Here is a 144,179-nt window from a genome sequence, read left to right on the forward strand (position 1 = left end):
CATTCTAGCATTCAAAGTTTTTTGTTTCAGCTTAGCTAAAAGCTTCTTAAGACCCCTCCTATCATTGCAAGCAAGAAATTCTCTAGCAGTTTCTTCATCCATAACATAACCTTCAGGAACAACAAGCAATTCATATCTAGGGGGAGAATCTTCATCATCACTTTCATCAATATTATCAGTTTCAATAATTTCATTCTCTTTAGCCCTAGCAAGTTGTTCATCAAGAAATTCACCAACGTGGCACAGTAGGATCAAGCATACAAGTAGTTTCATCATAAGTATCATCCAAAGCAGAAGTGGCATCATCAATAACATGCGACATGTCAGAATTAATAGCAGAAGCAGGTTTAGGTGTCGCAAGCTTACTCAAAACAGAAGGTGAATCAAGTGCAGAGCTAGATGGCAGTTCCTTACCTCCCCTCGTAGTTGAGGGATAGATCTTGGTTCTTGGATCTTTTAGGTTCTTCATAATGATAACCAGATATAAATCCCAAGTGACTCAAAGAATAGAGCTATGCTCCCCGGCAACGGCGCAAGAAAATAGTCTTGATAGCCCACAAGTATAGGGGATCGCAACAGTTTTTGAGGGTAGAGTATTCAACCCAAATTTATTGATTCGACACAAGGGGAGCTAAAGAATATTCTCAAGTATTAGCAGTTGAGTTGTCAATTCAACCACACCTGGAAACTTAATACCTGCAGCAAAGTGTTTAGTAGCAAAGTAATATGATAGTAGTGGTAACGGTGGTAAAATGTAACGGTAGCAAAAGTAACATTTTTGGTCTTTTGTGGTGATGATAACAATAGCAATGGAAAAGTAAATAATCAAACAACAATACATGGAAAGCTCGTAGGCAATGGATCGAAGATAGAGAATTATGCCGGATGCGGTTCATCATGTAACAGTCATAACATAGGGTGACACAGAACTAGCTCCAATTCATCAATGTAATGTAGGCATGTATTCTGAATATAGTCATACGTGCTTATGGAAAAGAACTTGCATGACATCTTTTTCCCTACCCTCCCGTGGCAGCGGGGTCCTATTGGAAACTAAGGGATATTAAGGTCTCCTTTTAATAGAGTACCGGACCAAAGCATTAACACATAGTGAATATATGAACTCCTCAAACTACGGCCATCACCGGGAGTGGTCCCGATTATTGTCACTTCAGGGTTCCGGATCATAACACATAGTAGGTGACTATAGACTTGCAAGATAGGATCAAGAACTCTCATATATTGATGAAAACATAATAGGTTCAGATCTGAAATCATGGCACTCGGGCCCTAGTGACAAGCATTAAGCATAGCAAAGTCATAGCAACATCAATCTCAGAACATAGTGGATACTAGGGATCAAACCCTCACAAAACTGACTCGATTACATGATAAATCTCATCCAACCGATCACCGTCCAGCAAGCCTATGATGGAATTACTCACGCACGGTGGTGAGCATCATGAAATTGGTGATGGAGGATGGTAGATGATGACGATGGCGACGGATTCCCCTCTTCGGAGCCCCGAACGGACTCCAGATCAGCCCTCCCGAGAGAGTTTAGGGCTTGGCGGCAGCTCCGCATTGTAAAACGCGATGAATCCTTCTACCTGGTTTTTTCTCCCTGAAAGTGAATATATGGAGTCAGGGTTGTGGTCAGTGGAGCGTCAGGGGGCCCACGAGTCAGGGGGCGCGCCAAGGGGGGTAGGGCGCGCCCCCACCCTCGTGGAAAGGTGGAGGCCCCCCTAACGTGGATCTTCCTTCCAGTATTTTTATATATTCCAAAATAATTCTCTGTTGATTTTCAGGTCATTCCGAGAACTTTTATTTCTGCACAAAAATAACACCATGGCAATTCTGCTGAAAACAGCGTCAGTCCGGGTCAGTTCCATTCAAATCATGCAAGTTAGAGTCCAAAACAAGGGCAAAAGTGTTTGGAAAGTAGATACGACGGAGACGTATCACCTGCATCGCACACGCAAATAAAATCTGAACCGTATTTGATGCATCCTCCATCGCAAATGTTTTGCACCCTTTTTGACAGTTTTTTAACACCACTCTTTGCGATTATTGCATCGCACACAGTGTTGGCCAAGTGTCTCTGATCGTAGTGTCGCGTTAGTAGTATCCTGCAGTAGTGATAAGTGTGTGATTGAACTCTGTAATAAATTCTCGAGTACTGTGTGTGTCAGCAATACGGATCCAGGGATGACACTTAAGCACAGAGACTATGGTCCATTGGGATCGGGTCGCTACAAGATGGTATCAGAGCACACGCTGACTATAGGACGCGACCACTAGGAAAAGCCATAGGATACTCTTCTCTACTCATTTCTGACTCTTCTGCATTTCTACTCTATAGATGGCAGACCTAAGGAACAAGTTCACTCAACCGGATGATGACACACCTTTCGGACGACACTTGAAGGAAGTCACTAGGTACCTGAACATCGGCATACCAAGCTTCACCGGAACCTACACCACCACTTTACCATAGGAGGATCGCTAGACAATCCAAGTTCGTGTTCCAGGAAGGACATTCAAGCTAGTTACCGAGCCTATTGAGTTTTCCTTTGATGCACCAACCTAGAGTCTAGTAAATAGCATGGCCGCCCACATCGCCATTGGATGCATCGGCGAGGTGTACAACAAGGATCTTAACGACACCATATATCAGATATGTGGATGCCGAGATGGGCAATGGGAGATGATCCGCACCAGGAAGGACAGTTCCATTGCAGCCTACATACAGGAGTTGAACCAGCACATTCGACACTATGAAAACCAGATGTGCGCCAACATGATAGATATGAAGAAGGTGATGACCCAGAACATGGAGCTGGAGGAAGAACTCAAGTCTACACGCGATGGATATGAAGAAGAAATTGATGTACTACTTGAGAAGAATGAAGACCTAAAGAAGAAGAAGCTAGGATTCATGGGGGGTCTTGAACCTGGAGTGGACATCCGCTCAGAGGATTACATCATACTAGATGACACAGACTCCAACCCCGACAACGATGATTATTATGAAGATGAAGCTGGAGCAGATATCATGGAGTCTTCCACCGATCAAAATTTCTAGTCGACCACCATATTACCATTAGTATTCTCCCATATACATAATAATAGTCCGCGAGATTTTGTAATGGTAGCTTAGATCGATCGTATGCTTCTTGTTTGAATTGGATGGCGTGAAATGGATGTGTTTGTCTCATGTGCATATGGGTAGTGATTTCTCTTTAGACCTCTCTCTATTCTGTTCTCACCCCTCTAAACCTATCAGATGCCTCTAAGACGTGACCTCGCATTCGCCTTCGCACAGGAGCTCACCCAGTTGATCCAACAGCAAAATGCCTTGATGCAGTTGCTAGTCCAGAACCAAGGCAATAACAAAAACAACCCACCGCCACCACCTCCAGTTGACAACTTAGCCCGTTTTCTAAGGTTGAATCCGCCGGTGTTCTCTAGTAGCGCCGAGCCGATTGTTGTTGATGACTGGCTCCGCAAGATTGGAAGGGAGCTGACCACCACAGGTTGCACAGATGCTGAGAAGGTGCGCTTTGCCGCACATCAACTGGATGGACCCACAGCCTCATGGTGGGAGAACTACACAATCACTTTCCCCGTGGCCAATGTCACTTGGGACTAGTTTCAGCAAGCTTTCTGCAGTGCACATGTCTCAACGGGAGCTATGAGCATGAAGAAGCGTGAGTTTCGCAACTTAAGCCAGGGAAATCGTACTGTGGCACATTACGTGGATGAGTTCAGCAAGTTAGCTCGCTACGCCCTAGATGATGTGGCCACAGATGCCGCGAAGCAGGAGAAGTTTCTTGAGGGGCTGAATGATGAGCTGAGTATGCAGTTGATGGTTGCAACATTCGCCAACTACCAGGAGTTGGTAGGCAGGGTTTTCATGATTGAAGGCAAGCAGCAGCAGATTGAGAACCGCAAACGGAAGTATGGACAGGGGAAGTACAACTCTGGAGCTCAGCAGAAGCCTCGTTTTACCCCGAACTCGAGAGGACATACCCATCATAACCATGAGGCCACACTCACAATGGAGGAAGTTCACACAACCACAGTGGCCCTAAGAATGGAAATGGGAATGGGGGAAACAACAGTCAGAACTGTTTCAACCCTGCTACACCCGCCAAGAAGGATCTAAGTCACATTACTTATTTCAAGTGCGGGAAGACAGGACACTACGCCACCGAGTGTCCTAAAGTAAAGAATGGAAATGGCAATGGAAGCTCAGGGAAGAAGCCAAATCCCTTCACCAGAGGTCAGGTGAACCACATCAACATGGAGGAAGTTGAAGAGCAGCCTAACGCAGTGATTGGTAAGTTTTTGATTAAGTCATTTACCGCTCTTCTTCTTTTTGACATTGGTGCCTCGCATTCATACATATCAAGGGGATTTATGGACAAGTTTAAATTGCCAACCTTAGCCCTTAGGTCACCCATGTTAGTAAGCTCACCAAGAGCAGAGTATATGGCTAGTCGATGGTGTGATCGGTTGCCATTAACCATTGGTAGCCATGTTTTCCCATCAGACCTCATAATTTTGGAGTCACAAGGATTGGATGTAATACTAGGCATGGATTGGCTATCAAAGTATGGAGGAAAACATTGATTATGCTAGTAAGTCGATACTTCTCACCACCCCAAAGGGAATAAGGATCAAGTATGTATATAGGCATGCGCCAAGGAGGACTCAAGTAAATTCACTTTCGGGAGTTGTTCAGGAGGAAGTGCTAGTTGTGAAGGATTATCCCGACGTATTCCCGGAGGAACTACCAGGCATGCCACCAGATCGAGATATAGAATTTTTGACAGGGTTGTTACCAGGCACCGGACCAATATCAAAGAGACCGTATCCGATGCCCGCAAATGATCTGGAGGGGATTAAGAAGCATATTAAGGAGTTATTGGAGAAAGGTTATATTCGATCAAGCTCATTGTCGGTGTCAAAACCGGTGGATCTCGGGTAGGGGGTCCCAAACTGTGCGTCTAGGCCGGATGGTAACAGGAGGCAAGGAACATGATGTTTTTACCCAGGTTCGGGCCCTCTTGATGGAGGTAAAACCCTACGTCCTGCTTGATTAATATTGATGATATGGGTATTACAAGAGTAGATTTACCACGAGATCAAGGAGGCTAAACCCTAGAAGCTAGCCTATGGTATGATTGTTGATGTGTATTGTTTTTCTATCGACTAGCCTGGCCTCGGTTTATATAATGCACCGGAGGCCTAGGATAACAAGAGTCCTAGCTGAATACGCCGGTGGGGAGAAGTCCTTGTCTTGATCGCCAAGTCTTGTGGAATCTTCCTTGTACGCGGTAGCCGTCCTAACTGGCCCATGAGTATACGGCCACGGGGGTTCTCGGCGCAATCTAATAGATTGGGAGACGACGTGGTGAGTACCCCCTAGTACAGGACACCGTCAGTAGCCCCCTGAACTGGTCTTCAAGTTAGGAACGCTCCTTGATTCTTCCAAACTGTTCTTCATCTTCGGTTGCCGGTCTTGAAAACTGGTTCAACAAATCTTCTCATCTTCGATCTTGAGGATCGCCGAAATGCATTCGGCGAGCTTACACGTCGGGTATCCGAGGAGCCCCTTTAAGTTTCCGGCCTTTATCAATGCCTCATTATTTTTATGCCACACCTCGGGTTTGAAGTTGTTCCCGGGAGGCAGTGTCCTCTTGCGTCCGAGCTCTAACGCCGGACTATATTCGAGGTATCTTTTGCAGCCGAGCACCAATGCCGGACCGCTTCCCAGCTCTAGCGCCGGAATGTATCCGAGCTCCAACGCCGGACTGTATATCCGAGCTCCAACATCGAAATATATCCAAGCTCCAATGCCGGACTGTGTCCAGGATCCAATGCCGGACTATATCCGAGGTGTCATATCACCTTGGTTCAAAAAAGTTGAAGGAGTTTAGCCGAGCTTAATGCCGGAAATGCCCTCTATGGAGCCAGCCACTAGCGCCCGAGCTTTATGCCGGACTGCTTCCGAGGTGGTGCACCACCCCGACTATGGGCCAATTTTTGTGAATATTTTTTGTTGGTGCAATTTATTCTCTGCCGAGATATATAGCCAGTAGCCCTCAAGGTGTGTATCGGTCTAAAACCCGAGATGCACCTGAAGGATAACGTAAGACCGCTGATCCTAGTAGCCGCTGAGACTAAGGTTGATTTGCAAAATCGGCCTGAGGATCAAGTCCAAGCTCGGCAGAATACTTTGGGTCACTAAAAGCGGCGTGCTCAGTCCTCGAGACACAGGTTGGGTGTGGCCGACCAACCTGAGGATCAAAATCTCCTCGGAAACTATATTGCACTTAAAATTTTCTGCATTGGACAAGCAATGCAGTAGCCCCCGAGACACTGGTCGGGTGGCAACACCAGATCAGGGGATCGATGTGCCCCTTTAATATTTGTAAATAATAAGACCAAAGCCCAGTAGCCCCCGAGCCTTAATGCGGGCACGGGTGGCTGAATTAAGGATCAATATCCATAGTAAAATCACAAATTATGTGTAATGACTCTATGTATCCAAGTACTTTACGTCATTAATGCTCAGATCTGCATTGTACAAAACTTTGTTGACCGACCATCGGCTTCCACCTCCTCGGCCAGTAGCCGAGGAGTGTTTGTCCTACTTTATAAAACCTTTATGAGGGCAAAGATTTACAACAAACAAGGCAATCTGGCCATACGGTTTTATAAACAAAGGTACGCAGAGAGTTATATTACTGTTTAACAGAAGAAATGGCTTCCAAAGAAAATAGTCCCGCTATCAGTTCCTTTCTTTGGGTTGTCATGCTAAGCATGATCATTAAACCTCAGCTCTAATGTAAGAGCAAAATATCGAGGATTTAGTTTGGGAGGCCAGTTAATAGCCCCCGGTAGTGTTCGACGACAATCGAGGTCAAGCCGTAAACACTTCGGCCAATGTTATGAACGGCCCATCATTTAACATAGTCATCGGATCGCTGACCAGTTTACGCTTATTGTGACAGTCAGTTTTCGGATTTCTCCACTGAGGTGCTTGACCATGCGAGCTGGAAGCACAATGGCAGTGGTTCTCCCTTTGCACACCTAGCCGAACAAAGCGGAACGTAGGAGGAAAGCACAGGAGCCGGGCAACCCAACTATTGACCGAAGACACAATTCGAAACTGATGCATATATAGCAATATCCGAGAATGTTTTTGCCGAATCCCTAAAGGTGTCCAGCGTTGCACTGCGAGACTAATGCTGGAAAAGCACAAATAGTTTAAAAGTGCTAAAAAGCTTGGAAAACCAAGAAACGTCAGTAAAAACATGACGTCCGAACAATATAAAGTGTTCGGTGCCAATCCAAAAATTGGTCTTATAAAAAAGAAGTGCTACTGTCGTGCTTTAACATGATACATCCTATCTCAAGACTTCGAGCGGGTCAGCCTACGGCTTTAACCTCCTATCCCGAGGGCGGAGTATGTAACGCCCTCGATGCGGCTATATCTCCCACGTGTCGAAGCACGACTTAGAGGCATAACCGCATTGAAAGCAATGTCACAAGTGAGGTAATCTTCGCAAACAACCCATGTAATACAATAAAGGAAAAGATACATAGTTGGCTTACAATCGCCACTTCACACAATTACATGAATAAGGCATTACATCAACCAAATACAATCAAGGCCCGACTACGGAACCAAAATAAAAGAAGAACCCCAAATGCGACAAGGTCCCCGATCGACCCCAACTGGGCTCCACTACTGATCAATTAGAACGAAACAACACAAAGGGCAAGATCTTCATCGAGCTCCTCCTGAGCTTGGTTGCGTCATCTGCACGGTCTCATTGGCACCTGCAAGCTGGTTTTTGAAGTATCTGTGAGTCACGGGGGCTCAGCAATCTCGCACCCTCGCGATCAAGACTATTTTAGCTTATAGGAAGGGTAAAAGGTATGAGGTGGAGCTGCAGCAAGCGACTAGCATATATGGTGGCTAACATACGCAAATGAGAGCGAGAAGAGAAGGCAAAGCACGGTCGAGAAACTATGATCAAGAAGTGATCCTAGAACCACCTACGTCAATCATAACTCCAACACCGTGTTCACTTCCCGGACTCCGCCGGAAAGAGACCATCACGGTTACACACGCGGTTGATGCATTTTAATTAAGGTCAACTTCAGGTTTTCTACAACCGGACGTTAACAAATTCCCATCTGCCCATAACCGTGGGCACGGCTTTCGAAAGTTCAAATCCCTGCAGGGGTGTCCTAACTTAGCCCATCACAAGCTCTCACGGTCAACGAAGGAATAGACCTTCTAGCGGGAAGACCCGATCAGACTCGGAATCCCGGTTACAAGACATTTCGACAATGGTAAAACAAGACCAGCAAAGCCACCCAGATGTGCCAACAAATCCCGATAGGAGCTGCACATATCTCGTTCTCAGGGCACACCAGATGAGCAAGACGTCGGGTAAGCCAGCCCAGAGTTGCCCCTGGTATCCTCGGACATTGCTCAGTTGGACCAACACTTACAGAAGCACTGGCCCGGGGGGGTTAAAATAAGATGACCCTTGAGCCGGCCGACTCAAGGGAAAGAAAAGGCTAGGTGGCAAATGGTAAAACCAATGTTGGGCCTTGCTGGAGGAGTTTTATTCAAGGCGAACTGCCAAGGGTTCCCATTATTACCCAACCGCATAAGGAACGCAAAATCCGGGAACATAACACCGATATGACGGAAACTAGGGCGGCAAGAGTGGAACAAAACACCAGGCATAAGGCCGAGCCTTCCACCCTTTACCAAGTATATAGATGCATTAATTAAATAAGAGATTGTGATATCCCAACAAGTAACATGTTCCAACAAGGAACAACATCTCCATGTTCCAACAAGGAACAAACTTCAATCTTCACCTGCAACTAACAACGCTATAAGAGGGGCTGAGCAAAGCGGTAACATAGCCAAACAACGGTTTGCTAGGACAAGGTGGGTTAGAGGCTTGGTTCAACAATATGGGAGGCATGATAAGCAAGTGGTAGGTATCACAGCATAGGCATAGCAAATGAGCGAGCAACTAAGCAAGCAAAGATAGAAGTGATTTCGAGGGTATGATCATCTTGCCTGAAATCCCGCAAGGAAGAAGAACGAGTCCATGAAGAAGATAAACGGACGTAGTCGAACGGATCCTCACAAACGCAACGTTATCGGAACTAACCCGAAGAAGCAACACCAGAAAGAAAGCAAACCACATGGTAAACAACCATCACATAAGCATGGCACGATGCGCAAACAAGTATGATGCATGACCGGTTTAATGAGGCATGGCATGGCAAAGTGCACAAACAATCCTACAAATTAAGTGGAGCTCAATATGCACATATTGACGGAACACCACATCAATTATTTAGTTCTCTCTCGGTTAGGTACTCAACAATATTAAATGTTGGTTAACATGGCAAGAGGTGAGGCATAACAAAACTACACCATATAAACAAATTAAATGGGGCCGGGTATAACAAATAACGAATCCATAAATCCCCATATGCATTAGTAATATATAGCAACAACAATTAACATTTTAATTGTTGTTATCATGATGCGGGTGACATGTTCAAGTTATGCAAGTTTTAAGAAAATGTTAACAAGAGCATATTATGAGGCATTTGTCATCGTGGCGAAAAGGAAAGGGGTGCCACAACAACGATAACGAAAATGGTGCCACGACAGTGTTCCGGTTCCGGTACTTGATTGAGATACCGATGCAAAGGGAAAGTGTGCGGATGCGTGCAAAAGATGGTGGGGTGCTCCCGGGTTCCGGGTGTCCCACGAGGTGGCGACAAGGAAACGAGTGACAATTTGGACATGGTGCAAACATGAGCATCCCAAACATCGCAAACATTCGTTCACGGACGGTCGTGTCGGGGTTATACCTTCGAAGCATGCGTTATCGGAGGGGTTCGAGTTTGATGCAGTGTAGGGGAAGTAGACGTTCTCCAGGCATAGAGGGAAGTAGTGGTTCACGCGACGGTAGTCGAAGTAGTCGTCCTATCGTTCATCGGCGATCATCGGAGCGGTAGTGGAAGTAGAGGCTCGCGACGTCTTGTCGAAAACCACGGCGGCGGTAGTCGTACACAATCGTAGATGTTCAGGGTTGTCGGGGTACTTGTCGGTCGGGTCTTGATGGTCTCGTTTCTTGCGATGGTAGTTGTACAAGGTCGTCGTGGGAGGTAGTGGTACTCACGAACTTGTCGGATCCACGGCGACGGTTGTGGAACCTCATGGATTCGTGGTCTCCGGGCAGTCCCAGTCTTGACGGTGGGGTACTTGACGCATCCCGGATATGTAGTCGTACACAGTGTTACATGTAGCCGAACTTGAGGTGGTCTTGGCGTCGGACTTGTGGCGTTGGACAGAACCATGGCGAGGTTCAACAGCTACCCCACGTCCATGACCAAAAACGGAGCTCGGGCAGAGAGTCGAAGCAGCTAGCAGGGGCGTGTGTGGAGCAACAACATAACACCAGCAAAGGCCATGGCGACATGAAGCCTTGGGCGTCATCGGGGTGGAAGGATGCGGTTCCTGCCAAGCTCTCGGAGAGGCCGGCCATGGAGGCAGGAAGGTGACGACGCTGGGGATCGATGTTGGGGCTCCGGCGAACTCCGGCAATGCAGACGATGAAGGGAGCGAGCGGCGCGAGGCTCCTGCTGGGCGCTCGAGGTGGCGCAGGCATGCCAGAGCCACCGGACAAGATGTAGGTCACCGGGAGGTTCGGCAGGGGCGCGATGGCTATGGAGGTGGGGCGCAGCACGGCGGCAGAGCGGCGGCGGCTGCAGGGCGCCATGGCCGCCTGAAGAGGAAGGAGGGTGGCGCAGGATGGTAGAGGAGGGCGGCTCGCGTCCTCAGGGTTCCCTGCTCGCAAGCACAAGGGCGCAGGAGGATGGCCGGGGTGCGCGAGGGCACCGGGTGCAGGCGCGAGATCGAGAGGAGAGGGAGGGGATCGTGGGAGAAGGGTGGCTGCGGAAGGGAAGCGAGGAGGAGATGGGATCGGGAGAGGAGTCGGGCAGCGGTCTCCCTGGCGGCACTGAGAGGGATCGAGAGGGAGAGGGATGGGCATCGAGGGAACGGGTTCAGGAAGGCTAGGGTTAGGAAAGGAGACTGGGCCTTAGGAAAATGGGCCGAAGCGGTGGAGGGCGCTGGTTGTCCGGCCTGGTAGAGCTGGCAGGGACGCTGGGCTCTCCACTCCCTCTCTCATCTCTTAAACTTTCCTTTTCCATTTAAAAACAAAACAGAATAGAGAAAAAAAGAAAGAGGAGGAAGGGGTGGAATCTGGGCATGGGGATAATATTCCTGGACTCGCAAAAATGTATATGATCCAAGAAAAATGGAGTGGCCACTTTTCAAAGTTTAAATTCACACTCATTTAATTTGAATTCAAATGGTTCGAATAGGAAGTGAGGGTTAGGAAGGTCCAAAAATGTTCGGATTTTTGGTGGAGCTCCGGAAAATGATGAGAGAATATATGGCAAGGTTAGAGAGTCAACACTCCAAGAAGAAAAGGCCAAGGAATTAATATGCAAGTGTGTTATAGGTGATTCCAAAGAATGGAAATATTTATAATAGCTCCCTAATATCGGGAGGATATGTTATAAAGAGAATCACCATGTGAATTCCCTCGATTTAAATGGACCGAAAATCCATGCAATTTATTTAGTTGAGATGCAAAAGATTTATGACATGATGCAATGCACATGATGCAAAGATGAATGCAACAAACCAACAACTCACACGACGAAAACCCGGAAACCCCGGAAGGCATCTGAAGCTCCGGCCTTGGGGCGTCACAACACTCCACCACTACGAAAGGATCTCATCCCGAGATCTAGAATGGCACCGGAAGGAAAACGGAAGAGGAAGAGCAGCGGTAAAACTAAGTTACTTCATTGACAAACGAGTGAAACCACAAACCTTGAAGAGGTTGAACAAATTGAAAGACAACATATAGCGAAGATGAACAAAGTTGAAAACACTCCATTAGAAAAGAGAGACAAGGAAGAACAACTTCTAACAGCACTCCGGTTGGAAAGGTAAGCAAGACTTGATAAAAAGAAAGAACTTGAGAAGCGGCACACACTCCGGTTAAATGGATAAGCACAGGAAAGAACATGATCTTAGATGAAACGAGATGATTGTTGAAGAAAGCAACATCACAAAGCCTCCGGAACAAAAGTAAGAATGGAATGTGATGAACGAAGGGAAACAAGATCTCGAGGGAGGACGTTTACAACAAATGCTAGAACGGAGTTGTTGGAAAACCAAAAACAAAAAGAATAAGCTTGATATGGTCTTCTGGAATACATCTCGTATTATGAGGTGACAACCTGCCGCTAACAAAATCAAAGATTGGATTGATATCAACAAGGAGGCGAGAAACTTATTTTACCGGGAGGATAAAGAAGAACTTGGGTCCTTTATAAGCACCATAATAGCAACAATCCTTAGGGAAAACTTTAGGTGAAATATAACCCAGGATAACTCCAACGAAGAGGTTGATGGATTTAAAATACCCCATTCTCGATAACTTGTGAAACATGAAACAACTCAAATTATCAAGAATGACATAATACCACCTCCAAAGATACGGTAGACAGAAATGCACTCCGGATTACACTATGAAGAAAGCTTGAGCTCCTCTGAAAAGAAAGTTGATGAACGTTTCGAGAAGGAATATAAATCGTTGATGAACCATCATGTAGAACCTTCATGAAGAACTCCGGTAAACAAAAGATAACGAAAAAAAGAGAAGTTGAAAACACAAGGTGAATCCTTGTAACAAATTAGATGGATCTTCGTGATAAATAGAGCTTGGAACTCCGGGAAAGAAAAGATAAAGCATCTCGAACTGAGGGTATGATATGATGAACCACTCCGGAAAAAGAATTAATCACTTGGATGGGACAAGAATAAGAATTATGTTAAGCATATCCTTCACCAATTAAATTGATGACAATTAACGGATTGGCATATTGCTTATTCTCATAGAAAGATTAAGAGAGATATAGCACAAACTTGAGAAGGTATTCAAAGAACCACCGGTAGAATGAAACAACAAAAGAATTAATATGATAAACGAAGGAAGACAAAAATCTTGGAAGAACCACCTTAAGAATTAAAATGATCGAGGAAAAGATAAAGAACACCGGGAACAATTATGAAATGAATGAAGATGCTTGAGAGAGTTTAGATGCAAGTGAACAAAGAAATCGTGAATTGATTAGAGAAAAACTTGAATGAAGCATCGGTAAGATTTTTGAAGAACGAGAGCTGAAAGCTGAAATGGATAATCCCGAAATGATGGCCTTCGGAGTAAAGAAATGGAAACAACTCATGAAAAGCTCCGGATAGGTGAAAAGAATACCCACAATCAAAACAATTATGAGAGCATGGCATTACGCTAGAACCCTGAATCTCTGAGAGAACGGATAAGATATGGAGTTAAAACTCTTCTTCGGTCTTCAAATCTCCGAGAATGACGACGAAAAACACCACCATGAATTATTTAGAAACTTCGTAAGAATCAAAACGAAGATGTTGAGCCAACGATGAAAAGAATTCGACAGATCTTGGAGAAAACATGAGACTGATGACAATTCATACTTACGTCAAACTCTGACAAGAATTTAGGATAGCTCCGGGAAAATAAGAAGAGTCAGGTAAGATCCTGGGAAAAGACCTGTGGGTTAGGGCCCACTCAAAAGAAACACCGTAGAACGATTGCTTCAAAAGAGAGATTGCACCGGTTGAATTTAATGGCTTGAAAGATATTACAATCTCGATAGAGCTTGAATGGATCGAGAATGTAACCGTGAGTCTTCTGAGATATCTTGAGCACTCCGGAACAAATGAATAGCGAGAGGTGAATGATAAAGAGGTGCACCGGTAAGAAAAGGTATTTGAAACGAGGAAAAAGGATATGATCCACAAAGCTTGACTTGGTTCCACCAGAGAAGATAAAAGAACAAAGAATGATAAACTTGAAGCTCCGTTAGAATCTTTCTGAGAATCACCAGATAAGAGCATTGACGGAAAAGAATAGAGAGGCTTGCCATCAATAAAAGGATACTTGAATAAGAAATCTGAATCATTGAAGAAAAAGGGTGGGTGGGCGGGAAAAACAAAGGCAATTTGGAGACGGATGAAACAAACACCGTTCAGAAGAAACTGATACTTGATCTTGCGGATGTTGAAATGATCAGATCCACTTGAAGAGAAGCACACCAGTTAAAAGGGATTGACAAAAAACAATCTTGATGGTCAAGAAGGATTGGTATTCACATCGGAGTATGAGAACACCACTTAGGAAAGGTATGGAATCAACATTTGACTTCGAAGCAACTCGAATACCACAACTCAAAACAAAACAAAGGATTGGCTTGCAGAATAAGCCGGAACAAACATATGATAGAGATTTCGTCCGAAGTTTTCGTGGTGGGGCCTACACGGGCTTGATCGTACAACACCATCATGTACAAGGCAGTGCACATGACATATGAAGCATCCCCGAGTCGGCATAGCCAAGGACTCTTTAAGACACAACGAGACCACTGTAAAACCAACCGTGAATAGGCGGACCACTAGACGTCGAACCCCAATTTCATATCATACATCTGTCGGAAAGATATCCTAAGAGCTACTTGAATTCCCACTTATAAACTCCCAAAATTTTCCGGTTATGCAATCAGGTGTTGTGGATACAGGGGAAGCATAATATCTCACCCAAAACTAGCAAATCCTACATCCAGCTGTATCCATCCTTCAACACATAACCAAGAAACCTTCGGAAATCATCTACCTCAACCTTCGAAAAGCATCTGTTATACAAGTTATGGCAATACTCCCGAACTCCCGCCCCAGTACTGGGTGGCGTCGAGGTTATCTCACCAACAACTGCATAAAAGAGATTTTCGATGTCGGTGAAACTAAACTCAGGTATTCCAGAACTGCAACGATAAAATTATGACGACAACACCTCGGAGCTCAACTCCCCGGGACACTTCCACAAAACCCCTGACAGGAGGCACCAAGACAATGTTCTCGTCATAAAACCATCGGAATGATTCCAAGATACCCGCGTGATCCTAAATTTTTTTTAGTGAAATTTGAGAAGAGAACAGTCAAAACTCTATGTCAGGAAGCCTTACCAGAGCGATGAGGAGACTGGGAAGTAAAAAGAATTCCTAACTCTCCGATATATATAATCCTAGATGACTCAAAACATTTTTCTAGACACAACTCGGCCGCTAAAAATGATCAAGCAATGGGGCTCCTAAGGTCGGGGAAGGCTCTGATACCAACTTGTAACGCCCTCGATGCGGCTATATCTCCCACGTGTCGAAGCACGACTTAGAGGCACAACCGCATTGAAAGCAATGTCGCAAGTGAGGTAATCTTCACAAACAACCCATGTAATACAATAAGGGAAAAGATACATAGTTGGCTTACAATCGCCACTTCACACAATTACATGAATAAGGCATTACATCAACCAAATACAATCAAGGCCCGACTACGGAACCATAATAAAAGAAGAACCCCAAATGCGACAAGGTCCCCGATCGACCCCAACTGGGCTCCACTACTGATCAATTAGAACGAAACAGCACAAAGGGCAAGATCTTCATCGAGCTCCTCCTGAGCTTGGTTGCGTCATCTGCATGGTCTCATCGGCACCTGCAAGCTGGTTTTTGAAGTATCTGTGAGTCACGGGGGCTCAGCAATCTCGCACCCTCGCGATCAAGACTATTTAAGCTTATAGGAAGGGTAAAAGGTATGAGGTGGAGCTGCAGCAAGCGACTAGCATATATGGTGGCTAACATACGCAAATGAGAGCGAGAAGAGAAGGCAAAGCACGGTCGAGAAACTATGATCAAGAAGTGATCCTAGAACAACCTACGTCAATCATAACTCCAACACCGTGTTCACTTCCCGGACTCCGCCGGAAAGAGACCATCACGGTTACACACGCGGTTGATGCATTTTAATTAAGGTCAACTTCAGGTTTTCTACAACCGGACGTTAACAAATTCCCATCTGCCCATAACCGCGGGCATGGCTTTCGAAAGTTCAAATCCCCGCAGGGGTGTCCCAACTTAGCCCATCACAAGCTCTCACGGTCAACGAAGGAATAGACCTTCTAGCGGGAAGACCCGATCAGACTCGGAATCCCGGTTACAAGACATTTCGACAATGGTAAAACAAGACCAGCAAAGCCACCCAGATGTGCCGACAAATCCCGATAAGAGCTGCACATATCTCGTTCTCAGGGCACACCGGATGAGCAAGACGTCGGGTAAGCCAGCCCAGAGCTGCCCCTGGTAGCCTCGGACATCGCTCAGTTGGACCAACACTTAGAGAAGCACTGGCCCGGGGGGGTTAAAATAAGATGACCCTTGAGCCGGCCGACTCAAGGGAAAGAAAAGGCTAGGTGGCAAATGGTAAAACCAATGTTGGGCCTTGCTGGAGGAGTTTTATTCAAGGCGAACTGTCAAGGGGTTCCCATTATTACCCGACCGCGCAAGGAACGCAAAATCCGGGAACATAACACCGATATGACGGAAACTAGGGCGGCAAGAGTGGAACAAAACACCAGGCATAAGGCCGAGCCTTCCACCCTTTACCAAGTATATAGAAGCATTAATTAAATAAGAGATATTGTGATATCCCAACAAGTAAACATGTTCCAACAAGGAACAACATCTCCATGTTCCAACAAGGAACAAACTTCAATCTTCACCTGCAACTAACAACGCTATAAGAGGGGCTGAGCAAAGCGGTAACATAGCCAAACAACGGTTTGCTAGGACAAGGTGGGTTAGAGGCTTGGTTCAACAATATGGGAGGCATGATAAGCAAGTGGTAGGTATCGCAGCATAGGCATAGCAAAAGAGCGAGCAACTAAGCAAGCAAAGATAGAAGTGATTTCGAGGGTATGATCATCTTGCCTGAAATCCCGCAAGGAAGAAGAACGAGTCCACGAAGAAGATAAACGGACGTAGTCGAACGGATCCTCACAAACGCAACGTTATCGGAACTAACCCGAAGAAGCAACACCGGAAAGAAAGCAAACCACATGGTAAACAACCATCACATAAGCATGGCACGATGCACAAACAAGTATGATGCATGACCGGTTTAATGAGGCATGGCATGGCAAAGTGCACAAACAATCCTACAAATTAAGTGGAGCTCAATATGCAACGAGTTGCATATTGACGGACCACCACATCAATTATTTAGTTCTCTCTCGGTTAGGTACTCAACAATATTAAATGTTGGTTAACATGGAAAGAGGTGAGGCATAACAAAACTACACCATCTAAACAAATTAAATGGGGCCGGGTATAACAAATAACGAATCCGGTAAATCCCCATATGCATTAGTAATATATAGGAAAAACAATTTAAACATTTTAATTGTTGTTATCATGATGTGGGTGACATGTTCAAGTTATGCAAGTTTTATGAAAATGTTAACAAGAGCATATTATGAGGCATTTGTCATCGTGGCGGAAAGGAAATGGGTGCCATGGCAACGATAACGAAAATGGTGCCACGACAGTGTTCCGGTTCCGGTACTTGATTGAGATACCGATGCAAAGGGGAAGTGTCGGATGCGTGCAAAAGATGGTGGGGCGCTCCCGGGTGCCGGGTGTCCCACGAGGTGGCGACAAGGAAACGAGTGACAATTTGGACACGATGCAAACATGAGCATCCCAAACATCGCAAACATTCGTTCATGGACGGTCATCTCGGGGTTATACCTTCAAAGCATGCGTTATCGGAGGGGTTCAAGTTTGATGCGGTGTAGGGGAAGTAGACGTTCTCCGGGCATAGAGGGAAGTAGTGGTTCACGCGACGGTAGTCGAAGTAGTCGTCCTATCGTTCATCGGCGATCATCGGAGCGGTAGTGGAAGTAGAGGCTCACGACGTCTTGTCGAAAACCACGGCAGCGGTAGTCGTACACAATCGTAGATGTTCAGGGTTGTCGGGGTACTTGTCGGTCGGGTCTTGATGGTCTCGTTTCTTGCGACGGTAGTTGTACAAGGTCGTCGTGGGAGGTAGTGGTACTCGCGAACTTGTCAGATCCACGACGACGGTTGTGGAACCTCATGGATTCGTGGTCTCCGGGCGGTCCCAGTCTTGACGGTGGGGTACTTGACGCATCCCGGATATGTAGTCGTACACAGTGTTACATGTAGCCGAACTTGAGGTGGTCTTGGCGTCGGACTTGTGGCGTTGGACAGAACCATGGCGAGGTTCAACAGCTACCCCACGTCCATGACGAAAAATGGAGCTTGGGCAGAGAGTGGAAGCAGCTAGCAGGGGCGTGTGTGGAGCAACGACATAACACCAGCAAAGGCCATGGCGACATGGAGCCTTGGGCGCCATCGGGGTGGAAGGATGCAGTTCCTGCCAAGCTCTCGGAGAGGCCAGCCATGGAGGCAGGAAGGTGATGACGCTGGGGATCGATGTTGGGGCTCCGGCGAACTCCGGCAATGCAGACGACGAAGGGAGCGAGCGGCACGAGGCTCCTGCTGGGCGCTCGAGGTGGCGCAGGCACGCCGGAGCCACCGGACAAGATGCAGGTCACCGGGAGGTTCGGCAGGGGCGAGATGGCCATGGAGGTGGGGCGCAGCACGGCGGCAGAGCGGCGGCGGCTGCAGGGCGCCATGGCCGCCTGAAGAGGAAGGAGGGCGGCGCAGGTTGGTAGAGGAGGGCAGCTCGCGTCCTCGGGGTTCCCTACTCACGAGCACAAGGGCGCAGGAGGATGGCCGGGGTGCGCGAGGGCATCGGGTGCAGGCGCAAGATTGAGAGGAGAGGGAGGGGATCGTGGGAGAAGGATGGCTGCGGAAGGGAAGCGAGGAGGAGATGGGATCGGGAGAGGAGTCGGGCAGTGGTCTCCCTGGCGGCGCTGAGAGGGATCGAGAGGGAGAGGGATGGGCATCGAGGGAACGGGTTCAGGAAGGCTAGGGTTAGGAAAGGAGACTGGGCCTTAGGAAAATGGGCCGAAACAGTGGAGGGCGCTGGTTGTCCGGCCTGGTAGAGCTGGCAGGGACGCTGGGCTCTCCACTCCCTCTCTCATCTCTTAAACTCTCATTTTCCATTTAAAAACAAAACAGAATAGAGAAAAAAAGAAAGAGGAGGAAGGGGTGGAATCTGGGCATGGGGATAATATTCCCGGACTCGCAAAAATGTATATGATCCAAGAAAAATGGAGTGGCCATTTTTCAAAGTTTAAATTCACACTCATTTGATTTGAATTCAAATGGTTCGAATAGGAAGTGAGGGTTAGGAAGGTCCAAAAATGTTCGGATTTTTGGTGGAGCTCCGGAAAATGATGAGAGAATATATGGCAAGGTTAGAGAGTCAACACTCCAAGAAGAAAAGGCCAAGGGATTAATATGCAAGTGTGTTATAGGTGATTCCAAAGAATGGAAATATTTATAATAGCTCCCTAATATCGGGAGGATATGTTATAAAGAGAATCACCATGTGAATTCCCTCGATTTAAATGGACCGAAAATCCATGCAATTTATTTAGTTGAGATGCAAAAGATTTATGACATGATGCAATGCACATGATGCAAAGATGAATGCAACAAACCAACAACTCACACGACAAAAACCCGGAAACCCTGGAAGGCATCTGAAGCTCCGGCCTTGGGGCGTCACAACACTCCACCACTACGAAAGGATCTCGTCCTGAGATCTAGAATGGCATCGGAGGAAAAAAACGGAAGAGGAAGAGCAGTGGTAAAACTAAGTTACTTCATTGACAAACGAGTGAAACCACAAACCTTGAAGAGGTTGAACAAATTGAAAGACAGCATATAGCGAAGATGAACATAGTTGAAAACACTCCGTTAGAAAAGAGAGACAAGGAAGAACAACTTCTAACAGCACTCCGGTTGGAAAGGTAAGCAAGACTTGATAAAAAGAAAGAACTTGAGAAGCGGCACACACTCCGGTTAAATGGGTAAGCACAGGAAAGAACATGATCTTAGATGAAACGAGATGATTGTTGAAGAAAGCAACATCACAAAGCCTCCGGAACAAAAGTAAGAATGGAATGTGATGAAGGAAGGGAAACAAGATCTCGAGGGAGGACGTTTACAACAAATGCTAGAACGGAGTTGTTGGAAAACCAAAAACGAAAAGAATAAGCTTGATATGGTCTTATGGAATACATCTCGTATTATGAGGTGACAACACTCCAAGAAGAAAAGGCCAAGGGATTAATATGCAAGTGTGTTATAGGTGATTCCAAAGAATGGAAATATTTATAATAGCTCCCTAATATCGGGAGGATATGTTATAAAGAGAATCACCATGTGAATTCCCTCGATTTAAATGGACCGAAAATCCATGAAATTTATTTAGTTGAGATGCAAAAGATTTATGACATGATGCAATGCACATGATGCAAAGATGAATGCAACAAACCAACAACTCACACGACGAAAACCCGGAAACCCTGGAAGGCATCTGAAGCTCCTGCCTTGGGGCGTCACAGAGTACTTCTCATTAGGCCAGTTTAGCAAACTAAACTCTAGCAGCTTTGAGAGAGAAATTAGGCTCCCCGGCTAGTGACCGCACACTCGCGTCAAAAAAAGGAGTGATAAATAATAATTAAACTTTGCAACGACTAAGAAGAAGAACACTTATTATAAAACAGCTCAAATAAACTTAAGAGCCCCCAAGTGACTTGGGTAGAAGAATGATTGCATGTACCGAAGTACTTATATCATATCTATGTTCAACCGAACTTTAAACGCGTCTTAACCGACCGTCAGCCTCTCCCTCTTTGGTCAAGGACCGAAAAGTGTTATGTACTCCTTCGGTCGAGAATATTGACGGTGTTTCCAATAACCAGGCAATCAGGCCATAAGGCTGTAACAGACAAAGCGCGCTCAGGGAACTTATGCTATATTACCGCGAAGAGTAAGAAGCATCTTCGAAGAAAATAGTACCCCCACCGATACCTTTCTTCGGTGCTCATTGTTATTATGAGACTTGTGCAATAGATTTTTGTACTCATGAGTTCCGTTGTGTGCCGACCATCATTGAATAACTATAAGAGCGCTAGCTTTTGGCTTCATCCAGTCTGAGGTCCGGCTCGGGTGACCAGATCGTGACAATCGCAGAGGTGCTCCCTTTACTCCCTAGCCGAACAATCGGGAACATAGGGGTAAACACAGGAGCGAGGCAACCCAGCCGAGATGTCGAAGCCTCGATGTCAGCCGATGAGTCGAAATAGGTCGGCGTGATGGACACCAGCTTGAAGAAGCAATAGTGCGGCCCTGTCGATGCAGGTCGTGACGTGGTCGATGCCGGCTTGATGAAGCGACCATGCAGCGATGCCGGTATGCCCGCTCCGTGTAATCCATGGGGCGGCGATGTTGGTGATGATTTATCCTTCACGATGCCGGGCTCTTGTTCGGCTTGCCGAGATGATGACCCGAAGAAGTTGAGCTCGGCTCAACAAAGTGACGCCGTGTCTAGCGCAGGTCGGCAGCCGTGGAGTAATATTGCCGGACTGGTTTGACACCAGCATGATGTTGAAGATCATGTTCAAAAGATCTTACAGTTAGTGGGATGTGTTCGGGAACAAAACACAATACCCCATACAAAACTTCATTCAAAAGGGATGTCCGAAATCCTGTTCATAAAAAAGATGAACTCGGGTCGGATTCGTTTTCGCACAGAAAACAGATCCAAAAAGTGATGCACTAATCGGAAGGTTCCCGGAGTTTGGACGGTTGGATCGAGCTGAAATTTTGAGAGGTGGTAGATATAGGAATTCCGCAGCCGATCAACGGTTGGATCTTCCAAAGGACGTCCGAGCTAGAAGCTGGACACCACGCCCTAAACTCATCCAAATTCCCGTCCAGATTTGACAGGGCTCCGGTATATCGTGGATTGCCAGAGATTCCTCCATCGGAACTCGACGAAATTTTCCAGGGTTGTTGTAGACTCAATTCCGCACAATTCCACCAAAGAGATCGTCAAAATGATACTCGAGGAGGTGGTGGCAGCAGATACGAGTTCGTTGTCCAGAAAAACAGCGCGATCGCTTGAGGGCAATGTTGACGTTGAGCCCCCGAGCTCCATGGATGACTCCTCCGTGATCTTGATAGAGATTGGAGTTGATGTTTGATGAAAGCCCTCGTCCGAACATGGTGATCCGAACACGGGGCGCAATTCTTGGTCGAACCAAGGTGACCAGTCGAACTGGTGACGAAGACGCCGAAGTCGCAGTTGATCTGCAGGTGAGCCATCGATCCTTTTGTCGATCACACAGCGGAACTCTCAATGAAAGCACCAATGTCGGTGTCAAAACCGGCGGATCTCAGGTAGGGGGTCCTGAACTGTGCGTCTAGGCCGGATGGTAATAGGAGGCAGGGAACACGATGTTTTTACCCAGGTTCGGGCCCTCTTGATGGAGGTAAAACCCTATGTCCTGATTGATTAATATTGATGATATAGGTATTACAAGAGTAGATCTACCACGAGATTAAGGAGGCTAAACCCTAGAAGCTAGCCTATGGTATGATTGTTGATGTGTATTGTTTTTCTATCGACTAGCCTGGCCTCGGTTTATACAATGCACCGGAGGCCTAGGATAACAAGAGTCCTAGCCGAATACGCTGGTGGGGAGAAGTCCTTGTCTTGATCGCCAAGTCTTGTGGAATCTTCCTTGTATGCGGTAGCCGTCCAAACTGGCCCATGAGTACATGGCCACGGGGGTTCTCGGCCCAATCTAATAGATCGGGAGACGACGTGGTGAGTACCCCCTAGTCCAGGACACCGTCACTCATCACCGTGGGGAGCCCCAGTGCTCTTAGTTGAGAAGAAGGATGGATCTTTGAGAATGGTTGTGGATTATTGTGCACTAAATGCAATGACGATCAAGAACAAATACTCACTACCGATGGTCAATAATTTGTTTAACCAGCTGCAGGGAGCTAAAGTATTTTCCAAGATCGACCTTTGATCAGGATACCACCAGCTGAAGATCCGAGAACATGATATACCTAAGACAGCTTTTACCACAAGGTACGGGCTATATGAGTACACTAACATGTCTTTTGGTTTGACTAACGCTCCTTCCTACTTTATGAGTATGATGAATAAGGTGTTCATGGAGTTCTTGGATAAGTTTGTTGTGGTGTTCATTGATGATATATTGGTGTACTCGAAGAATGAAGAAGAATGATACGTCTCCGTCGTATCTACTTTTCCAAACACTTTTGCCCTTGTTTTGGACTCTAACTTGCATGATTTGAATGGAACTAACCCGGACTGACACTGTTTTTAGCAGAATTACCATGGTGTTATTTGTGTGCAGAAACAAAAGTTCTCAGAATGACCTCAAACTTCACGGAGCAACTTTTTGGAAAATATAAAAAATACCTGCAAAAGATGAAGGCCAGGGGGCCCACCACCTGTCCACAAGGGTGGAGGCACGCCTGCCCCCTAGGGCGCGCCCCCTACCTCATGGCCCCCTGGAGCTCCTCTGACTCCAACTCCAACTCTATATATTGTGTTTCGAGGAGGAAAAATCAGAGAGAAGAATTCATCGCGTTTTATGATACGGAGCCGCCGCCAAGCCCTAAAACCTCTTGGGAGGGCTGATCTGGAGTCCGTTCGGGGCTCCGGAGAGGGGAATCCGTCACCATCGTCATCATCAACCATCCTCCATCACCAATTTCATGATGCTCACTGCAGTGCGTGAGTAATTCCATCGTAGGCTTGCTGGACGGTGATGGGTCGGATGGGATCTATCATGTAATCGAGTTAGTTTTGTTAGGGTTTGATCCCTAGTATCCACTATGTTCTGAGATTGATGTTGCTATGACTTTGCTATGTTTAATGCTTGTCACTAGGGCCCGAGTGCCATGATTTCAGATCTGAACCTATTATGTTTTCATCAATATATGAGTGTTCTTGATCCTATCTTGCAAGTCTATAGTCACCTATTATGTGTTATGATCCGTTAACCCCGAAGTGACAATAATCGGGATACTTACAAGTGATGTCCGTAGTTTGACGAGTTCATGTATTAATGCTTTGTTCCGGTACTCTATTAAAAGGATGCCTTAATATCCCTTAGTTTCCGCTAGGACCCCCACTACAAAAAAAAATACACTTCCGTGATGATACGTGTTTGTCATAGTAGGTCGCGTTTTTTGTCATGCATGTACATCCATGACAAATTTATGACAGAATCAAGATAGTCATACCTGTGCTGTCGTAGAAGTGTTCCATGACATTACCAAAATTATCATCACGGAAGTGTCCACTTCCATGACGATAAATCGCGCGTCACAGAAGTGCTTTCGTCAAGGGTGATCGACACGTGGCATCCACCGTAACGGAACGCCGTTAAGCTATCAGGTCGGGTTTTGGATCCGATAACCCGTTAACAACCCCGACCAATGGGGATTTTCCACGTGTAAAATCATCATTGGCTGGAGGAGACACGTGTCAGGTCCGCGTTGGCACAGGTGTCACTCATCCAATGGGTGAGACGCGCCTATGATATGTTGACACGTGGACCGGCCCATCAAGTTTAAATGGGCCGGCCCAGCTAAAGGCCCATGAGATTTTGTGGACCATAATGGGCTGGCCCAGATAAAGGCCCACAAGATTTTGCGGGCCATAATGGGCCGGCCTAGGTAAAGGCCCACGAGATTTTGCGGACCATAATGGGCTGGCCCAGCTAAAGGCCCACAAGATTTTGCGGGCCATAATGGGCCGGCCCAGGTAAAGGCCCACAAGATTTTTGTGTGCCATAATGGGCCGCCCCAGGTAAAGGCCCACAAGATTCTTAAGGATCATAATGGGCCGGCCCAGCTAAAGGCCCACAAGATTTCGCCGACATTAATGGGTCGGCCCAGCTGTGGGCCCACAAGATTTTAAGGACCCTAGTAGGCCGGCCCATTAACTGGTTGCCATGTTTTGGGACAAATGCCGGCCCATATTTGATCCGGTCCATTAATGACCTGCCACGCTCCGGGCCTAATAGTGGCCCATATGAGATCCGGCCCTTTAAAATCCTACCATGTTCTGGGCCAAATTACAGCCCAGATCAGGTCTGGCCCGTCAACTAGACACTATGCTTTTGGGCCCACTTGCTAAAGGCCCACTTAGTAATTCGTACCAATATTAGTTTTGGCCTATTAAGGGCCCGTTTAACATTTCGGCCCTATATTAATTTCGGCCTGTTAAAAGCCCGTCATATAGTTGGGCCTAACTACGGCCCGGTTTGCATCCGGCCTGCTCGCAGCCGATATCTGATTGGGCCAAACAAGGAACGAGACAATTTTGGCCTGTTAAAAGCCCGTGATTTTATTCGCACAATCATGGGTCGGGGTTCATTTCGGGCTGCTGCCGGCCCGTGAGCTGTTCGGCACGTTTCAGGCCCAACCTACATCGTGATTGCCTGACGGCCCAATTATGTACCATAATTTTACGGTTTGGCCGGTTTACTGCGAAGACAGGATATATATATACAGTAAAATAACTGCAGCATCGTGAATAAGAAAAAACCTAGACTATACAATAAAGAAATTACGACATATTACATCCATTGGGCATCAAAGTTCGCCACTATGATAATAAAGCACAAGTAGGTAGCAGATTACATGCACTGGGCATCAAAGATCGCCACCAGTGCAAATAAACATGCCGACAAAATAATATACAAAACCGACAGCACTTCAATAGAGTTCAAGAAAGGTTAGCCCTGCTGGGGAGCTGCAGCGCAAGCAGCTGAGCAAGATGATGAGACTGTGCTTGTTCAACACTTATATCTTCCTCACTCTGAAAGATAAACAAGTAGACAGATGACAGGTTTTGCACATAAAAGTATCAGTGCTGACAATTCATCACATTTCTTACTGACGAATAAAGTGACACAGTTTAAAATTGCATTAACACAATATGGTATTGTTCAGGTCAAGACATGGCAGGAAATGACATTGTGAAGGAGTTGGCAGCTTCACGACACCACTGGATTACAGATCAAGAACTCATAAGTATCAATGGTTAGTGTGCTGTCAATTTATACCATTTTAGATTGGCAAATAAAGAGATGGTTTAAATAATAGTAGAATGATATTACACTGTTCATAGTTAAGACATTGCAGAATATGACATTGTGCTGTAGTGGGTAGGTTCACCACACCACTGGATTACGGATGAAGAACAGAAGCATACATGCAGTGCAAAAGAAGATCACTTGCTCTGTATAATTTAATTTACATGGTATGAAGAAGGAACTTGGTTGTACAACTGAAAACTTAAATTGAGAAAGGACAAACTTTTGTTTATGAACTACATAATAAAATTTAAACAAGCAATTTGATGCAAACACCAAAAATAAACAGCTGTTGCAGTCATGCCTAACCAAATATATACAACAAAGTTTGAAGGCTTGAGATGGAAAAACTTACATTATTGCTGAAGACAGCCTCTATAAAGGCCTTATCCATGCTGATGGGGGGGGGCAATTCAAGAAGTTTACCATAGAATCTTCTTCAAAAGCATTGCCTTTATTCTACATTTTTTAAGAGTAAATATAGATGTGATAATATACGAAAAAATGGAGAATATTTAAGATAAGATGAAGAGTGATGCTACATAACCAAGTAGCTATAAATGTAAGTGCATCGATACAGGCAAAAGGTACGGCCAAGAGCAATGCACAACTAAACTTCTTCAGTACCAACCTTATGGTAAGAGTAAATATAGATCTGATGTGTAGAAAATGGAGGGCAAAGGAAAATAAGCTGCAGAGTGATGGTACATGAACAACTACCTGTCATTATAAGTACACTGATAAAGGACAACATGTACTTACAAGAACAATGCAGATCTATAAAAACATTGGCATTGGATATATTCTACACTAATGTAACCATTCATACAGATCAGATAATTTGGAGCGAACAATTGATAAGCAAGCTATCATGCATACTGCCGTCACATAATGAACCAGGTATGTATGCAAGTACAGTGATACAGGACAACAGGTACTAACAAGAGCAAAGCAGCGGGTAGCATATTTGCGATATCCTGTCGTTCTTGTCAAACCGGAATTCCTCTTCGAGCAGATTTCCTGCAAAAAGATCCGTAAGGCACATGCGGAAAAGTAGAAGTTCAAATTTTCATGTGATTTCATAGACAGTACCTCATCCTGGGAACGAGATCAGTGCATAACAAGGTTTTTCCATTCAATGTCTTCTAAATTTAGCACAGTAGACTTCACTGGAAATTTGTTTATAGACTTGCCATCAAAGTGTGATTTCCTCAGGTAACACCGATACTGCTACAATGCTTCCTTGAAAAGCACAAGCAAGCTTTGCTCGTCATGACTATCCAGATTGACCCTCGCCTAGTTACAACAATGTAATGTAAATCATTGATGTGTTCAATCAGCAAAAAACAGGAAAATAATAACCAAGAATAATAGCACTTACACGTAAGTTGGACAGGAAGATGTGAAAATGGTGTTTGTCTTCACAATAATCTTCCCATGATGGGAATATATGCACGTAGTCCCTAACAACATTGAAAGCATTGTCTTTTAAACTGGGAATAAATGGAATGGGGTTCCAATCTACAGGAATTGGCCGTCTCTGCAGTTGGGATAGGTCTTCGGCCGGTGGACTTGCTGTACTTTTTGCTGGAGTGGGATTTTTCTGTGGTACAGCTGGTGCTATGGCAAATGAAATCGGTATACCTTTTGCTAGAGTGGAGGTCCTGTGTGGTGGGGCTAGTGGTGTGGCCAGTGAAGTATGGGTACAGTCTGCTGGAGTCGGTCCTACGTTTTGTGTCACTGGTTGTACTGCCAATATAAGTGGGGTGATGTCTGATTTCTCCTGCACCACCATGTTTTTCAAGGACTTTGCTGGTGCTCCTTCAGGTTCGGCAATCACCCTCCCTTTTCGATGTCTGATGCACAAGAACATCATTTGAGTGAAAAAACATGGTATGATGACAGATGGAATATGTATTGATAATGGATGGGCATGGCATCTCAACATATATGATGAGTAAACTAAGCAAATGGTGGTGCAACAAAATAGAAGAAATGCAAGACAACATATACAAGATACCCGCAATCAATCAAACATTGCCAAATTAGAACAGGCACCTTGATGGGTGAACAGAACAGACCATCTGCCTTTGACTCCTCGAGGTTAGAATAGTCATTAGGATCATATTCTGAACAAGAATCAACAGGTGGGTAGCGTATGAGTTTCATTGCATCTAGAATGGCACTCAATGCCCTGGTGCCAATTTTGTAAGTCATTGCAGTGTTTAGCTTCAAGAATGGACTACTGCTAGTGCGACACAAAGCAGCTACACAGATCATAGTGTAGATATAACGGGAAAACCTTAAGCATCAGAGTAAAATCAGCAAAGTGGAACTTGCTGGAATATATGTGCTACTATTGCCAATACGGCTAGAAAGGCTTCGGATACCAACTCTCTTCAAGTGAAGGTGTGGTACTGTTAATATCAGTGTAACTCTCAAAGGCGACACAGCTCCCCGCATTTCCTTGCTATTCTTATAGGATTCAAGTGGGCAGGCCACTACAAATCCTATTCCTATGTTTACAAGATCCTATGAATCAAAGAGGCTCAAAGTGTCCATCACAACCGACCATATAGACCTCTACACTGTAAATGTCCCTGCTCATCTTCAGTACAAGGAACATATTGTACTACTATCATACTCCCTCCGTTCCACAATATAAGTCTTGGTAGAGATTTCCACTATGGATCACATACAAATGTATCCAGATACATTTTAGAGTGTAGATTCACTCATTTTGCTCCATATGTAGTCCATGGTGGAATCTATACAAAGACTTGTATTTAGGAACGGAGAGAGTACATATTAAAGAAGAACGAAAGAGGAACATGGTAAAGAAGAGCAAGCAGATTTTGGAATAAAATGTTGGTTGCGCAGTGCCCACACATGATGAACCAGAGCGCATTAAGAATGCAACTCCCAGCTGTCTCTCAACCATTTCAGGCGGTTGGATGAAGATCCCACGTCTGCTAACCCTTCTTCTTCCTCGTCTCTGATTCTTCCCATACAGAACACCACACAGGCCGCCGGCCAGACCACCGGCCCCTATCGCATGTGTTCCTCCGCCACCCCCACCCCCACCCCGACCCAACCCCCACCCGCATCGAGTTTTCTTTGTTCGGCGAGGCCCCACAACCACCCGAGCCCCTTCGAACGCACCGGTGAACTCCAGCGAGCTCTGGAAAATCGACTGACCCAATTTTGAAATTTAGTCTACTGTGATTTAACTAGTGTGGAATATAAAAGGGGAAAACCATAAGCATTGGGAGTATAGTGTTGAGCGTGCCATGGCGGATCTGAAGGTGCGGACAAAGGCAACTTCGCAACCAAGACAAGAAATCAGAGTAAAGCAGTGGCGATCTATTTTCTTGCTGTGATAAATAAGTTGAGCAGATACGAAAGAGTACCGTCTCTGGTGCGGCGCCGTCTACGCATCTGCTGAGAATTTGACGGTGCTGCAATAGCGATGGATGTCAGCGGCGTGGAAGCAGATCTAGGAGGGTAGACGGTGGCGGCAGGGCACGTTGGACTACGGCGGGAATGAAGCGAGAGGACGGGATGCAAGGATCCCGGTCCGAAGCCGTGGATGAGAGAGGTCGATCTCTTGTAATGGATGGCAGCGTCGGGGTATCAGCTCCGACATGGTGGAGGAGGACGGCGGTGGATGGGGTGGCGGACGGCGGCGAACGGAGGAGGGTGGGGTGGAGAGGGTGTTTTGGCGCCCATGGAGTACGAATGGGGAAAAGGGAGGTAGAGAGGAAGGGAGGAACCATGTATTCAGGGCGCGTTTGTCTCAAATGCGAGGAAATTTACAAACTTAGCCCCTATTTCAAATTTCTACTACATCACATCAACATTAGTTGGTTGGGGATAGGACGGTAATCTCGCATACACCGAATATTTGCCGACGAGAGTTTGTTTTTGGCGCCCACCGTCAATGAATATGAATCGGGGAGGGAGTCGATTTCGGTCGAGGACACACTGTGTTTTGGCGCCCACCATGTATGAATCCGGGTGAGAGGCGGTTACATCACGTTTGGGTGAAATTACAAACCTACCCCTATCAAAACCTATAGAAATCCAGCAGATAGGCTTTGCGTTGCAGGGATAGGCAGTAGTGATTTCCATCTCAAAGATTTTGGTTTCGGGCGGTTACTGCGACTTTCCCCGCTTCATTCAAATTTTGCAGAGTGCATGTTTACCGTGCCAACTCAATTCGAATCCCATTTGTATTCTATTTCTTTGGGCAGGATCCATTTTCAGTTGGAATTACATTCTATATACATCATTTTTTATATATACTTTCAAAAGCACAACACCATTTATACATAAATATGGTTTACAAATGGCATGATCTCAGATTCATAGGGTTGTATCCATCAATTTGGATTTTCAAATATTTGAAAGCACTTTATGTTGAAATCCGATGTATGCATTCCTCGCTAACTGTCTCCACTTAATGTGTGTTTCATGCAGGGTTTTTTACTTCTCAAACATGTATAATGTGTTTCACACACGCAACATATAGTGTAATCCCGTTTAGACATTAATTGCATATAAACCATGCATTGTTTGTAATTGAAGAATCTATGAATCACCAATATTGATAAACTATATAACATTACACGTGTGCCCAAATTCAAATGAATATGCATGTTTGATACACCAATTTGCGTTATGATATTTTCGATGTCATGATCTCCAGTTTAGATATTTGAATCCCCTTTAATCCAGATATTCGTCTCATATAGCTATCACTCATGCTTATATAGGACTATCTCTCTGGACCTATACACGTTCATCGTCTCTCGGGTATCTCTCGTGCTACCTGTATGTCAACAATGATCTTTTATCTTCATAACACACTGCCGGTACTCTCTCCCTCGACCTTCATCACTCTATCTCTCTCTAAGTATATCTCGCTCCCTGCTATGTGTCTCTAACTATGATTCTCCATGTGGAATCTCTTTCTCTCACACAAACACAAAACTTTGTCTCCCGGGGTCTCATTTCTCTCTACTATTCCCATGTGTGCCACTCGCACACCCCTCATACAGAGATGTCTTTCGCTCCTTAGATATGAGAACCTACGACTCTTCCTCTTCAATATCTCTTTCTCACACACAAACACAAACTCTGTCTCCTAGGGTCTCATATTTCTCCATTGTTCTCTTGTATGTTGCTCACACACACCCTCTCTCCCTAGAGATATCTTGCGTTCCCTCGTATGTCTCTCTAGCTATCACTCTCGTTGTGAAATATCTTTCTCTCTCGCAGACACAAAACTCCATCTCTCTGGATCTCATTTCTCTCTAATATTTGTTTGTATGTGACTCACATGCACCCTCTCTCTATCTCTCTCACACCCACACACATAACCCAGCCTTCTGATCCACTCGACTCCTAACTCTAACGCACACTAGCTAGCATCTTTATCTTTCTATTTATCTGTTTCTCCATCAACCTTCTTTCTCGCCCTCACTCTTGATTCCTATCACGCACACTACATATGTTTCTCTCTACATGCAGTAAAGTGCCCTCTCACACACATATAGCTTCACCCTTTGAACCACCCGACGGTCATCTCCAACACCCAAACTAGCGAATGTCCCTCTAGCTAGCATCTCCATCTCTGTATCTATCTATAGTTTCTCCGTCAACATTTCTTTCTCGCACGGAGTCTTGCTTCCTATCACCCACACTATATATGTCTCTCCATACATATGCATTTATAGGTTGGTCTCTTTTGCACAATCGTTGCGCCTCACTCCCTCTGCTCGCCGTAGATGCATGCTCCATCCCACGCCACTATCTCTTAAAGACAAAAACACATGCTCAATTGTCGGGCCTTCTTCCCTGCATTCTCACATGCATGCATATTGTCATACCGACCCGTCTCTCCCATGTCGTTGATCTTATGACTTATGTCTTCTTTCTTTTATCTCGATCATGCGCGCGCACACACATACATCCCACGTATATATGTATACCTCTCACACATGCACGTTCAAGGTCTCTATGTCTCCATACGTAGTTAATTACCCTCAATCCTAATGCCACATCGAATCGTTCTCCTCTTTTATGCACATAACTTCCGCCTGGATGGGTAAAACACACACTCACACTTAACAATCTCCTTCTAGCTACCCCCCCGCCTCTCACTCTTCCCCTATATCCCCAAAACCAATAAGACCATCCCTTTGTTTAATTCCCGCCTACATGCACCATTGATATATAGTAGTCTTCCTCGGTGTCTCTCGAACAAACACGTTCTCTCGATGTCGACTCCTCTCACGCGCACACACATTCTCTTCCCTCTCTACGGGCATCTTCTCTCTCGCACCCCATCGTTGGTGGCCTCTGCCATACACATCACCTCTCTATGATGAAGCCATGCACACTTAAATTACATCCGCCACAGAGGACCCTGCGACACACACACGCGCACGCACGCGCCCCCCCACACACACGAAGACTCCATCTCTCTCACACACACACACAAACACACACACACACGCACCCCCCCACACACACTAAGACTCCATCTTTCTCTCTCTCACACACACAAACTAAGACTCCATCTCTCTCTCCTCTCTCTCTCTCTCTCACACACACACACCCCACACACACACTAAGACTCCATCTCACACACACATGCTCTAGGCGGAGCATTTGTTCCTACCACCCTTCATCCAACCTTACCCGTATGATAAACAATCACCTTTATTTACTTGCATAACATGGACAAATTCCACTTTACTTTAGTAGTCAGCTAACTTATCATTTGTACCCTTATAAAAATGAGTTGGCGGTGATGGTGTGCCTCCATCTTGTAATACAGACCGTATGATCTATATCTAAGGATAGAAAGCAAACGATAATTTTACAAAAGATACCCTCACCTCTCTCCACATCATTATCTCCCGCAACCTCATTGCCCATCAATTAAAAAAGGAATAAGTCTCTGGAACAATCTAGCATTCATGGTGGCCGCTGCCGCCTGCCAGCGCCGTCCATCCCCATGCCTCCGCCCATTCTGACCACCAGTCACCACCACGCTCCAATCCTCCTCACCTTATCTCTCATCTTTCATTTTTTCGATGACATTCTCGAGATACCAGTTTTCCGATAAAATTCTGAAGATATCATTAGTTTTTACACATGGGATTACTCCTGCATGGGTCAATCACAACAGGTGTTTTGTAAAAAAATGCATATTGATGTTCTGTGCAATGCAAGAGAATCTTGCTTGTAATTATATAACGCAAATCACGAGCAGGAAGTGACATTTTTTGACACAACCACGTTAACATGGCCACGTAAATGACTAGCTAAAGTAAATACCATTATACTTATATCCCGATGCAAAAGGTTGAGTACATGTCCGAAGAGTAGAGTGGCACACACGCACTCTGTCTCTCAAAATCTCTCTCTCACACACATGAGTTATGTGACGCCCACTTAAGCAGACACATATGTTACAATTTGTGCACCCGCGGGTACACGTGATGCTACGCATTTATTTAAGCCGGAAGGCGAACCCAAATAGTAGCTGCATTCATTTCCCTCCCGCCGCCTCTTCTCTAGTCGTCGTCGCCCGGTAGCCATGGGCCAGCCGAAGGTAACAACATACTCCATACTCCCGCCAGAGCGGCGCTTTAATATGGAAATTTTAGTGGTCATGCATGTATCTTTTTGTGCTAGCACTCCTATATAAGGGCTGACCGGTCGCTTCCCGCGGACGTGCGCGGGCGGTGGAAGAGGAAGGAGAAGGGAAGCGGGCTATCGAGTAAAGTTTTTTACCACAATTTCTTAGGAAACTGAGTGCAATAATTGACTAGTTTTGCAAACTACCAGTACTACACCTCAAACGGTTCAAAACCTATACTCCCTTGCCAGCGCGCGCTTCCCGCGTGAAACAGTCAGCGTCGCCCTGGAGCGTCAGTGCCGCATTAATGCCCGGCCAGAGCGGAGGCAACCTCTCACTGGCGCCGGCTTTGAAGTGGTGCGACGGCCAAGAGAGCGTCGTTTCCCGGTGCGCGCGACTGCTCCGCATCGAGACTGGCCATAGGCCCTGTTTTGGATCCATGGGTTAGAGTTAGTTTGAGCTAGTTGGGGCACAAATAGCCCTAAAGTATCCAAGCATGAGGGTTACCGAACCCACCAAAAAAAACTATCCCACCCAAGAGGTGCTAACTGGAGATAGTTCTCATTGGGACCACTGAAAAATCACTTTTCTCTCTCCATGAAGTGCATTTATTGTCAATCTAACCCTGTCACCCAAACACCTCTTTGGCTACAGTTAGTTCAGGGTTAGCCATGAGTTAGTCTAACCTCTAGCTAAGTTAGAGTATCAAACAGGAGCAGTATAGGACATGCAAGTTGCTCAAAGCATATAGGCAAATTCCTACGTGAAAGGATTTTTTTGTTTTTGAAAATGGAACATGAAAGGAATTTTTTTAGAATGCTCTTGGCAAGTCGCTAACATGTGATAGTTAACCGACCTCAATAGACGGCAGAAACGCCAGCCCGCCGCACTTTGATAGAGACGAGGAGGGAGAAGTGACACCGGCTGCTGGATTACTAGAGATAGGTGTCGCACGGAAGACAAGAAATATGGTGATACCATGGGTTAGCCATGTACTAGTATGATGTAACTACACTGGGCTGCCGTGTTTCGTACTCTTCCAGTCCACTATGGAGATGATTGGTTAATTTTATATCGCTGAATAATATCAAATATTACGAGTGCAAACACTCCACCATGAGGTTCCTTGCTCCTTCTCGGTCGTCCGGAATCTATGTTCTTCCTCTCTACTAAACACGTGAGACATCTAGCATCAAGGTGCACATGTTGTGCAAGGATCGTTCCATCTATATGATGAACACGTGGGACAGGAACTATGAGACGGACATGTACCCAGGAGTGGACGTACGAACCTGAGTAATCTAGCGCAGTAAGTGAAGTAGAAAGGCACAAATGGTATGAACATGCATGGCATATAGGGTGTGTTTGGTTGCGCTCTCGTCTTAGCATAGTTGTTCCCTATTCATGCATGCTCAACTCAACACCCCTCTTCATGCATGCTCTCTTCATGCATGCTTCTAGTGTATTTTTACTAAACTAGTGTGGACTCATGCACACTCCATACACTCTACCAAACACCCAAAAGTAGGTCGAGAAGGGAACTCTTGGGCGGCATTTGTCTCTTACTACGTACTACCACTAAATGTTGTACGTGCAATGCACGGTGATGTTATGGAGTATGTGCCTAAGTACTCTACTACTACTATATTAGTTGGAGGCACATATTAACTTTATATTTGTTACGTGTATGCCCTGAGACCTTCCAATTAGACGTATCTTTCTCTCCAGGTTGCACTTTGTATCGTTCATACCACTAAGTACTACTACGTGTGGTCTTCGACCCAGAAGTGGAAGAAGTGGAGACGCTCTACCACACTGTTTTTTTACGTTGGGCTCTACCACGCTGTTCATGTCCCACTCCTTTCGCTGACGTGTGGGACATCCAGCACATGCCGTGTTTGGCACCCTTCGTCGTAAGAGTTGAAACGCTAGCATTCATCAGAAATAAAAAATAATTATAAATCGGCAGTGATGCTATTTTTTGCGAACCAATCAACAGTGATACTATACCACGCGGTTTCCTTGCTCCTCGATATCGAAAAGAATACTTCCGTTCGCCAACATGTGGGACGTCGACCATCCTGGTCCACTTGTCATGCACGCAGAACTCCAAGGGAGAGTCACCCAGGTCGTCACGCCGCAGTAACAATGACTAATGAGCCGTCAAATCACAGGCCCACTTCCCACTTTGAAGTTGCTCGGACAAAGGAACCATCATGACTTCGTTGAATTCCGCTTCTTGAAGAAAACTACTATACCAGCAGTACTGCTAGCTACAGTAGTTACTCAAACAGAGGCCTCCTTTCGTTCATAGGATAGGAATATGAAAATCATAGGAAGTGAGATGACATGCATCTCAATTCCTATAGAGAAAGAGATGCCATTTGATGCTTAGGATAGGAATTTTTCCATTTAGTCTAGGCTAATGTACTGGTAATTTGCTCTAAAAACTACAGTAGTAACTAGTAGTATTGGTACATACTCATACTCAGACACAGACACACACACTAACTACTAGTACTACTACTCACATGCTGGCCAGACGCCGTCGTTCTCCTTCCCAGCTTTGTCGGCGACACCCCACCGTGCTTGGATCTCCGCCGACCTCTCTGCAGCAGTGCGTGCGTCCTTTTCTTTCTTGCGGCGGTGGGCCTCTCTTATATTGAGTGCTTTCTGACTTTTCCGCTCCCTCTGTGTGGCTTTGGCCGCCTCTTACTCTACCGCCCATTCGGCCTTGGCATCTTCAAATTCCTCCCACATAGTTGTGAGGTCGCGAGCGGTGATGAACTCGGCACGGCGGGATGCCATCGCTTCCCTACCATTTTGTGTGCGGTCGTGGGCGGCGAGGAACTCGGTGCGACAGGATGCCATCGCTGCCTTACCGGTTAGTGTGTGGTGCGGTGGCATGAATGACGCTTGGTGAGAGCTCTGGGGTGGAGTGGCCGGACAACCGTATAGTGCATTGGTTTGTCAAGAGCTCAAGGACAGAAGACGAAGCAAATTTGGATTCCCCTTCAATCCTGGTCATTTATTACCGAGTAAAATGCATTGGCGGTCATCGAACTTGTCTTGATAGCTCACTTTGATCATTGTATACAATATATGGTGATTATACGGTCACTGGCTCAGCGTATAGTTCCGTATTTGTCTGGTTGACCAGTCAAACAGTCCGCATGCGCCTCATCAGCTCGTGTTCTTTATCTATCTACGTGGGCCTACCTGTCAATGGAGAAAGAAATACTGTAAAAACCAAAATTATGCGTATGTGGGGAATCAAACAACGAACTCGTCGCTGCAACGCACCCTCGTCAGCCAAATGAAAATGAAATACTTTGCATCAGACACTCACGCTCACACTGTCAAAGCATGGTAATGCATGCACATCGCCCTTTAAATCAAAGTCCTGCTCATGGCACAACGCAAACGGGGAGCCCATCACCTGCGCGCCTCGGCGGTGCATGATGTTACTGTTTAGACGTTTGATGGAGGCCTACGCGAACGCCGAGCATGTATTCACCTGGCTCAACACCAATGTCATACTCAGACCGCCTTGCTCATGTATATCGTCCATCACAACGACAATCTATAAAACAACCTAAGCTAGAGAGGGTACTATGGTAGTATGGTATGGAGTATGTATTATCGTGAGTGAACGATCTTAGTGCCACTGCACACCGAAACCCCTTCCATCGCTAGCGCGCGCTTCCCGCCTGAAACGGTCACCGTCTCTCCAGAATGTCAATGCCGCATTCACCGGACTTAACTGCAGGTGCAATTGGTGTGTCACTGACATGCGGGCCAGATGCCCGTTGGGCCCACATGTCAGTAACCCAAACGCATCTGCAGTTAAGTCACTGAAGTAGCGTCCACATTCACGCCCGACGAACCTACTCCGGCGCCAGTTGTCCATTCGTTTGCAGCGGCTCATTGCCATTCGCCCACTATATTAACTTGAGCCCCAGCTCCCAGCCATAGCCAAAGACCCACACTTATTCTCCTTCGGTCCCTTCCTTCTGTAGGCACCACTTCAACCATGGCCTCCTGGCACTCCGAAGCTCTCTTGGACGTACTGTCGCAGGAGCAGACGAGGGACATCGGCGGCTCTGCTCCGGGCGCGCTCCAAAGCTCTGTTCGATGTATTGTCCCAAGAGCAAACGAAGGAGATCGCTGGCACCCCCCGGCCGCCCTCTGCCACCATGACCATGAACCCGGCGCGCGTGCGTGGGTGCAGCCGGCAGCGAGGAAGAGTAGTACACGGTAGGTCGCCGCCGCTCTATTCCCGGGAAGGCCACCGCTAATCCACTCAGTCGACGCCAAGCTTGGTGGGGTAAACATCGGTGGCCGATTAGCCGCTTGACAGCGACGTGGAGGCGGAAATCTTTAGAACCTTGTGCTTCGGAGGAGGAGGTTATCAAGGCAGATGAGGAGGAGGCAAAGGCAATGGCCGGCTTTCTCGGGTTCATGGCCGGACATGGTGGTCGGGCGCCGGCGATCGTTTAGATTAGGTTTACAGTAGGTTTTAGTACGGTTTGTGCGAAATATGTAATGAATTTCATCCAGTTTGTAGGAAAAGTTTTTGAAATGTAATGAATTTCATCCGGTTAATTTGAAATTTGCTTTGTTTGCACAAATTTCGTCCGGTTAGTTCATATAGTTGTCGAAAGGTATGCGGGCAGCATCGGATGGCATCCATCAGTGTCCTCGGACAGATGCCGGTGTAAATTTGTGGGCCAGCGCTGGAGATGCCCTAACTATCATGCTATAATCGCTAACGATCCTCCATTATTTGGCAGGGAACAGTTATCCCTCGATCAAAATCAGATCCGCGGTGTTTCGCACTCCTCCCGTGTAAGAGTGTAAACTCTTGCTTACATAAAAATGGAGCAAGTGGACGACACTGTAGCACGTCACATCACTCGAACTAGCCCGCCTAACGAGCGGGAAAGCACCGCCCTCGTCATTTTGTTCTGGATTTCTATCAATTGATCGCGCGAAAATGTTACGCTTCGCAAGTTCTAAAGGAAAAGGCGGCACACTTACGACTCGTACGCGTCACAACCCCAACAGGCCGGATCGCACGCCGCTCACCAGAGGGGACACGCGTTGTCTAGCAGTTTCACTGACATGTGGGACCGTAATTGAATAAACCGTCGATAGCCGAAATCTAATCGCTCGGCGGGCGTCGGCTGAGAAGAGAGAAACGGGGGAGGGAGAAGAGATCGCCCGCCCGCCGCGCACGGACTCCAAGAAATATATGGTGATAATGTGAGGTGGGCCATGCTGGAGTCCGGACCGCTTCCGGAGCCCGCTCTCACCGCCCTGGCCCCTCAAGACGCCAGCTGCCCGCCGCAGGCATGCGTAGCAAGTAGTACTCCTTATGTGGAGGAGAGAGAGGCATTGACAAAGTCAAGGAGTGGGCTCTGCAAGATCCCGTCTCTACACGTGCTCCTAGGTATAAAAAATAATTCTAAAAAGGCATAAAAAACAATTTTGTCTTAAAAAAGAAAGGTAAAAAACATTTGAGAGGAAATAGATAGAGAGAAAGTGAGAAAAAGCTATAACCTAGGCATTACATGAGGAAGGAGGGAGTGGTGCACATGCCAAGTTCACTGGGCTGCCGTGTTTCACACTCCTCCGTCGTAACAGTGGAGACAATAGCTTTCATCAAAAATAAACAATGAATACTTGTTGCTCATCCTCTATATCGGAAAGAATACTTTCATTTGCCGACATGTGGGACGTTGACCATCCTGGTCCACCTGCCATGCACAAAATTATCCTGCTCTACCCCGGTCGTATCGTAGGCCCAACCTTTCCCACTGTAAGTTGTTCGGGCGAAGGAACCATCATGACTTCATTGAATTCCACTTCTTCAAGAAAACTTACTGTACCCACAATACTGCTACCACACGCGAAGACTGGACGACACTGTACCACGTCATATCACTGAAACCCACTAGGCCAAACTAGCCCGCCTAGGTCATCTATTTTGGAACGGAGGGAGTACGTCTCTGCACTGCTATGATTTTGTGTTGCATGTTCTCTGTACTTTTTCTACGATTTTCCTACCCTATGAACCAAACGAGGCCTGAATGTATGTCAACTATTGTCTGATCGATCGCTAAGCCTACAATTTTAGGAGCTAGGGCTATTGGTCGATCGACGAGGGATAAGTATAAGCATACCACGAGCTCATCAGCCCCAACGTTTCTCTTCGGTGAGTGTTTTGCAAGTACTATAGCTTGCACAGTAGCTAGCCTACTAACACCAAGAATCATCAAACAAGCCTTGCTGATATGATAAACAGTTCAAACTTACATCTAAGCATGCCATATATTACATCAAAAGCTTGTGAGGATACATCTGTTTCCATAACTCGGAGAGGGTTCGCATGATTCACTATCAAACAAAAGTAGCAAGATCCGCCCACACAAGACAGAGCACTAGCCCTAAGATGGTTTGATAACACGCGTCGTTCTGGTAATTAAACACAGGGCAATGCAAACTACCCTGAAGGATTAGCGCGACCAACTATTTCTTGTCATTGATCTCTCGGGCAATGACCATAGCACGGACAGCGGCATGGGAATCGATTTCTGGGGCGATGTCCACAAGACTGACCGCGACATCGGAATCGATATCTAGGGCGATGTCTACAGGATGGATAGCGGCATCGGAATCGATCTCCGGGGCGATGCCAACAGGACGGGCCACGACATCGAAATCATCAAGGACGTCCACCGGCACCTGCACAACCCTAACATATTAGCATGCGCATTGCAAATAATCAAAAACCACAACTATGGTAATAAGCCATTATTTTTTTACCTTGTGCAGCTCACCGGGGGATCTCATCCCTCCGGGGGCCATCTCCTCGTCCTCGATGGGGGCCATCACCTTGCCAGGGGAATACTGCTTCTCAACAGTGACTATCTCCTCAAACTCGGTCTTGAGCCTCACATAGGTGGCAATCAGAGTTCCTGGGGTAGGCATGGTGGGGCCCTTGCTATTCTTCCAACTTCCTTTGAGGAGTTCGTCCGCCAACGTCCTCAACTCTTTGGCCAGTGCTTGTTTCTTGGAGTTCTTCGTCTCCACGGGTTGGCCCGCCAACATGGTCAACTCGTTGGTCGGTGCTCGCTTCCTGGAGATCGCTGTCTCCAGTGGGTTGTCTCCCGACAACTCTTTCCTAGTGCTCCAGGATCCATCAATGAACTGACAAACAAAAAGAAATCGAAAGGAAACCACAATCGCAATGAAAACGGGAAAAGAATAGGATGCGAGAATCGGTCGGTGCTTCGCAAAAAGAAGATTCTTGGAATGAAAATATAGTAGCATAACTGATTCGCCCACCTTTCCTTCATCGGTACAGAAGAAAAATGGTAGAAGTGAGTAGCCTGGAGTGAGGTTTTCTTCAAGAAAGGGAAGAAAGGGCTTGAATGAGCGTTCCAATGAAATGATGGTTGCTTCGTCCAGTCCAACATGGAGGCCACCTTACCACTGCTGGTAAAGGTGTGGGTTTTGTGATATGACGGGTCATGATGGCTACACCGGGGTGACAGGTGAGTCTCGACTGTAGCACCTCGCTGTGATTTGGTGGATGGCACGCGAGCTCGGATGCTTTGAAATGTCCCGCATGTAGATAGAGCGGCTAGTCATATAGGAGTGCTCAATATTGTGCACCGCAACCAAGGCGGAGAGGAAAACGAGAGAACTATTGAATTAATGCATGAGTTTAATTAGGGTAGTTTTGTAAAGTACGAGATACATTCCTCCAATCGCAAAATGCCTTGGTTCATGAGATTTGAGATTTGAGCCCTATAAACCAGAAGGGAGGGAGTACAACACACAGTGTAGTCTAGTCACTTGTTGAAATCTCTAGAAAGGCAAATACCCCTTTCCGGTTTACAGGGCTATACTACTCCATCCGTCTAGGTGTGTAAGTCATCTTACGAAAACCAAATAGTCCCAAAACACTTAGGCGTGGTGCATTAACTTCTACCTTGTTTCTTGTTTCTTGACATATCAACCAATAGGAGATGAGAGGTGTGCATGCTTTTAATGACTTGCAATGGCTAGTTCATTGCATGCAATGCTATTAATTAGCAAATAAACATTGGTAACCCCAGGAGGAAATGGTGCTAAGCGCGTGGACCTATGCAGAATGAGTATCAACCAATGGATAATGGAGTTTAATTGTTAAACAATAGCAATTTTGTCTCATGCAAGAGCCTGACTAGTACTCCAAGGAACCGCACCACGCGAGCGTTCGCAACTGCCACGTTCTAGTTGCGCTTGGCTCTTCGCCTCTTCGAGAAGACGAACAATGATGTTACTCCTACTTGTACAGTATCGAGTCCACTGCTGCAGGTCTGTCCACCTCGTGTGGGAGGGATAGCGTGTAGCGAAAGCTTCTACTTACTGCTCCTGCCTTTGCGTCTATGACAGGTGGGCCCAACAGGTGGTTGGCCCTCCTGTCATGCAGCCAAAGGCAGGTGCAGTTAAGGCACCGGAGCTCAGTCCGCGAGGGAGAGGGCGTTGTAGTAATCAAATTTCTCGGCCTTGTACGAGTTGACGCGACACATGAAAGCACTGCACTTGATATAAGTCTTTCTACACATTTCAAATGGGCTACTTCGTATGTAGGAGTAGACATATTCTTCTTCGTATGTAGTCACTTGTTCCAATCTCTAAAAAGACTTATATTTGGAAACGGAAGGAGTACAACGCATACATGCATGCCGTGACTTTCCTTTTGATACTTGCATGTGTTGATTTGGTGCACCTTGCCAAATTTTGACTATAAATTTAACTAACCAAATTTTCATGCATGTCACAAAAAATTACAGGGCTATTTGGATTGTGACTATGTTTGTCTTATGTTGCACATTATTTTTCCCACACTTGCCTAACCTGAGTTGCTCAAATTGTTAGACACACTTTGGCTTGCCTAAGGGAATCTTGCCACAATTTTTGTGTCTATGACATGTGGGGTTCACTGCTAATAATAAAATTCTTGTCTTAGGTGTGGCTAATAAAAAAGACTTATATTTAGGAATGGAGGGAGTAGAAAATATAAATAATAATGCATGTTGGGGCAACCCATGTTTCCGCTAATTTTAGCCGTGGGCTTGTTCACAATTTTTATGAGGGGGTGGTTGTTCATTTAATGGAGGGACTTGTAGTACCAAACTTGAACGATACAAAGTGCGACCTGGCACACCGTAACACCACTTGGAACAAGCGGGTAGCTATCTCAAAAAACAATCAACAACTAAAAAAACCGCGACCTGGCATGTAGTAGTACACAATTTAAACGATTGTTTTGATGGAGTGAAAAAGGAAAACTACCCCACTACGTATATATAGGCCGGAGCCTCCGCGCTTGCTTACTAGGGTTGCTCTATTCACACACTCTCATCCTCTCCAGATCTAAACAATATAGGGGTAGTAACACTATCTTTCTCCCTTCAAAAAACACTGGCTTTCTATCCTCGCCGTTGGTTAGAGATCCGGATGTATCCCCCTCCGCCGGTGAAGGGGAGGAGGGGCAGCGTTTAGGCCGTCGTCGACAGCGAGGGAGGAGACCCACTGCCGGCCGCACCGTTATCTCTGGCCGAGCGCCGGCGCGGGAGGTCCTCCGATCCCTTCGTCGTTGCCTGTGGGCGGATCCGGCCTCCCGCCGCCCACCTATCCACATCCCGACGACCTTCAGGTATATCTTCGTTCAAAACCGCCTTAGCTCTACTTACCTAGCTCGCTACATCGCTGCATGTGCATCATTTTGTACCTCTCAGCCCATCTCGATCAGATGGTCCAACGTCACATTTTTTCTTCTATTGTTAGAGGTAAAGCTGCTTCATGGAGTCGAATCTTGTACTCCCTCCGTCCGGAAATACTTGTCATTGAAATGGATGTATCTAGATTTATTTTAGTTCTAGACACATCCATTTTGATGACAAGTAATTCCGGATGGAGGGAGTACTTGGTTCAAACAAGAAATAAAGTGGGGGTGGGGGAATTTAGTATGTACATCGGACTTGGTACAAACAAGAAGGAAAGGGGGTGAAAGTAGTACAGATTGGTCATCCAACCGGTGTCTTGGTCGAAAAGGGAAATATAGGGGTAACGATGTACACAGTGGTATGACCAGGACTAGATTTTCTATCCACACATAGGAGTAGGTGGCTAGAGTGAACAAAAATGGGACCAACCCAGATATGTTTCTTGGATGTTTGTTTCTCGGGGCAACAAACTATGAATCACCACTTTATGCCCCTGTTTACGTACATGGTGCTGGACTGCTAGTGCACCCACTGTCCCATGACCTTATACCAAATATTTAGGCTCCGTTCGGAATAAACGGGCAGAAAACATAGGTCTTGATGAAAATAGAGGAATAGGAAAGGAATGTAGGTATAAAACTATGGAACAACGAACTGGAGGAAACTCTCAAGAGAATGTGTTTGGATGGACTATGAAATGTACGGATTTGTTTTTTTAGAGTAGCATGCTTGGCAGTATGAGATGCTATTTGTTTATTCAGCTGCACAATGACTAATCTTGGCCTCACCTCATGTACCACACATAGGTTGATTTTTTTATTCCATCAACACAGCACAACAACCTATCTAACGCATGGCAGCGCGCGCCTACCTCGGGCTTCCACCCAAAAAATGAGCAGCGTGTGGATGTTTCTAATCCTATGGAATCAGTACTACCAGACCAGCTTTTCTATGAAGCACTATTCACCTTTCCCGTGTTCCGAACGGTTGGAAGGGAAAGAATACCGTAGGAATTGTGTTCCTACGAAAATCCTGCACCAAACCTGTGAACCGAACGCAGCCTTAGTTGTTCTTAATCTAATGTCCCTGGTAAAAATGAAGCCATGCCACTGTTATAAGCCATGACAAGTTTAGCCAAATGTTTTTGCCTATAATTGTTTGAGACTCTGACTGTTTCCTCTGTGCCTTTTTGTGCAAACAGGGATATCCAATTCACCTGGTTGCTGTTGTGACCTTTTGGTACACTGCACAAAACTCTTCTTAAAAGAAGTGACTTTTGTGTTGTTTAACTGGAATGTCAGAATGGAACAGTTGGTTCATTTTGGTGGAACTGCACAAAGCGAGATCTGTGTTCCAATCCTCATCATCCATATTTGCGCCATAACCTTCCTTTAGGTAAGGATGATATTTAATGCATGTGTTCATCTCTATTTTCCGACTGCCATGAGAAAATAATGCTATTTTTTACAAGTACACTTGTACTCCCTCACTGACAAAACCAATTCTGAATTAGAAGGCCAATCATGTACTTGGTTTCACCAACTGGTGAGGAGAAAGAGAAACAGAGCATGAAGAGGAAGAAGAAGAAGAATGAACAGTGCCAAGGCGATCTTGCTGAAGCCAGAGGCCTCAGTCGAGGCCATTCAAGGGCTCCGACAACGACTACCTTACATGTGAGACGATCCTCCAGGGATCCCTTCCACTTCTGCTGTCTCACTTAATTAATTAGGAGTACTTAAGTACCACTAATTTATTACTGCCTAATTTTCCTGTTGGAGTTAAACAAATATTTAGTAGGACCCTATGCTAAATCATGTACGTGTGTATGTTTGTCTATGGAGGTGAATCATGTGGTGGAGCAGGGAGGGAATATTATTAGTGTCATGACATAATAGTGCTATTGTTTTGCATGTCAATTTATTGCAATTGGTTCAATGAGGCAATGTTTTGCATATTGTCCATCATGAATTTGATGCTATTGTTTGAGTAATATGCTAATGTCTTCCTATCCTTTCTCACTAAGCTAATGAAGGTTTCACCTTCTTCCTACTTGTGCAAACAGGGATCATGTTGTGCCAATCATACATTTTAGTGGAACTACACAAGACAATACAATGAACTGTATCAAAGCCAGTGCTTTAATTCTGCTGGAAGTTCTTGATAATATTTCGATATAATCTCAACACTGGTAAACAAGAGTGATTTCAACCATACATTTGAAGTGCACAAAAATATATACTATTGTGTGATTCTAGTGAGTGCTTTATCATCTCTTATGGGACTACATGAATAATCTTTTTTTTCTCAGGTTGGTACGGGCCAAAGGCCTTCATCCATATTACTTTGTGTCCATCTCTATTTGTATCGTGCTACTGTCATGGGAAACTCCTTTATCTTTGCACGTTAAAGTTTTGCAACCTATGATAAATGGCAATGCTTTGAGTGTTGAGTTGAGCTAATTGGCACTGATTAAATAAACTAATACCTCTATTTAATCAAGACTACTATGTTGCTAACTTTACCCATTAAGATAATGAGGGTGCTTCTATTTGTTAGTGTATGTTTCATCAACTAGTCCCACTATTACAGTAAGCTCACTCTCTCAATATATGTTCCAACAGGGATGCTCGATCTTGGTGGAACTGCACAAAAACTTTGGGTGCTTCATTGCCTCGACAGCTTCCATCCTTTCCTGTCAGTCGCTAATCTCCGCTTGCTTTCTTCCTTTGCTGTTAGTCGCTTGGCTTATAGTAATTGATATGCTACCTCACACAGGTTGGTACTGGTCTTTATCCTGATTATTGTGCCTATCATATGTATTGGTAATTTGGTATTGTGCTACTGTTTGCCAATTTCATAAAGGAGTAATTTGGAGCCTGAACTCCCAGGCAAATCATTACAACGGGTGATTTCAGTAGAACTGCACAAAATGATCTGATGGACAGGTACTTATGCTGCTGCTATGTACTCCAAAGTTCATTCAGACAAGCATCGATGTTGACAAGAAGTGCCTATATTCATTCGAGTATCAACCGGCGTCAACTAATTGTCAAACTCTAAGTATTAGGAGAGTGAACGCCAAAAATATTGCTTGGTGCATAGCCCAGAAAAACGCAGTCCAGTCTTTGGTCCCAACTTGTGCCTTTTGGTTATCGGCACATATGGTAGCGAACTATATGGCATGGAGTCTAAAGATTCCAGAGAAGTTGGTTGACGCGTATATTCATCTGGCACTTAATCAGTCTGCACGCCAAGGATGCTCCATTTCAGTTGAACTGCACAAAAAATTTGGGTGGTTCATTTTCTCAACCGCCTCCTTTCTCGTCTGCAATGTAGAATTTTGGCGAGATATAGGACCAAGATGAGCCAGTAAACTAGTTGGATGAAAGTAGTGGCCAAGTTGCTCAAACCTCCCTCGGCACGAGGCCACTATTTGAGGATAAACCTACAAGCAAAGTTCAGATTGTCTGTGCTGCCTCTTATGCACTCGAAAGTTTACTCGTACAAGAACTAATTTTAGCAAGAAGTACCTCCGATTGAACACAATTTACCAGTCTGTACCCTAGGTAATTAAAGTACCTCCATGGATCCTATTGGCTGTGATCTCAATCATTTTGTTGCATAAACATACTGAACATGTGTATATCTGAATCTTTTTGTGAATTATGTATGAATATTGTCGTGTGATCTATCAATCATTTGGATGCATAGATATGCTGAGCTTGTGTATATATGAATCTTTTGAGTTGTTGATAGTGAATGTTGGCTATGAATATGAACGTGTCATGTGAACCTGAGTTTGATATGAATGTTTACCTTTTCTGTTGTATTTGTGTGTGAACTTGTTAGTATGCCTACTGTGGGGTATAAAACGCAGGTCTCTTATAAAAGTAATGCCGTGTCCAATTTATGTTTTCCCTTCTAACCACATTATATATATTTATATTATTACTATTATCATATATTTTATAGAGACTTATATATACATTATAAAAACATCCCACATGTTATGAACTTATAAAAGTAAATGTTTAACGGAAGTTGGCAAGGAAAATCCTGGTGATTGCGTACAAAAGCTTGCGAAGATTTTAAGGACCAATTTAATAATAGCGCGCTCATTTTTATTTTGAGCAATAACTCGCTAATTTCTTAATTATATATATAAATAATGTGCCTCTCTGGTTTATTCTTTGATATTAATTGCTCCTTCTAACATAACATTATATATTTAACGAGCCCACCTAATACGTGTGTCGTAGAATTGTCACGTCAGATGTCCTAGTGTAAGGACTTAGTCATGAGGCCAACTCATCTATGTGATAGCTTGAGAGGGGTTGAGCGGAATCGAGAGACGCAACACAAGACAGGGATTTAGACAGCTTCGGGCCCCGGGAAACATCATCCGGTAACAACCCTACATGCTGTTTGAGGCTAGGTCTCATTATCATCACGGTGGAGTTGCCGTAAACCGGCTATCCTCTTTGTGTCTAGCCCTAAGATTGTTGATTGTTGTCTCATCCCCCTTTGGGGAACTCTGCCCCTCCTTATATATGTTGAAGGGGCAGTTTACATGTGGAGTCCTATTAGGATTAGGACTAGTCTATCTCTAATACAAACCGGATACAAGTCCTGGTCTTAACTCCTTGTAAGGTAAATATTCCTCATGCCTTTCTCTTAAACCGGCCCACCATTAAACATGAACCGGCCTTCTGGGCCATGGGACTTGTCATCCATCTGACCAGCCCGCCGGGTTACTAATGAACCGCCAAGATCGGACGGGTAGCCCGTGAATCGCCAAGCTCTGGGCGGGTTACCAGTGAATCATCCAGTCCGGCTAGTTTATACTTCCGTCCGGTTTACGCCACGAGGTATATCCCCGACATTAGCCCCCAGTTTAATTTGGATTTATCCATGTTAAACTGATCTGCAACATAAACTCAAGAGCAAATTTGATAGGTTATGCTCCGGGTTAAGAATTTTTGTAAGCCGGTACCTGATCATTCTTAAGTCCTTGTTATTTCCTCCTTCTGGGAAATCCAGGTCAACAGACCAGCTTCATAATCAATTTTCCGACATTGGCTTGTCACCGAGAAATATTGTGAAGAATAACTCCTTTGATTCAGCTCTGTCGGTTTAAGAAATATGGGTCTGAAAATACTTATCTGATATTCAGCCGGTTTGAAGATGTAAAACTTGCCGGTTTAATATTATCAAAATGGCCGGTTTATAAATATTGATGGCGCCGGGTCATAATTGTTGTCGACACTGGGTCATGTAATTGATCTTCCTGATTTGCTCAAAACTAATAAAATGAAGATGTTCCTCCTTTATATGCATAATACCTGTAGCCCCCAAGTCTTAAGAGGAGAACATAATGATAACTTAAGACTTGCTCCAATAAGTGTTTCAACCTTGAAGAAATCCGGTTTGTTCATCTCAATCATATAAACTGAATACTCCATATATGTAGCCCCCAAGTGCCGGGTTGTCATGCTTGCAGCAACCTGGAACTTGCAATTGCTTATAAAAACTTCAATCAGTGTAGCCCCCAAGGGCCGGGTCATTATGCAATAATGAGCAGGGACTTTGTAAGTATAATCTTGTAAACTTTGAACAGCAACGTGTAGCCCCCAAGGGCCGGCTTAGTAAGATAATACTAAACCGGGACTTGATATATATGAAAATAACATATTATAATGTAGCTTCCATCGTAGGGCTTGAACCCATGTCCACAAGGTTAAGAGCTTTGTGCTTTACCAACTGAGCAATGGATCCTTCAATATTATGGACGAAAACTTGTGTACCTTGAATTGTTGACAGGAGCAATTGGTAGCCCCCAAGGGCCGGCTCATTATAATATGATGAGTCGGGTCTTCAATAAGACTAGTAAAAATGACTTTGCATTAGCCCCCAAGTGTCATGGTGCATGCTTGCAGCGACATGAGACTTGTATGTAATCTCAATTTGAATAATGTAGCTCCCAAGTGCCGGGTCGTAAGCCTGCAACGACTCGGGACTATTCCTTCCATTGTAGAATAAATCATATCCTTTGATAAAATAATAGCCATTGCGCTAAAGCGACTTTGAAAACCTCAATAATACCGGTTATTAATGATCACAATAAAATCTAGCCGTGTTGGCTATTTCAAGATAATATAATCCGGTATGAAAACCTTATTCATTCAACATCATAATGAAATTTCAGCCAAGTTTGGCTATTTGAATAATATAACCCAATGATTTATAAGCGCATGATTCCAATGGCGCAATCCAAATATATACTGGCGACTTGTTGTCCAAAGCCAGGCCGGTTTAACAAACCTGTTTCTGCATACAACAAGTTTAAAGTGTCCTGTGACATTGAATCACATCGTTGATTTTATCAACTTTTTGTAGTAAGGGTGATAACCCAAATCTTGAGTACTAACAACTCCTTCCATATTGTGCCGGTTTATAATAAAACCGTGTCGGGTTGTGATAAACACCGTGTTACTCCATAAGAGGATGTTAACAACAAGGATCAAACCGGGCAAATAGTCTCCAGATTGACTTGAGCTGTGTTCCATCAATTGATTGGTTAAAAAACTTTGTCGGTTTAAAAAACACAATGAAAAGCAAAAACCCCCCTTCAAAGAAAAGTGTGAAGCAAAAGCAACGACAAAAACGTTTGCCAAAAAAGATTTATTTAAGCTGATCAAATGGTGTAACCATGGCCAAACACGACCAAGCTCCCGTTAGGTGTAACTATGGTTCTAGTTAGCCAGGTCCCCAAGTGATTCTTGTGGCATTTATGCCGACCAAATGGCATGGTCATGGTTCGGGTTCGACCAAGCCCCCAAGTGATTCTGTGGCCTTAGGCCGATCAAGAGGCATGACTGGTTCTGACATGACCAAGTCCCCAAGTGATCTGGTGGCTTTCGCCTATCAAGAGGCATGGTATTGGTTCGGACACGACCAATCCTCCAAGTGATATAACATGATGCTTTTAGCAAAGCAAACTCAAGGGGTAAACCGGAGGCCGTTTTAGAGCAACTCCGTGTAACCTCACATGATGTAAAAGACCAGAGACCCCGCTTTATGAAGTAGAAGCCCCCATGTGATCAATAATATGTCAGGCCAGTAAGGCGGAATATCCATGTTTGAACCGCGCATCGTGGCAGCAGGTCCTCTTCGACAATTTTTAACTTTTTGCAAGAGATAAATTCTTCTTTAAACCGGGATCTTGAACCGGATATTGAGATCTTCAAAGCTTTGTGGGAGACATCTTTCCCTTGAACCGGATTTCAAACCGGAATACTTATTTTTAGCCGGAAATTTTCTGACGGCCTTTAAACTCGAACTTGCGAGAAGTTAATTCCCTTTTGAACCGGACATTGTTAAACCGGATTTGAGCGCTTCAGAGCTTTGTAGGAGAATATTTTTCTTGAACCGGATTGCAAACCGGAGTCATTTCTGATGACCTGGAACTTCATCGAGCCGGGATTTTATAACTATCATATACTTTTCTAAGCCGGAAATTTTCTGATGGCCTCTAAACTTTCATCAATATAACAGTAGCCTCCGGGACCGGGTTATCTTTCCCTCCATCGTCCTGGGGTTCTTAAATTTGCTGAAACTGGCAAGATTCGCTGAGTCATGTCATTGTAGCCTCCAAATCTCAAAGGTGACTCGAGGAGCTGGCTTGAGACTCCCCATATTTGACCGTGATATAAACCGGCATAACTTGTATATCATTGGTGTTGATAGCACGATGTGAATCCATAGAAGGTTGAGGTGACTGCGGCGGGTTGTAAATGATCCCATATGAGCCGTGTCAGCAACTCGGCCAATGGTTTCCTCCAACTGACGATTTGAAGTTAAAACTGTAGTGGCAGCGACTTTGCGCCTGCCCATTGAACCATCCAGTGCAAACGGTGGTTTGATGATAATTTGTCTCCAATTTGAAAGAAGACCGGGCTACCCAAGCTGTGACTTGCTCATACCCAATAAACAGCTCATGTAGACAGGTGCGGCCCGGTATGTTGATGTAGACCAGGCCGCGAGAGACGGATGACAAAAGCGACCGCAACATCAGAGGCAGCTCGGATAGATGAATCGGCTGCGGCATTGTAAACCGGTGCGGACGGGGTAAATCTTCACCGGTGTTGTAAACCGGCACAGACGGGCGGGTTAATCGTGGGTGCGGTCCCGGTGAGTCGAAGTAGTCCGGGCCACAAGGGCGTCGTCTTGTACACATATTCTTTGATCATTGTGGCACGGTCATATGCTAGCACATGACAGTAATTACACAATTCATATATCCATGATCCGACCATCAGCTTTGCAATGACCAATTGTCCTGCATATAACATGCAAAGACCAAAGTAATTGCTCTCTGACAAAAACAATATGTGCTAAATTATACTTAAAAGGATATCACCAGATTTGTTTGGATGATACATGATATAGTAATGCTCCATACGGTCGGGCAAGTTAATTGCGGGCACGGTGAACCGTGCGGACGGCGAGTCAATCGCGGGCGCGGTCCTGGCAAGTGTATGTAAATCGGCGCAGACAGGTGAGCCGGCCGCGGTGTGGATAATTGCTAGTAAAAAAAAGTAATGTAAACGCGCGTCCCTTACACACACCTTTGTAATGAATATTGATCCTGTGAAAAAATATCACAAACCGGAGTAATCATTTTCAAACAATTTAACCCATGCTGATAAAATATATGGAACATATAGCACCTGGTTTGAGGGAGTCTCAGTGCATGTTTTTGCTGCGTACTGATTTTTAATGTGACAATTTGTCCCTTGTGAGAGCTTTCTTGGAGGTCTTGCTGGCAGTACACTCTCAACTGGGATCTTCGTCTGCTCCATTGTGCGTAGCACTTTGTTTCTTGGATTTAATTGATCTCCACATCAGGAAAAGGTAGCAGCAGCAGTAACAGCCGTCGGACGCGGCTCAAGGTACTGTTATAGGAGACAATATTGCCAAAAAGCTGTATACACTAATGGACGCGGAGATGCTGAAGACGCCAGCCTCCATCTTTCTCAATTTTTGACCGCCGCCTGCATTCGTGAGTATATACAGAGGAACGCAGAGGAGCAGTATACTAGCATTTTACTCCTTAGAGCTAGCACATGAAGGACTTGATGAAGCCTGCATGTATGTTGACTTGGTGCTCTTATGTTTGATCGATTGTACAAGCTCCATTGTAGCCAGTCATGGAGCCAGACACGCACATACCAAAGGAGCGCTTGGGTTGCATCTTGACACATTGGTATATATGTTCATGAGGAGGACGAGGCCTCGGCAAAATAATAGCATGATTGCGGCAACAATGAAGACTCGCGGTCCATAATTGTCCTCCACAAAGGATCCAAGAGGATCAGATGAGCAAAAGTGACTCAGAACGAAACCATCTCGCCGCGGAGGCTTGACAATGGCGGCTTGGTGAAGCTGCAACTACTGAGGCAAGTTGTCGCGGCTCGTCCGCGGTGGGTTACAGTGCTTGATTTGATCGGCCATGGGCCGCGGTGAAAGGTGTGAAAGCAGCGACCGGCAAAGGCGAATCGGCTGCATAGACGTGCCGGCGGAGGCCGAGGACTCAATGTGAGGCCCGCGTGAGGGCGGCTCGGAACAAGGTTACAGCGGCTGTTCGGCAACTCGGACGGGGCCGGCTCAAGGCTAAAGCGGCAGCGGCTGGATGGCAGCCGCGGCAAATGGCGACACAAATAGTGGCCGGTTTGGAAGCGATGATGGACAGCAGCGGCCTCGGCACGCGGCAGCGGGCACGGCGGTTCAGAGGCGAAGCTGACTCGAAGGCAACATGAGTCTGCGGCTTCCTCCAAACCCCTTCTGGGTCATGGTTGGTTTGTCCGACTCGGTTAATGATTGAAGCTCGAAAAAGTCTGATCTGTACCACGTGAGATAAAACATCTACTCTTGCAAACTAGCCTTGACCACCACGTGAGAAGTACTACTACTTTTTCAATTGATGACAACCTTGGAACGATTTTTCCGTATTGTACGACAGTTTGATTCCTTCGATCTCGGACTTAGCGTTGATGCGGCTTTGACGGATCTCTCACGTCCGGTGGCTCAAATGATGGAACCCTAATCTCCTGATCTCCAAGCTATATGCCGAGAACTCCAAATTTAATCATTGAAACTAATTGACCCGGGAGGCTTCCTGTATGATCATCCCCTGCCGGTTCTTCTTTTATCCTTCTAATGGTAAACTTCTCGATCCCTGAAAAGCTCCCTTCAAGAACTCAACACCACCGTGCATAGGCCCCACGGTGGGCGCCAACTGTCGTAGAATTGTCGAGTCAGATGTCCTAGTGTAAGGACTTAGTCATGAGGCCAACGCATCTATGTGATAGCTTGAGAGGGGTTGAGCGGAATCGAGAGACGCAACACAAGACAGGGATTTAGACAGCTTCGGGACCCGGGAAACATCATCCTAATAACAACCCTACATGCTGTTTGAGGCTAGGTCTCATTATCATCACGGGGGAGTTGCCGTAAACCGGCTCTCCTCTTTGTGTCTAGCCCTAAGATTGTTGATTGTTGTCTCGTCCCCCTTTGGGGAGCTCTGCCCCTCCTTATATATGTTAAAGGGGCGGTTTACATGTGGAGTCCTATTAGGATTAGGACTAGTCTATCTCTAATACAAACCGGATACAAGTCCTTGTCTTAACTCCTTGTAAGGTAAATATTCCTCATGCCTTTCTCTTAAACCGGCCCACCATTAAACGTGAACCGGCCTTCTGGGCCATGGGCCTTGTCATCCATCTGACCCGCCCGCCGGGTTACTAATGAACCACCAACACCGGACGGGTAGCCCGTGAATCGCCAAGCTCCGGGCGGGTTACCAGTGAATCATCCAGTCCGGCCGGTTTATACTTCCGGCCGGTTTATGCCACGGGGTATATCCCCGACAATGTGTATTTCAAGGAAGTGCAAATGGGCTGGGATTTATTAGAAAATATAAATGGGCCTGATTGACGCGAAATTATTTGTTCACCCAGCCCAGCAAATGGACTGTACATTCTAGAAAACATGGGTTAAATATATGCCACATTTTTGCAGGCTGACATGTGGGCCAATAGGTCGAAGCCTACGCAGGGCGTTGTCAACTTGGTCAACAAATGATTATATCCAACGGCCGGCATGCACCTTCAATGTCTCGTCTTCTTCCTCCAGCGTCGCCGGGACCGCCTGGTCGGGCCTCCGGCGGCTAGCGGCTCTGCTTAGCACGCATCGCTGCGAAGCGCTACCCCACCGCCGGCCAGGCTATCCCTCCACCCCTCGACACCTCCTGTTATTCTCCACAGACTACAGCCCCACGCCACAACAGAACCAGTTATAACCCTTCTCCTCCTCTCAATCTGCGACTCCACTATCGCGTTTTCCCATCTCCGAGTCGTTCCCGTCCGGGGCCTTGTTGTCGTCCACCGCCTCGCTGCGTTCGGTGCAGCGTGGTCAACAAACAAGAGTCATCGGAAGAGGACTATACGTGGAGAGCCTGACGGCTAGGACCCATGACGTCCATGGTCGCACGCAAGGAAAGTTCCTCCTTATTAAGCTGAAAAAATGTTTCCTCCACCTGACAGTTGGAACCCACCGGCTGTATCTTCGCACGGAAGGAAGTGCCTCCTTGTTTTGCGAAAAACATTATTCATCCCGTTAACAGCTGGGACCCATCAGATTTGGTGACTGACTTGTGGGCCTACTAAGCAGACATGTACGCACGGCTTTGTCAACTTAATCAACAAATGATTCTAGCAGCTGGACCGCTGGATGTTAGTCCAACAGCCGTGCTCCTTCTTCAACCTTTGTTCTTGCTCCTGTCTCCCGTGGGCGGCACCGCGGCTGTGCTACCGCGCACCCAAACCAGTGAAGTTTCCCACTCCTCTCCATCTGCGACTCCACTACCCCGTCTTCCCCATCTCCGGGTCGTTCCAGTCTGGGTGCGCTCGGCACGGTGTGGTCAATGTGGTCAACAACCGTGAGTCATCGGAAGATGACTGTACGTGAGAGGCTGACAATGGGGACGCACCACGCCCATGGACGCATGCATGCAACGGAACGCAGCAAGGTCAACATGGTCAAGGAACGACTTCCATCAGAAGTATACTGTATGTGGAGAGTCTCAGCCGGGTCCACAGCCACAGCAAGTAAGTGCCTCCTTATTACGCAAAAAATAATGATTCCTCCAACTGACAGCAGGGACCCACTAGACGGGCCACCGTATTTTGCGAAAAAATGTTTGCCCCCTGACTGCTGGGACCCACCTGACAGGCCACCGTATTTCGTGAAAAAAATGTTCCCCCCGCTGTCAGCTCGGACCCACCGGAAGTGCCTATTACGCACAAAAAATGAATACGCCCCGGCTAGCTGGGACCCACCTTGGTGGGAGGCTGATTTGTGGGCCTACTAAGTTGACGGGGACGAAGGGCTTTGTCAACTTAGTCAATATGAACGATTCTAGCTCTAGTGACCGTACGATGTCCATCCAACGGCCGTAGTGCTTCTTCAACCTCTGGTCTTCTTGCTCCAGCCGCCCAAAGCAGCGCCGGTCGTGCCGCATACTCATGCTTCCCATGGCCGGCTGTGCTGCCGCGGAGGCCTCACCGCCCCCTACTATTCCCACCGCTGGCCAGGCCCTGCGGCGACGGCAGCCTCACACCACAGCCGAACCAGTGAACCCTCGTACTCCTCCTCGCGCGGGCTTCCACTGCCGCGTCTTCCCCGGCTCCGCGTCGACCCCTTCCTAGGCCTCACCGTCGTCCACCGCCGTGGTGCTCTCCACGCGGCGTGGTCAACATGGTCAAGGAACGATTTCCATCGAAAGAGTACTGTACATGGAGAGGCTGACAGCTGGGTCCACGGCCACATCCCAGTTTTTTTGTGATTTGCCAAGTAAGTCGCTTTGTCAGGCCTATTGGGCTGCAAATCTTTCAAGACGAGGAGAGCTTTTATTCGGCTTGCCGAGAAAATGGCCCATCAGTAATGAGAAATGGGTTGTACATTTTTAAAACACATCAAACCGGCAATTAGTTTCAAATATCTTTTTTTCAGTTCGAGATTTTAAATTACATTAATTTTTATGCGTGGAGAATTTGGTAGATCTTATATTGATATACATTTATTTTTAAACTCAGTTTGAATGTGAGTCGAAATTTCGAGATTAAAAACAATTCGGACCGCACCGAAATATGCGAAATTTCGTATAATTTTTTAACCATGGCCACAATATGGGCTGTAATGCTAACAAAAAGAATATGGGCTCCAAAAAAACCTTAAGAATTAGCAAATGGGTTGTAAATTATCAAAAATAATGGAAGATGGGTTGTATGCTGTTTTCCACAGATTTGAGGCTTTCCTAAAAAAAGGTTGACGCACAAGAAGTGACTGTTGGATGTCCATCGAACGGCCGTCGTGCTTCATCAATCTCTGCTCTTCCTGCTCCAGCCGCTCAAACAAGCACCGGCGGGACTACCTGCTCCCTCCTCCCCGCGGCCGGCTGTGCTGCCGCGCAGGCCTCACCGCCCCACCGTACTCCCATCGCTGGCCTAGCCATCCCTCTACTCACCCACACCTGCTGTTATTCTCCGGCGATGGCAAATGAACCAGCAAACCCTCGTATAGTCGTACTCCCTTCTGCGTGGGAAACAACTTCCGACTCTTCCCTGCCTCCGTGTCATTCTCTTCCGAGGCCTCGCCGTCGTCCACCGTCCTGGTGCTCTTGGTGCGGCCTGGTCAATGTGGTCAATGACCGACATGCATCTGAAGTGGACTATACGTGGAGAGGTCGACAGCTGGGTCCATGGCCGCACGCAAGGAAATGCCTCCTTATTACGTGCAAAATAATGATTCCTCCACCTGACATCAGGTACCCACTGAAAGGGCCTTTGTATTTCGCAAAAAAAATGTTACCGCCGCTTACAGCTCGAACCCACCAGCTATATCTTCGCACGCAAGGAAGTGCCTCCTTATTACGCACAAAAAAATGAATACTCCCCCTGTTAGCTGGGACCCAATATAGTGGCAGGCTGACTTGTGGGCCTACTAAGTTGACGGGGACGGAGGGCTTTGTCAACTTAGTCAATATGCACGATTCTAGCTCTACTGACTGTACGATGTCCATCCAACGGTGGTAGTGCTTCTTCAACCTCTGGTCTTCTTGCTCCAGCCGCCCAAACCAGCACCGGTCGTGCCTCGTGATCCTGCCTCCCATGGCTGGCTGCGATTCGGCGGAGGCCTCACCGCCCCCTACTACTCCCACCGCTGGCCAGGCCATCCCTCTACTCACCCACACCCCTTGTTATTCTACGGCGACGGCAGCCTCACACCGCAGCGAACCAGTGAACCCTCGTACTCCTCTACGCGTGGGCATCCACTGCCGTGTCTTCCCCGGCTCTGCGTCGTCCCCTTCCTAGGCCTCGCCGTCGTCCACTGCCCTGGTGCTCTCGGCGTAGCGTGGTCAACGTGGTCATGGAACGGCTTCCATCGGCCATGGACTGTACATGGAGAGGCTGACAGCTGGGTCCACGACCGCAGCAAGGAAGTGCCTCCTTATTACGTGCAAAATAATTTTGCCTCCACCTGACTGCGGGGACCCACCGGACGGGCCACCGTATTTCGTGAAAAAAACTTTTGCCCTTGACTGCTGGGACCCACCAGCTACATCTTCGCATGCAAGGAAGTGCGTCCGGGCAAAAAAACCGATTCGCCCCCTGACTGCTGGGACCCACCAGCTACATCTTCGCAGGCAAGGAAGTGCCTGACAGTCGGGACCCACCTGGTCGAAGCGTACGTAGTGTTGTCATTCTGGTTGCAAACGTGTACGTAGATATATACTGGTGGACGTAGAGGCGCGCACGTGTCATAGTAGAGGCGCGTACGTGTCATAGTAGAGGCGCGCATGTAGCATGTACACGTACGTACAACGGCCAGGGTGCAAGAAAGAAAATATGGCCACGTATGTGTACATACGGGCGGGGTCTCGAACGCCTACTCGCGCATACGTACGGCCAGGGCTCGTGTACATGGCTGGGTCAGAATGCAGAAACAGCGTCGTCGTCGTGTTCATGGGGAGGCAACAGAATGCGTCGTGCTCATGGGGAGGCAACGGAATGCGTCGTGTTCATCGGGCGGCAACGGAACGCGTGGGAGCCAACCGGCTGGGTCGGAACGGAATGCATGGTCGTGTTCATCGGGAGGGCTTGGACGGAACAGGCGATGGAAACAAGGCCTGGCGTACCGCACAATGGAGGAAATGGACCTCCTACGTTCGGAACGGGGTCCTGTTGATCGGGAGAGGTCTGGCGTACTGCAAAACGGAGGAAACGGACCTCCTACGGTCGAAATGGGGGTCCTGTTGATCAGGAGGGGTGTGGCGTACCACAAAATGGACGAAACGGACATCCTATGGTCGAAACGGGGGTCCTGTTGATTGGGAGGGGTGTGGCGTACCGCAAAACGGACGAAACGGACTTGTGTTGGAGCGCTACGATTGAAATGGGGGTCATGTTCATCGGGAGGGGTGTGGCGTACCGCAAAACGGGACTCCACGGGATACTGTTCATCTCCACCATCGACCTCCTCTAGCCTCCACGGGCTACCGTCGACCTCCTCCAGCATCCATGGGCTCCTATTCATCCAGTCTCCACTGCGCGCTACTCCACCGGCTACTGTTCAACCATCCCTCCACGGGCACCCCTCCACCGTCTAATGTTCATCCAGCCCTCCACACCACGGGGTCCTGTTCAACCACCCCTCCACGGGCACCCCTCCACTGTCTACTGTTCATCTAGCCCTCCACCACACCACGGGGTCCTGTTCATCCAGAGGCAACACCACCGCTCACTGTTCATCCACCCCCCCCAATGCTCACTGTTCATCCCAGAGGCAGCATCAATCGGCTTCAGTTAGCAGCAGTAGCGAAGGAATCACTCGATCGGGTTCAGTTAACAACCATCGATCGATCGCTCGAGTTCAGTAATGGGTAGCCTGCAGTGCAATCGCTCGGGTTCAGTTAGAGCCCAACGCCTCACTCGGGTTCAGTTAGAGCCAACGCCACGCACACACGCGCATACGTGTACGAGAGAAACGCGCATCGCTCGGCCTCGACCTCCCACCGTAACCAGGAACTCCCCGAAATTTTCCTCGCCCTCGCTTCTACCATGGTTTGTTCCGTCATGGACGACCCAAAGAATGTCATGCAGCTGCGTCTCTGGCTCGCCCAGGACGAGAAGCCCATTTTCTGTCATGATTTTTTGTCATAGAAGTAGGAGCCCACCACATCTATGATGATACCGGGTTTTGTCACAATTATCGTCATAGAAGTGTCATATGTATGACAGAAAAAAATTCATCCGGCCCAGAATGTCACAGATGTGTCTTTTTTTGTAGTGCCCGCTGCCACGGGAGGTTACAACAAAAGATGTCATGCAAGTTCTTTTCCATAAGCACGTATGACTATATTTGGAATACATGACTACATTATGTTGATGAACTGGAGCTAGTTCTGTGTCACCCTAGGTTATGACTATTACATGATGAACCGCATCCGGCATAATTCTCCATCACTGATCCATTGCCTACGAGCTTTCCATATATTATTCTTTGCTTATTTACTTTTCAATTGCTATTGCTATCATCGGTACAAAATACCAAAAACATTACTTTTACTACTGTTATCTTTTGCTACCGTTACCACTACTATCATATTACTACTACTAAATACTTTGTTGTAGATACTAAGTTTCCAGGTGTGGTTGAATTGACAAGTCAGTTGCTAATACTTGAGAATATTCTTTGGCTCCCCTTGTGTCGAATCAATAAATTTTGGTTGAATACTTTACCCTCGAAAACTGTTGCGATCCCCTATACTTGTGGGTTATCAAGACTATTTTCTGGCGATGTTGCCGGGGAGCATAGCTCTATTCTTTGAGTCACTTGGGATATATATCTGCTTATCATTATGAAGAACTTGAAAGATCCAAGAACCAAGATTTATCCCTCAACTACGAGGGGAGGTAAGGAACTGCCATCTAGCTCCGCACTTGATTCACCTTCTGTTTTGAGTAAGCTTGCGACACCTAAACCTACTTCTGCTATTCGTTCTGATATGTCGCATGTTATTGATGATGCCACTTCTGCTATACATGATACTTATGATGAAACTACTTCTATGCTTGATACTACTATGCCACTTGGTGAATTTCTTGATGAACAACTTGCTAGGGCTAGAGAGATTGAAAATATTGAATCTGATAATACTGATGAAATTGATGATGAAGACTTGCCTATTATTCCTGAGGGTTATGTTTCTGATAAAGAAGCTTCTTTAGCTATTTTAGCTTGCAAAGATAGATGCGAACTCAAGAGTTTATTAGCTAAATGGAATAAGCAATCTCTAAATGCTAGAATGAAACCTGACCCTGCTTTTGCTACTTCACCTATTTGTGTTACTGACAAGGTATATGAATTCTCCGTTGATCCTGATATAATTACTTTGGTTGAATCTGATCCTTTTCATGGCTATGAATCTGAAACTGTTGTGGCACAACTTACTAAATTAAATGATATAGCCACCCTGTTCACTACTGATGAGAGAACTCGTTACTTTTATATCCATGAAATATTTCCGTTCTCATTAAAGGGTGATGCTAAGATATGGTTTAATTCTCTTGATCCTGGTTGTGTGCGTAGTCCCCATGATATGATTTATTACTTCTCTGCTAAATATTTCCCTGCTCATAAGAAACAAGCTGCTTTAAGGGATATATATAATTTTGTGCAAATTGAAGAAGAGAGTTTCCCACAAGCTTGGGGGAGGCTTATCCAATTACTTAATGCTTTTCCTGATCATCCTCTTAAGAAAAATTAAATACTTGATATCTTTTATAATGGACTAACCAATGCTTCGAGAGATTACCTGGATAGTTGTGCTTGTTCTGTTTTCAGGGAAAGAACACCGGATGAAGCTGAAATTCTATTGAATAATATGTTGACAAATGAAAATAATTGGACACCTTCGGAGCCAATTCCTGAGCCTATTCCTAAACCAACTTCGAAGAAGAGGGGTATTCTATTTCTCAGTCCTGAAGATATGCAAGAGGCAAAGAAATCTATGAAAGAAAAAGGTATTAAAGCTGAAGATGTTAAGAATTTACCTCCTATTGAAGAAATACATAGTCTTAATTTACCGCGTGTTGAAGAAACATATGATCTTAATCCCTTACCTATTGAAGAAACTCATGGTCTTGATAACCCGACACAGGTAGTAAAGGTAAATTCTCTCTATAGATATGATAAAGCTGAAATCCCATTTACTAAGTTTGCTATCCCATGCTTAGATGAGTTTGATAAATTTATGGCTAAGCAAGAAGATTTTATGCTTATTTTGGTAGATAATTGAAATACAATTCAAATATGCTTGAACACTTGGGTGATTATATGGCTAATGTTAAAGGTGAACTTAAACTTATTAGTAAACATGCTTCTATGGTTACCACTCAAGTAGAACAAGTACTTAAATCTCAAAATGATTTGCTCAATGAATTGAATAGCAAGGATAATGATAATGTTGTTAGAGTTATGACTAGAGGTGGTAAAATGACTCAGGAACCTTTGTATCCTGAAGGCAATCCTAAGAGAATTGAGCAATATTCTCAGAGAAATAACATAGATGCACCTAGTCCTTCTAAAAGGAAGAAAAAGAAAAATGATAGGACTTTGCATGCTTCCAGTGAACCTGTTATTGAACCACCTGAGAATCCAAATGATATTTCTATTACTGATGCTGAAAACTGGTATGACTAATAATGTTACTGATAATGTTCATGATGATGCTCAACCTAGTAATGATAATGATGTAGAAATTGAACCTGCTATTGATCTTGATAACCCACAATCAAATAATCAATGTTATGATAAGAAAGACTTTGTTGCTAGGAAACATGGTAAAGAAAGAGAACCATGGGTTCAGAAACCCATGCCTTTTCCTCCCAAACCATCCAAGAAAAAGGATGATGAGGATTTTGAGCGCTTTGCTGAAATGATTAGACCTATCTTTTTGCGTATGCGATTAACTGATATGCTTAAAATGAATCCTTATGCTAAGTACATTAAAGAAATTGTTACAAATAAAAGAAAGATACCGAAAGCTGAAATTTCCACCAAGCTTGCTAATTATACTTTTAAGGGTGGAATACCTAAGAAACTTGGAGATCCCGGTGTACCCACTATACCATGCTCCATTAAAAGAAACTATGTTAAAACTGCTTTATGTGATCTTGGAGCCGGTGTTAGTGTTATGCCTCTCTCTTTATATCGTAAACTTGATTTGAATAAGCTGACACCTACTGAAATATCTTTGCAAATGACCGATAAATTAACTGCTATACATGTTGGTATTTGTGAGGATGTGCCTATTGTAGTTGCAAACGTTACATTTTAACGGACTTTGTTATTCTTGATATTCCCGAGGACGATAGTATATCTATTATTCTTGGAAGACCCTTTCTGAATACTGCAGGGGATGTCATTGATTGCACTAAAGGCAATGTCACTTTTCATGTTAATGGTAATGAGCATACGGTACACTTTCCAAGGAAACAACCTCAAGTTCATAGTATCAACTCTATTGGAAAAATTCCGTCAATTATATTTGGATGTTTTGAATTTCCTCTTCCTACTGTCAAGAAGAAATATGATATTCTTATTATTAGGGATGTGCATATCCCCATTGAGGTAACATAGTGTTATTCGAAATTTCTCCGGTTCCATGTTAGTCGGAATGAGTTCGTTAACAAGACTTGATCAACCTTGTTAGTGGATTCCTTTTGATGATTATGAGATGGATGAAACTAGAAGGCACAACCTTCTGTACGCTCCTTTTACTTTCTGTTATTTATATTAAATAAAATAAAAATAGTTCTTTTCTGTGTGTTATATGATTACCTGTGCAATATAAAAATACCCCGAAAATAAATGTTCTCCAAATGCCCTGAAATTTAAATATGATTTTTTCTGGAATATTTGAGAATATTTGGCACTGAGAACACAGCAGGGGGGTCAACCACCTGGTCACGAGGGTGGAGGGCGCGCCCTACCCTCCTGGGCGTGCCCCCCTGCCTCGTGGGCGCACGGTGGCCCTCCTCCACTTATCCTTTCACCCACACACTCCTTCTTCCTCCCCCAAACACAAATAACTAACTCAAACCCTAGTCCAAGCTCGTTTTGCTGCCATTTTCGATCTCCTTGCTCAAAGCACCTCTCATGAAACTGCTTGGGGAGATTGTTCCTTGGTATGTGACTCCTCCATTGGTCCAATTAGTTTTTGTTCTAGTGCTTTATTCATTGCAGAGTTTTGCTGCTTAGGTGACCCTGTTCTTGAGCTTCCATGTCAAATTTATATGGTCAAAAGTAGTTTTGATGCATGATATAGGCCCTAGGCACTTGTAGGAGTAGTTGCTATCAATATTATTGAGATTGGTCTACTTTTATTTTGAAGTTACTAAAAATTTCAGAATTTTTCAAAGAATGATGAAGAGACTTTTGAGGGGCTCATCGAGCCGAAGATCGAAGGAAAAGGCACCGAAGCCTAAGTATAATCTGCCTCGCACCGCGAAGGTTCGGTCGTGTGAATGGCCTTCCGATGATTTCTTGAGAGCACCCGGGATTTATGAAGATTTTCACGAATTGGCTAAGAATGCAGGCCTCACCGCTTTCCTCCACGACCAACGCGATCAGTATCTCTTACTCACAAATATTTTTGTGCAAAACTTTCATTTCCATTCTAGGAGCTCACCACCTACGGTGGAGTTTCATTTATATGATGAGCATAAGGAGATGTCACTTTATGATTTTTGTCGGGTTTGTTTAGTCCCTTTTGAGGGCAAGACAGAGGAACCACATCGCGAGGATGTAGATGAGTTTATTTATACTATCACTGTCAGGGAAACAAGGAAGGTTTCTGATGCACGAATCACTAGCATACATTTTCCTGTTTTACGCTATTTTGCATTATTTGCTAGTCGTTGTTTAATTGGTCGAGGAAACTGTGGAAACCTTAGTGTCCCTGATATTATTATTTTGATCCACGGTTTATACGGTGATAACTCTGTCAGTATGGGCGGCATTATTGCTAAACGGTTAAGTCTGAACCGTACCAAGGGCCCCATCTTTGGAGGCATCTATGCTTCACGCCTAGCTGCACATTTTAACATACCTATTAGGCATTATGAGAAGGAAGAAAAAGTGTTGCCTCGTGTTTATTTAGATTATAAAAGTTTGGTGGCACATGATTTTATTGTTAAGAATAGGGAAGGAGAGCTTAAATACAAATTGTTCTTTGATAAACATCATCCTGAAACTAGTACCCTGCCTGCTCCTTCTTTGTTTGATTTATCTGCAGGCCAGTACCTTGTTCCGTTAGAGGCTATTCACACCTACCGGAACCTAGCACCAGCCATGGAGCCAGAGCCGGAACCACAAGTTGATCCTCCATGACAGTCTAATTACCAGTGGGATCCGGAGATGATCGCCAGTGGCAATCGGAGTCTTCTTCATCGCAGTACGACCCCAACTATTATTATGGATATCCGCCAGGCCAGCCGTGGCCATAGACTAACTTAGGCCAAAAGCCTAAGCTTGGGGGAGTACGTATTTCTCACCGACATTACATTTATGTTCACACACTCATTGCTAGATGTCGGTGCTCATACTTTTTCATTGTATCATCCATGCTAGTTTAATTTCCTTTTTATGCTTTCTTCTTGTGTGTTTGATAAACCTTCAGAAAAACCAAAAAAATTAGTTTACTTTCCATGCTTGTAGTATTAATTAAAAAGAAAACCCAAAAAGATTTCCTGTTCTTCTTTTACTTGTTGGGAGCTATCCCGTGTAAATAGTTTCATTTCTTTTCTTTTCTTTTCTTTGGGGGTCGATAGGAGAAGATCATGATTAAATTATTGAAGTGGCTCTTATATGCATTATTGTTGATCTGACAAGAGAGCCCATATTGCCTTATCTTCTCCTGTTTATTGAATGCTTGCAGATTCCAGCTTAGTCCAATGCACGTGCACTATTATTATTATTCACATCGTTCGGTCGTGCAAGTGAAAGGCAATTATGACGATATATGATGGACTGACTAAGATGAGAAAAGCTGGTATGAACTCGACCTCTTTTGTTTTTGTAATATGATTAGTTCATCGTTCCTGATTCAGCCTATTATGAATAAACATGTTTGCAATGACAACTAGAGATCACAGTTTCTTGTGCCTTGCGTGATTAGCTATGAGTTATAATGGTTTACCTTGCGTGCCAACATGCTACTAAAATGGTTGTGATGTGGTATGATAGGGTGGTATCCTCCTCTGAATGATTTAAGTGACTTGACTTGGCGCATGTTCATGCATGTAGTTGAAACAAAATCAACATAGCCTTCACGATATTTATGTTCATGGTGGATTATATCGTACTCATGCTTGCATTCGGTGTTAATTAATTTTAATGCATGTTCAGGACTGTTGTCGCTCTCTAGCTGGTCGCTTCCCCAGTATTTTGCTAGCCTTCACCTGTACTAAGCGGGAATACTGCTTGTGCATACAATCCCTTAAACCCCAAAGTTATTCCATGTGAGTCCACTATACCTACCTATATACGGTCGTTCCAAGTAAATTTGTATGTGCCAAACTCTAAACCTTCAAATAAATATCCTGTTTTGTATGCTCGAGTAGCACATGTATCAACTAGGGCTGTCTGTATCTTCCATGTTAGGCGGGTTATTCTCAAGAGGAGTGGACTCCGCTCCTCTCTCATGAGAAAAGGGCTGGTCACCGGGATGCCTAGTCCCATGCTTTATGCAAATCAAATGAAAATAACTGCAAACAAAACTCCCCCGGGACTGTTGTTAGTTGGAGGCACTCGTTGTTTCGAGCAAGCCATGGATTGATGCTTGTTGGTGGAGGGGGAGTATAAACTTTACCATTCTGTTTGGGAACCGCCTATAATGTGTATAGCATGGAAGATATCGCCATCTCTCGGTTGTTATGTTGACAATGAAAGTATACCGCTCAAAATATTATTCATATCTATTTCAAAACCGAGCTCTGCCCCTCTACAAATCCCTGCTTCCATCTGCGAGGGGCCTATCTATTTACTTTTATGTTGAGTCATCACCCTCTTATTAAAAAGCACCAGTTGGAGAGCACCGCTGTCATTTGCATTCATTACTGATAGTTTACATTGAGTATGACTTGACTAGATCTCTTTTACCATGAATTACAATGTCTAGTCAGTCCTTGATCTTTAAAGGTGCTTTGCATTTATGTTTTGCAGTCTCAGAAAGGGCTAGCGAGATACCATCCTGTTATATCATATCATGATTGTTTTGAGAAAGTGTTGTCATCCGAGATTTATTATTATTGCTCGATAGTTGATTATGTCATTGATATGAGTAAACATGAGACCTAAATGTTATTGTGAATATGGTTAGTTCATAAACTTTGCTGAAAACGTGAATGCTGGCTTTACATATTTACAACAACAAGAGCAAACAGAGTTTGTAAAAGTTTTTCTTTATCACTTTCAGTTTATCAACTGAATTGCTTAAGGACAAGCAAAGGTTTAAGCTTGGGGGAGTTGATACTTCTCCATCGTATCTACTTTTCCAAACACTTTTGCCCTTGTTTTGGACTCTAACTTGCATGATTTGAATGGAACTGACCCGGACTGACGCTGTTTTCAGCAGAATTGCCATGGTGTTATTTTTGTGCAGAAATAGAAGTTCTCGGAATGACCTAAAAATCAACGGAGAATTATTTTGGAATATATAAAAAAATTCTGGAAGGAAGATCCACGTCAGGGGGCCTCCACCTGTCCACGAGGGTGGGGGCGCACCGTACCCCCCTGGGCGCCCCCTGCCTCGTGGGCCCCCTGACACTCCACCAACCTCAACCCTGACTCCATATATTCACTTTCAGGGAGAAAAAAACCAAGGAGAAGGATTCATCATGTTTTACGATACAGAGCCGCCGCCAAGACATAAACTCTCTCGGGAGGGCTGATCTCGAGTCTGTTCGAGGATCTGTGTAGGGGAATCCGTCGCCATCGTCATCATCAACCATACTACATCACCAATTTCATGATGCTCACCACCGTGCGTGAGTAATTCCATCGTAGGCTTGTTGGACGGTGATGGGTTGGATGAGATTTATCATGTAATCGAGTTAGTTTTGTTAGGGTTTGATCCCTAGTATCCACTATGTTCTGAGATTGATGTTGCTATGACTTTGCTATGCTTAATGCTTGTCACTAGGGCCCGAGTGCCATGATTTCAGATCTGAACCTATGATGTTTTCATCAATATATGAGAGTTCTTGATCCTATCTTGCAAGTCTATAGTCACCTACCATGTCTTATGATCCGGTAACCCAGAAGTGACAATAATCGGGACCACTCCCGGTGATGACTGTAGTTTGAGGAGTTCATGTATTCACTATGTGTTAATGCTTTGGTCTGGTACTCTACTAAAAGGAGACCTTAATATCCCTTAGTTTCCAATAGGACCCCGCTGCTACGAGAGGGTAGGACAAAAGATGTCATGCAAGTTCTTTTCCATAAGCACGTATGACTATATTCGGAATACATGCCTACAATACATTAATGAATTGGAGCTAGTTCTGTGTCGCCCTATGTTATGACTGTTACATGATGAACCGCATCCGGCATAATTCTCTATCATCGATCCATTGCCTACGATCTTTCCATATATTGTTCTTCGCTTATTTACTTTTAAGTTGCTATTGTTATCATCACTACAAAACACCAAAAATACTACTTTTGCTACTGTTACCTTTTACCACTGTTACCACTACTATCATATTACTTTGCTACTAAACACTTTGTTGTAGATATTAAGTTTCCAGGTGTGGTTGAATTGACAACTCAGCTGCTAATACTTGAGAATATTCTTTGGCTCCCCTTGTGTCAAACAATAAATTTGGGTTGAATACTCTACCCTCGAAAACTGTTGCGATCCCCTATACTTGTGGGCTATCAGCAGGACACACGGTTGATCCATTCAAACTGTGTGCGATGAGGCAGAATAATAGAAACGGGCAGCCATAACAATGTGTGTGTGCGATGCAGGACACACGGTTAATCCGCTCGAACTATTTGCGATGAGGTAGAACAACAGAAACGAGCAGCCATATCAATGTGTGTGTGATATACGACATATGGTTAACTTGAACGAACTGTTTCCGATTAGGGAACACAACAGAAACGGTTCAACTTAACAAGATGTGTGTGATATGCGGCATACAGTTCACATGGATGAACTATTTGTGATGAACCAAAAGAACACAAACGAGTCATGTAAGCAAGATGTGTGTGATATGTGGCAAACAGCCGACTCGGATGAATACCTAAGAAACTAGGAGATCCCGGAGTACCAACTATACCATGCTCCATTAAAAGAAACTATGTTAAAACTGCTTTATGTGATCTTGGAGCCGGTGTTAGTGTTATGCCTCTCTCTTTATATCGTAGACTTGATTTGAATAAGTTGACACCTGATAAAATATCTTTGCAAATGGCTGATAAATCAACTGCTATACCTGTCGGTATTTATGAGGATGTGCCTGTTGTGGTTGCAAACGTTACTATTTAATGGACTTTGTTATTCTTGATATTCCCGAGGACGATAGTATGTCTATTATTCTTGGAAGACCCTTTCTTAATACTGCAGGGGCTGTTATTGATTGCACCAAAGGCAATGTCACTTTTCATGTTAATGGTAATGAGCATACGGTACACTTTCCGAGGAAACAACCTCAAGTCCACAGTATCAATTCTCTTGGAAAAATTTCAACAATTACTATTGGAAGTTTTGATTTTTTCCTCTTCCTACTTTTAAGAAGAAATATGATATTCTTATTGTTGGGGACATGCATATCCCCGTTGAGGTAACCTAGTGTTATTAGAAAATTCTCCGGTTCCATGTTATTCGGAATGAGTTTGTTAACAAGACCTGATCAACCTTGTTAGTGGATTCCTTTTGATGAGCATTAGATGGATGAATTTGGAAAACACAACTCTTTGTACCCTCTTTTTACTTTATGTTATTTATATTAAATAAAGCAAAAATAGTATTTTTCTCTTCGTTTTCTGAATTATCAATGCCATAAAAAATACCCCGAAAATAAAAGTTCTCCAAATGCCCTGAAATTTATATGTGATTTTTTCTGGAATATTTGAGAATATCTGGCACTGAGAACACAGCACGGGGAGCAAGCACCTGGCCACGAGGGTCCAGGGCGCGCCCCCTGCCTCGTGGGCCCATGGTGGCTCCCCTCCACTTATTCCAACTACCACACACTCCTTCTCCCTCCCACAATCATCACTAACCAGCTCAAACCCGAGTCCAAGCTCATCTTGCTGCCATTTTCGATCTCCTTGCTCAAAGCTCCATTCACAAAACTGCTTTGGGGGATTGTTCTTCGGTATGTGACTTCTCCAATGGTCCAATTAGTTTTTTTCTAGTGATTTATTCATCGCATATTTTTGCTGCTTAGGTGACCCTGTTCTTGAGCTTGCATGTCAAATTTATATGGTCAAACGTAGTTTTAATACATGATAGATCCTCTAGGCACTTGTAGGAGTAGTTGCTATCAATTTTGTTGAGTTTGGTTCACTTTTATTTTGAAGTTACTAAAAATTTCAGAATTTTTTTAGAGGAAGAAATATGTTTAGGAAAATTTACCAAGGTGGTCCTTCAAGGAAGCAAGGACCCAGGCTCGCAATACGCGATGCCGATGATGAACCACCGAGGGAAGCTCATGTGCGGGCTTGTGAATGGCCGTCAGAGGACTTTATAGATCGAGCAGGAATCAAGGAAGAATTTAACGCGTATGTGCGTAATGCCGATCTTGAGAGCTTCAAGGCAGATAAGTGCCGCCAATACCACTATCTCACTGATTCCTTTGTGAGAAGGTTTGAATTTTCATCATCACGCAATTCTCAAACTGTCCTATTTGATCTTTATGAAAATTCGTATACTATGGACTTAGAGGATTTTAATACTTCTTGCAAACTTCCACAATGGGGCAGCACGAGTGAGCCTCGCAAATCTGAGTTTAGAGATTTTCTTGCTAGTATAACTGTGGGGGAATCTAGAGATATAACACAAGCTAACATAGGGAGCATTCATTTTCATGCTATACATTATTTTTCTCCCTTCATAGGTAGGTGCATAAATGGTAAGGATAAAGCATGTCACATGTGTGTCCCTGACCTCAGTGTTCTCAGGAGTGCTATATTAGGAGATAAACATTATAATTTGGGAGCCATTGTTGCACGTAGGTGGCATAATAATAGATTTAATGGAGATTTCTTTGGTGGAATTTATGCAACCCGTCTAGCTAATTTTCTTGATATACCCATACGTGGGTATGATATTGAGTTGCCTCCTGTTTATTTAGATTATGAGGCCATGGTTCGTCATCAGTTTGTTGAGAGGAACGATCAGTTCCTCCAGTACCGACTAATCTTTGACATATGACGCACCTATCACGTCGCCCTCCATGCTCCTGCTTTCTTTGACTCTCAGGCAAAAGGGAGATATGTTATAACGAGGGAGGAGGCGGACGAGTATAAGAGTAGGACGGAGACGGCCCGTCTCCAAGCGGTAGCCCATGAGGCAATAGCTGCTGCATGTTAGTACAACCCCAACTATAACTTTGGATATCCGCCAGGCCAGCCGTGGCCATAGACCAACTTAGGCTAAAAGCCTAAGCTTGTGGAATACATATTTCTCACCGACATTACGTTCATGTTCACACACTCATGCTAGTTGTCGGTGCTCATACTTTTTCATTGTATCATCCATGCTAGTTTATTTTCCTTTTTATGATTTCTTCTTGTGTGTTTAATAAACCTTAAGAAAAACAAAAAAATAGTTGTAGCTTTTAATTAGTTTATTTTCCGTGCTTGTAGTAGTAACTAAAAAGAAAACCCAAAAGGATTTCTCGTTCTTCTTTTGCTTATTGGGAGCTTTCCCGTGTAAATAGTTTTATTTCTTTTCTTGTTCTCTGGGGTCGAGAGGAGAAGACCATAATTAAAATGTTAAAGTGGCTCTTATATGCTTTATAGTTGATCTTACAAAGAGACCATATTACCTTGTCTTCTCTCTTGAATTGAATGCTTACAGATTCCAGCTTAGTCCAATGCACGTGCACTATTATTATTATCCACACTATTCAGTCGTGCAAGTGAAAGGCAATAACGATGATTATATGATGAACTTATTGAGATGAGAAAAGCTGGTATGAACTTGACCTCTCTTATTTTTTGTAAATATGACTAGTTCATCGTTCCTGATTCAGCCTATTATGAAAGAAACAGATTTGCAATGACAATTAGAGATTGTAGTTGCTTATGCCATGCTTAATTAGCTAGGAGCTTATAATGGTTTACCTTGCGTGCCAACATGCTATTAAAATGTTTGTGACGTGGTATGATAGGGTGGTATCCTCTTTTGAACGATTCGAGTGGCTTGACTTGGCACATATTCACGCATGTAGTTGAAACAAAATCAACATATCCTCTATGATATTAATGTTCATGGTGCATTATATCCTACTCATGCTTGCATTCGGTGTTGATTAATTTTAATGCATGTTCATGACTGTTGTCTCTCTCTAGCTGGTCGCTTCCCAGTCTTTTGCTAGCCTTCACTTGTACTAAGCGGGAATACTGCTTGTGCATCCAATTCCATAAACCCCAAAGTTGTTCCATATGAGTCCACCATACCTACCTATATACGGTATCTACCTGCCGTTCCAAGTAAATTTAAATGTGCCAAACTCTAAACCTTCAAATAAACATTCTGTTTTGTATGCTCGAATAGCTCATGTATCAACTAGGGTTGTCTGTATCTTCCATGTTAGGCGGGTTATTCTCAAGAGGAGTGGACTCCGCTCCTCTCTCATGAGAAAAGGGCTAGTCACCGGGATGCCTAGTCCCATGCTTTATGCAAATCAAATGAAAATAACTGCAAACAAAACTCCCCCGGGACTGTTGTTAGTTGGAGGCACTCGTTGTTTCGAGCAAGCCATGGATTGATGCTTGTTGGTGGAGGGGGAGTATAAACTTTACCATTCTGTTTGGGAACCGCCTATAATGTGTATAGCATGGAAGATATCGCCATCTCTCGGTTGTTGTGTTGACAATGAAAGTATACCGCTCAAAATATTATTCATATCTATTTCAAAACCGAGCTCTGCCCCTCTACAAATCCCTGCTTCCCTCTGCGAAGGGCCTATCTATTTACTTTTATGTTGAGTCATCACCCTCTTATTAAAAAGCACCAGTTGGAGAGCACCGCTGTCATTTGCATTCATTACTATTAGTTTACATTGAGTATGACTTGACTGGATCTCTTTTACCATGAATTACAATGTCTAGTTAGTCCTTGATCTTTAAAGGTGCTCTGCATTTATGTTTTGTGGTCTCAGAAAGGGCTAGCGAGATACCATCCTGTTATATCATATCTTGATTGTTTTGAGAAAGTGTTGTCATCCGAGATTTATTATTATTGCTCACTAGTTGATTATGTCATTGATATGAGTAAACATGAGACCTAAATTTTATTGTGAATATGGTTAGTTCATAAACTTTGCTGAAAACTAGAATTTTGGCTTTACATATTTACAATAACAAGAGCAAGCAGAGTTTGTAAAAAGTTTTTCTTTATCACTTTCAGTTTATCAACTGAATTGCTTGAGGACAAGCAAAGGTTTAAGCTTGGGGGAGTTGATACGTCTCCGTCGTATCTACTTTTCCAAACACTTTTGCCCTTGTTTTGGCTCTAACTTGCATGATTTGAATGGAACTGACCCAGACTGACGCTGTTTTCAACAAAATTGCCATGGTGTTATTTTTGTGCAGAAATAGAAGTTCTCGGAATGACCTGAAAATCAACGGAGAATTATTTTGGAATATATCAAAAAAATAATGGATGGAAGATCCACGTCAGGGGGGCCTCCACCTGTCCACGAGGGCGGGGGGCACGCCGTACCCCCCTGGGCGCGCTCCCTGCCTCTTGGGACCCCTGACACTCCACCGATCTCAACCCCGACTCCATATATTCACTTTCAGGGAGAAAAAACCAGGGAGAAGGATTCATCGCGTTTTACGATACGGAGCCGCCGCCAAGCCCTAACTCTCTCGGGAGGGCTGATCTGGAGTCCGTTCGGGGCTCCGTAGAGGGGAATCCGTCGCCATCGTCATCATGAACCATCCTCCATCACCAATTTCATGATGCTCACCGCCGTGCGTGAGTAATTCCATCATAGGCTTGCTGGACGGTGATGGGTTGGATGAGATTTATCATGTAATCGAGTTAGTTTTGTTAGGGTTTGATCCCTAGTATCCACTATGTTCTGAGATTGATGTTGCTATGACTTTGCTATGCTTAATGCTTGTCACTAGGGCCCGAGTGCCATGATTTCAGATCTGAACCTATTATGTTTTCATCAATATATGAGAGTTCTTGATCCTATCTTGCAAGTCTATAGTCACCTACCATGTGTTATGATCCAGAAACCCCGAAGTGACAATAATCGGGACCACTCCCGGTGATGACTGTAGTTTGAGGAGTTCATGTATTCACTATGATTTAATGCTTTGGTCCGGTACTCTATTAAAAGGAGACCTTAATATCCCTTAGTTTCCAATAGGACCCCGCTTCCACGGGAGGGTAGGACAAAAGATGTCATGCAAGTTCTTTTCCATAAGCACGTATGACTATCTTCGGAATACATGCCTACATTACATTGATGAATTGGAGCTAGTTCTGTGTCCCTATGTTATGACTATTACATGATGAACCGCATCCGGCATAATTCTCTATCACCGATCCATTGCCTACAAGCTTTCCATATATTGTTCTTCGCTTATTTACTTTTCCGTTGCTATTTTTATCATCACTACAAAACACCAAAAATACTACTTTTGCTACCATTACCTTTTACCACCGTTACCACTACTATCATATTACTTTGCTACCAAACACTTTGTGGCAGATATTAAGTTTCCAGGTGTGGTTGAATTGACAACTCAGCTGCTAATACTTGAGAATATTCCTTGGCTCCCCTTGTGTCGAATCAATAAATTTGGGTTGAATACTCTACGCTCGAAAATTGCTGCGATCCCCTGTACTTGTGGGCTATCAGCAGGACACACGGTTGATCCATTCAAACTGTCTGTGATGAGGCAGAACAACAGAAATGGGCAGCCATAACAATGTGTGTGTGCGATGCAGGACACACGGTTAATCCGTTCAAACTGTTTCCGATGAGGTAGAACAACAGAAACGAGCAACCATATCAATGTGTGTGCGATATACGACATATGGTTAAGTCGGACAAACTATTTCCGATTAGGGAACACAACAGAAACAGTTCAACTTAACAAGATGTGTGTGATATGCGGCATACAATTCACATGGATGAACTATTTGTGATGAACCAAAAGAACACAAACGAGTCATGTAAACAAGATGTGTGTGATATGTGGCAAACAGCCGACTCAGATGAATACCTAAGAAACTAGGAGATCCCGGAGTACCAACTATACCATGCTCCATTAAAAGAAACTATGTTAAAACTGCTTTATGTGATCTTGGAGCCGGTGTTAGTGTTATGCCTCTCTCTTTATATCGTAGACTTGATTTGAATAAGTTGGCACCTACTGAAATATCTTTGCAAATGGCTGATAAATCAACTGCTATACCTGTCGGTATTTATGAGGATGTGCCTGTTGTGGTTGCAAACGTTACTATTTTGATGGACTTTGTTATTCTTGATATTCCCGAGGATGATAGTATGTCTATTATTCTTGGAAGACCCTTTTTGAATACTGCAGGGGCTGTTATTGATTGCACCAAAGGCAATGTCACTTTTCATGTTAATGGTAATGAGCATACGGTACACTTTCCGAGGAAACAACCTCAAGTCCACAGTATCAATTCTATTGGAAAAATTTCAACAATTATTATTGGAAGTTTTGATTTTTTTTCCTCTTCCTACTTTTAAGAAGAAATATGATATTCTTATTGTTTGGGACATGCATATCCCCGTTGAGGTAACCTAGTGTTATTTGAAAATTCTCCGGTTCCATGTTATTTGGAATGAGTTTGTTAACAAGACCTGATCAACCTTGTTAGTGGATTCCTTTTGATGAGCATGAGATGGATGAATTTGGAAAACACAACTCTTTGTACCCTCTTTTTACTTTATGTTATTTATATTAAATAAAGCAAAAATAGTATTTTTCTCTCTGTTTTCTGAATTATCAACGCCATTAAAAATACCCCAAAAATAAAAGTTCTCCAAATTCCCTGAAATTTAAATATGATTTTTTCTGGAATATTTGAGAATATCTGGCACTGAGAACACAGCACGGGGAGCAAGCACCTGGCCACGAGGGTCCAGGGCGCGCCCCCTCCCTCGTGGGCCCATGGTGGCTCCCCTCCACTCATTCCAGCTACCACACACTCCTTCTCCCTCCCACAAACATCACTAACCAGCTCAAACCCGAGTCCAAGCTCATCTTGCTGCCATTTTCGATCTGCTTGCTCAAAGCTCCATTCAGAAAACTGCTTTGGGGGATTGTTCTTCGGTATGTGACTCCTCCAATGGTCTAATTAGTTTTTGTTCTAGTGCTTTATTCATTGCATATTTTTGCTTCTTAGGTTACCCTGTTCTTGAGCTTGCATGTCAATTTATATGGTCAAAAGTAGTTTTAATGCATGATATATCCTCTAGGCACTTGTAGGAGTAGTTGCTATCAATTTTGTTGAGTTTGGTTCACTTTTATTTTGAAGTTACTAAAAAATTCAGAAATTTTTCGGAGGAAGCAATATGTTTAGGAAAATGTACCAAGGTGGTCCTTCAAGGAAGCAAGGACCCAGGCTCGCAATACGCAATGCCGATGATGAACCACCGAGGGAAGCTCATGTGCGGGCTTGTGAATGGCCGTCAGAGGACTTTATGGATCGAGCAGGAATCAAGGAAGAATTTAACGTGTATGTGCGCAATGCCGATCTTGAGAGCTTCGAGGCAGATAAGTGCCGCCAATACCACTATCTCACTGATTCCTTTGTGAGAAGGTTTGAATTTTCATCATCACGCAATTCTCAAACTGTCCTATTTGATCTTTATGAAAATTCATATACTATGGACTTAGAGGATTTTAATACTGCTTGCAAACTTCCACAATGGGGCAGCACGAGTGAGCCCCGCAAATCTGAGTTTAGAGATTTTCTTGCTAATATAACTGTGGGGGAAACTAGAGATATAACACAAGCTACCATAGGGAGCATTCATTTTCCTACTATACATTATTTCTCTCTCTTCATAGGTAGGTGCATAAATGGTAAGGATGAAGCATGTCACATGTGTGTCCCTGACCTCAGTGTTGTCAAGAGTGCTGTATTAGGAGATAAACATTATAATTTGGGAGCTATTGTTGCACGTAGGTTGCATAATAATAGATTTAATGGAGATTTCTTCGATGTAATTTATGCAACCAGTCTAGCTAATATGCTTGATATACCCATACGTGGGTATGATATTGAGTTGCCACTTGTTTATTTAGATTATGAGGTCATGGTTCATCATCAGTTTGTTGAGAGGAACGATCAGTTCCTCCAGTACCGACTAATCTTTTCCCCTGGGACTCTTGTTAGTTGGAGGCACTCGTTGTTTCGAGCAAGCCATGGATTGATGCTTGTTGGTGGAAGGGGAGTATAAACTTTACCATTCTGTTTGGGAACCGCCTATAATGTGTGTAGCATGGAAGATATTGCCATCTCTTGGTTTTTATGTTGACAATGAAAGTATACCACTCAAAATATTATTCACCTCTATTTCAAAACCGAGCTCTTGCACCTCTACAAATCCCTGCTTCCCTCTGCGAAGGGCCTATCTATTTACTTTCATGCTGAGTCATCATCCTCTTATTAAAAAGCACCAGTTGGATAGCACCGCTATCGTTTGCATTCATTACTGTTAGTTTACATTGAGTATGACTTGACTGGATCTTTTTTCCATGAATTACAATGTCTAGTCAGTCCTTGGTCTTTAAAGGTGCTCTGCATTTATGTTTTGCGGTCTCAGAAAGGGCTAGCGAGATACCATCTTGTTATATCATATTATGATTGTTTTGAGAAAGTGTTGTCATCTGAGATTTATTATTATTGCTCGCTAGTTGATTATGCTATTGATATGAGTAAACTTGAGACCTAAGCGTTATTGCGAATGTGGTTAGTTATAATCTTTGCTGAAAACTTGAATGCTTGCTTCACATATTTACAACAACAAGAGCAAACAAAGTTTGTAAAAGTTTTTCTTTATCACTTTCAGTTTTTCAACTGAATTGCTTGAGGACAAGCAAAGGTTTAAGCTTGGGGGAGTTGATACATCTCCGTCATATCTACTTTTCCAAACACTTTTGCCCTTGTTTTGCACTCTAACTTGCATGATTTGAATGGAACTAACCCGAACTGACGTTGTTTTCAGCAGAATTACCATGGTGTTATTTATGTGCAGAAAACAAAAGTTCTCGGAATGACCTGAAACTTCACGGAGCAACTTTTTGAAAATATAAAAAATACCTGCAAAAGATGAAGGCTAGGGGGGCCACCACCTGTCCACGAGGGTGGGGGCGCGCCCCTACCTCGTGGGCCCCTTGGAGCTCCTCCGACTCCAACTCCAACTCTATATATTGTGTTTCGGTGAGGAAAAAATCAGAGAGAAGAATTCATCGCGTTTTACGATACAGAGCCGCCGCCAAGCCCTAAAACCTCTCGGGAGGGCTGATCTGGAGTCCGTTCGGGGCTCCGGATAGGGGAATCCGTCGCCATCATCATCATCAACCATCCTCCATCACCAATTTCATGATGCTCACTGCCGTGCGTGAGTAATTCCATCGTAGGCTTGCTAGACGGTGATGGGTTGGATGGGATCTATCATGTAATCGAGTTAGTTTTGTTAGGGTTTGATCCCTAGTATCCACTATGTTCTGAGATTGATGTTGCTATGACTTTGCTATGTTTAATGCTTGTCACTAGGGCCCGAGTGCCATGATTTCAGATCTGAACCTATTATGTTTTCATCAATATATGAGTGTTCTTGATCCTATCTTGCAAGTCTATAGTCACCTATTATGTGTTATGATCCGTTAACCCCGAAGTGACAATAATCGGGATACTTACCGGTGATGACCATAGTTTGAGGAGTTCATGTATTCACTATGTCTTAATGCTTTGTTCCGATACTCTATTAAAAGGAGGCCTTAATATCCCTTAGTTTCTGCTAGGACCCCGCTGCCACGGGAGGGTAGGACAAAAGATGTCATGCAAGTTCTTTTCCATAAGCACATATGACTATATTCGGAATACATGCCTACATTACATTGATGAACTGGAGCTAGTTATGTGTCACCCCAGGTTATGACTGTTACATGATGAACCGCATCCGGCATAATTCTCCATCACTGATCCATTGCCTATGAGCTTTCCATATATTGTTCTTCGCTTATTTACTTTTCCGTTGCTATTGCTATCATCACTACAAAATACCAAAAACATTACTTTTACTACTGTTACCTTTTGCTACCGTTACCACTACTATCATATTAGTTTGCTACTAAATATTTTCCTGCAGATACTAAGTTTCCAGGTGTGGTTGAATTGATAACTCAGCTGCTAATACTTGAGAATATTCTTTGGCTCCCCTTGTGTCGAATCAATAAATTTGGGTTCAATACTTTACCCTCGAAAACGGTTGCGATCCCCTATACTTGTGAGTTATCAAAGAACACAAGGAACATTTGCATTTGGTTCTTGAGAAGCTCAGGGAACATTAGCTATATGCCAAGTTCAGCAAATGTGAGTTTTGGTTGAAGGAAGTTGGGTTTATCAGACATGTTATATCAGGAGAAGGTATAGTAGTAGACCCTTCCAAGGTTCAGTCTGTCACTGAGTGGTTGCCCCCACCTCAGTTGGAGAGATACGCAGTTTTCTTGGTCTTGCAGGATATTGTCAGAGATTCATTGAGAATTTTTCCAAGATTGTGAAGCCCATGACAGAGTTATTGAAGAAGGAGACCAAGTTCAAATGTACCGAAGAATGTGAGGCCAGTTTTCAGGAGTTGAAGAAACATTTATTTACAGCCCAGTGCTAATTCTTCCAGATATACGCAAGCACTTCCAAGTTTATTGTGACGCTTCTCGCCTAGTTCTTGGAGGTGTACTTATGCAAGATGGAAGAGTTTTTTCATATGCCTCACGTCAGCTTTGACCTCATGAGTTGAATTATGCCACGCCTGATTTGGAGTTAGCAGCCGTAGTGCATGCGCTCAAGACCTGGAGACATTTTCTTATTGGAAACCGTTGTGATGTATACATGGATCATAAAAGTTTGAAGTACATTTTCACGCAGAAGGAGCTGAATCTCAGGCAAAAGAGATGGTTGGAGCTCATAAAGGATTATGATATGAAGTTGCATTATCATCCAGGAAAGGCCAATGTTGTAGCAGACGCTTTGAGCCGCAAGAGTTATGTTAATACTCTTGTAACCGGAGGATTACCTCAAGAGATAGCCGACGATCTCAGAGAACTTTGATTGGAGATAGTTCCGAGAGGTTTTTTTGCAGCGTTGGAAGTTCAGTCTATGTTGTTGGAAAAGATTCGAGAAGCCCGGAAGACTCATAAGGAGATTGTGGAGATAAAGGAAAATATGAGTAAAGGAAAGGCCAAAGGTTTTCGTGAGGATGAGCACGAAAGTTTATGGTTTGAGGAACGTATTTATGTGCCCAATGATCCAAAGATCTGGAAGTTAATACTTCAGGAGGCTCATGACTCGCCATACTCGATTCACCCAGGAAACACCAAGATGTATTTGGATTTGAAGGAACATTTTTGGTGGACAGGTGATGACCCACAAGTATAGGGGATCTATCGTAGTCCTTTCGATAAGTAAGAGTGTTGAACCCAGCAAGGTATTCTCTGCAAGCACTGAAATAAGTGGTAACAGATAGTTTTGTGATAGGATAAGTTGTAACGAGCAACAAGTAACAAAAGTAAATAAAGTGCAGCAAGGTGGCCCAATCCTTTTGTAGCAAAGGACAAGCCTGGACAAACACTTATATAAGGAAAAGCGCTCCCGAGGACACATGGGAATATCGGCAAGCTAGTTTTCATCATGCTCATATGATTCGTGTTCGGTACTTTGATAATTTGATATGTGGGTGAACCGGTGCTTGGGTGCTGTTCTTACTTGAACAAGCATCCCACTTATGATTAACCTCTATTGCAAGCATCCGCAACTACAACAAAAGTATTAAGGTAAACCTAACCATAGCATGAAACATATGGATCCAAATTAAAAACAGCCCCTTACGAAGCAACGCATAAACTAGGGTTTAAGCTTCTGTCACTCTAGCAACCCATCATCTACTTATTACTTCCCAATGCCTTCCTCTAGGCCCAAATAATGGTGAAGTGTTATGTAGTCGACGTTCACATAACACCACTAGAGGCTAGACAACATACATCTCATCAAAATATCGAACGAATACCAAATTCACATGACTACTATTAGCAAGACTTCTCCCTTGTCCTCAGGAACAAACGTAACTACTCACAAAGCATAAACATGTTCATAATCAGAGGGGTATTAACATGCATAAAGGATCTGAACATATGATCTTCCACCAATTAAACCAACTAGCATCAACTACAAGGAGTAATTAACACTACTAGCAACCTACTAGCACCAATCCCGGACTTGGAGACAAGAATTGGATACAAGAGATGAACTAGGGTTTTGAGATGAGATGGTGCTGATGAAGATGTTGATGGAGATTGCCCTCTCCCGATGAGAGGAGCATTGGTGATGACGATGGCGATGATTTCCCCCTCCGGGAGGGAAGTTTCCCCGGCAGAACAGCTCTGCCGGAGCTCTAGATTGGATCCGCCAAGGTTCCGCCTCGTGGCGGTGGAGTTTCGTCCCGAAAGGTTGCTTGTTATTTTTTTCTCGACGAAAGACTTCATATAGCAGAAGATGGTCATCGGAGAGCCACCAGGGGGCCCACGAGGTAGAGGGGCGCGCCCTAGGGGGGCGCCCCCACCCTCGTGAGCAGGGTGTGGGCCCTCTGGTCTTCATCTTTGGTGAGGATTTTTCATTATTTATTATAAGGTATTCCGTGGAGTTTCAGGACTTTTGGAGTTGTGCGGAATAGGTCTTTAATATTTGCTCCTTTTCCAGCCCAGAATTCTAGCTGCCGGCATTCTCCCTCCTTATGTAAACCTTGTAAAATAAGAGAGAATAGCCATAAGTATTGTGACATAATGTGAAAATAACAGCCCATAATGCAATAAATATCAATATAAAAGCATGATGCAAAATGGACGTATCAACAGGTATGAAGAAGGATATTGCCGAGTATGTAGCAGTATGTGATGTATGTGAGAGAGTTAAGGCAAAACACCAGAAGCCTGCAGGATTACTTCATCCTATGCCAATACCCGAATGGAAGTGGGATAAACTTGGCACGGATTTCATCACCAGATTACCCAGGACACGATTACGTTATGATTCCATCTGGGTAGTAGTTGATCGCTTGACCAAAGTGGTTCACTTCATCCCTGTGAAAACCACTTACGAGCACGAAGTTGGCCAAGCTATATATGACCAGGACCGTATGTCTGCACGTAGTTCCAAGAACCATCGTATCAGATAGAGGAACACGGTTTACCTCAAAGTTTTGGAATCAATTACACCAGACTTTGGGTACCAGGCTAGTCAGTACAACCTTTCATCCGCAGACAGATGGACAGACCGAGAGAGTCAATCAGATTCTGGAGGACATGTTGAGAGCTTGTGCACTAGATTATGGATCTAGTTGGGATGATAATTTTCCTTATGCAGAGTTCTCATGCAACAACAGCTACCAAGCCAGTTTGAAGATGGCCCCTTTCAAAGCTTTGTATGGAAGGAGGTGCAGGACACCATTGATGTGGGATGAAGTTGGAGACCGTCAATTGTTCGAACCAGATTTAATCAAGGAGTCTGAAGAGAAGGTTAAGTTGATTCATGATAGACCGAAGGTAGCTCAATCCAGACAGAAGAGTTATGCTGACACTAAACGCAAGGAAGTAATATATGAAATCGGAGACATAGCATATCTCCATGTGTCACCACTACGAGGAGTTAAAAGATTTGGAGTCAAAGGAAAGTTAGCCCCAGGATTTGTAGGACCATACCGAGTTTTGGAACGTATGAGAGAAGTGGCCTACAAGTTGGAGTTACCCAAAGGATTTTCAGGAGTTCATGATGTGTTTCACGTTTCCCAGTTGAAGAAGTGCCATGCAGAGATGGCCGATATTCCTCTGAGAGATACAGTGCCCCTGGAAGCAATTCAGTTGGAGAGTGACCTAACCTACAAGGAGAAACCCGTCAAGATTCTCGAGTTCGCCAGCCGAGTTACATGCAGCAAGGTCATCAAGTTTTGCAAAGTTCACTGGGGCCACCATACTGAGGAAGAAGCCACCTGGGAGCGAGAAGAAGACCTACAAAAAGACCACCCACACCTATTTGCTAGCTAACCCGAATCTCGAGGGCAAGATTCATCTTAAGGGGGGTAGATTTATAACATCCCAATTTTTAATTTGGATGTTAATCATTAGGTCATCATCTGCATCCATGTTTCTTGCATTTTCAATTTATTTATTTGGACATTTTGATCCTAGAGACCTTAAGCAACTCAAGGACCTTGTGAGGCACTTGGAGGTTTTCATAAAATCCCATTTTTGAATTTTTCAAAAGTGGTAAGTGGGATCAAAGTGATTTTTATTTGAATTTTTTTCTAATTATTTCAAAATAAATAAAATAATGACAGAAGATAATATGACTTCTTCAAAACAGAGGAAATAATGGAAATTTAATTTTAAATAAAAATATGTATTCTATTTGATTTTTATGTGAGATTTTATTTGGTTAAATTAGGGAAAATTGCATTTTTAAAAATTTGCACTTTAGCCCAGAAAAATATTCATATTGTCGTAAATATTAGTAGAGGACCGTGAAAATTGTTTTGGGGATTTTAGGATTTTTGTTTATTTTATTTTGGATTTTTCCGTTTTGGTGAAATTAATTTTTTTTTAAAACCTTCGACTGACTGGGCCGAAGCCCAGCCGCCCCGCAGCCGCCGCCGCCTTTCCCCGTGCGGGAGTCCCACTTGCCGCTGCCGACCGAGTCCGGGCCGGACTCCTCTTCGCCGCCCTTGCTCCTTTCCCAAGCCACCTCGCCCCCCTTCTTAAATACCCCACCGCCACCGCCCCTCTTTCCCCAACCCGCTCTGCCGCCTCGCCACCCGAGCCGCGCCGCCGCCACAGCCGCTCTCCGCCGTCGCTCGCGCTTGCGCCGCCGCCTACCGCACCCGCCGCCCCATGCTGCTTCGCGCCGCCTCCCGTCGTTGCCGCTGCTCCCCGCTGCCGCCTACCGCCTCGCCCCGCTTGCCGGAGTGCCACGCCACCGCCGCCGCCTGCCGCCTCGCCCCGCTCGCCGGAGTGCCACGCCACCGCCGCCGATTTCCCTCACCCGAATCGTTATAAACCGATTTAACCGACCAGTTTTTTTAATTTGGTTTTTCTTTTAGATCGATTTTATTTTTAGGTTCCGTTCATTAGCGAACGTTCACCCGATTCGTTCGGTTAACGAACGAATTCGTTCGTTAGTTTATATTAGCGGACGTTCGTCTGATAGATTTTTCTTTTTAGTTTAATATTCAGCCAAGGCCCTAACGGCGAATAGTTTTCTTCCAGATTAGTCCCTCATCTTCAAACCTTCACTACTTTTTGCTCGTTTATCCAAATCCAGTGAAACCAACGCCAAAATCTTCCTCTTGTTCCCCTCTGTCCAGATAATCGACTTGAACCTGATTTTGAAAATTTAAAATTTGGTTTCAAGCAGATTTGAATTTGAACTTATTTTGATCATAGTTTGAGTTTCGTAACTTCAATTCGACTAATTCTTTTTGCAAATCGAAGCTCTTCACTTGAACTTTTAGTTTAGATCTTTTCTTTTGGTTTTACCTTTGCATATTATGCTTGAGTGCTTATGTATGCTATTGTTTGTTCACGATAGAGTTTCCTGAGTGTGAGGCTTGCTACTACGAATCTCTAGGGTTTTCCGATCGTCAGCAAGGCAAGTAACACTTTGATCTTATCCCTTTATTACCCAGTTTTATGCATTAGTTTCAACCCTCAAACCATGAGTAGGATTTGATAACATGTGGGTATTTGGGAAGTAGTTGATGAGGTAGGAACCTATTGTCTTACATTCAAACCCCAGGTATTGCTACGTTATAATTGCATCACTTTGTTATGCTCGTAGACGTGGATTGGTTTGTGAGATTCATGAAAGATGTGAGAGTTATTTATAACTAAGGGAAACATAAGGTGGCTACTTTAATACACATCTGGGTGGATTAGTTATGGGCACCTGGAGCAATCCAGTGTTGTCCTATGATATCCCGGAGTACCCTTGTGATCATCCTATGGTTTGCCACCCAGGCTCAAAGGGATCATAAGATTATTCATGCTAGAAACTTTCATGTGCAGCCACAAGCCATTATGGGCTCTGGCATAGTTGAGTATGTTGTGTGACCTCTTTTAGTGGTAGGCTAGCAGATGTAGGGGGTGTAAGTGGTACTGTCTACCCAGAGTAAAGAGTTAATGCTTCGCAGAGACTGTGTCTCGGTCATCCGTTTCTCAAACATCATGTAGTGTAAGAAATCCAATGGAGGAGATCAAGTCTTGTGGGGAAAAGTGCGCAAACCTCTACAGAGTGTATAAACTAATCATGGTTAGCCGTGTCCCCGGTTATGGACATCTTGAGTATCTGGTACTTGAATTATTATGTTGATCTCATCACTTTACTTAATTGAAATTGTTGGGTTATAATTATTATTTATGGATTGAGTTGGAGGAGCCTTCTCAATAATTTTATCAAACTTTGTAGTTAAATAAAATATATTCCTTTGTTGTAGGGAAAAACTACCTTTATGCAAATGATAACCGTAGAGCCTCCACCAGCCAAATATGCATGTAGTGATAGCTGATGTTTGTTCATTGCTCTATGGTGTTATCTTGCCAACATATTCCATGTGCTGACCTACACGGCTGCAAGATATCATGTTGCAGAATTTTCAGATGAAGAGTAAGGTGCGATAGGTCGTTGTCATGCACTCAGTTTTTCTGTGGAGTTGAATGGACTCATTTATCTTTGAAGCTTTCACAGTTATCTTATTTAGATGGCCTTCAGCCATATTATTGTAATAAGTTCTCTTTTGGAGACACTCGTGTAATAAGTGTGTGGTTGAACTCTGCAATAAATCCTCGAGTACTATTTGTGTCAGCAATACCGGTCCAGGGATGACACTTAAGCACAGAGACTATGGTCCATTGGGATCGGGTCGCTACAGTGATGAAGCTGCTAGAATTGCTAAACCCGATATTAAAGATAAACATAGACATGTTGTTGGCATGCCTATTATTTCTGTTAAAATTGGAGATCATTGTTATCATGGTTTAAGTGATGTGGGTGCTAGTGTGAGTGCAATTCCTTATACCTTGTATGAAGAAATTATGAATGATATTGCACTAGCTGAGATAGAAGATATTGATGTTAATATTAAGCTTGCCAATAGAGATACTATATCACCAATTGGGATTATTAGAGATGTTGAAGTCTTGTGTGGGAAAACAAAATATCCTACTGATTTTCTTGTTCTTCCTTCCCCACAAGATGATTTTTGTCCCATTATATTTGGTGGACCTTTCTTGAATATTGTTAATGTTGAGATAGACTGCGAGAAAGATATTGTTACTGTTGGTCTAGGGGATATGTCTCATGATTTTAATTTCTATAAATTTCATAGACAACCCCATGATAAAGAATTACCTAGTAAACATAAAATTATTGGTCTTACTTCTAGTGATGTGGCTCCTAATGATCCTTTAGAACAATATTTGCTAGACCATGAAAATGATATGTTTATAAATGAAAGAAGGGAAATAGATGAAATATTCTTTAATCAAGGGCCTGTTTTGAAACACAATTTACCTATTGAAATCCTTGGAGATCCCCCTCCACCCAAGGGTGATCCCGTGTTTGAGCTAAAACAATTACCTGATACTTTGAAATATGCTTATCTCGATGAAAAGAAGATATATCATGTTATTATTAGTGCTAACCTTTCAGAGCATGAAGAAAAGAAATTACTAAAAACTCTGAAGAAGGGCCGCGCCACTATTAGTTAAACTCTTGATGATCTTAAGGGCATTAGTCCCACTCTATGTCAGCACAAAATTAATTTGGAGCCTGATGCTAAACCGGTTGTTGATCATCAATGATGGTTAAACCCTAAGATGAAAGAAGTGGTAAGAAATGAAATATTAAAGCTTCTGGAGGCATGTATAATTTATCCTATTGCTGATAGTAGATGGGTAAGTCTCATACATTGTGTCCCTAAGAAGGGAGGTATTACTGTTTGTCAGTGCAACAAACCCTGGGTCTGTTGCACAGACTGTGCACAGGCACGGGAACAAGATTGAAGCACCAGCCCAAGTCAGTGTGCAAGAACCCTAGAGATTCGAAGGACCAACATGCAGATCAGAAGGACCAAGATCAAGCCAGAAAAGCAAGGTATCATCAAGAGAGAAGCCTCCCTTGCCGGGAAGGCGAGCCCGACAAGGGGCAGGGCCACCCCGAGAACCAGACAACCAGAGCGCCCCAGCAGGGCCTGCCGGGGCTCACGGAAGCAAAAACACCTCACCGACCACTCTACCACTACCCACGTCGTCGATCCGTGTGGTGTCAAGCCGCAAACTTATTAAGTGGCAGCCATTTCCTATGAGAGAAACCCATAGACGACACCCGTCCTGCGACGTGTCAAGCAAGAAGGCACGGAACTGGCAAGATAGCCCGGCAAGCCTTGCCGGGCAACCAACAATGTGACATTGAGCAGTGCATTTAATGCGCCCTATCAGCCCGCAGAGTTAGGTATGATAGCACTGTTTGCTATCTTATCAGTGTGTAATGACTACTTCGCCATTGTGATAACCCCTTGATCTATAAAAGGAGGCCCATGCAACCGTAGAAAGGGTTAGAAGATTGGATAACTTACACACCCATACACGCGTAGTCACTGCTGCCCTGAGGCAACCCTTGCCGGGCAAGTGTACTACGTCTCGTCACCACCTTTCCACCATCAATCCACCAAAGCAGGATTAGGGTTTTACGCCTCGCGGCGGCCAGAACCTAGGTAAAATTGCCTGTGTGATCTCTGACGTGCTGCCCCATGCTCGTCTCCTCTTTGCGCAATGCGTCGCCCCTTGCCGAACCAGCAAGGGGCGTCTTGGTCGCATAGGTGGCCGTGGTTTCCCGTGACATCTTTGGTGTGCCAGGTAGGGGGCTCGCTTGCGCGAACCTGATGGCGTGTGCAGCACGTCGACTTCATCACCATCTTCATCTTCGATGACACCATCGACCATGGCGGCCAAGAAGAAGACCGGTCCTTTGGCTCACCCATCCACCTTGAAGGCTCCACCGCCCGCGGCCTCCAACGCTGTGAGGGGTGCGGTGGTGCGCGAGGACGCGGACGCTGCTAAGGAAGTGATCGGAGCAGGCGACGCCATCACCACTTCTCCCATAGCGAACGAAGGAGCAGGAGACACCGGACGAGAGCAGCATCAGCAACACGCCACACTCCCCAAGGTACAGGTGAGGGGGTCACTCCATCTGCGCCCCTTTCTCCCACCAATGGGCACAACCACAACAACGACGCTCGGACGAAGGCGAACCGCCGCTCTTCGGCCGCCCCCACGACGGGCGCGGACACAACGCGTGCACCTCCCCCGGGACGGGTCGACCCCGCCGCTGTGCTTGACGGAGCCGCTGGCCCTCGAGCGCCTTCACCGCACCACATCCAGGTGGTCACGCCACAGCAACAGCGGGGGTGCAACACTACAACTGCTGGCACCGTCAGGAACCGAGCGACGGTACAATCGACTTCATCATCATCCCTGCCAAGTACAACTTCGGAGGCCGTGATGTGCTACCTCTTTTAGCACTGCGTTGGTTTTCCCCGAAGAGGAAGGGATGATGCAGCAAAGTAGCGCAAGTATTTCCCTCAATTTTTGAGAACCAAGGTATCAATCCACTAGGAGGCTACGCGCGAGTCCCTCGCACCTGCACAAAACAAATAAATCCTCGCAACAAATGCAAATAGGGGTTGTCAATCCCTATAGGGCCACTTACGAGAGTGAGATCTGATAGATATGATAAGATAATATTTTTGGTATTTTTATGATAAAGATGCAAAGTAAAATAAAGGCAAAGTAAATAACTAAGTAGTAGGAGATTAATGTGATGAAGATAGACCCGGGGGCCATAGGTTTCACTAGTGGCTTCTCTCGAGAGCATAAGTATTATACGGTGGGTGAACAAATTACTGTTGAGCAATTGACAAAATTGAGCATAGTTATGAGAATATCTAGGTATGATCATGTATATAGGCATCACGTCCGAGACAAGTAGACCGACTCCTTCCTGCATCTACTACTATTACTCCACTCATCGACCGCTATCCAACATGCATCTAGAGTATTAAGTCAAAAACATAGTAACGCTTTAAGCAAGATGACATGATGTAGAGGGATAGACTCATGAAATATGAAGAAAACCCCATCATGTTATCCTTGATGGCAACAATACAATACGTGCCTTGCTGCCCCTACTGTCACTGGGAAAGGACACCGCAAGATTGAACCCAAAGCTAAGCACTTCTCCCATTGCAAGAAAGATCAATCTAGTAGGCCAAACCAAACTGATAATTCGAAGAGACTTGCAAAGATAACCAATCATACATAAAAGAATTCAGAGAGGATTCAAATATTATTCATAGATAGACTTGATCATAAACCCACAATTCATCGGTCTCAACAAACACACCGCGAAAAGAAGATTACATCGAATGGGTCTCCACAAGACAAGGGGAGAACATTGTATTGAGATCCAAAAAGAGAGAAGAAGCCATCTAGCTACTAACTATGGACCCGTAGGTCTGTGGTAAACTACCCGCACTTCATCGGAGAGGCTATGGTGTTGATGTAGAAGCCCTCCGTGATCGATGCCCTCTCCGGAGGAGCTCTGGAACAGGCCCCAAGATGGGATCTCGTGGATACAGAAAGTTACGGCGGTGGAATTAGGGTTTTGGCTCCTCCTCTGATCGTTTGGGGGTACGTTGATATATATAGGAGGAAGAAGTACGTCGGTGGAGCAACAGGGGACCCACGAGGGTGGAGGGCACGCCTGGGAGGGTAGGCGCGCCCCCCTACCTCGTGGGCTCCTGTTACGTGTCTTGACGTAGGGTCCAAGTCTCCTGAGTTGTATTCGATGAGAAAATCACGTTCCCGAAGGTTTCATTCCGTTTGGACTCCGTTTGATATTCCTTTTCTAGGTTGGGCCTCCGGTTAATAGGTTAGTCCCAAAAATAATACAAAAGTGGATAATAAAGCCCAATAATGTCCAAAACAGTAGATAATATAGCATGGAGCAATCAAAAATTATAGATACGTTGGAGACGTATCAAGCATCCCCAAGCTTAATTCCTGCTCGTCCTCGAGTAGGTAAATGATAAAAACAGAATTTTTGATGCGGAGTGCTACTTGGCATAATTTTAATGTAATTCTTCTTAATTGTGGTATGAATATTCAGATCCGAAAGATTCAAGACAAAAGTTCATATTCATATAAAAATAATAATACTTCAAGCATACTAACAAAGCAATTATGTCTTCTCAAAATAACATGGCTAAAGAAAGTTATCCCTACAAAATCATATAGTTGGCTATGCTCTATCTTCACCACACAAAATATTTAAATCATGCACAACCCCGATGACAAGCCAAGAAATTGTTCCATACTTTTGACATTCTCAAAACTTTTTCAATCTTCACGCAATACATGAGCGTGAGCCATGGATATAGAACTATAGGTGGAATAGAGTGGTGGTTGTGGAGAAGACAAAAAGGGAGAAGATAGTCTCACATCAACTAGGCGTATCAACGGGCTATGGAGATGCCCATTAATAGATATCAATGTTAGTGAGTAGGGATTGCCATGCAACGGATGCACTAGAGCTATAAGTATATGAAAGCTCAAAAAGAAACTAAGTGGGTGTGCATCCAACTTGCTTGCTCATGAAGAGCTAGGGCAATTTGAGGAAGCCCATCATTGGAATATACAAGCCAAGTTCTATAATGAAAAATTCCCACTAGTATATGAAAGTGATAACATGAGAGACTCTCTACTATGAAGATCATGGTGCTAGTTTGAAGCACAAGTGTGGTAAAAGGATAGTAACATTGTCCCTTCTCTCTTTTTCTCTCATTTTTTCTTTGGGCCTTTTCTCTTTTTTTGCCTCTTTTCTTTCTCTTTTTTTATTTTTATTTTTCGTCTGGAGTCTCATCCCGACTTGTGGGGGAATCATAGTCTCCATCATCCTTTCCTCACTGGGACAATGTTCTAATAATGATGATCATCACACTTTTATTTTTCTTACAACTCAACAATTACAACTTGATACTTAGAACAAGATATGAATCTATATGAATGCCTCCGGCGGTGTACCGGGATATGCAATGACTCATGAGTGACAGGTATGAAAGAATTATGAACGGTGGCTATGCCACAAATACTATGTCAACTACATGATCATGCTAAGCAATATGACAATGATGGAGTGTGTCATAAACGGAACGATGGAAACTTGCATGGCAATATATCTCGGAATGGTTATGGAAATGCCATAATAGGTAGGTATGGTGGCTGTTTTGAGGAAGGTATATGGTGGGTGTATGATACCGGGAAAGGTGCACGGTATTAGAGAGGCTAGCAAAGGTGGAAGGGTGAGAATGCGTATAATCCATGGACTCAACGTTAGTCATAAAGAACTCATACACTTATTGCAAAAATCTACAAGTTATCAAAGCAAAGTATTACGTGGATGCTCCTAGGGGGATAGATTGGTAGGAAAAGACCATCGCTCGTCCTGACCGCCACTCATAAGGAAGACAATCAATAAATCAATCATGCTCTGACTTCATCACATAATGGTTCACCATACGTGCATGCTACGGGAATCACAAGCTTCAACACAAGTATTTCTCAAATTCACAACTACTCAACTAGCATGACTTTAATATCACCATCTCCATATCTCAAAACAATTATCAAGTATCAAACTTATCATAGTATTCAACACACTCATAAGAGAATTTTATTATCTGGCATACCAAGCATATTAGGATTTTAAGCAAATTACCATGCAATTAAGACTCTCAAAATAATCTAAGTGAAGCATGAGAGATCAATAGTTTCTATAAAACAAATCCGCCACCGTGCTCTAAAAGATATAAGTAAAGCACTAGAGCAAAATTATATAACTCAAAAGATATAAGCGAAACACATAGAGTATTCTAACAAATTCCAAATCATGTATGGCTCTCTCAAAAGGTGTGTACCGCAAGGATGATTGTGGTAAACTAACAAGCAAAGACTCAAATCATACAAGACGCTCCAAGCAAAACACATATCATGTGGCGAATAAAAATATAGCTCCAAGTAAAGTTACCGATAGAAGTAGACGAAAGAGGGGATGCCTTCCGGGGCATCCCAAAGCTTTGGCTTTTATGTGTCCTTAGATTATCTTGGGGGTGCCATGGGCATCCCCAAGCTTAGGCTCTTGCCACTCCTTGTTCCATAATCCATCAAATCTTTACCCAAAACTTGAAAACTTCACAACACAAAACTTAAAGTAGAAAATCTCGTGAGCTCCGTTAGCGAAAGAGAATAAAAGATCACTTCAAGGTACTGTAATTAACTCATTATTTATTTATATTTGTGTTATACCTACTGTATTCCAACTTCTCTATGGTTTATAAACTAATTTACTATCCATAGATTCATCAAAATAAGCAAACAACGCATGAAAAACAGAATCTGTCAAAAACAGAACAGTCTGTAGTAATCTGTAGCTAGCACAAGATCTGGAACCCCAAAAATTATAAAATAAATTGCTGGACGTGAGGAATTTATCTATTAATCATCTGAAAAAATAATTAACTAAATATCACTTTCCAAATCAAAATGACAGCAGTTCTCGTGAGCGCTAAAGTTTCTGTTTTTTACAGCAAGTTCAACAAGACTTCCCCCAAGTCTTCCCAATGGTTCTACTTGGCACAAACACTAATTAAACACAAAAACCACAACCAAAACAGAGGCTAGATAATTTATTTATTACTAAACAGGAGAAAAAAAATCAAGGAATAAAAATAAAATTGGGTTTCCTCCCAACAAGCGCTATCGTTTAACGCCCTAGCTAGGCATAACAAGCAAGAATAGATCTAGGTATTGCCATCTTTGGTAGGCAATCCATAAGTGGCTCTCATAATAGATTCATAAGGTAATTTAATTTTATTTCTAGGAAAGTGTTCCATGCCATTCCTTAATGGAAATTGGAATCTAATTTTTCCTTCCTTCATATCAATAATTGCACCAATCGTTCTAAGGAAATGTCTACCAAGAATAATAGGACATGAAGGATTGCAATCTATGTCAAGAACAATAAAATCTACGGGCACATAATTCCTATTTGCAACAATAAGAACATCATTAATTCTTCCCATAGGTTTCTTAATAGTGGAATCCGCAAGGTGCAAGCTTAGAGAGCAATTATCAAAATCACGGAAACCTAGCAAATCACACAAAGTCTTTGGGACCGTGGAAACACTAGCACCCAAATCACATAAAGCATAACATTCATGATCTTTAATTTTAATTTTAATAGTTGGTTCCACTCATCATAAAGTTTTCTAGGGATAGAAACTTCTGATTCAAGTTTTTCTTCATAAGATTGCATCAAGGCATCAACGATATGTTTAGTACACTACTAGAATCAGGTACTTTGCCATCTGCCAGCTCTTTGCCATCAGCTAGCGGACGACAAAGAAGCTCTTTGCCATCAGCTACCAAAAAGCAGACAACAAAGAACTGGCTGATGGCAAAGACCTAATTTGCCATCAGCCAGTTCTTTGCCGTCCGCTAGCGGACGGCAAAGAGGGAGGGGGCCCCACTAACGAGCTGCTTAAAAAAACCTAACGCCCCCCCCCTCTTTGCCGTCCGCTAGCAGACGACAAAGAGAAAATAAGTGGACGACAAAGGTGGGCGGACGGCAAAGAGAGAGGGCCCCACTAACGTTAACGGCCGCGCCCCACCCCGCCCCATCTCTATCTCTCTTTCTCTTCTTCACACGCGCGCCGCCGCCCCGTCGCCCCACCACCCCGCGCGCCGCCCCACCCCCCGCCCCATCGCCACTGCCGCCCGGCGCCCCACTGGCCCCCCGCCCCATCGCCCCCGTCGCCCCCACCACCCTGCCGTCTGGGCGCCGCCGCGCCCCAGCGCCCCGCCCCCCCGCGCCCCACCGCCCCGGCCGGGCCCGGCCCCGTCGCCACTGCCGCCCGGCGCCGCCGCCCCAGGCCGCCCCGCCCCCTCCTCCGCCGCCACAGGCCGCCCCGCCCCCTCCTCCACCCCAGGTGAGCTCTGCCTCCTTTTTTTCCTTTTTTCTGTTTTTTAGTTTTAGGTTTATGTTTAGTTTAGATTTAGTTTTAGTTTTAGGTTTAGTTTTAGGTTTATAGGTTTAGTTTTAGTTTAGTTTTAATTTTAGGTTTAGATTTAGTTTTTTCCTTTTTTCTGTTTTTTTAGTTTTCGGTTTAGGTTTAGTTTAGTTTTAGGAAAGAAGAAGAGAAAAAGAGGAGAGGAGGAGAAGAAGAAGAGGAAAAAGGAAAGGAAGAAGAAGAAGAGGAGGAGGAGAAGAAAAAAGAAGAAGAGGAAGAAGAAGAAGAAAAAAGTGGAGAGGAGGAGAAGAAGAAGAGGAAAAAGGAAAGGAGGAGGAGGAGGAGGAGGAGGAGGAAGAAGAAGAAGAAGAAGAAGAAGAAGAAGAAGAAGAAGAAGAAGAAGAAGAAGAAGAAGAAGAAGAAGAAGAAGAAGAAGAAGAAGGAAAAAAAGGAATAAGAAGAAAAGGAAAAAAGAGGGAAAAAAACCCGACCCGACACGGTACCCCGACCCCGACTCGCCACCCCGACACGACACCCCGACCCCGACACCCCGACCCCGAGCCTGACCCGACACCCCGACCCCGACACCGACACGGCACCCCGACCCCGACCCGGCACCCCGAGACCCGACACCCCGACCCCGAGAACCCGACCCCGACCCCGACCCCGACACCCCGACCCCGAGCCTGACCCGACACCCCGACCCCGACACCGACACGGCACCCCAACGCCGACCCGGCACCCCGACCTGACACCCCGACCCCGAGACCCTGACCCCGACCCTGACACCCCGATCGACCCCGAGCCTGACCCGACACCTCGACCCCGAGCCTGACCCGACACCGCGACCCCGACACCACACCCCGACCCCGAACAGCACCCCGACCCCGACACGGCACTACCCCGACACCGACATGACACCCCGACCCCGAAACACCACCCCGACCCCGACACGGCACCCCGACACCGACACGACACCCCGACCCCCGACACCTCCCAAAAAGGTGTTCTTTGGCCTTGCAGAGGCCGACGGGGTCATATATTTGTGAATTGTTAGTTAGGTCATATATTTTTCGATTTTGTTATGAAAAACATCATATCTAATTGTGTTGATTGGGTAGTTTTAAATGTGCAGTTGTTTCATCGCTGCGAGGTTTGGTGTTCGATGACCTCGCCGTGCGTTTGACGAGCTCTGCCCCTTTGTTCGTGGGTGAGCACAAATGACATGTCCTCCTCCCCCATTAATTATTTGATCTATTCCGATGAAACTTGATAGCTAGCTATATATGTGTCTTGAATCATCAGTATGCGTAACCAATATGTGTCTCCCGTTCGAAAGCGTCATAGTTATAAATATGCATGCATTTGCATATTTATAACCTTGATTCTTTCGAATTGTCCAACGCTATCCATGGACAGCCCGAGTATGTGTAGATTGGGTTCGTTTTCCCATATGCTTTGCTCCGGATCCGACGCATAAATTTCGTCAGTGCCTCCCCTGTTGTTCTCCGGGTACACATCCTCTCTGTTTATTGCAGAGACGTGTATCAGGAGAACAGCGGGGAGGTGCTGCCGAAATTTTGCGTCGGATCCGGAGCATAGCATGGGAAAATGAACCCAATCTACACATACACGGGTGGGATTAGGACCTATCATTACCTATTAGAGTGTAGGTTGCATGGACGTAATAAAATTGACAAAGTAGATCAACTGATGAATATATACATGGTGAATTACATATATAATTGTTGTGTGTCCAGTAGCTCTGAAAGTCAAGATGAGTGACCGTGCGTGGATGTATACCGGTCACACTGGTCAGAACAAATGGAGCGCTGAATGGTTCACAAAAACCAAGGGGTTTGTGCAAGCCGCATTTGCAAATGGCCAGAAGAAAACCTGGTGCCCCTGTTTCCGGTGCGGCAATTGGGAAAAGAAGACAGAGGCTGAAATGGGCAAACACCTGCAGAAGAGTGGTTTTACGCCCGATTATACGGTGTGGACATTTCATGGTGAGTCTGCCCAACGTGACCGAGCTGAGGTGGATCGTCGTCGCACCGACGAGCATGGTACCGGGATGGAAAACATGGTGCAAGACTATGATGATGCTCGGGATCCGGATGAGGAGATGGAGGAATCTGCAAAGGCCTTCAATGAAATGTTGGAGTCTTCAAAACGTCCGCTCCACGAGCACACTGAGCTTTGTCAGTTGGATGCCATCTCACAAGTAATGGCTCTGAAGGCTCAGTTCAACTTGGGCAGAGAATGCTATGACGCAATTATGACAGTATTTGGACGCTTTCTACCCAAAGGCCATGTAATGCCTGCAAACCTGTACCAGTCGGACAAAATCCTCCGTGCACTGAAGATGCCCTATGAGAAGATACATGCCTGTGAGAAAGGATGTGCCTTATTTAGGCTTGACTATGCGGACTTGAACTATTGTCCCATTTGCAAGTCTTCCAGGTATATTGTGGTAGACAACGGTATGGGTGAGAAGACACAGACCAAAATCCCCGTTAGTGTTCTTCGGTATATGCCAATCGTACCAAGACTTCAACGTCTTTTCATGGTCGAAGAGACGGCCAGACAGATGACATGGCACAAAACAGGCAAAAGAACCGAACTAGATGCAGATGGGAATCTGATGATGGTACACACATCGGATGGTGTTGCATGGAAAAAGTTTGATGAATTACATGCTGACAAAGCGGCAGATCCGAGGCATCCTCGAGTCGGCATCAGCACGGATGGGTTCAGTGTGTTTGGTATGACGGCAGCCCAATACAGTTGTTGGCCCGTATTTGTCTTTCCACTCAATCTCCCCCCGAGACAGATTATGCAAAGAAAGAACATTTTCCTGACGTTGATAATTCCAGGGCCCAACTATCCGGGGAAAAATATGAATGTGTACATGCAGCCGCTTAAGGACGAATTGCAAGAAGCCTGGGATAATGGGTTCAAGACATACGACGCCTTTAGCAAACAGAACTTCATAATGCGTGTCTGGTACATGTACTCTACGCATGACTTGCCGGCGTATGCGCTATTCGTTGGCTGGTGTGTGCATGGAAGGTTCCCGTGCCCCACATGCAAGGGAGCTCTTGAGTTTCGTTGGCTTCAGGCCGGTCGCAAGTTTTCTTGCTTCAACATGCATAGACAGTTCCTGGATCCTCGCCATAAGTTCAGGAAAGACAAGAAGAACTTCATCAGGGGTAGAGTTGTCAAAAACTCTGCACCACCTGCATTGACAGGCCAACAGACCCTGGATCAGTTAAACGCTCTCGAGCCAGATCCACAACGTCCAGGGTACTTCAAGGGGTATAATACTAAGCACGCGTGGACTCACAAAACATGCTTATGGGACCTGCCTTACTTCAAAGACCTCCTTTGCCCACACAACATCGACGTGATGCACACTGAGAAGAATATCGTCGAGGCACTTTTTGGTACATTGTTCGGCATAGATGGGAAGTCAAAGGATAATACTAAGACTAGAGTCGATCTGGAGGCGCTATGTGATAGGCCGTTACAAAACATGAAAGAACCAAAAGGAAAGCAGAACTGGACGAAGCCAAAGGCATGGTTCAATCTTGGAAGGCCCGCTATGAGGGAAATTATCTTGTGGGTGCAACAGCAGTTGATGTTCCCCGATGGGTATGCAGCGAATCTAAAGAGGGGAGCGAATCTTGATAAACTGAAGATATTTGGTCTCAAGAGTCATGATTGGCACATATGGATTGAGCGGGTAATGTTGATGATGTTGCGTGGCTTCATCCCTGAGGATGAGTGGCTAGTACTAGTAGAACTCAGCTATTTCTTCCGTGTTCTTTGTGCGAAAGAACTATCGCCTAGCGTGCTAGAAGAAATGGAAGAGTTGGCGCCGGAGTTGATCTGCAAGTTAGAGAAGATCTTTCCACCGGGCTTCTCTAATCCAATGCAGCATTTGATTTTGCATCTCCCGACCGAGGCAAGATTGGGGGGCCCATGCAAAATCATTGGTGCTACCCAACTGAGAGGATGCAGAAGACGCTTCAAGAAAAATGTAAAAATAAACGTAGAATTGAAGCATCGATGGCTGAGGCATTCATCACAGAGGAGGCGGCAAACTTCGTAACAGCGCACTACGAAGCCAAAAATCGTCATTTGCATAATCCGAAGCCTCGGTACAATGCTGAAGACCCTAAAAAGGGTGGATCCAACCTCAGCCTATTCAATGGGAATCTTGCACCAGCTAGTGTTTCACATCCAGTATCTTTGGATAACGAAGAATGGCGGACCATTTCGTTGTATATCTTCAACAACCTGATAGAAGTGCGGCCGTACATCGAGCAAGTTCTTGGTACATTGTTTCACAACTTCTATTTCCTTTGAACTGCTCTTATTCCTGGACATGTCATACAGTCGATACATCGCCATATTCTCGTATGGAGCGGAGATCCAAAAGGATTCCGTCGAAGAGTATGAGCTTCTCGCAAAGCAAGGAGGTGGCTATCCCGGTTTCATCTCTTGGTTCAAACAAACGGTAATTTCTATTAGACAATTTCATTTCATTCGCTAATTTGTGCGTAATGCAACAATCCTTTCATATTAAACTTGTAGGCTAATTCAGAGTCTATGGACGCCGAATTGAGACAAGTCGCTAATGGTTTTGACTATAAGGTCCGTTCATTTGACAAGTACGACATCAACGGGTATCACTTTCGTACCTATGGCAAAGAGCTATCTATGGCCGACCGAAAGTCTACAAATTGTTGTGTATCTGCTATCGGCGAAGGAGGTACCGAGTATTATGGGAGAGTTGAAGCAATTTATGAACTTCTGTTCTATGGTGAAAACCCACCGAATGTCGTAGTCTTCAAATGTTATTGGTTTCAGCCGAAGGAGACTAGAAGGACTCATGAACATATAGGGCTAGTTGAAATCAACCAAAGCACCCATTTAGATGTTCCTGATGTCTATATTACGGCTCAACAGGCGACCCAAGTATTCTATCTACCGTGGGCCTGCCAAACTAATCCAAATCTGAAAGGTTGGGATGTCGTTTATGAAGTGCCGCCACGTGCTAGACTTTCTCCCCCAAAGGAAGAGGATTATGAACCTCACATTAACCCAGACACATATGAAGGAGAATTCTTCCAAGAGACACGTCTTTCCAAAAAGCGTTTCAAGAACCGCTATACTTCACCCCAAAACATTGAAGTAGACAGCGACAATGAATCCGACATCACCCCAGAGGAGGAACAAGAAGAGCCGGAACAAGAAGAGGTTACTGCTGCGGATGACTGTCAATGCTTGACCGATTACGTCAAGGTGGCCTTGCACATGTTGATGCCAATGAACCCTATGAGCCCATCATTGATTATAGTGATGATGATGATTATGCATTTATTGATGATACTGATCGAGATTATTAGTAGTGTCAGGTATTCAATTTTTTATGTTGTACTTGATGATGATACACTTAAGTGATATACATATTATTATTCATGTCGGTACTTTTTTTATGTTGTACTAATTTCGTTTATTCTTTGTCATGGCAGGTGTTGAAAGATGGTGGGCGCTGGTCGGGAGCGCGCCGAGGCCCCTTCTTCGTCGGCGCGTGGTGCGAGGTCTTCCATTCCACACGCACCTCTCCGCCAAGCGTTGCTGGACAGTATGGCGACACCGCCGGGCCCTTCTTCGTCGACCGCGGTGCCCAGCAGGGGACGAGGTAAGAAGAAGAGAGGAGGTGGAGCATGTGGTCGCGGGAGAGGAGGTAGGGTGACTCTTACGGCGCCTTCCTCGCCGCCGCCCCCAGCTGTTTCACCCGAGCACGTGACTGCTAGGGTGGACTCGTCTGAGGAGGAGGCTGCACGGACTCCGGTCCACAAGCCTCCGGTCCACGGGTCTTCGACCCACGAGCCTTGGGTTGACGGGCCTTCGGCCCACGATACCCCGGAGGAGCACATGTCTGGATGGGGTAACTAGTCGGGTCAGCCTAAGGAGCCGAGTGGCCATGCTGATGATGACGGGGAGCTGAGTGGCCATGCTGATGATGGTGGGGAGTCAACTAATTTTGAGGAGAAGGGGGAGGAGGGGGCAATGTCTACCAGCGTGGTGCTACACGGCTCCCGTCCGTGCCGGCGACCCGCGAGCAGAGGTGGTTGATTTTCCCTGATGGGGAGAGGTAACTGCATTTAATCTTTTTGTACCTTCTACATTCACGTTTCTTCAAATAACTGATGTGTTGGCCTTGTCATGCTGCAGGGGTTGGGACCACCATGAAAGTGTCCGCCGGCCCAACTCCGTCCTTGGAGTTCTAATTCGGCAAAACTTCCCAGGGTTTGTCACATTGCCTGGTGAGGGTCGGCTTCCAGAGGTTGGATTGACTTGGGAGCACTACTTGGCTGCCCCGGCCCCGCCGGGTGAGATTATCAACGGTGTCTTGTGCGAGACGAGGGCAGACATGGTGATCAGAAAGTTCTGGGTAATTGCTCCTTTACACAATTAAAAATCTTCCACTAGCTAGTTATTAATTGTACTAATCAATATTCTCTCATTTGATTGCAGACATTCTACAGGTGTGAGGAGGGATACGAGGAGGAGGCGGCAGATGTTATCCACAAGGAGTGCAAGCGCCTACTTCAGAACTTACGGCATGAGGTTCTGGTGTAGGCTGATCGAGACTACTACGCCGGGCGTGGTATCAAGAAGCCCAAGCAAGAGTGCCGCGATAAGTTCTTGAGTAAGGAGCAGTACATGAAGGTAATTCTTAAGGCCTTGTACTTACTTCCTTCATTTAGTAATTCATAGCCGTAGCGCTCAAGTTTCTATTTGCTAACTTAGGCCCCTCCGAGATGGTGTGCGGATCGGATGGATTGTTGGGAGGTGTTGGTCAATGCGTGGTGCTCAAAAGAATGGCTGGCCACCCACAAAGAGGCCAAGGACAAACGTGCCCAAATGGAAGGTGTGCCACACCACCAAGGCAGCTCCAACTTATTTCAGTACGGGCGGAACTGGGTATGTGGTTTGCTTCATGATTCATGCAATTCATTCATCATGCTAGCTTTAGCCCTTTAATTACTAATTTACTTTGTTTCTCTCTTTCAGGCACGCTACAATAAGGCGGATAAGGTGCCAGAGGTGTACGACCTGTATGCCATGGCCCACACTGGCCCTTACAAGAAAGTCAAGGCATTCTCTGCGTCTGACCTCGATGATCCAAAGAACTTCACCAACATCTCCGCCCACGACAAGCTCGTGCAATATAGAGATCAGGGGAAGGCGAGGAAAGGGGAGGACTTTAACCCGAGCCAGGGTCCCATTGATACAGAGCTGCTGATGATATCTGGTGGCGGGAGGTCCCATGGCTCCATAGCCATGGGAGATGGACTTATCCGTTGTCCTAGCACTCTCCCGGAGATCAAGGCGCGCCAGTCGAGCTCCGCTCCTGAGATAAGGCCTCGTGAACGGCCAGTCCAACTCGCCTTCAAGGTTAGTTATACGTACTCAGCTATCTTTCTCCATTACATTGTGTGCGCTTCCATCAATGATTACAAATGGTCATGTGAGTGGTGTTGCAGGCTGCTATACAGAGTGAGAGAGATAGAACGGAGAAACTTCTGGCGGAGGCGGCGGAGAGGCAGCGGGAGTTGGAGGAGAGGACGACAAAGATGTTGGAGGAGGAGAGGGCACGGAATGACATGCAGGCAAGGGCCATGTACGAGCTCCTTGTGGTAAGTTTCTTCTGCAGATTACTTGCTAGTCTTAACATTTGAGTCTCATTACTAACTAGTATGACTCTGTTGTGAAAACCAAATGTGCAGTCTGTGTGCGAGAAGTCCGGTCAGACCGCTCCGCCGATGCCAGTGATTGCTCCTGGGAGCACGGTGAGTTTAATTTGAATGGACATTACTTGCTAGTCTTAACATTTGAGTGTCATAATGCTAACGAGACATTGGAAATGATCTTTGGTGCAGCTTAACTCCAGAAACGCATCGCACGATCCTTCTCCAGCTACCGGCGCGAGCCAGCCCGCTCCTACACCTCCGTGATCACGGTAAGTTTCTCTAGTGTTTTGCTTAACAAATGCATAAAGACCTAGACTTAGCTTTATTTCCTCCAATATGCTTACCATAATGACCTAGAGTTAGCTTCTTTTCCTCCAAAATGACTTAATAAGCTTACTGACCTCATAAACCATCCATTTTACCTAAGTTAGCTCTAAAACGATATGTACTTAGCTTACTTATGTCAAAAATTGCATAATTAACTTAGTTAGCTCATAAACAATCCATTTTACCTAAGTTAGCTCTAAAATGACTCATTTTACCTTAGTTAGCTTATAAGTGATCCAATTTATCCAAGTTAGCTCTAAAATGACCCATTTTATGTAGATTAGCTCCTAAATGATCCATTTTACCTATGTTAGCTTTAAAATGACCCATTTCACCTAGGTTAGCTCCAAAATGACCCATTTCACCTAGGTTAGCTCCAAAATGACCCATCTTACCTAGGTTAGCCTATAAATGATCCAGTTTATCCAAGTTAGCTCTAAAATGACCTAATTTACCTAGAGTAGCTCCTAAACGATCCATTTCACCTAAGTTAGCTAAAAACGATCCATTTCACCTAAATTAGCTCTTAAATGATCCATTTCACCTAAGTTAGCTCAAAAACGATCCATTTCACCTTAGTTAGCTCAAAAACATGGCATTTCACCTTGGTTAGCTCATAAACGACCCATTTCAACTAAGTTAGCTCATAAATGATCCATTTCACCTAAGTTAGCTAAAAAAGATCCATTTCACCTTAGTTAGCTCAAAAATGATCCATTTCACCTTAGTTAGCTCAAAAACGATCCATTTCACCTTAGTTAGCTCATAAACGACCCATTTCAACTAAATTAGCTCATAAATGATCCATCTCACCTAAGTTAGTTCATAATTGATCCATTTCACCTAAGTTAGCTCAAAAACGATCCATTTCACCTTAGTTAGCTCAAAAACGATCCATTTCACCTTATTAGCTCAAAAACGATCCATTTCACCTTAGTTAGCTCAAAACGATCCATTTCACCTTAGTTAGCTCAAAAACGATGCCCTTCACCTTAGTTAGCTCATAAACGACCCATTTCAACTAAGTTAGCTCATAAATGATCCATTTCAACTAAGTTAGCTCATAAACAACCCATTTCAACTTAGTTAGCTCATATATGATCCATTTCACCTAAGTTAGCTCATAAATGACATATACTTCTTGTTCTAGTCTTCTTCTTGTTCTATTCACCTATTTCTAACTTTCTTATTTACCATTTTGCAGATTTCACTCACTTCATGGAATTGCTATGATGGAGTGCTTGCTTTTTCTTTGCTAAAACTTTGCATTGTATCTAGCTTTCTATGATAGAACTTGCTATGTTGATGAAACTTTGCTATGTAATATGTATATTGAACAATGTGTATGGATGGAACTTGATGGAACTTGCTATGTTGATGAAACTTTGCTATGTAATATGTATATGGAATTATGTGCTGGATATGTGATATGTTTTCTATTAAATATATCTATATATGTCATATATATTTTCTGTGAAAATTGTTGGATTAAAAAAACAGAAAAAGAGACAATATGCAGGCTCTTTGCTGTGTGCCACCGACGGCATAGGGCTCTTTGCCATCAGCAGCCGACGGCAAAGAGGCCACGTGGAAGGCAACTGTGCTTCCTGGGAGGCTGACCAATTTGGTCAGTTTGCCTACAGTGGCTGACGGCAAAGGCTTTGCCGTTGGCGGCGGACGGCAAAGAGTAAAAACTTTGCCTACAGTGGCGGACGGCAAAGGCCTGCCGTGTAGTGATGTCGGCTGACATCATTCGGCGAACGGCAAAGGCCTTCTGAAGTTTGTCGTCAGCGGTGGACGGCAAAGGCCTGCCGTTAACCACCTAACGGAGTAACAACGCATTTATTGTCGTCTGCACTCTTTGCCGTCCGCTGCTGATGGCAAAGGCCCCTTTGCCGTCAGCCGCCCGAAGCAGACGGCAAAGTAGCTCTTTGCCGAACCTTACTTTGCCATCCCCTTTTTTCGTCCGCGGCAGACGACAAAGACCTTTGCCGTCAGCCATCCATGCCTTTGCCGTCTGCCATGGCAGATGGCAAAGTAGCTGATTCCTGTAGTGGTAAATGCTTTATTTTGACTATAAGCGTGAGGAGAATTTAGCACGGATTGCAACAAGGAAATACAATCAATCAAAGAGGAATTTTCATAGTTAAATTCCTTGAAATCCATAATAGTGGGTTTAGCAACATCTAGGGTTTTAATTTCTTCAATCCCACTTTTATCAAATTTAGCATCAAGATCAAAAGATTCAGAATTCCTGGAACGCCTTCTAGGTAAAGGTGGATCATATTCAGTCCCATCATTATCAAGATTCATATTGCAAAACGAAGATTTAATAGGGGACACATAAATAACTTTTAGATCTTCATCATTATTTTCATAGGAACTAGAAGAACACACTTTTATAAAGGCATCTTTCTTAGCACGCATACTAGCGGTTCTTTCTTTGCACTCATCAATGGAAATTCTCATGGCTTTGAGAGACTCATTGATATCATGCTTAGGTGGAATAGATCTAAGTTTCAAAGAATCAACATCAAGAGCAATTCTATCAACGTTCCTAGCCAAATCATCAATCTTAAGCAATTTTTCTTCAATCATAGCATTAAAATTCTTTTGCAAAGTAATAAATTCTTTAATATTAGAATCAAAATCAGAGGGCATCTTATTATAATTTCCATAAGAATTGTTGTAGGAATTACCATAATTATCAGAGGGATTACTAGGATAAGGCCTAGGATTGAAATTTCCTCTATACACGTTGTTACCAAAATTGTTCCTACCAACAAAATTCACATCATAGATTCATTATTATTTTCAATCAAAGTAGACAAGGGAATATCATTAGGATCAGAAGAAACACTCTTATTAGCAAATAATTTCATAAGTTCATCCATCTTTCCACTCAAAACATTAATTTCTTCTATCACATGCACCTTTTTACTAGTAGATCTTTCAATATGTCATTGAGAATAATTAACCATAATATTATCTAGGAGTTTAGTAGCTTCTCCTAAAGTGATTTCCATAAAAGTGCCTCCCGCGGCCGAACCTAAAAAATTTCTAGAAGCAAAATTCAATCCGGCATAAAAGTTTTGTATAATCATCCACAAATTTAAACCATGAGTAGGGCAATTACACATCATTAATTTCATTCTCTCCCAAGCTTGTGCAACATGTTCATGATCAAGTTTCTTAAAATTCATAATATCGTTTCTAAGACAAATGATCTTAGCGGGAGGAAAATACTTAGAGATAAAAGCATCTTTGCACTTATTCCATGAATCAATACTATTTTTAGGCAAAGATGAAAACCAAGCTTTAGCACGATCTCTAAGAGAAAAAGGAAATAGCTTCAATTTACCAATATCAGTATCCACATCTTTCTTCTTTTGCATATCACATAAATCAACGAAGCTATTTAGATGGGTAGCGGCATCTTCACTAGGAAGGCCGGAGAACGGATCTTTCATCACATGATTCAGCAAAGTAGTATTAATTTCACAAGATTCAGCATCGGTAAGAGGAGCAATCGGAGTGCTAATAAAATCATTATTGTTGGTATTGGTGAAGTCACACAATTTAGTATTATCTTGATCCATCGTGACAAGCAAGCAAACTAACACACAAGCAAACAAAAAGCAAGCAGACAAAAAGAGGCGAATAGAGAGGGAGGATAGAGAGAGAGATGGCGAATAAAACAGCAAGGGTGAATTGGGGGGAGAGGAAAACGAGAGGAAAATGGCAAATAATGTAATGCGGGAGATAAGGGTATGTGATGGGTACTTGGTATGTTGACTTTTGCGTAGACCTCCCCGGCAACGGCGCCAGAAATCCTTCTTGCTACCTCTTTTAGCACTGCGTTAGTTTTCCCCGAAGAGGAAGGGATGATGCAGCAAAGTAGCGTAAGTATTTCCCTCAGTTTTTGAGAACCAAGGTATCAATCCAGTAGGAGGCTACGCGCGAGTCCCTCGCACCTGCACAAAACAAATAAATCCTCGCAACCAACGCAAATAGGGGTTGTCAATCCCTATAGAGACACTTACGAGAGTGAGATCTGATAGATATGATAATATAATATTTTTGGTATTTCTATGATAAAGATGAAAAGTAAAATAAAGGCAAAGTAAATAACTAAGTAGTAGGAGATTAATATGATGAAGATAGACCCGAGGGCCATAGGTTTCACTAGTGGCTTCTCTCGAGAGCATAAGTATTCTACGGTGGGTGAACAAATTACTGTTGAGCAATTGACAGAATTGAGCATAGTTATGAGAATATCTAGGTATGATCATGTATATAGGCATCACGTCCGAGACAAGTAGACCGACTCCTGCCTGCATCTACTACTATTACTCCACTCATCGACCGCTATCCAGCATGCATCTAGAGTATTAAGTTAAAAACAGAGTAACGCTTTAAGCAAGATGACATGATGTAGAGGGATAGACTCATGCAATATGAAGAAAACCCCATCTTGTTATCCTCGATGGCAACAATACAGTACGTGCCTTGCTGCCCCTACTGTCACTGGGAAAGGACACCGCAAGATTGAACCCAAAGCTAAGCACTTCTCCCATTGCAAGAAAGATCAATCTAGTAGGCCAAACCAAACTGATAATTTGAAGAGACTTGCAAAGATAACCAATCATACATAAAAGAATTCGGAGAGGATTCAAATATTATTCATAGATAGACTTGATCATAAAGCCACAATTCATCGGTCTCAACAAACACACCGCAAAAAGAAGATTACATCGAATGGTTCTCCACAAGAGAGGGGGAGAACATTGTATTGAGATCCAAAAAGAGAGAAGAAGCCATCTAGATACTAAGTATGGACCCGTAGGTCTGAGGTAAACTACTCACACTTCATCAGAGAGGCTATGGTGTTGATGTAGAACCCTTCGTGATCGATGCCCTCTCCGGCGGAGCTCCGGAACAGGCCCCAAGATGGGATCTCGTGGATACAGAAAGTTACGGCGATGGAATTAGGGTTTTGGCTCCTCCTCTGATCGTTTGGGGTACGTGGGTATATATATAGGAGGAAGAAGTACGTTGGTGGAGCAACATGGGGCCCACGAGGGTGGAAGGTGCGCCTGGGGGGTAGGCGCGCCCCCTACCTCGTGGGCTCCTGTTACGTGTCTTGACGTAGGGTCCAAGTCTCCTGAGTTGTATTCGATGAGAAAATCACGTTCCCGAAGGTTTCATTCCGTTTGGACTCCGTTTGATATTCCTTTTCTTCGAAACCCTAAAACAGGCAAAAAACAACAATTCTGGGTTGGGCCTCCGGTTAATAGGTTAGTCCCAAAAATAATATAAAAGTGGATAATAAAGCCCAATAATGTCCAAAACAGTAGATAATGGAGCAATCAAAAATTATAGATACGTTGGAGACGTATCATGGAGCGATCCCAGCTGCTGCTGAACTTTCCGCCATTGACCGAGCAGATGGACGAATGGCGTGCCACCATCCAAAGCTTGCTTGATTTCGCCAAAGCTGGGGGCTCACAGCGAGCTGACCCACCATGACCTCCCCAAGCGACAGCAACAGCTCGTGCGGCTGGCCATATGGAAGGGGCCATCCCCACGGTGTCGTCCTTGCCACGGCAGCCAGCGCGAGCACAGCAGAATCAAGACCCCCACGATGTCTCGATGGCCTCTTCTGACCCTCGAGCACGTCCAGGCCAACGTCAAGCCCCGTAGGATAGGCGGAGAGGAGACACCCGCGTCATCATCGAGCAATGCTGCGACGACTTCTGCTGAACCGACGGGTACGACGGCCTCAACATCGATGAGCCTACGCTCGGTGTTGGCGGGTGCCGACCTTTCGAGGTTGGCTGCCCTACTTTCACACGGGATTTGTGGCAAGTCCGTTGGCTGTCTGTTTGCCATTCAAGCCAGAGATACCTGAGACGTATGATGGGAGGCTAAACCCGGCAGAGTTCTTGAGCATCTACACCATCGCTGTTCAGGCTGTCGGGGAAAGAGATGAGAAGGTGTTTGCCAACTACTTCCCTTTGGCCCTCAAGTCCAATGTGAGGTCCTGGCTGATGCACCTACCGGAGAACTCCATTTCGTCATGGGTTGACCTATGCCATGAGTTCATTGGTGCTTTCACCGACGGTCATCAAGAACCCGGTAGGCCCAGCAATTTGCAACTTCTCCAATAGAAGGAAGGAGAAACCCTCCGTAAGTATGTACAGAGATTCAACAAAGTTCATAGAAATATCCCAAATATCCATCCGGTAGCTGTAATAGCTGCCTTCCAGTCCAATGTGCACAACCATCGTATTCGTTCCAAGATGAACGTACGGTTGCCCAAGACTGTGAAGGAGCTTTACACTCTAGTGGATAAGTGTGCCCAGATGGAGGAGGGAAGAAATCTGCCTGGAGAGGAAGATTTCACCAATGTTGATTCAGAGGATGAGGATGAATCAACTAGTCAGAAGAAGAGCAAGAAGCGCAGTATGAAGTGGAGGGACAAGGCAGTGATGACTGTTGAAGGTTTGGGTATGCCTAGTACCGGCAAGAAGGCCAAAGCTGAGGCCCCCGGCAAGGAAGCTGCCGTGTGCACTGACTGCCGAGAAAGCCGGGAAAGGTGATGGGTCGTACTGCAAGATTCATTGGACCAAGGGCCACGACCTTCAAGAGTGTTATCAGGTTGGGCAGTTTGTCAAGAAGCAGAGAGCAGAGTACGAGAAGCGTGATAACGAAAAAGGTCAGAACATTGCTGGCGGTAAGGGCTGAGGTGGTGAAGTAAACCTCCCGGCAAACCCTTTCAGAACCGTGGAAAGCCCTCCAGAGGTCGAGAGAAGGAAACCTGTGATGATGAGAGTGATGGAGGGGATGAAGAGGAAACAGTGAGCAGGAGTTTCAGAATGCCACGGACGCCATGTGCATTGACGGAGGTGCATCTCTACATGTTTCTCACCGCCAACTCAAACGGTAGGCACGAGAAGTCAATGTCGTGGAACCAGCACCAGAGGCCTGGAAACCGCTCAAATGGTCTCGTATGCCCATCATCTTTGACGAGGACGACCATCCTAGCCATACCACTGCGGTGGGGTGTTTGCCTTTGTTGGTCTCTCCCACAATTCGCAACCTCAAGGTCATGAAGATGCTGGTGGACGGCGGGGCCGGGTTGAATTTGATTTCCCCGGCAGTTATCAGCAAGCTTCAGATAGGAGAAGAAGAGCTAGAGGTTACCAGCACGTTTCAAGGAGTTAATTCCGGCAGGAGCCATCCTAAGGGAAAGATCATGTTGTCGGTAATGTTTGGGGGAGAACTAAACTACCGGACTAAGAGGATTGTGTTTGATGTGGTTTTTCTCCCCCTGCCGTACAATGGGATTCTTGGACGCCTGGCCCTGGCTAAGTTCATGGTAGTATCCCACTATTCCTACCACAACTTGAAGATTCCTGGGCCATTGGGAGTCATCACCATCCCATCAAATGAGAAGGATGCCATCATTTGTGTGGACAAGATGTACCGGGATGCGGTCGCGGCAGAGGCAGCTGCAGCTCCCGCCAAGGAAAGTAAAGGAAAGAAGAGAGACTGTAGGGACTCCAACGAAGAGTCCGGGAAGCGTGCCCCCACCGAGTGCATGACACCCATTGACGATGTGCCGGAGTGTTCCAACAGCAAGAGATCCAAGGTCGCTGCACCCCAAGTCAAGAAGGTCCCGGCAGGGCTGGCTGGCGTTGATGGTACTTTCACTATCAGCGCCACCCTTGATGACAAATAGGAAAGCGCGATCGTTGCCTTACTGCGGGCGAATATCGATGTGTTTGCCTCGCAACCATCTGATATCCCCGGTGTTCCCAGGGAGGTAATCGAGCACCACCTTGTTGTCTGCCCACATGCCTGACCTGTCAAGCAGAAAGTCCGGAAGCAGGCCTTGGAGAGGCAGCAGTTCATTGTAGAAGTGATCAAGAAACTTGAGGCAACTAGTTTGGTCAGAGGAGTACTGCATCCCACATGGTTGGCAAATCCAGTGGTAGTCCGGAAGGCTAACGAGAAGTGGAGGCTTTGCATAGATTTCACGAATCTCAACAAGGCCTGCCCAAAAGACCCGTTTCCCTTGCCGTGCATTGATCAGATTGTGGATTCCACTTCAGGTTGTGATTTGCTCTCCTTTCTGGATGCATATTCTGGGTATCACCAAATCTTCATGTCCAAGGAAGATGAAGAGAAGGCATCATTCATCACTCCGTGTGGTATGTACTGCTTTGTCTACATGCCATTCGGATTAAAGAGTGCCAGGTCACTCTTACAAGGGCAATCCAGATTGGTTTTGAGCCACAGTTGCACAGAAACATACAAGCTTATATGGATGATATTGTGTTCAAGACCAAGGATAAGGCCACCCTTATTCAGGATTTGGAGGAGACATTTGCTAATCTGCGCAAGATCAATCCAAAGCTCAACCTGAAGAAGTGTATGTTTGGTGTTCCCTCTGACAAGCTGTTTGGTTTCTTTCTATCCCATCGCGGGATCGAAGCCAACCCCGACAAGATCAAGGCCATCGAGCAAATCCAGGCGCCAAGGATAGTTAAGGATGTGAGGCATCTGACAGGATGTGTTGCCCCGCTAAGTAGATTCATTTCCAAGTCCGCCAAGCGTGCCCTGTTGTTCTTCAAAATCTTGAAGAAGGCTGGCCCTATGAAGTGGACCCCAGAAGTAGATGCATCTTTGCAAGAGTTCAAGGCCAACTTGTCCTCTGTGCCTACCTTGGTTGCTCCCAAACCCCAGGAGCCATTGTTGCTATACTTGGCGGCAACCAACCAAGTAGTCAGTGCGGCATTAGTAGCACAGCGAGAAGTGGATGAGGCAGAAAGTGAGCAGAGACCAGCAGAATCAGAGAAGGATCAGGACAACAATGAGCACGACAACAAGAACAACCCCAAGGACGCGGCAAGGAAGAAATTGGTGCAGCGCCCAGTGTACTTCGTCAGCTCCTTATTACAGGAAGATAGATCGAGGTACTCTGGCATGCAGAAGTTGATCTTTGCTCTCATTACGGCCTCAAGGAAACTTCGCCACTACTTCCAAGCCCATGAGATCACAGTTGTTACTCGGTTTCCGTTGCAAAGGATACTCCGAAACCCTGAGGCTACCGACAGAATAGTGGAGTGGGCTTTGGAGTTATCCAGCTTTGGTTTGATGTTGGAGAGCACATCAACTATTCAGGGCAGGGCGTTGGCAGAGTTTATTGTGGAATGGACGCCAACCCCTGATGAGGAAGTGACAGAAACAATTATCCCCGGCAAGGAATCGCCCCAAGAATGGATTATGTATTTTGATGGTGCTTTTCCCTACAAGGTGCAGGAGCTGGAGTGCTTCCTGTCGCCCCCTCCGAGGAGCACTTGAAGTACATCGTCCAAATGCATTTTTCCCGGGAAGAAGCCACCAACAATACAGTTGAGTATGAAGGGCTCCTTGCTAGGCTCAGGATTGCAGCTGAATTGGGAATTAAGAAGCTGACCATTCGAGGAGATTCACAACTTGTGGTGAGACAAGTCAACAAGGATTATCAAAGCCCATTGATGGAGGCATACGTCGAGGAAGTGGGAGATTGGAGGAGCGCTTTGACGGATTGCAAACAGAGCACGTACCCCATGCAGAAAATAGCATAGCCGATCATCTGTCAAAGTGTGCTGCGTAGAAGCTTCCAGTGGAACCAAGAAGTTTTGTTCTCCATCTCACTCAACCCTCCGTATCCCCAGCAACAATGGCCGAGAAGGGGAAAAAGTTGGACTACGATAAGCCTCTCCCGGTAGAGCCGTCCGCTCCAGGCAGAGACCTTGCCGGAAATAACCATTCACAGCCTGTCGGACCTCCCCCTCTAGCCGGGTCCATGAACCGCGCGAACGAGGCTGGTGCTCCTACAGTAGAGGAGGTGCCGCTAGTCCTCATTCCCGAGCCCCAGGCTCCAACTTGGGCAAGGCACATTGTCCACTTCCTCCAAACCAGAGAGCTTTCCGGCGACCAAGTTGAAGCTGAAAAGTAGCCCAGAGGGCCAGTATGTATAAGTTTGTCGATGACACTCTGTACAGAAGGAGGCCCAATGGTGTGAAATTGAAGTGTGTCTGCCGAGAAGAAGGAAAGGAACTGTTGGCTGAGATTCACAGAAGAATGTGCGGCTCCAACATTGGATCAAGGGCGTTAGTTGGGAAAGCATTCCGAGAAGGATTCTATTAGCCCACAGCCCTCCAAGATGCGGTCGAGCTAGTCACGACATATGAAGCCTGCCAGTTCCATTCCAAGAAAACACACCTGCCTGCCCAAGCTCTTCAAACAATCCCTCTATCATGGCCATTTTCGGTCTAGGGACTCGATATCCTCGGCCCCTTCCCCTGAGCAATCGGGGGCTTTGAATTCTTGTTCATTGCCAACGACAAGTTTACAAAGTGGCCGGAAGTGACTGCCGTGAGAAAGGTGACTGCTCAGTCAGCTATCAAGTTCTTGAAAGAATTGGTGTGTCGTTTTCGAGTTTGGGCAAGGATCATCACCGACAACGGCACCCAGTTCACGAGCCACGCCTTCATACAATATGTTCATGCCCTCCGATGCAAGGTCTCATTCGCCTTTGTGGCACACCACTGGTACGCGTTGGTGCTATACAAACAGTTTTTAACCCCTTTCTATGACAGCATTTGGAACCGTCATCTAGTGAGTGACGGAGATAGGGGGTCCTTCCCACATGACCTAGAAACCTCAGGGATAGGGACCCTACAGTACTCCTACTCGTTTCTGCTTGCATTGCCATCGCAGTCGGTATTCTGTGGTGCTACGTTTACAATGCGTGGCCCATCTCAAACGGTTCACTATTATAGAACGTGTATGATAAGCATACAATCACACACATTTGCTTTTCCCAAACCGTATGCGATAACTAATTAAGAAGATTAGCTAATCGTCGTATGAGTGTCGGACAGGATTACGAAATGTCAGACCGTCATAACATCGTCGTACGCAACAACTATCGCACACACTATTATGTGGTGCAACGTTTACGATGCATACTTCATCAGAAACAGTTCATGGTTGTGAATCATGTACAATAAGGCAACTAACACAAACGTTTAGTTTGCCCGCACCGTTTGTGATATTGTCTGACGTCGCACACGCTTTGCAAATAGCAACTGTGTGCATGCTTGCACACGTTTCCTCTCTGTGAACCGTCTCGGATTATGGTGTATATCGCAAACGTTTGTGTTTTACCAACCGTGTGTGTGCCGTAACGACCTGGAGAGCGTAATTTCACCGTAATTTAATTGCTGCTATTTCAAATTGTACCATATTTGAATTTGAATTTGAATGTATGCTACAGCTTTATTCATATCCATCGGGTTCAAACAACCAAAGCATTATTCGATTCATAGGTACATATGTTCAAGCATTACATAAGAGCCAAATAAAGAATGATGAACCACAGTTGTATACTTGTACTATTAAAGACGGTAAAGAAAGAGGCGATATACATTTTGGTTGCTGAACAAGGTGAAGTGGAATGCCCATATTGTGCCCTCCACCATGCAGAAGGCACGCACCACTCTAGCCAAACCACTTGTGATGGCCGACCGCCCATCCTTCACGGTCTTCATGAAAACATCTAGATAATCATCGTGTTCTAGTAGAAATACGTTAACCTTTGCATCCCCACCAATCATATAGTTTGAGAGGTAATCTTGAGTAAACTGCTTTGGCAACCACTGCAAAGGAAAAAGATTGAGACATTGTCATCTAACACAACTCATTATGGGCAGTAAAAAGAAGGCTGCAGAGTTCTTACTTACCATCCTACAGTTTGATGTTGTCTTGGATAAAGTGTAAACAAATAGTTTAATTGCCATCTTTGGATCCATTTTACTAACAATCTTTATCAGCTTCCTCACTTGATGCTGGTTCATCGATATCTCATTGCCCATACGCAGAAAGGGTTGAAGTGCGGATCTTTACCAATGACATATGTACCTAAAAGCACCAAGTTAATATTAGAAGCTAAACAGCAATTGCAGAATGATGTAGTACAACACTCTTTTATAATATCTTATAACATCCAATATACTCACATATTAGATGAATTAACATCTTTTATTATGGGCCGGAAGGAGTTTAGTGCATTCTTACAAATTATCGGCTGATTAACTGGTGATGTATCCATGGGTTATAGTTAGTTTGAGCTAGTTCAGGCTCAAATAGCCCTAAAGTATATCTAAACATGAGGGCTAGTTTGAGCTAGTTGCATCTATAAGCCACCCAAAAAAACTATCCAACCCAAGAGGTGCTAATTGGAGCTAGTTCTCCTAGTGCATTTATTGTCAATCTAACCCTGCCATCCAAACAACTCTTTGGATGGAGTTAGTTCAGGGTTAGTCATGAGCTAGAGAGTCTAACCTCTAGCTAAGTTGAGTATCCAAAAAGGGTTGTGTTGTTGTTACTGCTGCCACTCTTCTATGTATATCTAGACATCATCAGAACATTAATGTAACACTCTTCCTTGTTGCCATGTAGCCTAGGATTGCATATTTAGACATTAAGTACAGTGCATGTTGCTATGTAGCCTTAGATATATTACATATGGCCCTAGTTAACCTAATGATAAATGAGTTGTAGATATATTCAGTTAAAGGTCCGATTCATCGATTAGTCCCTTATCAGCCCCCGGCCTATATGGTAACAGCTACCAATATCCTGAACAGTGAGCATATATAAGCCATGGGATGAAACTAACCTCGATGGAAACTAGCAGTCATTCCCAAAATTGTCCTATGTAGGTACATCGAGAAGCATGTTAAGCACAACAGGCTAAACATCAAACAAAGTTATCCATGGCAGACAAAATAATCTCCAAAAGATGGCTTCAGTGTGCAGGTTTAAGCACGCTAGTAAAGCTAAACAAGTGGAAGGGTGTGTTAACTGCAACAGGCCTAACATTTAACAACAAGCAAACATAGTCATTCAAACTGGTATTGTGCCAGTCTAAGTATGCTGGTTATTGTTAAATAGAAATGGAAAGGTGTGTTAACTACAAGATGTAGCAACCAAATGTAGTCATTCATAGTGGTATTGTTGAAACTGGTAGTAATGAAATTGAACTACACAGTTCATACTTGCACATATAGAACATCACGTTGTGAATAACTGGAATAAACAAGGCATACTACGAGAAACCAAAGATAGCATTTGAAACTGGACATATGCTAACTACAAAAAAACGAACAATCAAAAAACTTTAGAAGAGGCATATGCTAGATATAACAGGCTTAACAACAAGCAAATATATGCATTCCTATCGGTATGTTTAAAAATGGATTGATGAAATGTACTGCACAGTAAATAATTGCACATATAGAGCATCACATTGTGAACAACTGAAATAAACAAGGCATACTGCAAACAACCAGATATAGCAATTAACTACAAAAGGGACTCGATAAAACAAATCATGGGTTTCCCCGTGTGTAGAGGCACGGCAAAACAAATCATGGGTTTCCTCATTTGTCACAGATGGGCTCGTTCCCGTGGGAAGAGCATGGGCCCTGGATGCGCTCCATGTTTTCGCAGATGGGCTCCTTCCCCTTGGAAGAGCACGACTGTAGGGTGCCCTGCCTGATGTGGCAGACATGCGCTTTCCCCTTAGAAGAGCATATGGGCTCTTTCCCCTTGGAAGAGCCGGAGAGGGTGCCCTCCTCGTGGTTACCATCGATGAGGTCTGACTTGGAAGCTGTGGATCCCAAGCCAGCGTCATAGAACGTGTCCTTCAAAAATGACCAAAGGGGCTCGATGGCGATGTAGGATGGCAAATTGTTGGCAGCGAGCCAGAGGAGATCGACGGCGGGGCCATGGATGAGACCGGCGGCGGTTGAACCTGAGGGGTTGGGGGTGGGCCACTTAACCTGTGACATAGCCTGCCTCAGGCCGTCGCTATCGATGACCTTGATGTCGTAGCCGGCGGCCGAGACATGCTTGCATACTCTAGCCTGTTGCTTGAGTGCCCGCCGCCAGTAATGGTCGCTAGCTTCCTCAGTGTCGTCAGGTGAAGAGACCATGATACACCTATTTTGGGCCAGTCGCTGTTGGATTTCGGGTTCCGGCAAAACCCTTAAGGTTCGAACACTGGGGTGCATGCGAAGATCTCTCCCTCACCGATCACGCCCTCACACACTTCGCATTTTCTAGGCTAGGCACACAAACTCACAACACACAAGACACAACATTTATACTGGTTCGGGCCACCATTGTGGTGTAATACCCTACTCAAGTGTGGTGGTGGTGGATTGCCTCTTGGGCTGAGGATGAATAGTACAATAGGAAGAACAGCCTCCTAAGGAGAGGTGTTCTTGTGCTTGGTGAACTTGTGGCTATCCGGATCGATCCCCTAGCTATGGTGGTGGCTAGTCCTATTTATAGAGGCCCTGGTCCTCTCCCCAAATATTGAGCGGGAAGGGAGCCAACAACGGCCAATTTGAAAGGGGCCAGCTAGTATAGCTTATCCTGACAAAAGTAGTCTTCGCTTGCCAAAGGCTCTGGTGGTGATGTCGTCTTGGGCTCCACGGTGACCTCCATCCTACCGTCCTACTGGTCTTGGTCTCCTTGCACCAATATGGAAAGTTTTGCTTGACACCATGGTACTCTTCGTCTATGCTTGCCTCCTTAGCACTAAAGTGGAAACAAGGACACTGTGCGCACTGGCACCCGCCTCGCACCCGCCTGGCCTTGGTCGTCATGGCTCACATCATTGGAACCTCGTGAGGTTTGTCTTGCCTTGATCTCTCCGCCCTCACAAGCCAGCCTGGTGAGGCCGCTCCTGAGGAGGTCTTGTGTTGTCCGCCTCATGAGGCTTGGCCCCTCGCGAGGGTCTTGAATGCTTGTTGGTGAAGATGGGTCGTACGGGCCAGCTTGCAGAGCCACGCCGTGGGCCATAGGCAGGAAATCTGGGGAGCCCCATTCACAGAACGCCAACAGTAGCCCCCGGGCCCAAGGCGCGCTCGGGCTTGGCTTCGAGGCGAAGCCAAAGGGCAAGCGCGGAGCGCTGTGGGCCCTAATAGCCTGCGGCCTTGGTCGACGCGTGGCGGTTGATTGGTCGTGGGTGTATCCGCTGCCCCGTGTAGCCTCGGCAAATGCCCGGCTTGACGGCTCCTTGCTGCATGCAGGAAAAAGATCATTATTACCTTAGATCATGGAGGCTGGCGGTTGGCCTTCCCTTGGCTATAAATGGGAGGTGGGGGCAGAGCCCCCATCATCCGTCTCTCCTCTGCCTCTCCCGCTTCTTCTCCTTCCTTGCTCCACTCCTTGCTGGTGCAGTGATGGTGCCGATTCAGAGATTCTCAGCCGCGGAGAAAGGCAAGGCTCCCCTCAATGAGCCCGAGCTGCTCCCGCCGAAGAAGAGGAGGACCCATCATCGTGAGATGGTCGTGAGGCCGGCGTTATCGTGGCCGTGGTATGAGAGGCCGCCTCCTGGGTACCCATTGCCCTTGTATGCTCACGCTGATGATTCCGGAGGGAGGAGCGATGAGCGTCGCCGCCTGCGCCAGGGCCGTGGCCGCCGTGCCGCGGTGGCGCACGCCGTCGCCCCAGGGGTCCACGCTGCGAATGCCTCGTGCGAGTTCGTGCTGTGGGCGGCAATGCACCGAGCACTTGGATTCGCCTTCCACAGTTCTTCTCCGCTGAGATGCCACTGAGAGGCCCTCTCGAGCTTTGGCTGCAGCACGCCGACTGCGACGCCCCGGCGACTGGAGCGGAAGTTGAGGTCGTCGCCTCCGGGAGGATCTTCATGACTCAAGGCTGGGGCGAGATCGCCCGAGCCTGATGTGCGAATGGCGCCCTCGCCATCCACTTCGAGTATGATGGTGCCACCATGCTGTTCTTCAAGGTCTTCGACGAGGAAGGTCGCTGCTTAGAGTGCTGCCCTGAAGGAGGTCGCTAGGACGGCGCAGCGGCGGGCGCTGGGCCTGCCGCAGGCCTCGCCTGCAGCTCCTCCAACGACAGCGGCAACTCCCGGTGGTCCAGCGACTCTCCCAAGCTCTTGGAGTTTCCGGAGACGAGCGACGACAGCTACGTGCCCCCAAGCTCCCGCCGTGCCCGGAGCAGGGCCGCATCGTCCAGTCGCTGTCGTCGCTAATTTGGATGGGGTTGGCACCCGCCTCACGTGGCCCACTGTTGATGATGGCGTCGGCGACTGATGACCCACAAGTATAGGGGATCTATCGTAGTCCTTTCGATAAGTAAGAGTGTCGAACCCAACAAGGAGCAGAAGGAAATGATAAGCGGTTTCCAGCAAGGTATTCTCTGCAAGTACTTAAATAAGTGGTAACAGAAAGTTTTGTGATAGGATAATTTGTAACGAGCAACAAGTAGCAAAAGTAAATAAAGTGCAGCAAGGTGGCCCAATCCTTTTTGTAGAAAAGGACAAGCCTAGACAAACTCTTATATAGAGAAAAGCGCTCCCGAGGACACATGGGAATATCATCAAGCTAGTTTTCATCACGTTCATATGATTCGCGTTCGGTACTTTGATAATTTGGTATGTGGGTGGACCGGTGGTTGGGTACTACCCTTACTTGGACAAGCATCCCACTTATGATTAACCTCTATTGCAAGCATCCGCAGCTACAACAAAAGTATTAAGGTAAACCTAACCATAGCATGAAACATATGGATCCAAATCAGCCCCTTACGAAGCAACGCATAAACTAGGGTTTAAGCTTCTGTCACTCTAGCAATCCATCATCCACTTATTACTTCCCAATGCCTTCCTCTAGGCCCCAAAAATGGTGAAGTATTATGTAGTCGACGTTCACATAACACCACTAGAGGAGAGACAACATACATCTCATCTAAATATCAAACGAATACCAAATTCACATGACTACTAATAGCAAGACTTCTCCCATGTCCTCAGGAACAAACGTAACTACTCACAAAGCATATTCATGTTCATACTCAGAGGGGTATTAATATGCATATAGGATCTGAACATATGATCTTCCACCAAATAAACCAACTAGCATCAACTACAAGGAGTAATTAACACTACTAGCAACATACTAGTACCAATTCCGGACTTGGAGACAAGAATTGGATACAAGAGATTAACTAGGGTTTGAGAGGAGATGGTGCTGGTGAAGATGTTGATGGAGATTGCCCTCTCCCGATGAGAGGAGCGTTGGTGATGACGATGGCAATGATTTCCCCCTCCCGGTGGGAAGTTTCCCCGGCAGAACAGCTCCGCCAGAGCCCTAGATTGGTTCCGCCAAGGTTCCACCTCGTGGTGGCGGAGTTTCGTCCGAGAAGATGGCTTATGATTTTTATCATCGAAAGACTCCTTATATTAGATGATGGCCATCGAGGGCCACCAGGGGGCCCACGTGGTAGGGGGCGTGCCCAGGGGGTAGGGCATGCCCCCCACCCTCGTGTGCAAGGTGTGGCCCCCCTGGTGAACTTCTTGCGCTCAGTATTTTTTATATATTCTGAAAACGTCTTCCGTGAAGTTTCAGGACTTTTGGAGCTGTGCAGAATAGGTCTCCAATATTTGCTCCTTTTCCAGCCCAGAATCCCAGCTGCCGGCATTCTCCCTCTTTATGTAAACCTTGTAAAATAAGAGAGAATAGTCATAAGTATTGTGACATAATGTGTAATAACAGCCCATAATGCAATAAATATCGATATAAAAGCATGATGCAAAATGGACGTATCAACTCCCCCAAGCTTAGACCTCACTTGTCCTCAAGCGAAAGCCGAAATCGAAAAATATGTCCACATGTTTAGAGATAGAGGTGTCGATAAAAATAAAATACGGACATGAGGGCATCATGATCATTCTTAGAGCAGCAACTTATACAATTATTGTCATATGATCTCTTATGCTAGAGTAATAATTCAATCACAATTTCAAATATGAATCATAAACTTCACTGACAACTAACAAACTATAATCTCAGACATTGGAGCAATTGCAATTTATCATAACATAGGAAAGAGTCAATATAAGCGCTTTTCAGCAAGTCCACATACTCAACTATCATATAGTCTTTCACAACTGCTAACACTCACGCGATACTTATGGGTATGGAGTTTTAATCGGACCCAGAGAAAGATAGGGGCTTATAGTTTTGCCTCCCAACGTTTTACCTCAAGGGTAATGTCAGCAATAATAGTTCATGAAAACTCACATCCAATTCGCCATATATACCAGGATCTTTCCAACATGTTGTGCTCGCCAAAAGATAAAATGTAAAAAGGAAGGGTGAAGATCACCATGACTCTTATGCAAGGTAGGAGATAAAAGTAAAAGATAGGCCCTTCGCAGAGGAAGCAGAGGTTGTCATGCGATTTTATAGTTGGATGCACAAAATCTTAATGCGAAAGAACGTCACTTTATATTGCCACTTGTGATATGGACCTTTATTATGCAGTCTGTCGCTTTTATTTCTTCCATATCACACGATCGTATAAAGGTTATTTCTCCCATACTAATAAGTCATACATATTTAGAGAGCAATTTTTATAGCTTTGCACCTATGACAACTTACTTGAAGGATCTTATTCAATCCATAGGTAGGTATGGTGGACTCTCATGGCAAAACTGGTTTAAGGGTGTTTGGATGCACAAGTAGTATCTCTACTTGGTGCAATGAATTTGGCTAGCATGAGGGGGAAAGGAAAGCTCAATCATGTTGGATGATCCAAGACAATATAATTTATCTCATATGCAAGAAAACATAACCCATTACCTTGTCTTCCTTGTCCAACGTCAACTCTTTAGCATGTCATATTTTAATGAGTGCTCACAATCATAAAAGATGTCCAAGATAGTGTATTTATATGTGAAGACCTCTCTTTCTTTATTACTTCTTATTAATTGCAATGATGACCAAAACTATGTTTGTCAACTCTCAACAACTTTTATTCATCATACTCTTTCTATGTGAGCTCATTACTCTCCATAAGATCCATATGATCTCTTTGTTTCTTTTTATTTCTTTCTCTTTTCTTTTATTCACTCAAGATCATGGCAAAATAGTCAAGCCCTTGACTCAACACTAATCTTTATTATACATAGCTCATGGACTCGATTGCATAGAAGGATCATAAAGAAAAACTCACAACTAGATCATACTAAAGGCTTTATACTACTAGATCAAGATATTACCAAAAGGATCGAACTAAGAAAAATAGTAAAGATAGAAGTGATGGTGATATGATATCGGGGCACTCCCCCAAGCTTGGCAGTTGCCAAGGGGAGTGCCCATACCCATGTGATTATGTCTCTCTTTTCGAGGATGGTGATGTGATATTCTTGGCGATGATGCCCCTCAGCATACGATTTTCCTCCTAGAGCTTATTGACTTGCTGCTTGAGGTCCATTATTGACTTGGCGATGATCGCTTTCCTGTAACAGCCAAAGCTCCTTGCACCCAAGGGTGCTGCATAGCTGTGGGAGAACCAGTGACACTCTTTTTCATATTCTCATAAGAAAGAAATCTAACATGGGAAGGGATAACCGAGTTTGGAATAGCCGAGCTCTGCAGTTCTCCCATTGTGAATCCAGCTCGGAAGCGAGAAGTGACTTCTTGATCCTCCTCCATGGCATCTATTCTCTTCAAATCAGCCTCCATCTCTTCCTCTGTTGCTGGCCCAAAGTGGTCAACATTGTTGTTTGTCATTGATCTAGGTGCTGGATAAGACATCCGGCTCACCCCGACTGACTCTTGCAAAGACATCTTGCTCTAATCTGCAGCAACAACAACTCGAAACACAAACAAAGGATAATTGCGTGATACGGTGGTCAAAACCTTTGGGAGGTTATATAATGAATTTTTTTGACCAAAATACATAACGTGTACGAAAACGGAGTCCGGAGAGCACACGAGGTGCCCACGAGGTAGGGGGGCGTGCCCTCCACCCTCGTGGAGGCCTCATGTCCTTCCCGGACTGCTTCTTATTTTTCTATTTTTCTAAATATTCCAAAACGGAGAAATATTGCCATTAGAACGGTTTTGGAGTCGGTCTACTTACCGTACCACATACCTATTCCTTTTCGGAGTCTGAAACGTTCCGGAAAGTGTCCCTTATGTTTTCCTCCGGGGTTACGGTTTCAATAACATTGGTTTCAACATTTATAGGATGACCTGATATATAATGTTTAATTCTTTGACCGTTCACCACCTTCGGATTTGTGCCTTCGAAGTTGTTGATTTTTATGGCACCGGAATGATAGACCTCCTCGATAACATAAGGACCTTCCCATTTAGAGAGAAGTTTTCCTGCAAAAAATCTTAAAGGAGAGTTGTATAGCAATACATAGTCACCTACATTAAACTCACGCTTTTGTATCCTTTTGTCATGCCATCTTTTAACTTTTTCTTTAAATAATTGGGCATTCTCATAGGCTTGGGTTCTCCATTCATCAAGTGAGCTAATATCAAATAACCTCTTCTCATCGGCAAGTTTGAAATCATAATTGAGTTCTTTAATAGCCCAATAAGCCTTATGTTCTAGTTCGAGAGGTAAGTGACATGCTTTTCCATAAACCATTTTATACGGAGACATACCCATAGGATTTTTATATGCAGTTCTATAGGCCCATAATGCATCATCAGGTTTCTTGGACCAATTCTTTCTAGATCTATTAACAGTCTTTTGCAAAATTAATTTGAGTTCTCTGTTACTCAATTCTACTTGACCACTAGACTGCGGGTGATAAGGTGATGCAATTCTATGATTAACATCATATTTAGCAAGCATTTTACGAAAGGCACCATGAATAAAATGTGAACCACCATCAGTCATTAAATATCTAGGGACTCCAAACCTTGGAAAAAATAAGTTCTTTAAGCATCTTAATAGAAGTTTTATGATCAACACTACTAGTTGGAATAGCTTCTACCCACTTAGTAACATAATCAACAGCAACTAAAATATGTGTATAACCATTAGAGGTAGGAAAAGGTCCCATATAATCAAAGCCCAAACATCAAATGGTTCAATAACGAGTGAATAGTTCATAGGCATTTCTTGACGTCTACTAATATTACCAATTCTTTGACATTCATCACAAGATAAGACAAACTTATGGGCATCTTTGAAGAGAGTAGGCCAATAAAAACCATATTGCAATACCTTGTGTGCAGTTCTATCTCCAACATGGTGTCCTCCATAAGCTTCGGAGTGACACTTGCGTAGGATCTATTCCTGTTCATGCTCAGGTACACAACGTCTAATAACACCATCTACTCCTTCTTTATAAAGATCTGGGTCATCCCAAAAGTAATGCCTCAAATCATAGAAGAACTTTTTCTTTTGCTGCTATGTGAAAATAGGTGGTATGAATTTGGCAACATTGTAATTAGCATAATCAGCATACCATGGAGCAGTATGAGAAGCATTTATGACATTTAATTGCTCATCAGGAAAGCTATCATCAATAGGTAGTGGGTCATCAAGCACATTTTCTAATCTAGATAAGGTGTCTGTAATGGGGTTCTCAGCTCTCTTTCTATCAACAATATGTAATTCAAATTCTTGTAGCAAGAGAACCCATCTAATAGGTCTACGTTTAGCATCTTTCTTTTCCATAAGATATTTAATAGCAGCATGATCCATGTGAATAGTTACTTTAGAATCAACAATATAAGGTCTGAACTTATCACAAGCAAATACAACTGCTAAGAATTCCTTTTCAGTAGTAGCATAATTTCTTTGAGCATTGTCTAGGGTTTTACTAGCATATTTGAATAACGTTTAATTTCTTATCAACTCTTTGCCCTAGAACAGCACCTACAGCATAATCACTAGCATCACACATAATTTCAAAGGGTAAATTCCAATTAGGTGGCTGAACAATAGGTGCAGAGATCAATGCTTTCTTAAGTATTTCAAATGCTTCTACACAATCATCATCAAAGATAAATGGTATATCTTTTTGTAGTAAATTAGTTAGAGGCCGAGAAATTTTTGAGAAGTCCTTAATGAACCTCCTATAAAATCCGACGTGACCGAGGAAACTTCTTATACCTTTGATGTCCTTGGGGCATAGCATCTTTTCAATAGCATCAACCTTGGCTTTATCAACTTCAATACCTCTTTCAGAAACTTTATGCCCCAAAACAATACCTTCATTAACCATAAAGTGGCACTTTTCCCAATTCAAGACAAGATTAGTTTCTTCACATCTCTACAAAACTCGATCAAGGTTGCTCAAGCAATCATCAAAAGAAGATCCATAGACAGAGAAATCGTCCATGAAAACCTCACAAATCTTTTCACAAAAGTCAGAGAATATAGCCATCATGCATCTTTGAAAGGTAGCCGGTGCATTACATAAACCAAAAGGCATACGTCTATAAGCAAAAGTACCAAAAGGGCAAGTAAAAGTAGTCTTTGATTGATCCTTGACTGACACATGTATTTGAGAGAAACCAGAATAACCATCTAGAAAGCAAAAATGTGTATGTTTGGATAATCTTTCTAGCATTTGATCGATAAAAGGTAATGGGTAATGATCATTTTTAGTGGCTTTATTTAATTTGTGGAAATCAATTACCATCCTATAACCTGTAATAATTCTTTGAGGAATCAATTCATCTTTATCATTAGGAACGACAGTAATACCTCCCTTCTTTGGGACACAATGGACAGGGCTTACCCACTGACTATCAGCAACGAGATAGATTATACCTGCCTCAAGGAGCTTTAGTATCTCCTTTCTTACCACTTCTTTCATTTTAGGATTCAGCCATCGTTGATGATCACGAACTGGTTTAGCATCTTCTTCCAAATTTATTTTATGTTGACATAGGGTGGGACTAATGCCCTTAAGATCATCAAGAGTATACCCAATAGCAGCACGGTGCTTCTTCAGAGTTTTCAATAATCTCTCTTCCTCATGCTCTGAAAGGTTAGCACTAATAATAATAGGATATATCTTTTTCTCATCAAGATAAGCATATTTAAGAGTATCAGGCAACGGTTTAAGCTCAAACACGGGATCACCCTTGGGTGGAGGAGGATCCCCTAGGATTTCAACAGGCAAATTATGTTTCAGAATAGGTTCCTGTTTAAAGAATACTTCATCTATTTCCCTTCTTTCATTCATAAACATATCATTTTCATGGTCTAGCAAATATTGTTCTAAAGGATCACTAGGAGGTACGGAAATAGAAGCAAGACCAATAATTTCATCCTTACTAGGTAATTCTTCTTCACGGTGTTTTCTACTAAATTTAGTGAAATTAAATTCATGAGACATATCATCTAACCCGATAGTAACAACATCCTTTTTGCAATCTATCTTAGCATTAATAGTGTTTAAGAAGGGTCTACCAAATATAATGGGACAAAAGCTATCTTGCGGGGAACCAAGAATAAGAAAATCAACAGGATATTTAGTTTTCCCACACAAGACTTAAACATCTCTAACAATTCCCATTGGTGAAATAGTATCTCTATTGGCAAGTTTAATTGTGACATCAATATCTTCTATCTCAGCATAATTTCTTTGTATAAGTTGTAAGGTATTGCACTAGCAGTAGCACCCATATCACATAAGCCATGATAACAATGATCTCCTATTTTAACAGAAATAACAGGCATGCCTACCACAGGTCTGTTTTTATCTTTAGCACAAGGTTTAGCAATTCTAGCAGTCTCATCAAGGAAATGAATAACATGCCCATCAATATTATCAGACAAGAGATCTTTAACAATATCAATATCAGGTTCAACTTTAATTTGCTCGGAAGGTGTATAAGTTTTAATATTGCTTTTACGAACCACAGTTGAAGTTTTAGCATGATCCTTTATCCTAACGGGGAAAGGTGGTTTCTCAACATAAGAAGTAGGAACAATAGGATCATTATAAGTGATAGTCTTTTATTCAACTTTAATAGGTGCAGCTACTTTTACTTCTATGGGAGGAGGATATTTAAACCACTTCTCCTTGGGGAGATCAACATAAGTAGCAAAAGATTCACAGAAAGAAGCTACTATCTCAGAGTCAAGTCCATATTTAGTGCTAAATTTACGGAAAACATCGGTATCCATAAAAGATTGAACACAATCAAACTTAGGTGTCATACCTGACTTCTCACCTTCGTCGAGGTCCCAATCTTCAGAGTTGCATTTAATTCTTTCCAATAAATCCCATTTGAATTCAATAGTCTTAGTCATAAAAGAGCCAGCACAAGAAGTATCGAGCATGGTGCGATTGTTATCAGAAAGCTGAGCATATAAATTTTGAATAATCATCTCTCTTGAGAGCTCATGATTGGGGCATGAATATAACATTGATTTAAGCCTCCCCCAAGCTTGAGCGATGCTTTCTCCTTCGTGAGGCCAAAAATTATATATATAATTGCGATCACAATGAACAAGATGCATAGGATAAAACTTCTGATGAAATTCCAATTTCAATCGTTTGTAGTTCCATGACCCCGTATCATCACATAGCCTATACCATGTCAATGCATCTTCCTTCAAAGATAAAGGGAAGACCTTCTCCTTAACAACATCTCCGGGTACACCTGCAAGCTTAAATAATCCACAAACTTCATCCACATATATTAGGTGCTCATCAGGATGCATTGTTCCGTCTCCTGCAAAAGGTTTATCTAGCAGTTTTTCTATCGTACCCGAAGGAATTTCAAAGCAGAAATTTTCATTTTCATTTTCAGTAGGTTCAGTAGGTTGAGGAGAAACTCTTTGCTCTACTGGTCAGGGTGAACATACCCCGAACAAGCCCCTCAGAGGATTACTTTCCATAGTAACAAGTGACAGTAAATTTCAGCACACTATATAATTTTTCCTTACCAAATTCCACCTACCAAAGGCGCTTCGCTCCCCGGCAACGGCGCCAGAAAAGAGTCTTGATGACCCACAAGTATAGGGGATCTATTTTAGTCCTTTCGATAAGTAAGAGTGTCGAACCCAACGAGGAGCGGAAGGAAATGATAAGTGGTTTCCAGCAAGGTATTCTCTGCAAGTACTGAAATAAGTGGCAACAGATAGTTTTGTGATAGGATAATTTGTAACGATCAACAAGTAACAAAAGTAATTAAAGTGCAGCAAGGTGTCTCAATCCATTTTGTAGCAAAGGACAAGCCTGGACTCTCTTATATAGAGAAAAGTGCTCCCGGGGACACATGGGAATATCATCAAGCTAGTTTTCATCACGTTCATATGATTCGCGTTCGGTACTTTGATAATTTGGTATGTGGGTGGCCCGGTGCTTGGGTACTGCCCTTACTTGGAAAAGCATCCCACTTATGATTAACCTCTATTGCAAGCATCCGCAAGTACAACAAAAGTATTAAGGTAAACCTAACCATAGCATGAAACATATGGATCCAAATCAGCCCCTTACGAAGCAACGCATAAACTAGGGTTTAAGCTTCTGTCACTCTAGCAACCCATCATCGACTTATTACTTCCCAATGCCTTCCTCTAGGCCCAAATAATGGTGAAGTTTTATGTAGTCGAAGTTCACATAACACCACTAGAGGAGAGACAACATACATGTCATCAAAATACCGAACGAATACCAAATTCACATGACTACTAATAGCAAGACTTCTCCCATGTCCTCAGGAACAAACGTAACTACTCACAAAGGATATTCATGTTCATAATCAGAGGGGTATTAATATGGATATAGGATCTGAACATATGATCTTCCACCAAATAAACCAACTAGCATCAACTACAAGGAGTAATTAACACTACTAGCAACCTACTAGTACCAATCCCGGACTTGGATACAAGAATTGGATACAAGAGATGAACTAGGGTTTTGAGAGGAGATGGTGCTGGTGAAGATGTTGATGGAGATTCCCCTGTCCCGATGAGAGGAGCGTTGGTGATGACGATGGCAATGGTTTCCCCCTCCCAAAGGGAAGTTTCCCCGACAGAACAGCTCCGCCAGAGCCCTAGATTGGTTCCGCCAAGGTTCCGCCTCGTGGCGGCGGAGTTTCGTCCGAGAAGATGGCTTATGATTTTTTTTCTCATCAAAAGACTCCTTATAGCAGAAGATGGTCATCGGAGGGCCACCAGGGGGCCCATGAGGGAGGGGTGCACCCAGGGGGGTAGGGCGCGCCCCCCACCCTCGTGGGCAGGGTGTGGCCCCCCTGGTGAACTTCTTGCGCTCAATATTTTTTATATATTCTGAAAACGTCTTCCGTGAAGTTTCAGGACTTTTGGAGCTGTGCAGAATAGGTCTCTAATATTTGCTCCTTTTCCAGCCCAGAATCCCAGCTGCCGGCATTCTCCCTCTTTATGTAAACCTTGTAAAATAAGAGAGAATAGGCATACGTATTGTGACATAATGTGTAATGACAGCCCATAATGCAATAAATATCGATATAAGAGCATGATGCAAAATGGACATATCAGCGACGTCCGACACGTGTGGATAGAACTCCTAGGAATTCATGTCCTTTTTTCCCTGTGAGGAATGAGAAGTACCCCGTGGGGGCATGTAAAAGGTGTGTAATGTCCTTTGTTCATATTATCCTTATTATGAAAATTTGGAAGCGCCCGTCCTCCTGAGGCTTGGTCTCCCCTTTCCAACCCTGCGGCAGCTTGGTGCTCTACGCCGACAGGTCCCGATCCCTAGGCAGGCTGCAGCCGTCGCTGGTATGCCAGGTCGCGATGTCGTGGTCAAGGCCAGGAGGTGAGCGGCCCGAGGTCTAGTAAGAGCTCCTGAGGCACGATGCTCAAGAGGTCCCCTTTAGCGTGCAAGCAGCTACCGGAGGATGGGAAAGGAGGCGACGTTGCTGCAGGAGGGCAGCAAAAAGGCGAGGATTCTATGCCATAGCGTTGGGTTGGTCCGGGTACAAGACTTATCTTTGGCATCCCGGAGCTGGTTCCTTGTGTTGCGCCAGACTTGGGCATCAGCCGCTGCCGGGTAACTAGGTTAGACCCGTGCGAGCCTCCCCCTCTTCTCCATGCTCTCCTGGGTGCTCTGCGTCCTCAGGTCCTGGCCCTCAAGCGAGCTCAACCGCCGCTGGTATGCCAGGTCGCGATGCCGTGGTCAAGGCTAAGGGGTGAGGGCTGGAGAGCCAGTAAGAGCTCCTGAGTCACGATGCTCAGGAGCCCCCCTTTTAACGCGCAAGAGAATCACATGGGAGAAGAGAGAGTCCGCGGTACCGCCTGCTGTAGTCCTTAGGGAGTTCCTGTAGGTTAGCGCGAGGAGGGGAACAAATCTCCGCGGTGATCGCCCGTCCATTGCCGGCTTGTGGGAGGGGACTCCCTACCGCGGAGAGCCCCCGAGGCGTGTACAACCCCGCCCGACACACGGCTTGCACGGTAGGGCTAGAGGAGGTGTATTTAGGCACCCGTGAGCCAGCGCGGGACTCACGAGGCCCTACCTCAAGGCGGGTTGCGTCTGGTCTTGATTCTTGTTCGCTGTGTTGGTCCTGTGAGGTGGTCAGACAACCTGCGCCAAACGAATCTGCTGCGAGGGGCGATAGAGCTCAGCCATTGGATTTATCGGCGCTGCAGGGACGGGCCCGAGCACAGACGCCGTGCCTAACCCTCTCACATGAAGGCTCCTGAAGAAAGACGACCGGCGCACGGCTCCCATGGTGGGTGACAATCAAGCAGGTGATAACCATAGATAGATTATGCATGGAAAGCAAACATGCCACTGGGTCAGGCCCAAGCGGCTTGGGGATGATGCAGCCCGAGGGGCGCTCCCAGCAAGGTAAGCTAAAGACATGAAAAAGAAAGGATACATGCCACAGGGACGGACCCACGCGGCTTGGGAATGATGCAGCCCTGGGGGCACTCCCATCTAAATAAACTTGGAAAGTGTCACCTGGTTCCATTGATGAAGGGGTGTTGAGGCAGCTGAAGGCACGCGGCGAAGGGGTTGCTCCTCACGAGCCACCGGGGCCCTGAGCCTCGGGAGGCTCTGGGGATCCAGGTGGTTCCTTGAGGACCGTCGCCATCTCCGCCAGGACTGCGTGGTGCCTGGCCTCCTGACCCGCCATGACGCTCCACAGATTGCGCTGGAAGGCAGCGGCCACGCTCGGCAGGCCGAACGACATGTGAACGTAGCTGCAAGGTGGACCTTCACAGCACCCAACACACGAAGGCCAGAAGCGCTCCTAAGATGCGGCTCGGTTGAGCCATGGTATGTCGATGCAGACGCGCAGCTCACCACGCTCACCTGGGTGGGGAGCAGCGCCAGGTGGGCGACAGTCGCCACGTATTGCTCTTGCTTCCTGAAACTTCTGAGATACCTTGGTGATGACTCTTGGGCACCGGGCGGTCTTCGCCCAGTGTCCTCTCGAGGGAGACGTGTCGTGAAGCACGCCTCCAACTGGTGCCCGAGCACCTCCCCGCGACACTGGCAAGGTCTGAGGCCCTTCCAAAGAGATCTCCCGAGCCTTGCCCGAGGAGGGCACCGGGCGCGCCTTCCTATGCGATAGAGGGAGGCTCCCCAGGCACGGGCGATGATCCTGACGAGGTACCACTTGCGGCGCTGCCCTCCCGAGGTCTGGCACGGAGTTGCTGCTTCTTCTTCTTGGGAAAAACCTCAGGAGGGTATCGAGTTGCATTGTTGTCGGGGTCTTCGATTGACGCTACTTGGAAGGCACGCTCGAGGGAGCACACCGCATCTCTTTCTTCGCAGGGGACTGGGATGATCCCGCCGCTCCCTGGCATCTTGAGGATGTTGTAGCCATGGTGCGTCACTGCCATGAACTTGGCTAGGGCTGGATACCCGAGGATGGCACTGTACGGCAGATGGATGTGCGCCACGTCGAAGTCGATGAGCTCAGTGCGTTAGTTGTTGTGTTCTCCAAAGGTGACTGGGAGGCGGACCTGACCTATCGGCATGGTGGAGCCGTCGGTCACTCCTGAGAAAGGCTTGGTAGGTTGAAGCTAATCGTATGGCACTTGAAGGTTGTAGAACGTCTCGACGGACAGGACGTTGAGCCCTGTGCCGCCGTCGATGAGGGTCTTGGTGACTTGCACGTTGCTGATGACGGGTGAACAAAGCATTGCGAGAGCACCAGCGGTAGCCGTACACTTGAGCTGATCTGCCGAACTGAAAGTGATGGCACACTTGGACCACCTGAGCAGGCGAGTGGCCTCGAGCTTGGGGAGGACCGTGTTCACCTCGCGAGCAAACTGCTTGAAGATACGCTGTGAGGCTGGGGCTTGAGCTCTGCCCAAGATGCAGGCGATAGCACGTGGCTCCTGGAAGCCCTCAGCCCCCTCATCTTGATGGTGGTCGTCGTTCCTTCTTGGAGGTGGCGGTAGCGGAGGAAGACCGGGGTTGCCCTGAGGGCGATCCTCGCGAGGCTGATCCCTCCAGGCGCCCTCACGAGGCTGATCTTGCCAGCGGTCCTCACTAGGTCGGTTGCACCACTCCTAGCGTGGGCCATGGTCGTCCCAGCATCCTCGGCCACGTCCTCCTCCTCGGTCATAGCCTCGGTCGTTGCTCTCGGGGCGTCGACCGAAGCGTCCGTCGTGAATGGCCTTGAGCTCTTGACAATGTTGGTGTTGTGGTTGTGCATGTTGTGGAAGGCGCAGAATGGTCGACTGCCTTTGGATGACTCAGGCTGGTCCCTACCGCGCTTCGTGTCCGGCTCCACCGCGAGCACGGCGACTCCCTTGCACTTCACGTCCTTGGCCTTGGATTTCTTCTCCTCCGGGTCGGCAGCTGGGAGCTCGAGGAGGGAAAGGCGCCCTTCCTCAGCCCTTGCGCACTTGGTCGCCAGGTTGAACAGGTCTAGGGATGTGCACAGCTCCTCGTGGATGGCAAGCTCCTCCTTCATCTTGATGTCATGGGCGCCGTCAGAGAACACAGAGATGATGGCCTCGTCTGTCACCTTGGGGATCTTGAGGTGAACGTTGTTGAAGCGCTGGATGTACTTCTGGAGGGTCTCTCCCAGTTGTTTCTTGATGCAGCGTAGGTCACCCGTGGCTGGAGGGCGGTCGCGAGTGCCCTGGAAGTTGGCGACGAAGCGGTCGCGCATCTCGTTCCAAGAAGAGATGGAGCCCGGAGGCAGGTTTAGGAGCCACGAATGAGCGCCATCTTTGAGAGCCATAGGGAACCAGTTCGCCATGACTTTCTCGTCGCCGTTGGCCGCCTCGATGCTCAGCTCATAGAGCTGCAAGAACTCTACGGGGTCAGGGGTGCCATCGTAGAGAGGAGGCAGATCTGGCTTGAACTTGCCTGGCCACGCGACGCTACGCAGCTCGGGGGTCAAGGTGCAGCAGTCGGTCGTAGTCACCGGGACCCGCCGTGGAGGTGGAGCCTGGTCTTGGCGCCCGCGCGCTACCACGGCAAGCGGCGCATGGCCCTGCCGCGGCAAGCGATCCTGATGCTGCGCCGCGGGGAGCGGTGGAGCCTTCTCTTGTGGTCGAGGAACTTCTTGACAGCTTCTTTCTTCACGCGCGGGCCCTTGGCGCGGTGGGTCGCGCCGCGAAGCCGCGCGCCTTGGCGCCAGGGCGCCATCTTGGTGCAGGGATGGTGGAGGTGCTGCGTGAGCTACGTCGCCCGTAGCTGGAGGTGGACGACGCAGCGAGAGGGACGGTGTAGGGGAGCCCCCTGCGGTGCTAACGAGCTCGACGATGTGGTCCAGGCAGTCCTCATAGAGGTCGTCGACTGGGTGGTAACACAGGAGCTCGCGCGCCGTGAGTAGCACGGCCCGCACGTCCGTGGGAGCATGACGAGCGTGAGACGAGGAACCGGCGGGGGTCAACGATGGAGTGGCGGTGCAGCCGTCCCACCGCACCGAGGGGTGCAACGAGGATGCTTGCTATTCGTTCCATGCCGGGCCGGTGGCGGCGTTGGCAGCGGGTGATGGAGAACGATGGGGAGGCCCACCGACAGGAGCCGTCTGGGCGACGCGGGCGGCGAGGGCGGACCGGCGCTCAGCTCGGGCGCGACGAGCGTCCGACATGGTTCCGACGAAGCGGTGAAACACGGAGCAAAGGAAGGAAAGCTTCGGTGCACCCCTACCTGGCGCGCCAAATGTCGAATTTTGGGTTCCGGCAAAACCCTTAAGGTTCGAACACTTTGGTGCATGAGAAGATCTCTCCCTCACCGATCATGCCCTCGCACACTTCGCGATTTCTAGGCTAGGCACACGAACTCACAACACACAAGACACAAGATTTATAGTGGTTCGAGCCACCGTTGTGGTGTAATACCCTACTCCAGTGTGGTGGTGGTGGATTGCCTCTTGGGCTGAGGATGAATAGTACAAGGGGAAAAACAGCCTCCTGAGAAGAGGTGTTCTTGTGCTTGGTGAACTTGTGGTTGTCCGGATCGATCCCCTAGCTATGGTGGTGGCTAGTTCTATTTATAGAGGCCCTGGTCCTCTCCCCAAATATTGAGCGGGAAGGGAGCCAACAATGGCCAATTTGAAAGGGGACATCTAGTACAGCTTATCCTGACAAAAGTAGTGTTCGCCTGCCAAAGTCTGTGGTGGTGACACCGTCTAGGGCTCCATGGTGACCTTCGTCCTGCCGTCCTGCTGGTCTTGGTCTCGTTGCACCCATATGGAAACCTTTGCTTGACGCCTCGGTACTCTTCGTCTGCGCTTGCCTCCTTAGCACCAAAGTGGAAACAAGGACACTGTGTGCGCTGGCGCCCGCCTAGCACCCGCCTGGCCTTGGTCTTCATGACTCACGTCACTGGAACATCGTGAGGTTTGTCTTGCCTTGATCTCTCCGCCCCTCACGAGCCAGCCTGGTGAGGCCGCTCCTGAGGAGGTCTTGTGTCGTCCGCCTCGCGAGGCTTGGCCCCTCGCGAGGGTCTTGAATGCTTGTTGGTGAAGATGGGCCATACGCGCCCTCTTGTAGAGCCACGCCGTGGGCCGCAGGCAGGCAAGTCTGGGGACCCCTGTTCCCAGAACACCGACAGTCACTCCTCGAGCTCCACGGGAAGCGTAGCTGGGCTTAGGCTGCAAAGCTCTGGAGTGGGGGTGGGGATGGGGATCCGTGGGAAAGGGGGCGTTTGGCAGGCGTCATCTAATAAACTCCGGGCGGTATGGAGATCGGTGGGTAAGCTACACAGGCAAACCGGTAGATGTTGACAAGGCAGGCCTTGCGGTGGCGGCGGGGACCTTACTAGGGTTTTGAGCGAGGGAGGGTGTGTGTGTGTGTGTGTGGAGGGGGTGGGGGTGTTTGAGGAAATGGCGCGGGTACTGAAAATTTTACTATGCGGGAGTGAAACACAGGAGTGAAATTGAAAATTTTGATGATGGTGCATCGCACACGGTCCAGAGATAACAATCGTGTGTTATGAAACAGAAAAACCCTCGAGTCGGGCAGATATTTTCGAGTGATGCAGGCGGGATTGGGAACAAGAAACATCGCACACGGTATGGAGATAACAACCGTGTGTTATGAAACAGAAATACCCTCGAGGCGGGCATATATTTTCTAGGGATGCAGGCGAGTAGATATTTTTGAGAGGGGAAGCCTCATGGAGCCCAATGTACTGTGCGGATGTGTGCGTGACAGGGGCACCGGCGTGGCACACGGTTAGTTTGAATGAACAATGTCTATTGTGTCATCCGACTTGTCTAATGTTCACAAATTTGGCAAAAAATGACGCAGAAGAGGGTCAGAACACGAACACACTTGCATGTGGACCAAATTTATGTATGAAAAGGGTGGTTTGATTCTCGAATACCAAATGCAACTTCGATGTGGTACCTATCTCGCAAAGCGCACGGTATTGCTTGCCCCCACCCCTCCTTGTGTCGGCACGAAGGGAATCCTAAGCTATGAATGCATGCCCCCTCCCCCCAACCGAGGTTCACCTAGCAAAGTGCGAAGTAGCTAGCAGCGCCCCCTCCCTTGTGCCGGCACGAAGGGAATCCTAAGCTATGAATCTGTGCCCCCCAACCGAGGTTCACCTAGTAAAGTGTGAAGTAGCTAGCAGCCCCCCTCCCTCATGTTGGCATGAAGGGAATCCTAAGCTATGAATGCATGCCCCCCAACCGAGGTTCACCTACCAAAGTGCGAAGTAGCTAGCAGCCCCCCTACCTCGTGTCGGCACGAAGGGAATCCTAAGCTGTGAATGCATGCCCCACCACCGAGGTTCACCTAGCAAAGTGTGAAGTAGCAGCTAGCAGCAACCCCCGCCCTCGTGTCTCCATGAAGGGAATCCTAAGCTATGAACGCATGCGCCCCCCCAACCGAGGTTCACCTAGCAAAGTGCGAAGTAGATGCCCCCACACACAAACTTTTAGTCGGCGGGCCAGAGAGGCATATCTCACCAAGATGGATCATAAAACGGATCAGGAATAATCCTCCTTGGTCGTACAACCTCTCTCTTGTTGTTGGCCAAAGTGATGGCCTCCATGCGACCCCGGGGATGGGCTAGCTCGCCAATAATCACGCAAGTACCTAGTCCCCGAAGACAACCACTGCATGCGTGTGGCCCAAACATATGTATGGAGAGGTGTGTTTTTCAGTAACAATGGAACAACTTTGATGTGGCACCATGATTTCAAACTAGAAATCCCCACACCGAGTGAGGGTTAGGTTCACGATGCATATTTATGTTACACCACACTTCAAGCCAACAACGGGGATTCATGCATGCATGCGTGCATAGTATATGCGCTCAAACTTAATTAGGTATGACTCTCACCATGACCTATACTACGACAACACGAACCAAATGAAGAATCTGCCATGGTAACCTATCTTGTTATCGGTCAAGGTGATCATGGTTGTGCGCTCGGGCCCACGAATATATAGGCTTGTCGCCGATAACCACGCGATGGAGTGTACCGTTCGAAGGCAACCACTACATGCATATGTATGGAGGCGATGTGTGCATGCATGTTTGAATACCATTTCACAACATTGATGTGGCGCGTGCGTTAAAAATCGTACACTAGCTCCCCACACAAAGTGAGATCAGTTCATGACGTGTCATTGTACTAGCCACTTCGACTCGATGGGAGGGATTCATGCGTACACATGCATGTGTGCGTTCTCAAAATGTATCATGCGTGTCATCCCAGAGCATGACCTATATATATACCGTATTACAAGCAAAAAAATAACCCCCTCCTAAGTCAAATTAACCTCTCTTGTGTTGTCAGGCAAAAAGTAGTGATAGGCCAAGCGGGCCCACAGATGGAAAGCATCGATATCGCTGATAACCGCTTAAGTGGGTGCGAGAGGACAACCACCACTGCTTTGCATGTGGTCCAAACATATATATGTTGAATACCAAAAATGCACAACTTTGATGTGCCACATGCCTCAAAAACCGTAAACCATGCACCCACACAGACCGAGGTTCATGAAGCGTACTACATATGATGGTCCCCCTCCCCCCTCTTTACTGCATACTATATGCTCCTGCCGTAATATGTATAACCCAAAAGAACCCTCATCGATGGTGAAATTAATTAACCTCTCCCGATGTAGGTCAAAGTGATGCATGCATGCATCGATGATGGCCTCATGGGCTCACAAATGGAAGCGTCACACGTGAGTGTCCTAGCTAGGATAACCACCGCATGCATGCATGTGGCCCAAAGAGGTGTTTTGTGATGTTAGAATAGCCAATTTCACAATTTTGATGTGGTACGTTCCTCGGAAACCGAAAAGTCCCGATAATGAGTGAGGTGTAATCGTTCACGAACGCGTACGTATATTATATATGCTAGTCCCCTCCCACCTCTTCGACCCATACTATATACCACCACAACACAAACAAAAAAGATTCTACCTTGCTAGTCAAATTAACCTCACTGCCGGCTGTTCGTCAAAGTGATGGACGACGACCTCGCGGGACCACAGAAAGCGTCACAGGCGACTACCGAGTGTCATGTAGGACAACCATCGACTTCATGTGGCCAAAACATGTATGTATAAAAGGGTTTTGTAATGTTTTAAATAATGAATTCACGACTCTGATGTGGCACCGGCCTGCCTAACAAAACAGCCAACCCACACGGTGGCTCACAACTTGTAGTGTACTGTGAGCCACCCACCACCCCCAGACGCGCACACACACACACCGTGAATCCACCGCAACTACGATGCATGTTAAATTAATTATCCCGCGGTGAACATATGTTAATTACCAAAGGAGGGACATCTTAATTACCGCCGGTGAGTTATCGCTGCACCCCGACATCATCGACGGCATTGAGCTTCCACAGCCGGTGGTGGATTTCCACACCGACTCTGGTGACAACTCCGACGATGACTCCGATGACCACTCCGGCGACGACTCCGACGACGACGGATAGCTGGTTAGTCATCTATACCCATTTATGTGTCAAATAGATCATAGGGTTTCTCTGGTTACTCCTGCCTCCCCCTTTTTGGAATAGAAATCCTATGATTATGTTCTCCCAATCCATGAAATCTGATTAAGTTTCGTTAGATCCGTGTAGTGTATTGATTGTTTGAATGGTACAAGTGATAAGTGATTAGTTGTTTCATCTGCGAAAATGATTTCTGCTAGTAATCCGACTAGGGTTAGTGTTCGTGCTAATAATTCCTAGCCAGGACTTGACAATTGATTTTGAATGACCTACATATGTTTGTGCCATTATTTTCTTCAAGATTGGTCTGTACATAGACGATTGTGCTTAAAAATCAAACCATAATCTCTGGATATGTATAAATAAATAGCCACAAATTCCTAATCCTACTTCACAGCATGTAATCATTGATTTGATGCCACATTTGTTTTACTATTTGTATAGGTGTTGTCTGACGATGTGGACAACGAGGATGAAGATGTCCAAAGGAGGTACTGAAAGTGCAAATATCCCTGGGTGGTTTTGGTAATTCCTAACAACATATAGCTCACTGAGCTAATGCTATTTCAAGATAAATATTTCAGGAAAGCTCAATGATTGGCATGGCATGGATTAGAAATGTGGACCCCTCAAAATGCTAAGGACAAAAGATTGGCTCAAGCTCTAAAGCTCAAGACTATACATTTTTACCTTTTAGTGATCCAAGATCACATTGAGTCCATAGGAAAAGCCAATACTATTAAAAGGGGGTGAGGTGTTGCTTAATGGGTTACTTGCTCAAGATGCTTACTGATATGCTCCAAAACCCTCAACCACCTTCTCATATCCACATATGTCCCAAACCAAAAGTCAAACTCGGCCCCACCGAAACTTTCTATCTGGCACAACCGAGTTTAGTTGACATAGCCACTGCCAGAAAACCCTAGTCTTTTCGGTCTCACCGATAGGGATCTCGGTCTCCCTTCGTAACATTTTGGTCCAACCGAAATGAGTGATCGGTCCCACTAAGTTCTCAATGCAAACTCTCTGTTTCCCCTTCGTATCGTTTCGGTCTCACCAAGACGAGTGAATCGGTCCCACCGAGTTTGCCTGACCAGCTCTCTAGTTAGCTTATTACCAAATTCGGTCCCACTGAGTTTGGTGATTTGTGTGTAACGGTTAGATTTTGTGTGGAGGCTATAAATACCCCTCCGCCCACTCTTCATTCGTGAGGAGAGCCATCAGAACATGCCTACACTTCCATCATACATTTTCTGAGAGAGAACCACCTACTCATGTGTTGAGGTCAAGATATTACATTCCACCCATATGAATCTTGATCTCTAGCCTTCTCCAAGTTGCTTTCCACTCAAATCATCTTTCCACTAAATCCAAATCAGTGAGAGAGAATTGAGTATTGGGGGAGACTATCATTTGAAGCACAAGAGCAAGGAGTTCATCATCAACACACCATCTATTACCTTTTGAAGAGTGGTGTCTCCTAGATTGGTTAGGTGTCACTTGGGAGCCTCCATCAAGATTGTGGAGTTGAACCAAGGAGTTTGTACGGGCAAGGAGATCACCTACTTAATGAAGATCTACCCTAGTGAGGCAAGTCCTTCGTGGGCGATGGCCATGGTGGGATAGACAAGGTTGCTTCTTCATGGACCCTTCGTGGATGGAGCCCTCCGTGGACTCGCGCAACCGTTACCCTTCGTGGGTTGAAGTCTCCATCAACGTGGATGTACGATAGCACCACCTATCGGCACCACGCCAAAAATCACCGTGTCGACATTGCGTTTGCTCCTTCTAAACTCCTCCTTTTACCTTCATATGCAATGTTTTACATTCCGCTGCTATACTCTTAGACTTGCATGTGTAGGTTGTTTACTTGACTAGTGCTAAGATGCTAAAATCTGCCAAGACTTAAAATTGGGAAAAGGCTAGATTTTTATTTGGTCAAGTAGTCTAATCACCCCCCCCCTCTAGACATACTTTCGATCCTACAGGTACAAGAGCCAAATCCCAAGGGAGCTTTATGCGGGAATGCATAACAAGCGTATTAGGACCTGGAACGGCGGCTATCGATGCCCATTTTGCAACCACAAGATTCATGATGCGTATCTAAGTGTTCTAGTGCACGCAAGAGGATGGGTCGTTGGCTCCTTCAAGCAGAAGTATTCTCGCAGGATGGCGCACAACGCGTACGCCGAGTACCTGCAGAAGCTTCAGGATCGTGCCAGCATGTGAGATGAGATGTGGGATCGAACTATGTATGCTTGAGTATATGCTTAATGATGGTTGAACTATGTACTTATGGTCGAACTATGCTTGTGTACGTCTAGGCTTATTATCTATGTCTGAGTATGTTTAATCTATGTTTACTTATGTCTAACCGTGGGATATTGTAACATCCCAAAATCCTAAATTTTGGAATGTTATATTAAATAAATAGATTTGATTTATTGTTTGATTGTGGTGTGGTTGCTTGTGTGAAATTGAGTGAAATTCAAAACTTTTTGAAAGTTAAATGAGAGGGAATAAAATGACTTTCCCAAACCTTTCACTTTGCTTTCTGATCTGCAAGAATTCAAATTTAATTCATCACAAAACCCTAAAGAGAAGATGACATGACTTCTTCCATTTAAATAAATGAAAAGGGTTGTTGAAAAGATTTGAATTTCATTTGGAAATATTTCAAATTTAGAAACTTTAAGCAACTCAATGATTTTCATGATAGAAGATAAAATGACTTGTTCAAAACATATGAAATATGAGTTGGAAGTTTAAAAGAATCAAATTTAAAGTCCCTTTGAAATTATTTTCAATTTGGAGTTATTTGGATTTTATTCAAATTATTTTTCCCCAAAAATAAAATAAATAGAAAATAGGGTAAAATGATTTCCTACATCAGAAAATTGGAGAGAAATAATTTTGGTATTTCTAAAATGATTTTTATTGGGTTTTATTGTAGAAATAGCACTATTTAAATTATTTGAATTTTCGTGTATTTTATTTGACACTAGAAAAATGTTCATGCTGTAGAAAATCTTTTTCTGACAATTTCAATATATAATGTGCCTATATATAATTTTACTTTTATTTTCATTATTCATTTTTCCTTTTCCGTTTCTTAAAAAGAGTGCGCGTGCGCAAGGAACTAACTGTCCCTTACGTGCGCAGCATAGTGGCACCGGGCGCCCCATCATTTTATTTTTTTCTCTTCTCTCCTACATGGGCCAGGCCCAGCCAACCTTTTTTTATTTGACCGAATTTTGTTTAAAAGAAAACTGCAGCGCGGCCGGGCCTAACTTTTAGCCCATGATTTTTTTTAAATTTCATCTACGTACGTATATGTTTAGGTCCCACATTGCCTAGCCATTGACTCCTAAATCTCTATTCGACCTATAAATATAGACCCATAGAACCTCCAAAAAATCATCCGATTCGGGTTAAATCAATATTTTGGTTTGACTATATTCATTAAAAAAATATATTTTTTCTCCTCTCCAGCGGAACTTCTGAAAATTGTCTCCTCTTTCCGAAGTCGTCTTTTCTACCTTATAAAGGTATATTTCTTCACTTTTTTTCTTTTTATACTTTCGTACTTTATTATTTCTAGACTAGTACGGTAGAATAATTAGATTATCAATTAGTCTCTTTATTTATACGTTGACCTAGAATTCTTTAGCTGTAGCTATTTTTTTCTTCCATAAAACAGCTTGACCCTGATTTTTTCAAATAGCCCTAACTTTTTACTCGTTCATCCAAATTAGATGAAACCAGCGGCTATAGTTTTGTCTTGCTTTCACCTATCCAGTGACCATGTCACATCAACTTTTTGAAATTTTCAAATTTCGAAATTTCTTTAGATTCATATTCAAACTTCTTTTGATCATAACTTGAGTTTCGTAACTCCGATTTAGTTGATTCTTTTTGCAAATCGAAGCTCTTGACCTAAACTTTCTAATAAGGCCAAATTCACTTAATTTTGGCACTGTTAGAAATTGTTTTGTGTTGCAAGAGTTATTTTTGGTTCTGATGTTTTCCGAATTGTCTTCTTCGTTCTTTCTGATCTTTTGAGTGAGTGCTTATGTATGCAATTGCTTGCTCACGATGGATTGAACGGAGTGTGACGAGTAGAACTATCAGGAGTTATGAGTGTGAATCATCTTCGTCAACTATACAAGGCAAGTTCACACTTTGAACGTACTTTTCATTACCCAGTTTTTATGCATTAGTTTCACCCCTCAAACATTGCATGGTTAGGATTCGATAACATGTGGGTATTGGGAAGTAGTTGATGAGGTAGGAACCTATTGTCTTGCATTCAAACCTTGGGAGTTACTATGTTATACTTATTGCCATGTTATGCTCATAGACGTGGATTGGGTTTGATTGTATCCATGACAGATGTGAGATTGTAAATTAATGGTTAACTTAAGGTGGCTACTTTAATACACATCTGGGTGGATTGGTTGGGCACCCTGGAGCACCCAGTGGTTTACCCGGGCACCTGGAGAACCCAGTGTTGTCCTAGGATATCCCGGAGTACCCGTGTGATCATCCTATGGTTCGCCACCCAGGCTCAAATGGATCATAAGATTATTCATGCTAGAAACTTCCGTGTGTAGCCACAAACTATTATGGGATCTAGCATAGTTGAGTAAGTTGCATGACCTCTTTCAGTGGTGGGCTAGCAGATGTAGGGGAAAGTAGGTGTAACTGTCTATCCAGAGTAAAGAGTTAATGTTTCTGAAAGACTGTGTCTCGGTCATCCGTTTCTCAAACACCATGCAGTGCGAGAAATACAACGGAGGAGATCGAGTCTTGTGGGGAAAAGTGCGCAAATCTCTGCAGAGTGTACAAACTAATCATGGTTAGCCGTGCCCCCGGTTATGGACATCTTGAGTATCTCGTTATTGGATTATCATGCTGATCTCATCACTTTACTTAATTAATTTGTTGGGTTGTTAACTTTTAATTGGGATTGGGTTGGAGGAATCTTATCAATATTTTTCAACCAAGTTTGTAGTTAAATAAAATATATTCCTTTGTTGTAGGGAAAAATTGGCTTTTCACAAAAACATGATAACCATAGAGCTTTTCCACCAGCCAAATTTGATGTAGTGATAGCTATTATTCATCATTGCTCTATGGTGTGAATTTGCCAGTACATTCAATGTACTGACCCTTTGTGGCTGCAACGTCTCATGTTGAGGAATCTTACGACGAGTAAGTGATACATTAGGGTTATGATTTCTACACTCAACTTTGCCGTTGGTGTTGATGGGAATCCACAACCTTGTTGTTACTTCCGCTATTTGGATTGAGGTAATAGTATTTACGTTACTTTATACATGTGATTTACCTCTGTTATAAATCCTCAAGTACTGTGTGTGTCAGCATACCGATCCAGGGATGGCACTTAAGCATAGAGACATGACCATCTGAGGTCGGGTCGCTACAAATATGGATGCAATCAATTCGGTTGATGGAATCTACCTCCGTCTTGGTTTATTGGTCCCCTTTGTAATTGGTGTTAAATTTTGACCAAAGGTTTAACTGACAAAATGTTAGTGCGGGTCAGCAAAAATTATATCATTGGATGGGTATTTGAGCATAGTGTTCAATGATATAATTTTTGGTGACATGCATAAACATTTCTTAGTTAAATATTTGGTTAAAATTTGGTAAAAATTACAAATGGGACCAATAAACCAGGACGGAGGTAGTACGTCAATCACACACGGTTCCCAAAATTGGAAACTTGTGCAATGACTTTCATTTTGCCTGTTGCGTCAATCACACATGATTGGCTCTAGCAAACCGTCGCCTCCAAAATTCTTTGTGGGACAGAAAACCATCACCACCCAATTCAGAAAAGAAAAAAAATAAAACCCTCACCATCCCCACGTCAAAAAAACCCTCACCCTGCCCGCCACCCCCTCTTGTCCCCATTCACACCTGCACAAGCTCCTCCGCGTCTATGCATGGCACCGGCTATCGCAGCGGTAAACACTTAGCTCGACGCCTGCCGCTGCCGACAGGCTGCCGGCAAAGCCCATCGCATTTTGCCACTTCCACTTGCCGCCACCTATCGCCATCGACTTTCTCGACGCTGCTCGCGGCCGACCCAGCTCTGCTTGGTTGGGGAATATGTCGTACTGAGGGTTCTTTCTCATGGACAACAAGGTAACTAATTTAATGAGATATTATCTCATCTCTTAACCTAGTTCATCTGCCTCCTTTAATCACCCGGCCAAAATCCCCGCGAATTCAGTTTCATTCAAGCTGATTTGAGGGTTTTCTTCCGTTCATAGAGTGTATAGTGCGCGGACACATTAGGACGTTGCGGCCTCCGCCAGACATTCCATCTCACCGTACCAGATGACTTGAGGATGCGCGCAGTATGTTCAATCTCACCCTAAATCGGCTGGCATGGCCTACTTTCCTTAACATATTCTAAATATTACTACATTTGGATAAAAGGTGGCA

Source organism: Triticum aestivum, chromosome 5A, assembly GCF_018294505.1.
Source record: "Triticum aestivum cultivar Chinese Spring chromosome 5A, IWGSC CS RefSeq v2.1, whole genome shotgun sequence".
NCBI lineage: Eukaryota > Viridiplantae > Streptophyta > Magnoliopsida > Poales > Poaceae > Triticum > Triticum aestivum.